Genomic DNA, 144,179 nt, shown 5'->3' with positions numbered 1-144,179 from the left:
CATGTAAGCCCAATTCATGCATTGTTTTAGATTATGTTCTTCGTTACAAGTAAATTACATTCCTTTTACGTTTGGCATGATACCCAGGACAAAATCGCAACAACTGGTTTTCAACATTTTGCCTAACCATCAAATGGTATGCGTAGAAATTCAGTGAGCAGAATATATGAAGGCATATCCGTCAATGCAATCTTGAATAACCGAGCCAAAGCGTTGTGTTCGTACCCGCTTTTGTAATCCCAGTTAGGAAAACACTTTTCGGAATGCAAAGAAAACATTTCAGTCGAAACAAAAATACTTCCGACCTGCATGAATTTGTAATGCCAATTTCCTCAGACACCTTGGTTCGGAAGTCTGTGTTGGGGAAACACCTTTCCGCCGGAACAAAAAGGCCCCCGACTTGCATGTATTTGCAATGCCAATTTCTCCACGCTCCTTGGATTCAAAATCTGTGTTAGGGAAACACATTTCAATCGGAACAAAAATGCCCCCGACTTACGTGTATTTGCAATGCCAATTTCCCCAGACACCTTGGTTTTGAAGTCTGTGTTAGGGAAACACATTTCCGCCGGAACAAAAATACCCCCGACTTTCATGTATTAGCAATGCCGATTTCTCCAACGCTGCTTGGTTTTGAAGTCTGTGTTAGGGAACACATTTCGGTGAGAACAAAAGAACATACTTTCATGTATCTGCAATGTTGATTTCCCCAAGGCTGCTTGGTTTATATGGCTGTGTTGGGGAAACCGTAAATCGGGCCAATCAAAGCGAGGCAGTGAGGGCGTTAAGATAACGCTTACAATTTAAAGTTATTCAATTGTTCATCTAATGAAAAATAACATTTTGTTAATTGCGATAGAAGCGTAGAAACATTCCCTATCAATTGATGCAAACATCTTTCCGATCCAGTAAATAATGTTCGAGCTATAAGCATTCGGAATCTTTCAATTTTTCCTGCATGTTCTGTGTTTAGGTTTTCATTTTACCCCCCATATACTCCGGTTAGACGTAGTCCCACGTCAAAAGATACTCCTATACTCGCGTCGGTGTGTCAGACCGAAAGTGTTAAAAAAGTGGCACTCGTCCCCTTTGTACCAACACATGCAATACGCTAAACGATGACGAACGACAAATAACGAAGCTAGAGCGAATCGCAGAGTCGTAGTGTTGATATTTTCTGAGAAATGATCGAATTATTGATTTCACGGTCTGACAGACCAATGCGCGAGTATAGGAGTGTTAAGCGCGTGAAGTGATGTGTTTTAACATTTTGATTGAATAGCATTCAGTTACATTGTCAATTTTTGACTACTGCTTTTCTTACACGTGTTATGGTTCATCTTCGATCTTTGCCTATTGCCTATCCTAGAGAAAGTGTTGAAGCAAAATCGGCCCTTCGTAGTGTTGAAGCAAAATCGGCTATGGCTATGGAAATGCTTAATGGAATGGGACAGAGTGGACCACTCTATCTACAAAAGCTGTTCTAAAAGTATCGAGTTTGTTGTATACCCACGGATTATTTATATTCGATTTCAGTTGTTGGCGTGCTCGGGCTTCCGGCACGCTTTGCGTCGTTTACATCTTTTCGACCCTCCCAGAACATTTTTTTCGAACTCCGATAAACGTTGTTTCGCTCCAAGGTAGGTTCACCAGATGTCACAAACAACATTCGGGATGTGTTCGCGCACTTGATTTTGTTTTTCACACAAAATTTAAAACATATTCTTTGATCAATTTTTGCAATAGGCAAAAATCGAAAAAGAACCAAAACACGTGTAAGAAAAGAAGTTGTCAAAAATTAACTGAATATTCAAAATAGCCGTACTTGTCAGTGAGAGTGAGAGACATGAGTACCAACATAATGCCACAAAAAAAACTAGAATAGAATATACGTTACCCGCGTAAATTCGAAAGTGTCGATACTTTTTGAACAGACCTCGTATATATCAAATCAAATATACAAAAATCAAAATCATCGTAGATTTATTTAAACCTTTATAATTTTTTTTGTTCTTTATTCCCTTCAGATGTCTGAACCGAGGGCTAGTATTTTGCATCTATGTTTATACAATTTATACTATTCCAGTATTGTCATAATTTGAAAACTATGTGACATTCGGATGCAAATAATTTCAAATCATGCATGCGGTGTTCTTATTAGTTTGTTCAGTAATGTAATCGAAAGATGTCTTCTAACGCTTCGACGCTTAGTTTCGAACTCACATTTTAAACACCACCTCTCGGCGCACTTTATTATTTCCTTACAGCCATTCCATGTCAAACCGATATAGTGGTTCTCAGAGTTTGATGAAAAATGGTAATTTTGTTCTTCTTAAACGCAAGATATTAGACCCGTATATTTTTATTTTTTCAGTAGGGTGCCCATATCCATTTTAGGGTGGTCCAAAAAATCATTTTTCTCCTTTTTTCCAACAAAATTGAATTTTGTTTTTATAATTATTGAATGTATTTGTTTTTTCATAGTGCACAAGGTTTCGGGAACAAGGTCGCTATATTTTTTAATATTTTTTTTAAAGCTGAGATTTGTTTACATAGCATATCTCAAAGTCGGAGAGGTTTCGTTTTTATGTTATGATTTTTCAAAATTAACCCGGACGGTCCGAAAAATCATTTTCCCCCTTTTTTGAAAATGTTTTTTTTTTCAAAAATTACATAACATTTGAGCTATAAGACTGATTCAGATGATCGGCATATCCAATTCAAGCAAATGAACAGCTCATTTTTTTCAAAAAAATATTACACGTGCGATAAAATTTGGATTTTGTATTCGTAATTACTGATTGTATTTGTTTTTTTTATAGTTTCCAAGTTTTAGGTTGTTCTATATTTTCTTTTGAATGTTGAGGTTTATCCACATAATATAATGAAAAATAACATATGTAATTCTTCGTTTTTGAGTTATGATTTTTCCAAGTTAACATGTTTTGGTTTCGCAGATAGTTTGATGAAAAAAAAACGCGATAGCTTATATTTCAACTCTGAAAAATAACTCGAAAACGTAAAAGACACCCCTCTGACTTTCGGATATGTTCTGCAAAAAAACGTTGGATTTGAAGAAAAAAATATTTAAAAATATGCTCTTGGTTCCTGAAACCTGTACACTATAAAAAAAGTTGATGAGTCTGAAAAACTCAGACAGCCAGTTTTCGCAAGCTTCTTTTGAGGTCAACTATCACCAAATATCACCAAGAGCGTTTTGAATAGAGATGATAATCACTTGGAGCCAGGTCCGGACTATACGGTGGGTGCAATAGGACATCCCATCCGAGCTCCCGTAGCTTCTGGCGGGTCATCAAAGATGTGTGAGGCCGAGCGTTGTCCTGGTGGAAAACAACACCATTCCTATCGATCATTTCCGGCCGCTTCTGGTCAATCGCCTGGTTCAAACGGTCAAGCTGCTTACAGTAGAGAACCGAGTTGAGGGTCTGGCCATAGTTGAGCAGCTCATAGTGGATGATTCCCTTCCAATCCCACCAAACACACAGCAAAACCTTCCTGGCCGTGAATCCGGGCTTGGCGATGGTTTGGGCCGGCTCACCGCGCTTCGACCACGACTTTTTTCGATTTAAGTTGTCGTACGTGATCCACTTTCGAGATCGTTCCGTTTCAGCAGTGAATCGCAGGCGTTGATTCGGTCTAAAAGATTTTTTTGCGTCAACTCGTGTGGCACCCATACATCCAGCATTTTTTTGGAATCCAATCTTCTGCAAATGGTTCCAAACGGTTTTATGGTCTATACCCAGTTCCTGGCCAATCGAGCGAAAATGAGCTGTCAAACCAACACTTGTAGCACAGATTGTCGTCTTTGAATAGCCGTATAGTATGACCCGATGCGATGAGTACAACACAAGATATGTTTAAGTGTTGCCATATATTGACAATATACGACATTTCTTTTTCCCCAACCCAATAAAAGACTGAGTCAAATCCATCTGTGACTACAAAAATATAATATAGATAAAAATAGCATTATTTCCTTCGTTATCACGTTGTCCGGAACATTGTTTGTAATACCTTTATAGCCCTGTAAGATCGCGACTACTCAAGCTATCAGAATCTGGTTACTAAATCTGCAACCATTTAAATTCATTTATTACAACATGAATATAGCACAAATTGATTGGACATACATAATATAAAATTGATACAACATAATATAAAATTAATGCTTATTATCGGTAAATGGTGAATAATTAATTTTACGCATCAACTCACATTATGAGCTAACGCCCGAATTTAAGCAAAAGATTGCTCGTTGCGTCGGGGAGGAAGTAAGTGGATATTGCAATCGAAAGAAAACATACCCAATTAAATCGCAAATTGTTAACTTTTTTTTTTTACTATATTCATTGTTCATGTTTCAAGCAAAATCTGGATAAATTTCCTGTCTAATAATACATAACATAACATATGTCGCAATAACCATTTTGAGTAATATGCGTTTGAAAACTCTTAATAAATCGATACATTTTTCGTAGAGTGACCTCCCTATATAGAAATCAAAGACATAGTCCTATGTCAAAAAATTAGACTACTTTCTGGAAAGAGCAAAATTTTTGTTTCTTAATTTTTTTTCAAAATTTTATAACATAAAAACTATGATACCTACAAAATTCTTGTCAAAGGATGAATTGTGAGAAATTGTTTAAATTTTTACAAAAAATTAACAAAAAATTTGAAAAAAAAATTTCGCTGACAAAAAAAGTTATTTTAAAAATTTAAATTCATTTTTCTCAAAAACGTATTTTTTTTAAATTCCCAAAAAAAAAATATATATATACATATACGAATACCACAACTTTTTCAAGTTTTGTTTGAAAAAAAAAATACAACTTATCCTAATTTTGTTTAAAGTCAAGATAGCGATATAGTGTATTCGGCAAAGTTTTAGATCTCCTTAAAATGTGAACTTTTGTGGAAGACGTTAACTTTCTTGCTGTTATAGTTTTTGGAATATAAGTCATTTTTGTTTGAAGATTCCTGAAAAACAAAATAATGTTTCGCACGTAACATTTTTGTGTGTAAATTCTCACGTTTGACATGTTTCTAAATAGAGAGAAGTTAGCAGAGTATTTAAAATGCAATAATTTATACAACAAAATGTTACGAATTGAACATTAATAGCATTTTTTCAAAGAAAAACATGAAAAAGTTGTTGTTCGAAAAACTTTTTCCATGTAAATGTGCCCATCGTTCGATGTAAGGAAAACTTGTTGGAAATTTTAAGGGCTATTTATGTCTATTTCTTTCAGAATTTTGAAAACATTTTTTTTCGAGGAAAATCAATTTTAATTTTCAAAATATTTTTTTTCAATGAATTTTTTTTCCAATAATTTTTTTGATAATTTTTAATGAAAACCTAAATAATTTCCTACATTCCATTCTTTGACTAAAATTTTGCAGGCCTGATATTGTTTTTTTGTAGGTTTGGATTTTGAGTTTTTTAATCTTTTTTTCGAAAAATCCTTATTTAAAAACAATAACATCTACAAAAAGATGGTCATAGAATGAAATGTGGGAAATTAAAGGGTGTGCCACATCAAATTGCATCACGGAAAAAAAGCTGTAGAAATTTAATTTTTAGGAATTATATCTTCAGCTTTCGCTTATAATCAGATAAGAGTGTATAGATCACGTTGGCCATGCTTCACTGTCAATTTTTCGTAAATTTGGAAAAATATCGTCGAACGGAAAAGAGCGTCGTGAATTAATCCTGTGCACTCATTTCGAGAATCCGGAGTTGTCACATCGGGACATCGGTAAGATGCTGGGAATCGTCCAATCCACGGTCAGCAGAGTACTAAAACGATACTTCGAGAACCTAACCATCGACCGGAAGGTGAAGAACGGCAAAAATGGATGCTCCGTCAGTGAAAAAGATCACAAGCGCGTAGTTAAGCAGTTTAGACGTGATCCGAGAAGTTCGGTCCGGGATGTCGCCAATAAGCTGAATTTGTCAAGTTCATTCGTCCAGCGGACCAAGCAGCGGGAGGGCCTGCGTACATACAAGGTTCAGAAGGCTCCTAACCGCGACGAAAGGCAAAACATGGTGGGGAAGACGCGAGCCCGGAAGCTGTACACCGAAATGCTGACGAAGCCGCATTGCCTGGTAATGGACGACGAAACCTACGTCAAAGCGGACTTTCGTCAGCTGCCGGGCCTGTTGTTTTTCTCCGCAGAGGACAAATTCAGCGTTCCGGAGGAGATTCACAAGCAGTAACTATCCAAGTTTGCCAAAAAGTACATGGTGTGGCAAGCGATCTGCTCTTGCGGAAAGCGGAGCGCCCCCTTCGTGATGACCGGCACGGTAAACGGGCAAGTTTACCTTAAGGATACAGAAGCCTACAGCCTACAGCCTACAGAAGCGTTTACTACCACTATTGAAGCAGCACGAGGTCCGGATCTCGCTTCGTGCCACTATTCAAAGGACGTGTTGGAGTGGTACGAAGCCAACGGGGTCACCTTCGTGCCAAAGGAAATGAACCCGCCCAACGCGCCGGAGCTTCGCCCAATAGAGAAATATTGGGCGATTATGAAGCAGGCCCTCCGGGAGAACCCAAAAGTTGTCGAATCGGAGGCGGACTTCAAGAGAAAATGGATTTCTGTTCAAAAAAAAAACTACAACCTGATGTTGTACAGAACCTTATGGACGGGATAAAGAGGAAGGTGCGAGCATACGGGCTTGGGCTCGAAGTATGAATAAAAAGAAAATGCCAAAAGTTGTTTAATAGTTTTTATTTTACTGTCTAAAATTTTCAAAAGGATCGGTCTACTGGGCGAATTTAACAGCGTTTTTTCCGTGATGCAATTTGATGTGACACACCCTTTACTTAGGTTTTCATTAAAAAATCATTTTTCTCTAAAACATATGCTTTTAAAATTTAAAAAAAAATATAAATAGCCCTTAGAATTTATAACAAGTTTTCCATACATCGGACGATGGGCATATTTACATGGAAAAAGTTTTTCGAACAACAACTTTTTAATTTTTTTTCTTTAAAAAAATACTATCAATGTTTAATTCGTAACATTTTTATGTATAAATTATCGCAATTTACATGCTCTGCTAACTTTTCTCTATTTGGAAACATGTCAAGAACATGTCAAACGTGAGAATTTGCACACCAAAATGTTACGAGCAAAACCTTATTTTTTCAGGAATCTTCATACAAAAATGACTTATATTCCAAAAACTATAACAGATAGAAAGTTAACGTCTTCCAAAAAAGTTCACATTTTAATGAGATATAAAACTTTGTCGAATACACTATAACGCTATCTTCACTTTAAACAAAATTAGTATTAGTTGTATTTTTTTCAAAGAAAAAATAAAAAAATGGTTGTAAGAAAAAATTTTTCCCTGTTGAAGTGCCCATCTTCCGATGTATGAATGACTTGTTGGAAATTTTAAGGGTTATTCATACATATATTTTTGTGAATTTAAAAAAAAAAGTTTTTGAGAAAAATGAATTTTAATTTTAAAATAGCCTTTTTTCCAGCGATTATTTTTATCCATCCATTTTTTCGTAAAAATTTATACAATTTTATCATAGTTTTAAAGTTATAAATTTTTGTAAAACTTTAAGAAAAAAAATTTGGCTTTTTCCAAAAAGTTCTCTAATTATTTTTCGAATATTCCAAGTATTTGCATACTGTTACATAGTTGTTTAAATGTATACATAGTTGTTTAAATGACCCATGTCTTTAAGCCCACAACGTTTCACAGCTATCTGAGATGGTGCTGCCAACGGCCAGTCGAGTTGGCATGAAATTCGTCAAGGACACATGTTGAGAATTTACTTATTGCTTATGTTCACATGAACTATGTCTTATGTTCACATAACGTATATACATAGTTTTATTTAGGTGTCAAGCGTTAAACCTCTGATCATCTGGTCATTTTACACTAAAGTCATCTATAGGAGAGAGGCGGAAGCAGAGTTATGTGTCTATGCTACCAATTTGTTCAATTGTATAAACATTAGTATTAAATCCACGACGTTACATCTTTCTCCTCGCAAAAGTCTATCTTGAAACGTCATAACGAGTCAGTTCTCATGCGGGAGTCAACTCATGCTCTTCTCTCCCTGCCAATACCACTCCTGTCATTGAACGGAATTCGTGGAAATCTTAGAACAAGCTGAAGAAAAACCTCACAGAAGGACCAACAGTCATGTAAAAGGATGACCGATAAATGCAAAAGTTCTCATCACAGTCGGACTTCCCAAGGGCTGTGTTCGTTTGCCAGCGATAAGGCGAGACAGTCTCTCGAGTGGTTCCACTGTTCCACGGTTAAGAAACGGAACAGCACAGAAGAAGCGAAAAATCACCAGATTGTCACTGGTGCACACATCCGCACACACATACAGCCGGTGCCAGTCGTAAAATAGTTTGCCCATGTATGGTTGTATAGTTGTTTTATTATCATAAGTACATTTCTGCTGGAGAACGAAACATTTTTGACCGACTATGGCGTCCGGGAGTTGTTGTAACAAAGTTGAGAAGTTTCAGACGCTACGTTGGTCCCCTGTTCAGGGATAACACACGTGATACAAGACATTTAGCGTGGTAAGTTGACTCCCAGGAGAGCCACCACCGGAAAGAAGCGATAAATTGTTGCGGGTTAGAACAACTTTAGCCCAACACTGTTGCCGGAACGGAAATAGCACGACTTTTACCAACGATTGCAAAGTTCAACCCAAACGATCGTGACCAGTATGTGAGATACGGCCAAAGTTTAAGACGGGCGCCACTTCTTCTGCCAGTTGGGACTCAGCCAATGATCTTTAACTTGAACCAGACATTCGATGCTGCGATGCGCAGAGAAAAAAAAACAGAAAGCGGCATGTGGTGACAACTGCAGTTAATTATGTGGGTCTGCGTGACTGTGGGAAAAACTTTTCACATTTGTTATTCCACGAGATCATTATTGTTATCACTTCATTGCCAATGGATACAAATAGGCGTTCGTTTTAGAGGAAAATAAATTGGTTTGCTTCTCAACAACATCGTATTATTCGCTTCGTGTGAGGCCACCGAGAAACCGTTCGTCTAATAGCATTATTATTATCTCCTACACCTTTCGCGTGAACAAGATCTGAATGAAACGAATACACGAAAATAAACCTTCACCTCAAATTCTCACTCTCTCCTCCCAGTGAACCCATACAAGTGACAATCGTTTCTGAATCTTCTCCTTTCGGCTCAGCGGCTAGTTCGAACGAAGGCGGTAACATATGTTGTTGCAATAAAACATTAAAACGATACATCGAATGGGCCATTAGCATAGACCCTTTCGATTCTCAGAATAAACAAAACGAGCGACTCCAGTTCCAGGCTTAAGTTGTGCTTTCTCTCTCTCTCTCTCTCTCTCTCTCTGCACACTCACATTCTCGCGACGATTTGAGCCGCGAATGGGAGAGAGAGAGGAGCCGGTCGCGGCTTTCTGAGTCGCTGGGAGAAAAAGAAAATATACATTATAAAGAAATGAAGTTGCCAAAAGAAAATGAGATACAAATAACAACAGTACGCGAAGACATAGCTGGTGCGATGTAAGGAAAGAACTGAGGGGTCCGTCAATGCTTCGCGAATTTGAGCAGTTCTGTTTTTATTTTCCCTGCGTGATTATCATCACAAAGGTAACTTCCAAGTTGTTCTAAATTTGGAGGTCGTTTCATTATGTCATCCTCATAGAAACTCTCGTTCTTATTGACAAACACTGGTACTCAAGCAAATTTACAACCGGCAAATCAATTTATCAATGGAAGAACCCGGATCTTCTGGGACACAACTATTCTATTATTAGCCAAAGTTGGCAGCTTTTGGACGATTAGGGGCTGTCCACATACCACGTGGACAGAAAAAGCACGATTTTAGACTCCCCCTCCCCCTCCGTGGACAAGCATGGACATTTTCATACCCCTCCCCCTGTTGTCCACGTGGACATTTTTCCTTATTTTATTAGAATAATTCATAAAATAACTGAATTGCGCATAAATTAAATTTCAATTCCATTTAAGGGGGGACCCCTGTCTAGAAGGTCGAAAAAACATGAATTTTCGTGATTTCTTTTCGGTTGTTAGGAATAAAATGAAGCGTTCGGATATTTTGGTTATTGTTTAAGGTGTTTTTGCATTTTTGAGTGCATGAATATTGATTGTTACGCTGTTGACAGCTGGATGCGTAGATGCTCTCTGAAAATCGGTACCATGCTGGTGGTATCGGTTCTGAAGCAACGGAGTATCGTAGGACAGATTCCAATTATTATTTTGAAACCTTAGGACAATACCTGAAGCGTTACATAGGGGTTGTTGAAAATTCGGAAAATTTCAAAATGGCGGCAATTTTTGTAAAAAATTAAAAAAAAAACTTAAAAAAATTAGATATCAACAAACGGCTATGGAACGCTTTAGATAATCCATTTTTACATGCTGATAAAAAAATTCAGCCAAATCGGTCGAGTAGATCCTGAGATATCGAGACCACCAGTTGAAAAAACATGGTATCGATAAAAACGCGTTTGAAAATTTATACAGCAATACGGCATCCCTTGAGGGGACCTCATACTTTTGGCTGTAACTTTCCAACGAAATTATATATCGAAAAATCCTTTTAGTACAAAATTTCTGAGGGCATAAGCTTCCCAAAAATGCAAAAAAACTAAAATCATATTTTTTTCGATTATTCAGACCGGGGTCCTTAAGTTTATTTTGTTTCAAATTTTACTAGCTATACCCTGTCACGTTGTAACAAATTGAAGTTTCATGACAGAGAAATGAGTAGCAAAACGAATACGGTCCGCATCCGAATATAAATCATACAATTCCGAAGATTGATCTTGAGCAATCCCAATCGAATAAAAATAAATGGATTCAAAATCATTATCAAATACAATTTTAGTTCACGATTTTTAAACACTTTCAAAGAAATGTGCTGCCACCACATAGAATACATATTCAATACTAGAAGATTAATTACGTTCACAGCATAATTTCAGAAGTGTGCTCATTCAATCTGGAAAACTTAAAGGTTCCTGAGGCGTTAGCAGCAGCAACAACAATCTTTGAAGTGGATTGCATATTGTATCATAATATGTATTCCATCAGTGCCGAACTTTTTATCAATTAAAAAGAATTTCAAGAATAGAAAAGATTAAATAGGGAGCATGCACTGATATCTATTGATCTTTTGTCAAGATTGAGGAGTAAAGTGTTGAAATTTTTAAGGGATTTTGAAACACATGTTAAAAGCATTTTCATAAAAAATACAGCATTTTCAAGCTGTATTGAAACACATAAAAAATACAGCATTTTCAAGCTACAAATTTATAGTTCAGGGATATCGTACGTACATATTTTTTTGTGTGATGTGTATAGCGTAGTAGACAAAAGACATTGTAAGAAAAGATAAAGCGTTTTTTGTTTGCTTTCAAAGTTTCTATAGATTTAAAAAAAATGCCCAATTACAATCCAATCAACCTGATTGTTTCGCTTCCATTTGGTTCATAGAAGGTTTCAGTAGAACTATTTACTACAGAGGTATTCTCTATCGAAAGAAAAAAATATCCTTTAATTTTGAATTAGGAATATTTCATGAAATAATGAACGCACAACAAATCGATGGTCAAATATGCTCACCACAAACTTGAAAATATTTTATACAAAGTTGTGGCTTTGACGAATGCATGATTTTATTACAGAGTTTCAGATCGTTTCAAAAATCACTCAAAATTTTCGATGTCGCATTTGCTTCTCTATTTTATTTTTTGTCGAGTGTAGTTATTTGCCCACTTCGGAATACGATTGGTCACAGAAAAAGTCGGTTCATATACACGTTCGATTCATTTTTAGTCGTCAGCGCAATGCGAAACTGCTGATCCGGAATATTTAGGTGATAGAGGATCATAAAAAAATTTCCACAGCTATAGTCAAATCACAACTACGATAGAATTATTGAACTTTTCCTCGAGACCGCCTTAAACTGACTTTAATTCGAGAAGTACGCTGCTTATCACAATTCAATTGCTTCCATTTGAGGTAATTTTGCATGAAATTCTGTTGTGAAAGATAACAAGAAGAATAATAGTGTGGTGTCAAGGAAGGAATTGAAGAGTGGTTGTAGAATTTTAATTCAGTTAATAGAAACAATCCAGTTTGTCATGCACTTTTGAAAAAAAAAACAAAAAAACACAATATTTTGAATTTGTTCTTTTCGCTACATCTAAAAGTTACTTGGTTTCATTAATTTAAATGTTCTACAACTTTCTGAAATTAAAAAAATTACAGGAGGTTGTGTCCAAGAAACGACCGCATTGTTGACGTAGAACCACGCTGTTATTTTATATAAGTCGCTTGTTTATATTTTCGGATATCATTCTATAACGCTTTGGCGCACAATCTAAACGTCTGCTTCACCATAACGTTTGTTTAATGCATTGATTCATCCTCAAAGGCACCAACGAAGCCCTTATGATGACGGAAAACAAACAATGTTAACTGTTTGGAAAAAGACTGAATTATGCCACACAGCTTGTACCCTGCTGTAACACCCTTCGAAGCGAATTCGCTGATGAGTTTGTCAAGAGCGACCGCCTTCACCACCAGCGGGGAGAGCTTGATTTGGTTGCTGCCTGGGTAACGGCGTTTACATGTTCGACCGACGCGCCGAAATCGCCTACTTCGCTGTTGTTCGATGCGGTGTCACACTCGCGAAGGCTCGTTCAGTGCGAGCGCTTTTCACTGCACCAACATCGCGTGCATCATTAGATGACGCTTACCTCGAAATTTTATTGCCCCTGGCAATGCGTTCGTTTTTTGCAGGGCTCGAGCCTGCCTTCCCCTTCTTGCTTATCACACACTACGCGAAGTGTCTAATTTATGACGCGGAAAGAAAAACACACGATACGAATAACGCCAAAAACGAACTGAAAAAACCACACGACGATATCCAAGTTGGATTACCACTGGTGGGGTCCAATCTTAGATCGAAGCGCAGCGAAAGCAAAGTGAACTGGATTGCTCAACAGTCCGATGCCGAATGTAAGTTTGCCTCAGCGAGATCCACTGTTTATACTCTAAGCAAAAATTCCCCTTCATTTTCTACTTTTTCTTTGTTCACGAAGACTTGAAATCCTACGACTTCCCCTCCGTTGGTCGTCGATAAGTTGCTCGTTACTGACTGCTCTGTTCGGGAAAGCACGCAAATGGATAGAAAAAACGTATGGGGAAATGAAAACGCTAAAAGTTTTCATCATTTTTAACCATTTACAAACCAGGGAATTCTAATGTATAGCATATTAAACAAATCTTACGGAATTTCCGATTCGTTTAGTATGCAAATCGCCAAAATCCTTTCGCGGCAAAAATAGTTATTAACGTTAACTTTATTTCATAAAAACGTGACCTGTTTTCTGATTTGGCACCCTTAATGAAAGACGTAGTTCTACGTCAAAAAAAAATTCTGAAATTAAAATACTTTATTACAATGATTTCACACGCAATTCTGTATGAGAAACTATATTACTATATTATTAACATTATTATTATATGACTAGCTGTTCTCGAGATATAACAAAATGTATAGAAAATTATATTCGATGAAAAATCATTTACCTAGATCATGAAATCTCAACTCATAATTGTTGAGATTTCATGATATGGATCGTTTAATTTTAATTGGATTTGGACTATAATGGTATATGCATACCCAGTAACTACAAAAGTTCGATCATAGGAAATAGTTTGGTCATTCACAGTTTACGTGAAATATTTTTATAATACAGATTTCACTGAAGATCAATGATCAATGAAAAAATATCTGAACATTTGACCAGGCGGTTCTCTCAGGTGGCTCAATCTATTTTTGGATAAATACGGAGTTTTGAAATTCTTGAATACGTGTTAATTAATTTCATTTTGAATGTATAGGTGGTTGTATTTAAAGAAATTCTTCCTGTCCACGTGGACCCAGTCTGTACCCCCTCCCCCTACCCCCCTACAGTTGTCCACGTGGTATATGGACACAACCCTTACTTCCTTTAGTCCAACATGATTTATATCACCGGAATTGGCCACAGGGGAAGATATTCCCCCGCACAATAAAACCTACATGGCTGTCAATTTTAGATTACCTTGTTGCAAAAAAAAAATTATTCCCACTTGATGATGTACTAAGTAACTATCTTTTCATTAGCAGTTACCATCTGTTTTAGAAATGTGTTGATTAATCTGCAATTAAGCAGAGATGAAACATCGATCCATGAGGTTCTTACTGTATTAATTCGTAAGGCAGACATACATTATGTTTTTTTTTGTATCCAACCTTATTAAAGAGGTTCCAAACGATTTTTTGTGAAATGTTTATGGGTAATCAAAAAAGTGCTTGGCTCACGATCGCATTCAACGATCTCTATTATGTTATCGATATTTCAGACAGTTTCCAGACCAGAGCATAGGATATCTTCGATCAAAACCAAAATTAAACCCTAAACTCACTATTGAATGATATCTCAAAAGTAGTCGAAGTAAAGGATGCACTTGTAAATGTCTTCGCATCTAAAGCAGCCAGATCGTATATAGTGCCTCTACTGTTGGAACAACCTTTTTTGTACAATCTATCTCTTCATGCACAAACTTTCCCGAACGTACAGAAGACAGCTTTGATTACATAAACCCGCAAAACTGGCAACACTCACTGCGTTAACAATTACCGTGGAGTATCGGTTCTTTGTTCACTTAATAAGGTCTCAGAAATATGGCTATCGCTGTAGTATACAGAGCAGCGAGGCCACTGAATGTCGATGTTGAACACGAGTTTGTTCAGCACAGGTCCACGACATCCATCCTCATTTGTTGTAAGTGTGCTCTTATTAGATACGTTTGAAAGTTTGACATAGCCACACGAGTTCACGATCGAGAACATAGGATTTGCTCTACACCTCATTGAATGGCTAAAATCGGGATTTACTACTCACAAAGCATTCGTACACGTTAATTTTGTTCCCTCTTGAGAATAAACAAACTGACTTTTAAGAATAGATTCAGTTTAATGACAATTTTCAAAATTGAAAACGAAACAGTAATTAAATAACGTCGTTGGGTGTGAGATTGGGTCAGAAACGGAAAAAATTGATTAATTAAGGAAAAATAACACAATTAATTATAATACAGGGTTTTCCAACTTTAAATTCCGAAAGTAAATTGAAATAAAACACACTTAGAATTCGAATTTCGATGAAACTTTTATTTCAAATTAAAGTTTGGTTTATGCCATTATATGTGAAATACAACATCATTCAAATGTCCACCTAGGGCTTCCTCGCACACCTTGATCCGGAACAGGTAATTTTCGATGACTTTTCGGCACATATGGCGCGGTATCTCGGTCATAACTTCACGAATGTTGTCTTTCAAATGTTCAAGAGTTTGCGTCCCTCAAATTTCGTTCGCAATATGGCCATGTTTGGTCGTATTGTGTGGCACGTGGCGCCGTCCTGCTGAAACCACATGTCATCCGTATCCATATCTTCAATTTGTGGCAAAAAAAAATCGGTTAACATGCGGCCATAGCGCTCACCATTCACAGTTACCGTCTCGCCGTCCTCATTTTCAAAGAAATACGGCCCGATGACTCCACAAGACCATAATGCGCACCAAACAGTGACTTTTGGCGGATGCAATGGCCTCTCAACAATCACGTGTGGATTTTCTGAGCCCCATATACGGAAATTTTGGGTATTCACATAGCCACCGAGCTCGAAATGTGCCTCATCGCTGAAGAAAATTTGATGCCAAAATTCAGCATTTTGCTGCTGTTGTTCGTTCACCCAATCGACGTATGCCCGACGCATTCCATGGTCACCACGCTCTAATTTTTGTACCAGTTGGACTTTATATGGATGTAGGTGCAAGTCCAAATGCAAAATTCGCCACAATGATGTGTTTGACAAGCCCAATTGCTGAGCACGCCGTGGAATCGAAACATTAGGGTCATCCTCCACACTGGCAGCAACAGCAGCAATATTTTCGGCCGAACGCACATTACGATGATGCACATGTTTCACAATATCCGCTACGGATCCAGTTTGTTCGAATTTACGCACTACATTAGCGATTTTGTGCTCTGTAGGCTGTCCATGACGACTAAAATCCGTCCGTTATGCTCGAAAAACATTTGCCGGTTTTTCATCATTTTTATAGTATAATTTTACAAAATTAACACGTTGTGCGATGCTAAAACGATCCATATTGTAAAATGGCAGACATTCAACTAATGATATGACGCTTTGGTTGACAGCTATGTCAAACGGTTGTCAGCGCAGGGCTGTATACTTTCGGAAGCCCGAAATGGAAAACCCTGTACATTGGAAGTAGTGAAAATATGTATATGAAAATATTCGCAATATTTTGCAACCTCACCCAATCTCACTCTCATGACCCATTCTCACCCCCATCGACGATACATGAATAAACACTATTCGCATTTCCTATCTCGCGCTTTCGACCATTTGAGAGTAAATATGTAGTATTTATGGTGTATTATCACCGTTTCCGGAAGCCCTGGGATGCTTTTATATTGGAATTGAAGTTGACGAAAGCATGAAATCGTTAGGATGGTTTAATTGTAATGCATTTGTTATCAAAAAATAGTTTATTAATACAGAAGACTTGTACATTTTTTTATAAACATTGGAAATAAAATTCAATTCATTCGAATTAGTTGCAAATTTAATAGGTACTGTCAGAATGAGATACTCCCCTTTATTCCGCGCGGCGAATGAGGTGAGATGGCTCAAGACACCGCATTCCCGTAGGTGAATGGTGTGACTATCGTTTGTCACTCTAAGTTTGAAGTCGTGTCATCATATGTTATCGACTCGGGTATCAGAATGAAGTTGAGAAGTAAGGTAGCTTTCACAATGAAGCGAGAAAATTTGCTATCTCGCATTACTCACCGCGTGGAATAAGGGGGACTATGTCACGGCCAAAAAGGCGTCATCGTAGCCAAAAGGTCGCGCGTGAACTTACTAAGCGATTTAGGTTTCAACCCCAAAACCGTCCATTGATTGATCTTGTAATTGAGGCGCTTAAAAAGGAAGGGGTGTGAGTGACTTGATCGATTTCTCTTTGTCAACTTTTTCTTTGATTAATAACTCAACTGCAGAAACGTTCCAATTTGAGTTTGCTATAGAATCCGATAGATGAAGTTCAAATACAAACTGGGAATGAGTTTGCAGCTAATTTATGACTAAAAGAGAGAGTCAATGTAGAGAAATCGATCAAATCACTTACACCCCTTTCATTTTAAGCCCCTCAATTATCCTTTTTCGAATAATATTGAAGTATTGAGGCTACAACATAGAATAAATTATTTAATCAAAGATCAGAATTCGGTCAAAGAGAATGTTTATACTTCGGTTGGTTTTAGACTGTTTCCGGATATTTTCTTGTCGTTCGTGTAATTTTTAAAATATGAATTTTCAATGAGCATCCCAAATTGAAGTCTATCTTCTTTGCAAGCTCTCGGAAATCCATAATATCTCCGGTGTCCGATGGCCCCGGAAATATTAGTACCAAGCAATAGTTCATCAAAATTGTACACTCCAAAGTCGCATTTATGATGGCCAATTATTCTTGTTTTGAGAACCCCTGTATTCCTGTTATAAACTTATCTGCATCATTTATGAGAAAGTTCGAGTTTACAATACACATTAAACAAGTTTTACCCAAAATCTCAATATAAAATACCCAATGGGTAAAAAGATACAGATATGAAAATGATAAAATAAGGTCTCGGTCTGACACATATAAGATACATATGACTAACAAAAATCGAGATAGCTTTGATGTTTGGAATATCAATTTTGACGTAGGATTACGTCTTTCATTTCTGTACCGAGGTGTTAGTTCAAAGTTGCGAGAGCAAACGCGTGACGCTTGGAGTGCAAGGTTTCGAGCGTTGATAACTGTTTGGCGGTTGAACGTAGTGGTATGAAAATCACCTCATTCGAAAGATACAATGTCCAAGATTTATATGATTAATACTATTGGATTCAAAAAATTGTTTCAGTAGCTGAAAAACTGCTTCGAAACATACTATTTAAATCACTATAAATATAGCAATCACTTGAAATATCTTTCCAATCGCGATTTGTCTGCACGATGACGACACCAGCCTCTCTTAGTTTATATTTGGCTTTCGCATGGAGTGATCCTGGAAAATTGTTTGCTTGTGAATGCGCTTGAGCGGAGTAATATTCACACACATTCGACTAGGTGTCCCAGTGATGCAATGATATTCGAGAGCATTAATTCCCATTCTGTTCTCGCATGGAATAGTCATGAAAAATTGTTTGTTTGTGATTGCACCCGAGCTGAGGTATATTCGCACACATTTGCGCATTCGACTAGGTATTCCAGTGATGCAATTCATTAGCATCAGTTTCTATTCTGCTTTAGCATGGAATGGTCATGAACAATCTCATGTATTATTCTCACGAAAACAAAATGAATCATGTATCAAATATCTTCAGTTGCTTTTACAAAGCCACTCAAACTTATCGGTTCTTTTCAGGACCACCAATGCGTTCGAAAGAGTTGAATTTTATGTTCATAATAATTCCATACTTATACTCATCCACCCATACACCAACAAGAAAAACTCAGCAGTCTTTCAAAACATTCATTCATTCATTGAGAATTGATTCAGATGCAATTTCAAAAACATGATTACAGAGAAAGTGGTAGTCCTACGTCTAACTTGCGGTTATATCACAGATAGAACCCACTTCTAGTTTTTTGGAATAAGTATCTACGACTCATCTTCAGGTTTTATACGCTTGCTTGAAGTTTTTGTTTCAATATGTCCAGCAAACCAGAAAACTTTTCAATCATCCCATCAACGAATTCGAACTCTCTGACCTCACATGATGCCACTTAATCATAGAGTATTGATCCTTTCTGCTGCTGCTGAACGTCGACGTTGCTTGTTTTTATAATTTTTACGATCACAATCCAATAGCTTGTCGTAAATAGACATCCTAACTGTTTTGTTAACGTTTTGATGTTCCTGAATAATTTTTGCAGTCTTTTTTACACAGTGGGGCAATGTTCGCAATTTGATTATATGCCTTATAAACACAAGGTAACAGGCAAATTTGCAAGTCCAATATCTGCTCCCGTGCGGTTCAGTCATATGTTTGGAGAGCCTCGGATATAAAGTTAGTTTCATTTGTTGTGTTCTTCTCGCAAGCTGCGATCGGCAGATGCAGTTACCCACGATATGGAAAAATGATGCTCTAACCAAACACCGTAAAAATAGTTTAGAGTGTAATGTTTACATGTGCGAGATTTCGTCACAATCTGTCCAGAGGTTATCGAGCTGGCTTCCTAGCAAGAAGTGCTTACGCGAAACCGATGATGGAATGGTACGATATCAACGATGTTGTTTTTGTGCCGAAGGAGGCAGATGCGCGAAACTCGTCAGAATTTCGCCCAACAGAAAAAGTTATGGGCGATTATGAAGGGCAAGCTCCGGAAAACAGAGAAGGTCTTCAGTAACGACCAGGATTTGAAGAAAGAGTGGATGAAAGTGCGTAAGAAATATGGCACAAGTGTTGCACAGGATTTGATGGGTAGTGTTAAATCTAAGGTATGGACATTTAGCTTAGGAGAGTAGTTTGAATGATCCAACTTTGCAATAACATAGCTAATATGTGTTTTTTTATTCCCTGAGTGTTAAAAAAAACTCGTCTTAAAATAATTTTTGGTGACCATTTTTGCATGTTGCATTTTTTGGAGTACAATCTCTAAAGCTGATGCATCACACAATCCCAGGCAGGCTATACCCAGCCCGGAAATTGGAGCTGAAGTGGAACTTGATCAAATTTTGGATTGGAACATCTTCAATCAAAGCTAACAATGAAATGGACAATTCCTCTTGTGATGGAAGTCAGCTATGGCCGATAGCCGATAGAAGAACCATTCCCAGCCGGGAACTAAAGGGTGTGTCACATCAAATTGCGTCACGGAAAAAAACGCTTCAGAAATTAAATTTTTAGGAATTATATCTTCAGCTTTCGCTTATAATCAGATAAGAGTGTATAGATCACGTTGGTCATGCTTCACTGTCAATTTTTCGTAAATTTGGAAAAATGTCGTCGAACGAAAAAGAGCGTCGTGAATTAATCCTGTGCACTCATTTCGAGAATCCGGAGTTGTCACATCGGGACATCGGTAAGATTCTGGGAATCGTGCAATCCACGGTCAGCAGAGTACTTAAACGATACTTCGAGAACCTAACCATCGACCGGAAGGTGAAGAACGGCAAAAATGGATGCTCCGTCAGTGAAAAATATCACAAGCGCGTAGTTAAGCAGTTTAGACGTGATCCGAGAAGTTCGGTCCGGGATGTCGCCAATGAGCTGAATTTGTCAAGTTCATTCGTCCAGCGGACCAAGCAGCGGAAGGGCCTGCGTACATACAAGGTTCAGAAGGCTCCTAACCGCGACGAAAGGCAAAACATGGTGGGGAAGACGCGAGCCCGGAATCTGTACACCGAAATGCTGACGAAGCCGCATTGCCTGGTAATGGACGACGAAACCTACGTCAAAGCGGACTTTCGTCAGCTGCCGGGCCTGTTGTTTTTCTCCGCAGAGGACAAATTCAGCGTTCCGGAGGAGATTCGCAAGCAGAAACTATCCAAGTTTGCCAAAAAGTACATGGTGTGGCAAGCGATCTGCTCTTGCGGAAAGCGGAGCGCCCCCTTCGTGATGACCGGCACGGTAAACGGGCAGGTTTACCTTAAAGAGTGCCTACAGAAGCGCTTACTACCACTATTGAAGCAGCACGAGGGCCCGACCATCTTCTGGCCGGATCTCGCTTCGTGCCACTATTCAAAGGACGTGTTGGAGTGGTACGAAGCCAACGGGGTCACCTTCGTGCCAAAGGAAATGAACCCGCCCAACGCGCCGGAGCTTCGCCCAATAGAGAAATATTGGGCGATTATGAAGCAGGCCCTCCGGAAGAACCCAAAAGTTGTCAAATCGGAGGCGGACTTAAAGAGAAAATGGATTTCTGTTAAAAAAAAGCTACAACCTGACGTTGTACAGAACCTTATGGACGGGGTAAAGAGGAAGGTGCGAGCATACGGGCTTGGGCTCGAAGTATGAATAAAAAGAAAATGCCAAAAGTTGTTTAATAGTTTTTATTTTACTGTCTAAAATTTTCAAAAGGTTCGGTCTACTGGGCGAATTTCTACAGCGTTTTTTCCGTGATGCAATTTGATGTGACACAAGATGCAAGATGCATCAGAGATATTTTCCATGCTTCTTAATAAATATTAGGTTGGGGAAAAGTTATGCATTATTTTCTCGGTAGCTGGCTGTAATGATCGATATTTCGCGTAATATCGATCATGCAGTTTCAAGTTTAGGCTCGATGTAAAGGTGACATTCCACACTAAAAATTTGTGATTTAGTAATGGTTATTTTCCATCGGATCAACGCAAGGCCACATAACTCCGAGAGTTTGATTGGGATGTTTTAATACTTCTACCATATAGTCTGGGATAAAAAAAAATTAGGATCAAGAGAAGATTGTAAAAATCTATTGCTAGAGTTTTTCTCCAATAAGGACCAAGACATCTATGGGAGAAGCATTATGAAGTCACCATTAGAATGGCAACATATTTTAAAACGGTATGGTGCATATTTCAATGAAATTGGACAATCCGGAGTTAATTTGAAAAGTTTAGAATTTCACGCAAAAATAATATATTAGTTTTTCCCCAACCTAATGTAATCCGAAACTACCTTTCAGGCAGAACCTTTTAGGGTTTAAGGTTGAAAAACATATGTTCAGGGAAACAGAAAGAAACATCATTGACGGGATTTCTTAAGGCGGAATCCTTGACCCTCTAAACACTTCATATAGTTTTCTCTTGCCAGTTTTCTTTATTCGCGGATGACACGGTTATTATCTGTAAGTAACAAATAACATGTGCTATGACGGCAAACCTTCAGTGGGGTATGAATATCTTATCTCAACACTATAACACGTGGAAGATCGGCGTGAATTTGGGTGTACACCCAAAGCTTCTTTTTTCATATTCGAAATAAAAAAGACGGGTGGGTAATGTCGGGGACATAACCGGAGTGACGTAGGACTATACAAAGGGGACAGCTTTTGCTAAATATATTTTTTAAATATATTGTTTTATTTTCTTCTCCTACGTGAATACCCACCTACCTGAAACCTGAAAATGGATTAGTTTACTGTTTACTCTTTTTGAACATGTTGGGGGTTCTGAAAAGAACCTTTTGTGTTGTGTTTTTGCTTTTTTTTACAAACTTTCTCAATTTTTTCTCACTATCTCATAGTTGATTCTTGATTTTTTTCTGAAGGCTTTGTACTTATTAAATGTTCAACGCCGGGCATCTTTTGGCGTATGCACATATCGTACAATCAAAATGATGGCTGTGATAGGGAATGCATAGGTGGTTATCAGCTCATTCACTATCATATATTCCACTATTGAGCACATTACCGTACCTTAAACTGTGGTTTCGGAGACGAATGAATTGTAAGATTTGTAGTCTCCGCAAACAAAGTAAATAGAAATGAAAAAGAACTGAGGTTTTGGAGACGAACTCTACGATCTGTTGAGAATTAAACGAGCTATAAGCGTTCTGAAAAACCAACAGTAAATAACACAGGATTAAAGTCCTTTAAAATAAGAACAGAGCAGCAGGAAATACATAGCTCATCATGTTGCTCCTTAGTTATGTTTCTATACAATGCAGATGTAACGTCAGTCAATTTTCAACATCAGTTATCAACCAAAGAAAGCAGTTCTTGGTACCGAGAAAATTCGTTAATGCCATCCTGCATACAATGTGTTGTAATTTGAAGCCACTTTTAATTCGGAAACCATGGGTTTGTGAAAACTGAATGATCAATTTAAAAGACCCCAAACCAATAAGTTCAAGAACAAGCATAAACAAAATAAATCAGTTTATATTATATGTCATATTATGTCACTTTAGAATGCATTGGTATTGTGAAAAACTTTTAATAACTCTTCTTTGAAAGGTTTAATGGCGCTGAAAAGCGCCGTGTTTTACGGTGGCTAGTTTTGCCACCAAAACAGTCTGTATAAACAAACATTTTATTTCTTCTACCTGCTGCCGTTTTGCGATTGCGTTTGCCACTCGCTGAAACTAGTTGTTGCCATCGAACCGAATGTGCTCTGTTCTGTAGGCTGGTTTTCTTATTGTCGTGAGCAGCTTTGCAAGCCAACTCGAGCACTCCGGCGGCCGAAATTCTATAACCGCTATTAGGTATACTTGTGCTCCGGAACCAATCCGTTGATGCGATGTGATGTGAAACGATGCCATACAACCACACTAATTTACGGTTTGAAAGAGAATGAGATATTTTTCAGCGGATCCGCGCATTTTGTACTTTAGCGGTACACGCTCACAGGATAGAGACAAATCGGCAGACTCAGCCAAAGGGGCGAGTCCAACTAGACGAACGAAAGAGCGTTAAAAGGCAGCGATGGCAGAAAAATACATAGAGGCGAATGAACTGCAAAGTTTAAAGCCTCTTAAAAACAAAGAAAGAAAGAAAGAAAATACATTCATTACGATTTGTTCGCTCGTTGGATTCACATGCAGGCTAAAAAGGGTCCTTTTCAGGATCACAAAATTATCTTTAATTTAAAGAGTTTATTGTTTTGTTATCACTCGATATCCCCATCTTGTTCGACTAAACCTTCCTGTTTAACGATTGCGTTTACCACTCGCCACAGCTTTCACAGTTGGAAAATTTCTTCTCTTCCAGCTCGTGACATGTTGTACAGTAAATTATATTTAATGCGACGTGCCGAAGCACACCTCAGTGTCGCATTGGAGGCGATTTTAACCTGTAATTGAACATTTGCGATGACAGTGGTACAGTGTCGACCTTCAATGTGGGGTCATAATTTGGATCTCTATGTTTACAAAAATGTCCAACTAAATAAGTCGCATTACATGTCCGTCTAATTAGCTAACTGTCGAACTAATTGTAAATTACTGTACTTTCAATCTGGAAACAATTTGACAATTGGTGAAAATTGAATAATCAGGAAAGTCCCCAACTATCAATAAGCTCAGAACAACTGCCAAATTCACATACTCATCAGATCCTGGCAAACAAATTAAACTCGATCACTTCGGCGGCCGAAACTATATAACGCCGACTAGGTGGACTGGTGCACTGGTACTAACGCGCTCAGCCTAGCTACCCTTGCGGGGAACTCCAGACCAACACGGTTCGAGCGGGATTTTGCCTTTCCCTTCACTTTTCCTCCTCTGTCATGTCCAGACATGGCTGCTTGGGTTGGTTTGTTGATGTGTTGTGATGCGAACCGATGTGGTGTACGGTTTGAATGAGAATGATCGTTACGGCAGCGGAGCGGGGATTTTTAAGCTGACTGGCTGGCTCGAGAATTACGCATGAGTGAGACAGCGACCAATGTTTCGTTAATTTTTTTGACGTAGGACTACGTCTTTCATTTCTATACCGGGGTGCAAAAACAAAGTTTCGAAAATGAAAGCGTTATGCCGGAGACCGAGATTTTGAGCGTTAATAGCTCCTAAACAACTGAACGAAATGGTACGATAAACACTTCATTCGAAAGATAAAATGTCTACGCGTTCTATACTTGTTACTTTTTGATCCAAAAACTTGTTTCAATAGTCTTAAAATTGCTTTCAAAACAGGCTATTGAAATCACCAATCGGTATATAAGCGAGCGCCGCTCGGAAATCCACTCAGTTCTAATTGAACAGCGATTGGAGCATGTTGTCGCTGTTGTGGTGAAGCTCTTTGTTTATCATGAAAGCGCGGATGAACGGTGTCACCAAGAGCCTGTTTGTGCACCCTAGGCCAGAAGGGAATCCATCAGGAGGAGAGTGATGCCACAAACGGTTCCCCGGGAAGCTACACACACATACACGCGCGGAATTCTTTCCGTTTGGATGCCATTCAGCATTGAGAAAGTTCCGGAAAGATCTAATCATTTCTGGAAAATAATCTGCCAGTTCCTCTGGGAATTCAAAAATACATTCATGTGAAAGAGTTTATTTGAATGTTTTCTATCCATGTAACACTGTGACCAAATATGTTTCAATCAAGTACTATTAACAGGTGGTTATCGAGTTAGTATTAACCACTGGTGGGCTTCCAGTATCGAGGAAAATGTGGAAATATCTAATCGTTACTGAAAATAATCTGCCAGTTCCTCTGGGAATTTAAAATTACATTCATGTGAAAGAGTTTATTTGAATGTTTTCTATCCATGTAACACTGTGACCAAATATGTTTCAATCAAGTACTATTAACAGGTGGTTATCGAGTTAGTATTAACCACTGGTGGGCTTCCAGTATCGAGGAAAATGTGGAAATATCTAATCGTTACTGAAAATAATCTGCCAGTTCCTCTGGGAATTTAAAATTACATTCATGTGAAAGAGTTTATTTGAATGTTTTCTATCCATGTAACACTGTGGCCAAATACATTTGGTTTTGTGATTTTTCAATCAATCGCAATTGACAAGATAGCTTCTGAAGATTATTCTTCCCCATCAGTAGGATATTTCCGTATCCAATATTGTATGCGCCCGCAATCGATTATTGCTCAGTCGCCAAAAGTTCCGAGCTCAGAGAGTTCATTCCCCTCTAGTTTGCCTTCCAAATTGCCATCGTAAACCACACCTTCTCTCGATTCAATCACACACAAAAAGCATACTTAAGCGATATTCTGGTGGTGAGACACATTCATTTTTCGTGAGGACATCGACAAGACAACATCGTTGCCTAACGTGCTGGAGGAGGTGGACGGCGAAGGATCGACACATACAAGCGCATAATTCTTGCCGTTTGGATGCCATTCAGCATCGAGAAAGTTCCGGAAAGATCGAATCATTGCTGGAAAATAATCTGCCAGTTCCTCTGGGAATTTAAAAATACATTCATGTGAAAGATTTTATTTGAATGTTTTCTATCCATGTAACACTGTGACCAAATATGTTTCAATCAAGTGCTATTAAGGCAAGGCGCAAATTGAGACGCATATAGCGCGAGTAACTTGGCGCGATATAGCGCCTGTTTTTGTGGCTAATAAAAACAGATAGAAGGGCGCAAATTGGCCAGATGACGCGAGATGGTGGAGCGCTCGTGAGACACGACTCGCGCGACGCTGTGGCTGAACCACAGTTGCTCGTGCTGGTCATGCCGGTTGTGGTAGTTGTGTTGGTGAACAATCATATAGCGCCGTGGGTTTAACACTGTATGGCTGTACTGGTCGGGTGATTGTGTTAGTAAATAAATATATCGCGCAACTCTGTGTTAATCAGTCATTGAATGCGAGTGGCATGTTATTTACACCAAACTGCGACTCAATATGCGCTCCACCACGCTACGTTTGTGGCACGTATGAGTCGTGTTGGTAGTCTCGCGTTCGCTTACGAGCGCTATACGCTTCTCAATTTGCGCCTAGCCTAACAGATGGTTATCGAGTTAGCATTAACCACTGGTGGGCTTCCAGTATCGAGGAAAATGTGGAAATATCTAATCGTTACTGAAAATAATCTGCTAGTTCCTCTTGGAATTTAAAAATACATTCATGTGAAAGAGTTTATTTGAATGTTTTCTATCCATGTAACACTGTGACCAAATATGTTTCAAGCAAGTGCTATTAACAGATGGTTATTGAATTAGCATTATCCACTGGTGGGCTTCCAGTATCGAGGAAAATGTGGAAATATCTGATCGTTACTGAAAATAATCTGCCAGTTCCTCTGGGAATTTAAAAATACATTCATGTGAAAGAGTTTATTTTAATGTTTTCTATCCATGTAACACTGTGACCAAATACATTTGGTTTTGTGATTTTTCAATCAATCGCAATTAACAGGATAGCTTCTGAAGATTATTCTTCCCCATCAGTAGGATATTTCCGTATCCAATATTGTATGCGCCCGCAATCGATTATTGCTCAGTCGCCAAAAGTTCCGAGCTCAGAGAGTTCATTCCCCTCTAGTTTGCCTTCCAAATTGCCATCGTAAACCACACCTTCTCTCGATTCAATCACACACAAAAAGCATACTTAAGCGATATTCTGGTGGTGAGACACATTCATTTTTCGTGAGGACATCGACAAGACAACATCGTTGCCTAACGTGCTGGAGGAGGTGGACGGCGAAGGATCGACACATACAAGCGCATAATTCTTGCCGTTTGGATGCCATTCAGCATCGAGAAAGTTCCGGAAAGATCTAATCATTGCTGGAAAATAATCTGCCAGTTCCCCTTGGAATTGAAAATTACATTCAAGCGAAAGAGTTTATTTTAATGTTTTTTATCCATAAAATATCCATATAATACATTTGGGTTTGTGATTTGTCAATAAAGTACAGTTAGTAGGTTAGCTTCTGAAGATTATTCTTCAGAACAAGGTTTTTCGTATCCTATATTGAATGCATAAAACCTTGTGCCTCCAACGTAACGCTCTCGTTTTCGAAGTCGCCCAAATATTCATTCATTCAGAATGGATTTAGATTCAACTTGAAACAAATGATCTCTAAATCAACGATAGTCCTACGTCACCCTTGCGGTTATACCATACATATAACCCACTTCCTGTTTTTTTTCTTTTTCCTTTCCAATCGTGCTTCATTCTATTTCGCTGCTGCTCTGGTTGCCCGTTTTGGTCGGTACGATTTGAGGAGCACAAAATGGACCAATCAAAAATGGACACATAGTGCATTTGGACAATGCTTGATATTTCACAATTATTCAATTATTTATCTCAAGAAAAATGAAATGTTATTCGTTATGATAGACGCGTAGATATATTTCCTATCAATTGATGCCAAAACATTTGCGATCTATTGAGAAATGCTCGAGTTATAAGCGTTCCAAATCTTGCATTTTTTCCTACTTGTTCAGTGCCTAGATTTCCATTTCACCCCCTATATCTTCCGGTTAGACGTAGTCCTACGTCAAAAGGCTTTTGTGTGTCTGAGTAAATTGCTGTCTACGAACGAAACATCTTCCCAGTGGTTTAGTAAAACATGCCTAATTAAAGCAACTGTACCGAGCCGTATTGGCTCAGACTGTAACGAATAAAAAATCAAATCCACAGAAAGGACCTTAACCTTCCTTCTGGATAATAATATCAGGGATCCATTACTCGACTGAATTGAGATACTGGAAGCAGCAACCGGATCAAATTATTATGAATATCCTGAATGGGTGATTAGGCCATGTAGGATTTAAAATTTAGATTAGTAGTTAGGATAGTAGTTTTACGGAAATAATGCCGCAAATGATGTTGGAAAAGTTTCATTCAAGTTTCAAGTTTCAAACATTCAAAAATCGAATGAAGTGAAAACTTGAAAATTCGTAATAAAGATGAAAAGAATGTATCTGTGTCACTTACTGTGTTTGGCATAGAAATCTCAAAAAAGTACTGTTAAAAATGACGCTAGTAATTTGCTTAGTTGACGAAGTTCCTCTTGAAACGTTGGGCCCATCCAAAAAAAAGAAGTAGAAAGGATGAATGTCTTCTACCTACTGTAATTCACATTTGATAAAGATATAACTATAGATTATGCCTAAACATCTTCTTTTGTATGAGCCATTAGTTTGATGTATTGTGGCGAAAACCTCTTATATCCACAGTAATTATTTCATTCCTAAAGCATGCATGTATCATAAATTGTTCCCAAATATGTAAATTTGACGAACCAACTGACTTTAGTCGCCTGCAACCAATATGACAACCAAAATCGCATTACGATTTCAAATGTAAAACTTCAAAGCAGCACACAATCGGCGAGCCCCCCGAGGGCGTCGAGCCCGCGAGCACTGCTCACTCGTAGTCTCCGATCAACCAAGTCAGCCAGTTATGAATCAGTTCAGCTCAAGAAACCGGTTTGTGAACACGCACAGCGCGATCTCTCGGCGGATCGCACGATCTCTCACATCGCGCAATCCTTCTCTTTGCGGAGTCTTTGCGACCGGCTACCACTACACGAAAAAAAAAGACCGAACAGAATCTATGCCCAACGGGAGAAAAAGATGCTGCCATTCAGTCGATGATTTTGAGACGCAGACGCTCCGTGTGTTAAGCAGATCTCTCGCAGACTCTTCCCGTGCGCTGTCTTTGCGCGTTGCGCTTCAAGTGAAAATAAGTGAATAATTGAAGGGGGTAATTGGAGGGAAGTGATTGTGCGGTGTTTTGTGTGTTGTGCTTTGCGCATAGCGCAAAGAGAAGAAAATAGGAAAAAAATCGGGTTAAGAGTGGAATTTGGGTCTCTGCAGAAATCTCCCACACAGCCGGCCGGTAGTTGAGGGAACACGAAAGAATAGAAGCAAAAAAAAAACGCCAAGAAATGTATGCATTCCGCCACAGCTAAATATACCGGTGTCCGACCGTTCGGGGCGCGATGACACTTATCGAAAGTCGATAATCAAAACGCGGTCAGCCACCCATTAACGGGATACGCGCATAAGCTCTACGCTAACGAACGCGCAACGTGATAAGAACACGTCAGGTGCTCCAGATTTGACACCATCGATTGAAGGCCGGATATCTATCTTGTCGCGGGTTTACTGTTTTTTTTCGGAAGGAAGCAGTCAGTAGACGAAACCAAGTCGGGGGTATTTTTGCATCGACACATGCAGCTGCGGAAACTGGCTAAAGCAACAGATTTTTATGAACGAGCGACGCCACATACGAAAGGAAGACCAGCGTTTTGATATGCATTACCGGTGGTGTTAGTCCGGCAGGAATTTGACTCATGGAAGCAATAGCAGGGGGAGTGAGGAGCAGCCGAACCGTGCAGGAGGTAATTTTGAAGTCACATTCCTGTACAAATGATAAAAGAAAATGTTAATTGACAGAGAGAAAACATGTTGTTGTGGTTTGTTAGGGATTTGATAACCGTGTTGGGATTCATCTTTATGTTTTAAGCATGTAGTACTCACCTTGAAATTATCTAGAGTTTGTTTTCATTCATTCATTGGTTTACAATTCACATATTTCGCGAATTCGAGTTTGTTGCGCATGCTTTTTCAATATTTATCCAATTTTCATGACCAACAAATTGTCTTGCACTCTAAACAATAAACTTTTGTCTACCAATTATGTCGATTAAATTTTGAGATATAAGGACGCCTTATTTGACCTATGTGTATTACCCAAAGCGATATAAATCTACTGGAAAAGGCTTGATGATGCGTAATGATCTTAAAATGGTTTTTTTATCTTAAGATTTAACTACATCTGTTATAGGGTCGCTGTTAAACCGGCAGAATGTATCCTATGACTTACCTTCTCTACTAACACATTCCTGAATTCCCGATACATTTATGAGGTCGTAGAGTTCTCTGCATGTCTCTTGTGTAAATGTCAAACTAACATTCCTTCCTTTTCCTTAGCAGTTGCAAGGAGGCGGACAGGACTAGGGCCCGAAATCTTCGAAGGTGGAAAATGAAGACCGACTCTGCTCTCAGTAGCTTCGCCTCGACTAGAACTTCGGCAGTCGCCCACAACAAAAAGTGACTTGACTAGAAAGTGAATTGACCAGCGTTGACTAGCAGGATGACTCGTGAACTAGTCCAGTCAGTGGTTATTTTAACTGACTCGACTAATGAATACAAATCTGCCTATTCATTCAACTGACTTCAATCCACACTTCCATTTCCCCCTGACGCTAATTTTATACCCGCGTAGGCAAACTTATTTTACGTCCATATAAAGAGGAACGAAAACATGATTTCTGATGCAAAAAAGAAATAACCCCATCAATGGACGGTTTATTGTCTACCCATCGTGAACTCAAACCAACGAACTTAGACATTCATCAAGTATGCTAGAAAGGTCCTCGCGTTAGTATTAGTAAATAGCGGGCAAAATAGCGCACAAACGCTGCACTAGAGATGGGCAAAACGGTTCATTTCAGTGAGTGGCTCAGAGCCGTTCACTCAATGAAAAGAGCCGGCTCATTTGAGCGACTCGACGGCTCTTTTCAAGAACTGGTTCATTCGGATATGTAAAGAATGGAAGACGTAAAAAATAAGGTTTAAAACAATAATCAGTGCGGAGAAAAGTAAAAATATTACTTTACTGAAGGTTTTCTCTGATATATTTCCATCACAATGATTTTCTTTAATTTTTTAATTTATAAACATTATCTTTTGAATGTTATCTGATGAAAGTCTAGTACATCTTTCACTGCAAACTTGTCTTGCTTTCGGAAAAACTCGCTCACATGGTACTGAAGTCGCCGGAATACATCATATTTAAAAAAAAATAGAGCCGCGGAGAGATAGATTTCCTTTCATTCCACCAAAACGAAGGGTCGCTTAGTCTCAGCAAATGTGGTTCCGCTAAATGTTTATCTACAATAGATGTTGCAGCAGCTTTTGGATCATGTGAGGATCGAAGATTGCCAACCAATGTATCAAACTCCTCCCATGCAGATGACAGCGCTTCGTCACCAACGATTTGTGGTAGTTTCGTAGGTGTGTATTCTATGGATGTCATTCTTAGCATCCTTATCAACGACTGGTGTGCATAGTGGTACTTTCTGTTATCCCCAAAACCTTGCTGCTTGAAGCGAGGACCTAGCAGTATTTGTTAGGCTACTAATTCGTCTGACTCAAGATTTGTAGATCGCTTTACCAGCTCCGAAATCAATTCATACAGAGCTCTTTTATAATCACTAAAACTGATTTCACTCGATCCATATAATGTTGATCATGTCGAATTATCAATCGGGAGAATATAGCAGTATTCGATAACGACACAGTTTTCTCCCCGTTTTATATCCCAAACGTTTTTAAAATATTTCGAATGAAATGTTTTCATGATTAACTATATTATATTGGGTTGGGGAAAAAGAAATGTCGTACATTGTCAATATATGCAACACTTAAACATATCTTTTGTTGTACTTCTCGCATCGTGTCATACTATACGGCTATTTAAAGACGACAATCTGTGCTACAAGTGTCGTTTTGACAGTGTTGTGATTGTCCTTTTCAGTCTCAAGTTATAGCGCGTCAAAGATGGAGTCCACCAAGGAAGAAATTCGCCATATTTTACGTTTTTACTACCTGCGAGGTAAAACTGCAACGAAGGCGGCCGAAAAAATTCGTGTAGTTTATGGACCAGATACTGTAACGATTCGCACAGCACAGGGACTGGGTATAGACCATGAAACGGTTTGGAACCATTTGCAGAAGATTGGATTCCAAAAAAAAGCTGGATGTATGGGTGCCACACGAGTTGACGCAAAAAAATCTTTTAGACCGAATCAACGCCTGCGATGCACTGCTGAACTTAAACAACTTAAATCGAAAAAAGTCGTGGTCGAAGCGCGGTGAGCCGGCCCAAACCATCGCCAAGCCCGGGTTGACGGCCAGGAAGGTTTTGCTGTGTGTTTGGTGGGATTGGAAGGGAATCATCCACTATGAGCTGCTCAACTATGGCCAGACCCTCAACTCGGTTCTCTACTGTGAGCAGCTTGACCGTTTGAACCAGGCGATTGACCAGAAGCGGCCAGAAATGATCGATAGGAATGGTGTTGTTTTCCACCAGGACAACGCTCGGCCTCACACATCTTTGATGATCCGCCAGAAGCTACGGGAGCTCGGATGGGATGTCCTATTGCACCCACCGTATAGTCCGGACTTGACTTCAAGTGATTATCATCTATTCCGGTCCATGCAAAACGCTCTTGGTGATACTGCCCATGTTTGCATAGGAGACGTAATCACCAACACCATTAGTGTTGGGAAAACGCAATTTTGTTATTTTTTTGCCTACAAGCGAAACCATGCAAATTTCCAATGAAATAATCTGTCCAGTTGAAGGATATTATTGGCAAAAAAAGGGGCCTAGGAGACTTTGCGGATTAAAACATATTTTTTCCATTCGGAAAACGCTTACGTCTATTTATGCGGACAATCAATCGTTTCAATGAACATTTCATCGTATAGCTAGACGTAATTACCAGATTGCTCTGTCTGTAGTGTTAGTATTTACATTTCCGATAATAGACAAAACGTCTCCGTCGGTAGTTTCAGTTGTTATCGGATAAAATAAAAAAAGGTTTGGAAGAAATTTTGTGAAATGTCTGGAAAAGGTGCTCTGGATTTGTTGCGAGTCTAGAATAGTACTTTTTTCCTGAATACTGGGATATGATAAGAACAGCAGGTTAGTGTTTTTTCAATTAATTGAATTTGTAAAAGCAAACTGCTATGTTGGTTATTTTAGCAACATGGTTTACCGATATCACGATCAATCGCATAAAGATGGTGGAATAATTCGATGTCGAATCCGAGGAGTTATAATGCTAGGAACCAATAGTATTTTAATTCTACTACGGATCTGATTGTTTCATTATCTACTTGATTCAAATGCAGAAATTTAGGTATAACATTAAAAAACACAATTGCTTCTCTTTGTTCATCGCAGTGCAGTGTACAGAAAATAGTAATTATATGAACAGTGTTTCAATGGTTTCTTATATTCATCTATATGAACAGTGTTATAATGGTTTCTTATATTCATCTACTAGAAAACACTTAGTAATAAGACACTATCGTGACAGGCACTCTACAAAGAATATGATTCAAATTTAGATTTAGCTTTTAGCACATAATACTTATAATTGTTGATTTTCGAACGATGTATGAAAGCTGTATGGAACTACGTCTGTTATGCGGACAAACAGTGATTTTTCGGAAACGTTTTTCCAAAATTATTTGCATGTTGAGCAAACGTATTACATTACGTAGAATGCAAAACAGCGAAAAAGTCGATTTTGTTCATTTTGTCGCTTACGTCTCCTATACAAACATGTGCAGGATACTAAGTTGGCCTCAAAAGAGGCTTGCGAAAACTGGCTGTCTGAGTTTTTTTTTACAAATAAGGAGGGGTGGTTTATAAGGGGGGAGGGGGGGATAATGAAGTTGCCTTCTAAATGGCAACAAGTTTGCGAACAAAACGGCGCATATTTGACTTAAATTGGATAATTTTAAGTATGTTAAATAAAGCGTCAAATTTCGATCGGAAATACGACATTTCTTTTCCCCCAACCCTATATTAGTCAAATCATTTCATTCGATACCCATATACGGGTTGGATTTATCATAAATAACTGTGATTTGCGAGTCAATCCTGTTCATCTGATACCCATATTGTGTGCCCATGAGCGTCTCCGGGATAATCGGAGCCCGCCTGAAGCCGAGCGGTGACTGCTTGCTGAGGAGATGGCTGAAAATGACCGAGTGCCCGGTCAACATGATCACTAAACTGATGATACCCGTGTTGCCAAAACTGAGCATGCCACACACATATGATGGGGGTTTCAGAAGAAATATAGTCTGCCATTTCGTAACGGTTGCCATTTTGGATTTACATTTTTCATGAATAATTGTGTTCTACTAGTTCTTTCATTTGATACCCATATTGATGAGGTTTAGGCAAAATATGTAGTCTGTCATTTCATAACGGCCGCAATCTTGGATTTCCATTTTACATAAATAAATGTGTCCTACTAGTCAAGTCCTTTCATTAGATACCCATATTAATGGGGTTTCGAGAAAATATGTAATCCGCCAAAATTTACAAATATACAAACAGTTAAATGAAACCGCTTAAAAAGCAGCATGGGAAACATATATTTCTTCCGCACTGCCGCAAGCCACGGTTCGTCAGAACGAGCGTACGATTCACGGTTCTCTATCAATAAACCGGCTCCTAAAAGAAACGCAGTTCTATTATGAACCGCAGTTCTTTTTTGAACCGTAGTTCTCAAATGAACGGCTCTTAAATAAACCGCGGTTCACAATGAGCCACGGCTCATAAAAGAACCGTGGGTCTTTTTTGAACCGTGGTTCATTCAAGAGCCGTACATATAAGAGCCGCTCCTCATTTTCAAAGAACCGTGGATCGTACGCTCTTTCTGACGTACCGACTCAAATGAGCGGCTCGTGAGCGCTCGCCCATCTCTACACTGCACGCTGTTTTATACTTGTAAGTAATTTTCGTGTACGATACAATATAATCTAGCTCACCTGTAGTGTATGCCAAATCACGTTGAACTCAAATATCGTTGCACGCACACGTACATGGGAGAGAGAGAGAGAGAAAGAGAGGAACGAATTCGTTTTGGTGGAAGTCACTTCAAAATGCAATGAGGACAATTTGACTGGGAAGAATGAAATGATATAGTCGAGTCGGTAGAGGGAGATAGCGACTGAACGCCCGACGGACTGTTTAGTCGTTTTGGCGGAGAAACTGCGTGAAGAAGCCAAAAGTCATTACTAACTGAATACGGATATAGTCAGTCAGATAGTCAGCTGACTATCCTCAGTTGACTATGACTATGCAGAGCCCTGGCCAGGACAGTTCTTAACTGTTGGAGAAAGTCATCTAAGAGATATTACCAATCATCAGCAACGGATGGAAGCTTAACTTAACCTAACAGTTTTGAATTCGTATTTTGTGCAACTAGCTCTAGGCTAATGCTAAATCTGTTATCAGACCGGAAGGATTATTTTATGATTTCGAGAAAAACGAAAAATTTACAAGAAAGTATTTTCAGAAACCATGATACCAAATCCAAGTAGAATCAAATGTACTAACTCTTTGTTGTAATAAAAAATTGTAATTCATTTTTGTTAACTCACCTAACATGTCATTGATGCACTCATCGGACAAAGTTATCCTACAAAACGGATCTAAAGTTCCTGCTAAGGGGCTGTCCACGTACCACGTGGACAACTTTAGGGGGGTGGGGGTTGCGGAAATGTCCACGCTTGTCCACGGTGAGGGGGGAGGGGGTATAGACAATATCCACGTGGACACGTTGAATGATTTAAAAAAAAACTGTTCACATCTGTGTTCAACAAAATTCGGAAATTTCTGCATTCTACATTTTCAATAAATCCATTCGTATTTATTAACAAAAAGGATTGAGCTGTCTGATAGTGCTGAACATCTATATTTTTCATATAGTTGAACTTCTTTGCTGAAATGTGTATTCTGAGGATGTATTTTGGAGTGTATCTTTGAGGCAAGCGGAATGAACCATAATCAGTTTCCCCCAAAACTGGTCTTCACCCGGAGAAAGTCATCTTTGTATCTTGTGCGATTCGAACGGAATTCTGCATCATGCATTATAAATTCCAGCAAGTTCAAGTACGCAACTAAACGAACCAAAATTTAAATTATGCCAAATCCCATGGTTCTTTGACAGCTTGAACAAAATTCTTGGAGTTTGACTGGAATGTGGTACTCGGTGGAGTACCTATTTGGGCCGTACTCACCAGATATTGCATCTTCAGATGTCGTTGGAAAAAAAGGACAAGAATTTCGACTCATGGAATGGCATAAAAAGTATTCTGCATAGTTTTTTGACGAGAAAACAAAAGGTCTGTGGATTTGTGGAGAAAAAAACGGTGCACATACAGTACCCTTCAAGAAGTTAGAGCCACTCAAGTTTTTAGCAATAAGGAAAAACTCAGTTGAAACGAAGTGTAAAAAGTGGGAAACATTAACTATCTTCGTTAATTTTATAAAGGAGTGATAATGTGAAATGGAGAGTAACATCTGGTTCTAAAGTTATGGAACACCGATACTTTATTTGTTTTTAAGGATTACAAGACAATGAAGGTTACAAAGTTTGTTTTATAAACGAAAATAGTCATTGTATACCATTTTATCATTTGGACCGATATCTTTCGCATCTCTAAAGGCTTAAAAAAATGAGTGGTTATATAGTTATGAAACGAAGTATAGAATCGTATGAGTGTGTATCCTAAAAATTATGCTTTTGTTTTTCCCCTAAAAATTGGCGAAAATATTTCGAATAATCCCAAAACATATCCCAAAACTTACGAAGTTGTACAGAAAGATCATTGGTAGATTTTTGTAGTGCAGATTGATGATTAGAAAAGTTAAGTGAACAGTATAACTATTAGGGACAGATTATTTTGAGCGTTTATAAGATTGGTTAATTGAATTTAATTGTTCTATTCAGGCGCGTAACAATTAAATCTTTGCGAATTCACTTCGACTTGCATCGGTGCGATGGACGACGGATTACAGGTGGATGCAGTGTACACGGATATCAAAGCTGCTTTCGACACCGTAAATCACGAAATCCTACTGGCTAAACTATTTCGACTCGGAGTATCGGAGGGAATGTGCAACTGGCTTCATTCGTATCTGCGCAACAGGCAACTTTGCGTCAAAACTAGATACTGTGAATCGGCGCTTTTCTCGCCACGTTCTGGTGTACCACAAGGTAGTAATCTAGGTCCATTGCTGTTCACACTGTACTTCAATGTTGTGGTAACTGCTCTGCGAAACGGTGGGCTACTGATTTATGCTGACGATCTTAAAATTTTTCTAATTGTTCAAAATGAATCTGACTGCAGAGAGCTGCAGGAGCTCTTGGATCGTTTTGCGTATTGGTGCACTATAAACTTTCTCGAAGTGAGTGTCGCTAAATGTTCGATTATAACCTTCCGGAGATGTAAAAGGCTCATCATATACAACTACACCATTCGTGGAGAACTACTTGAACGCATCGAGAAAGTTAAGGATCTTGGAGTGTTATTGGATTATCGACTCTCTTTCAAACTGCAATACATAGCTATAATTGATAAAGCCAATCGTCAATTAGGGTTTATCTTAAAAGTCGCCGAAGGTTTTGTTGATCCCTTGTGTTTGCGTGCTCTCTACTGTTCGCTAGTCAGGCCAATTCTGGATTATGCATCTGTCGTTTGGTGTCCATTTGAAGCAGTGTGGATTGCGAGAATTGAGTCCGTGCAAAGGAGATTTGTGAGGCGGGCACTGAATAACCTGCCTTGGCGTGACCCGATAAATCTCCCACCTTATGAGGATCGATGCGCGTCGTTGCATATTGAACCCCTTCAAATTCGGCGTGCTATCAATCAAGCTGTATTCGGAGCGAGGATCCTACGGGCTGAAATTGACAGTTCTGAGCTACTGGGTCGCATGCGCATATATGCACCTGAACGAGTTCTGCGATCTAGGCAAATTATCCAAGCTACACGCAGGAATACCCGATATGGCTCACACGATCCAATTAATTTTGTTTGTAGACGTCTTCATGTAGCATACAATTTGTTTGATTTTAATGTGTCTACTTGTACATTTCGTCAACGTTTATTTTCCGCGTGTCCATTTTAATTTATGTAGTAAGTTTCATAAAGACCATGATGTCAAATGATGAATAAATAATAAAGACAATAAAGACAATAATAAAAAATTAAACCGCCAGTGTTTCATAACTATAGAACCTGATGGAAAAGGAAGTAGAACGAAGTATTTCGGAATCATTTGTTACTGTTTTTGTGTCAAAACCACCGCGATTATTGGGTAATTGGGCACCAGTTAACGAAATCCGGACGGTCTTCAGGGACTAGGGACTTCCCACATCAAAACCCATTCGAGAACTTGTGATGAATAATCTTATGAAGGGTAGATGTAGCTAAAAAGCAGTATCATTATTTGAACGGACATTGAACTAAAATGAGTTACGGATTAGAAACTGGTTGTAATTCATGCAAAATCGATTTAAATTTTGGAAAGGAGTGATAGTTTTCCATCTGGTTCTTTATTTATGAATCACCGGCATTTTTAATTTTTTTGTATTTTTAGCGCCTGAACAAAACAATAACAATAAAGTATACAAAACAAAACAATAAAGTATACTCCATTTCAGTCGGAAGCTTAAAGAACATTCCAGCTTAAAAACTGGAACAGCTCAACCAGCTTACATTGATTTCTGAAAGAAAATGTTGACGAGTGATGTTTCTGACTAAACAGTGATACAAACTTCACATTTTTTTCAAGTAAAAACAGAGAATAGAAAAAAAAACGAATTTAAAATGGAATTTATACGCAACACAATTTTTTCGCCGAATTTTGTATCCAAGAAGAGATGAAATGTTCACGTGGACAACAGAGGGAGGGGTATAGAAAGTGTCCACGATTGTCCACGGAAGGGGAGGGGGGTTTCTGAAATCACGCTTTTTCTGTCCACCTGATACGTGGACAGCCCTAAAGAGGTTTTTCTCCATGTGTGTAAGACCGTGAACGCTATCTACCTCCGCGCCATCGAAAAGATTTACCCATGAGCATCATGAACAAAATATCGAATTCGCGAAATCTCTTTCCTCGCAGCCACGCACGTAAGAGGTAATTTTACCAGCGGTTTAGAGGTATCTCAGGGGAGATAAATAAATCCACAGAAACTGCGAATGAAGACGCAAACATTTCATACAAAGACAAAAACAAAAACTGCAGAAAGTTTGTGAAAATGGGACTGCTGGATGGATATATCACTGCGGGTGGCTGCGCCGGTTGTGACAGGGTGAGGGTGCGCTCTGAGAAAACAAACGAAAACACGCGTTTTCGACTCAGCGAAACTCAGCGCGTTGGTGCGGTAATTTCGGTATGCACGAGAAAACCGAGGGAGATAGAGATAGAGGGGACTTAGCATACATCCGTAGTTTGGGTGGAGGTCGGTGATGTATGAATATGAAAATAATCGTCTCCCGAGTGGTTCCCAAATTGGTCATTGAGGTCAATAAATATTGATTACCGATATGTTCGTCTTTTGGGAACACAGTCAATTCTGTATGACAGAGGAAAACCCACGAGAAACTGGTTGGAACAGGATGCTCGGAGTTCATGGGCATTGGAACTACCCTAGCGGTTGGAATTATACACACAACTTGCATTTAATTGGTTGGATGATGCGCAAGTTTATATTTCGGCAAGGCAGCTCAATGTACGAAATTGTATTTCTGGTTCAATGCAAATAAACATTTGTTTGGGAAGAAAACATGTGAGTGTCGAATGTTGGCGTGTAGTTTGTTGTGTTCGATTTGGATACCGACGAAGGCGAATTAAATCAAAAAGCGTTGAGGGTTTAAGTAATCGATATGTTTGTTGACCCTTGAAGAAAAACCTCAAGAAAAAATAACTGTTGTTCTGTCACAGACAGAAACACTCGTCCGTTGGCCTCGGGGCAAAACACCAACTCGAAACGTAGAAAAAAACGAAAGGCAGGAAATATGCCTGTTTGCAACATTTAACAACATGAAACAAATTAAGAGTATGATCCGCTAGATGGCCGAGGGAACGAGAGAAACAAAAGACAACCGCACAAAAAAGTGAACTCGTCAAGTAAGGCTTCCATTAGTTTCATATTCCCTCAACTTCCCTCTAATTGTTGCTGAATTAACATTCGTTTTTTTTCTGTGCTCCATCACACCGCCATTTGCGTCAGGGTCAAATTAAACCACTGAACGTGACTCTGCTATGAAGCTTAGATAATACGGCGAGGCTGATTGCGTCCAGTGTCTCCTATTTGTGATTTTTGTTTCGTAGATTATATCTCTAATAATTTGCTGAATTAACCGAGGCAAATATGCCACAAGTACCCCAAGATAATCGTCTCGTCTCCCATAATAATGCGACGAAAGGCAAGTGAATTGACGATTTTGCCATTCAGGAGGAATCGAGGCACATCGGACGAATCGGATGCCGCTAAGTCAGCGCGGGAAGTCCGAATTCAACCACACTGCCACTGATTGTAGGTTATGGATCATAATTGATATTTATGGAAATAGAACACCGTCTCGCGCTGCCAGCGGAAAGATTAGAAATGCGAGTAGCGCACTTTCGAGCCAGCGACACTGCATGTGTTTATTGCGTTGCCAGTTGCCACTAAACCGTCGCTAATTGGGCGAAGTTCCGGCCTGTTGTCCGATTGTGCGGGTGGCTGTGTCATATGATAGCGTATAAAATAAAGTGGAAAAAAACATCGTATTCCAAATTTTGCGAGTAACTTCCTAGCTTCCACAGTTCAAGAATTCGCCGCATCTTACAGCGGTGTAATCATAATAAGTGCACTGTGGCCTGTGTGTGATAACCTGAGCACAGAGAGTACGCAAATAGAAACAGCAGCCCCGATGAGAGCGTTGCTGATGTTGGTACATAAGCGCACACACAGATCTTCGCACCGCCCAAAATCTACCGACTCAAACCGCGCTTCCAAGGTCACGACGCTCCAATATTGATTTGTTTCATCCGTTTCTTCCGCACTACGTTCTGATACCCGTGAGTTCATTCATTCAGCTCTGAACCCGGGAAGAATGTCGATTTCGTACTATGGGTTTTTTTTCAGTTTAACTGACTGATTCATTTATCGTTATCTTAGGATAACCATAGAAACATACAAACATTCAATGATAAACGCCAAATTGAAACCTAAAAATCAGAGCAGCATATTCTCCGTCCGCGGGAGAGACACTCCGGCATGACGCATTTCGGTTGACGCGTCCTTTGAAGTGCTCGGGCAGTTGTCGTACTTAGATACAGAACAATACCACACCAAATCGAGCAAAACACAGCAAATTTTGACCCAACCCTCATATTAAAAAAACAGGAAGTGGGTTATATCTGTGGTATAACCGCAAGGGTGACGTAGGACTATCGTTGATTTAGTGATCATTTGTTTTTAGTTGCATCTGAATCAATTCTGAATGAATGAATAAAGGGTGTGTCACATCAAATTGCATCACGGAAAAAACGCTGTAGAAATTCGCCCAGTAGACCAATCCTTTTGAAAATTTTAGACAGTAAAATAAAAACTATTAAACAACTTTTGCCATTTTCTTTTTATTCATACTTCGAGCCCAAGCCCGTATGGTCGCACCTTCCTCTTTACCCCGTCCATAAGGTTCTGTACAACGTCAGGTTGTAGTTTTTTTTTTGAACCGAGATCCATTTTCTCTTGAAGTCCGCCTCCGATTTGACAACTTTTGGGTTCTTCCGGAGGGCCTGCTTCATAATCGCCCAATATTTCTCTATTGGGCGAATCTCCGGCGCGTTGGGCGGGTTCATTTCCTTTGGCACGAAGGTGACAAACACGTCCTTTGAATAGTGGCACGAAGGTGACAAACACGTCCTTTGAATAGTGGCACGAAGCGAGATCCGGCCAGAAGATGGTCGGGCCCTCGTGCTGCTTCAATAGTGGTAGTAAGCGCTTCTGTAGGCACTCCTTAAGGTAAACCTGCCCGTTTACCGTGCCGGTCATCACGAAGGGGGCGCTCCGCTTTCCGCAAGAGCAGATCGCTTGCCACACCATGTACTTTTTGGCAAACTTGGATAGTTTCTGCTTGCGAATCTCCTCCGAAACGCTGAATTTGTCCTCTGCGGAGAAGAAGCAGCGGTAGCTGACGAAAGTCCGCTTTGACGTAGGTTTCGTCGTCCATTACCAGGCAATGCGGCTTCGTCAGCATTTCGGTGTACAGCTTCCGGGCTCGCGTCTTCCCCACCATGTTTTGCCTTTCGTCGCGGTTAGGAGCCTTCTGAACCTTGTATGTACGCAGGCCCTCCCGCTGCTTGGTCCGCTGGACGAATGAACTTGACAAATTCAGCTTATTGGCGACATCCCGGACCGAACTTCTCGGATCACGTCTAAACTGCTTAACTACGCGCTTGTGATCTTTTTCACTGACGGAGCATCCATTTTTGCCGTTCTTCACCTTCCGGTCGATGGTTAGGTTCTCGAAGTATCGTTTTAGTACTCTGCTGACCGTGGATTGGACGATTCCCAGCATCTTACCTATGTCCCGATGTGACAACTCCGGATTCTCGAAATGAGTGCGCAGGATTAATTCACGACGCTCTTTTTCGTTCGACGACATTTTTCCAAATTTACGAAAAATTGACAGTGAAGCATGGCCAACGTGATCTATACACTCTTATCTGATTATAAGCGAAAGCTGAAGATATAATTCCTAAAAATTAAATTTCTACAGCGTTTTTTCCATGATGCAATTTGATGTGACACACCCTTTAAATGAATATTTGGGGGACTTGGAAAACGAGAGCGTTATGTTAAAGGCACAATATTCAGCAAAAGAAGCAATCACACGAAAGTTGTATAATACATAATACATTGCTTGTATTGTGATATGATTTGTATTCCATTTCCAATAGACAAAATATCTGTTGCATCAAATCAGTCTACATAATTTTTGCGTTCGTTCATCCTTTCTCACAACACCCATTTCTCGTTTGAGAAATTGTTGAGTAAACATCGTTTGCCAGTGTGCGTAGAGCGGGAATTCCTTTTTAAGATTCATTGCACCTCTAATAAATTGCCGAAAGACGTGGTTTTACGTCGATCGCACTTGAATCACAAAACCAAATGTATTTGGTCGCAGTATTATATGGATAGAAAACATTAAAATAAACTCTTTCGCATGAGTGTATTTTTCAATTCCAAGGGGAATTAGTACATTATTTTTCAGCAACGATGACATTTTTCCGAAATTTCTTGATGCTGGATGGCAACCAAACGAAAATAGTTCCGCGCGTGTATGTGTGTGTATGTGGTGGCTGCACCGATGTCTCAAGCGGAACCGTTTGTGGCATCACTCTCCTCCTGATGGATTCCCTTCTGGCCTAAGGTGCACAAAATCATCAGCGCTTTCATGATGAACGAAGTTAGCTTCACCACAACAGCGACATCATGCTCCAATCGCTGTTCAATTATAACTGAGTGGATTCCCGAGCGGCGCTCGCTTATATACCGATTGGTGATTTCACTAGCCTGTATTGAAAGCAATTTTAAGACTATTAAAACAAGTTTTTGGATGAAAAAGTAACACATATATAACGCGTGGACATTTTATCTTTCGAATGAAGTGTTTATCATACTATTTCGTTCGGTTGTTTAGCTATTAACGCTCAAAATCTCGGTCTCCGGCGTAACGCTTTCGTTATCGAAACTTTGATCTCACACCCCGGTATAGAAATGAAAGACGTATTCCTACGTCAAAAACGCAAAAGAACACATCTCTGGTTTTTGGAAATATAGCGCTCTTCATCCCGGGACCATGAAAACTATAAAAAAACAAATACAATCAATAATTATGAATAGAAAATTCAAACTTTTTGCAAATGTAGTATTTTTGCTAATATTAATAACTTTCAATTTGATATATCGATCATCTGAATTGGTTTAGTGGTTCAAAAAATATGAATTTTTGAAAAAAAGTTATTTTTGGAAAAAAGGGAAAAAATTTCGGCCCATCCTAAAATGGAAATGGGCACCCTAATGAAAAAATAAAAATATATGGGTCTAATCACAAAATATAATGAACAGAACTACCAATCATCACGAAAATCTGAGAACCACTATTTTGGGTTGGCATGGAATGGCTGACGTCGATAGATCGTGATAGATCGTCAGTTAAAACTCGGGGCCCCTAAATTGACCATCTTTGTGTTGTTGTAGAATAATTACGTCCACGCAACAATCATTAGCAATGGAGATTGATCCACGGTGGATCGAAGATCGATTTATCCATAAAACTGATCTGCTCTGCAAGAAACATCTACTACTGCGAAATTTACATTTATAGAACCACATGTACATGTACATGTACAAGATTAAAACCCGGCTTTGCTACAGCTAAAATGCTAATGATCTATCTATATATATAAATGGATTTCTGTCTGTCTGTCTGTCTGTCCGTCTGTCTGTCAGTCTATCTGATTCTTATGGACTCGGAAACTACTGAACTGATCAACATGAAAATTGGTATGTAGCAGTTTTTGGGGTCGGGGAAGGTTCTTATGATAGTTTGATACCCCTCACCCTCTCTAAGGGGGGGGGGGATGGTCTACCATACAACTGAAACTCAAATTCCTACATTACTCGAGAATGAATCAAGGAAATGAAACCAGATTAGGTATATGGAGGTTTTATGGCGCAATAAATGTTTCTATGGTGGTAAGACGTAAGACATTCCACCCCCCTCTCTAAAGGGGGCTTCTATACAAACGAAACTCAAATTTCTGCATTACTCGAGAATTAATGAAGCAAATGAAACCAAATGGGTGAATAAACACTCCTCCCCTCTCTCTGAGGGGAGAGGGGGTTACTGCCATACAAATGAAGCATACATTTCTGCATAATTTAAAAACTAATCAAGTTGTTGAGGTTCTAGGGAGCAATAAATGTTTTTATGTTGGTTTGACACTCCTTTCCTCTTTCTAAAAACAGGGGGAGGAGGTTGCTGAACAACTCGAGAACTAATCAAACAAATGGAATCAAGCTTAGCATATAGAGGTATTAGGGATCGATAAACGTTTCTATGGTAATTCGACACTCTTCCCCCCTCTCCTAAGGGGGGGGCTCCCATACAAATGAAACACAAATTTCTGCATAACTCGAGAACTAATCAAGCAAATTGTGCCATATTTGGCATGTGGAGGTTTTAGGGAGCACGAAACGTTTCTATGGTTGTTCGACACACCTTCTCCTCTCTAAGGGCATGGAAGGCTGCTGGACAAATGAACGTGCGCTTAGTAAGAAACCGTGGATGTGATAACGAAACATAAATTTTGGGCGAGACGAAGTTTGCCGGGTCAGCTAGTCTTAAATAAAATAAACAAATGGAATTTTTAAAAAAATCGGGAAAGACGGACATTTGGCGGGAAATATGGACAGTAACAGAAAATTCGAGAACAGTAACAGAAAAAAATATATAGCTATCCCTCCACAAATCGACGGTCTAAGTATTTTTTTATGATAAAAATTGTACTTGAGACAGGAATTTTGCACAATAATGTATCCGGTATCTTAAAAAAGTAAGAAAGAGTCGGGAAAGACGGACACTTGAAGGGAAAGATGGACACTAATTGAAAAGTTATACTGGTCGGACTCGATTATCCGGAGTATTGATTTTTTTTACTCCGGATAATCGAATCCTCCGGATAATCGAGTCAAAGCATTTTTTTTCCTTATTTGTTTTTTTGCATGTATCTTTCGTTTTTTAAAAATAAAAGAGGAATTTGATTTTTGATTCATCACCTTAAAGTCAGAAAATACTTTTCTCACATTTAAAAAATTGATTTATCCAGATTCTCTCAGGAGGCGATAGACGATCATATTTGATGAAAAAAATCCTCCTACGCATATGTTCGAATTTCAACAATGACACAGTTATTGAACTTTTTTTTTGTTTCGGGCTCTGTTGCTTCATACTGGCTCTACATTAAAAAGTACGCTACGGAAGACGATTCTGATGCTTTCATTTGAAAGATGAGAAAATCAGTACAGGATATAGTAGTGGAACAACTAAATTAGTGAATTTTAATATCATTTTGGAAGTGAAACACTTAAAAGGTAATAATTTTTAATGTGTTTTTATTTTTATCCTAAAAATTTATATTAAACTAGATTGTTTCTATCAATTAAAATGAAGTTCTTTAACCGCTCCACAATTTGTTCTTTGACGCACAACTTATATCTTTCTTAATTTTTCTGCAGTATCGATATATACAATTCCTGGTGAAAATTCAAGCAAAATCTTCAGAAATCACGATTTTTACCCCACTGTACATGTAATAGCCACTTAAATTTCACCTTAATGTTGAAAGGTTACATTCCTTCATGAAATAAGTAATAAAATTGTATATAATCGAATCACATATAATCGAGTCTGTATATAATTGAGTACGCCCTGTACTGTATTCTATTAGTCAAATCATTTCATTTGATACCAATATTGAGGGGATTGCAAAAAATACATGGTCGACTATTTTGTGGCGGCGACCTTTTCGAATGTATGTTGTTCATAGTGTAGTGTATTCTCCAAATTTTTTAGCGGCGGCAAAATTGAATTTTTTAAGATCATGAAATACGCAGTTTTATAATGACAGTAGAATTAATTGTATATTCCAATTTCTAGATCAATCATTCAACAGAAACGGGGTCAATTTTCTATTAATGTGGGACAACCCAACAAACATTCAAACATACATTGAAATAAGTCAAGCTGAATGAAACCATTCAAAAAGTAATTAGTTGTTTGGGGACTGCGGCCATCTTGAAATTGGATTTTTCATTATCTGCTATGTTCTACTAGTCGAGAACTTTCTTTTGATACATTTTTGGGCATTTTTCATAAATAACTATGTTCTATTAGTCAAGCCTTTTCATTTGCCCCATATTGATGGGGTTCTGAGAAAATAGGAAATCCGCCATTTTGTAGTGGCCGCCATCTTAGATTTGCATTTTTCATAAATAACTGTATTCTACTAGTCAAGCCCTTTCATTTGATACCCATATTAGCTATTCAATATAGACTTATTGTACAAATTATTCAAAATTTCCGAAAATCAAAAATAAAATACTCCGGATAATCGAATCCCGGATAATCGAGTCTCCGGATAATCGAGTCTCCGGTTAATCGAGTCCGACCTGTATTTTGAATTTCATGTTGATATACTCAATACGTTTTGGTGGTGTTCAAATAGGCTTTAAAATGATTGATCGAAAAGGCTTGACTTAAATCACATAGGAGACCTTTGTTGTTTTTCTTATTTTTTCATGTCTAAAATTACTTCCGGCATCCCGAATGACAGATTCGGATTATGTTTCAGAAACCCCTAAGCCAAGCCTTTCTGGTCATCTGAGTTGGTTTATTGAACGAATGCTTCGGTCCGTTTTTCTTCCGTCAGATCGGTAGCCGGTTTTTTTTGTAGGCATCCGTTAAAAAAGGAGGGGGGGATATAATCAAATTGTTTTCAAAACAAAATATACGTCTTCCCCTTCGGTGGAGTGTCCGTCTTACCCGACTATATTAGTAAATTTTAGCATCAATATTTCTGAAGTAAAAATAAGAAAACCGCTGATTCTATAAAATGGAAGGAAAATTATGTTAATACACTTACGTAACAAATACCCAAAAAATTACTTGTTAATAATAAGAACCTTACTTTTTTGCAGACGAAAATTTACATCGAGTTGTTTTTTGCAGATCACTGTTATGTTTTTTTTTTGCAATTGAGAATAAGACCAGGTGTACATTGTAAGCGTCGAAGTATTGATACACTGTATTGCTAGTTTGTACATCATTCAAATTTAAGATTAAAATGTAATTCATCAATCATACAAAAAGTATCTATCTCACCCGTCCTGTCCGTCTTTCCCGACTTTCCCCTACTCAATAAGTTTTTAAGGTCTTCAAATAGGCCTTAAAAATGAAATCAATTAGAAGGGGTTGTGATTTTTCTCATTTTTTCATGTTTAAAATAGCTTTCGGCATTCGGAGTGACAAATTGATTCGTCCATGATATATGGTTGCACTTGCCAACGTAGTTAGTGGTCGAATGTTAAAAAACAGAGGAGATAATCAAATTGTTTTCAAAACAAAATTCCTTTCTTTTCGGTGGAGTGTCCGTCTTACCCGACTTGATTAGTATTTTTGACGTAGGACTACGTCTTTCATTTCTGTCCAAAGTTTCGAAAACAAGAGGGTGACGCTGGTTTTGAACGTTAATACCTCTTTACCGGCTGAATGGAGTGGTATAACAATCACTTCATCCGATTGATAAAATGTCAACGAGTTATATGATTGTCACTTATTGGTCCAAAAAATCGTTTCAATAGCTCAAAAATTGATTTGAAAGCAAGCTATTGAAATCATAACAATCTAGCTCATTGATCATGATTGGTGATCGCAATGTGTTCCCGAACACGGACGCAAAATCTAGGCACCTGGAGAAACCGTCATAGCGAATACATGCAAGCTGTGATTGCTTTTGCTCGCTTGCATTAGTGCATAGCACTTGCATAGCGGACAAATGCAAGGCGTGAGTACTTTTACTCGTATCAGTTTCTGTTCTGCTTTCGCATGGAACAGTCATGAAAAATTGTTTGCGTGTGAATGCGTACGAGCCAAGGAATATTCGCACCCATTTAAGCATTCAACTTGGTGTTCCCGTGATACAATCCAATTGGCGATCTAACGCAAAACGTAAACGATCGGTGAGACATCTGGATTTTGTTTTTGAACTAAGAAAATGATGCTAGTGTAACCTAAAACTCAAAAACAAATCACGTATATTTTACTTCCGGGCTTTCCAAGGTAGGCATGCAGGAATCGTGCATTTTTCTACTTGTGTTTGATTGTGCTCTCGAATTTCCTTCTTTAATTCAACCATTGTCAACACTTTTATAGTTTTCACTACTGAAAGAGGTAAATAAATAATATGTTATATATAAGATTGCGCAGAATTAAATTTCTTACAAACTCATCGCAATCAAATAACGCCACCTAGGTGTAGATTTGTACGTTAGATCGCCAATAGCATCAGTTTCTGTTCTGCTTCCGCATGGAACAGTCATGAAAAATTGCCACATCACGATTAAAACGAAATGAATTTTATGCAAGGTTATGCAAGGATAGACTCTATTTCGTTTTCACTGTGAAATGGCGCCCTCAGTTTCTATTCTGCGCATGAAAAATCTCGTGTTATTCTCACAAAAACAAACATGAATCATGTATCAAACATCTTCAGTTGCTTTTACAAGGCCACTCAAATTCCCTCAAACCCAAAAATCCTCACATCCCAAATTGTGCTTGATTAGCTTTCGAGTTATACAAAAATTTGTGTTTCATTTGTATGACACCCCACCCTTAGAGAGCGGGAGGAGTGTCTAACTACCATAGAAAAATGTATCGCATCCTAAACCCTCCACATGCCCAATTTGGTTTTGTTTGCTTGATTAATTCTCGAATAATTCAGAAATTTGTGTTTCATTTGTATGGCAGCCACCCTTAGAGAAGGGGGTGGGTGGTCTAACCATCATAGAAACATTTATTGCACCCTAAAATCTCCACATGCAAAATTTGGTTTCGTTTGCTTAATTAATTCTCGAGTAATGCTGAAATTTGTGTTTCATTTGTATGGCAGCCCTCCCTTAGAGAAGGAGGTGGAGAGGTTAACCATCATCGAAATATTTATTGCACCCTAAAACCTCCACATGCCAAATATGGTTTCATTTGCTTGATTAATTCGCGAGTAATGCAGAAATTTGTGTTTCATTTGTATGGCAAAATTTAGCGTCAATTTTCAATTTTTGCCTTCTTCCCAGTTTATATTTGTTACAGAGTTTGATTAAACGTGCTGAAGTATCTCACGTAAAAATATTTTTAAAAGCAAATTGCCGGAGGAATTTTGCTATCGTTTTTTAGTGTTAGTGCGTTCGCATTCGCATTTGTATTCGTGCTGCATCGTATCTCTTTTTTAGTCGTGGTTTCTATCTCTATCGCGCGTGTACGAACTTAATCTAAATGTTGACACTCTAGTACTCGGAATATATAAGTGGTAGTGATTTGCCATGCCGTTTTGGTCAACATGATCACATGCAGTTAGAAAATATGTGTATTCTGTCGCTGCAGTTGCAAAACATGTAGTTGTATACAAGCTTTTATGCAAATGAATGGAGAGATGAAAGTCTACAATGCCGGTTGGGATTAAATAAAAAGTACACTTGACGATACATCGTCGGTTTTAGATTGGTTAGATTAACTTAAGCAATAACTCTTCGTTGTCGCAATAGGAGCTCGATAAAGAAGAATTTTGTTTCGTCGATTGGTTGATAGTTCGCGTCCACATAATCAAATCACTTACCTCAGTGAATCCTGATTCTTACCTCTCCCTACTAACAACCATCCCTTCCATGATAAACGCTAGAGAACCACGCTATAGAGGCGACCTTTCTGGCCTTCGGGTGGCGAATATCATACTAACATTCCTTCCCTTCCCCTGGTGACTGTAATGACGTGGCCGGCGTCGTTATTGACCACTTAAAGCTCGAATCACCGAAAATTGCACAACAAAAATGATTTGCTAGTCCCAAGCGTCATTCTGTGTGTTCTTGATGCAATTTGGTTGGTTCAGGTCAATCACGGAGAGCAACTACGAATTGTACAGTCTACCCAAGCTCAAGCTCTTCCCAGTTTATATTTGTTACGAAGCGTTATTAGTTTCCTACGACTCATTGTTAGACAGTTTTTCTGCTTGCGAACATAAATTTTCTGATTAAGTTCATAATAAATTGCATAACAATTTTATGAAGCTTTATTGAGCCCAAACAGCTTCGACTCATGGAAAACATTAGGGCCATTCTGAAGCAGTTCGAAGCGTTGAACGCCATTTCTCGGAATGAGCTACATCAAGCATTAGAATTACTCTTGATTCAATGTAAACAGAGAATTAAAATTTCTTTGAATGATTAATCGACATATTTTAGAGTAACTTGCTTGTAAGTTCATTTTATATCGATCGTTAGAAAAGCTTCAATACGAAAGTCGGGTTTGTTAAAAAAATAAAATTTTGAGTGTACAAAAACTGCAGAGAAAAAATGTTAAGTTGTGTTTATGAGAACACTAAAAACATTCTCGTTACTTTTCAATGAAACCTCGTAAGTATCCCGTATATGAATCAGTAAAAATAAGCTAATCAGTCAGTACTATGTTCTAGAATAGTGTAAGCATTACGACTTGATACATCCCTGTGGATGTCTGCCACATCAAACCAAGCGCGTTATCACCTTTCGCGATTCCTTATCACCCCTCCCTATAGAACACCAAATTAGTCGCCAACGGGTGACAGGGAGGGTGGACAACGGCGAAGGGCTACCGTTCCAACGAAGCGTGGAAATAAATGTGCCGAAAAATGAACCCGCGGTGTCGATGTCGTAGTCGTTTTTGTTGTCTTCGTTGCCGATTTTGCCGCCGCCGCCGTCATTCGTCATTCGACCGAAGTCGTTTGTTGAGGTGTTGTTGTTATTGTTTTGTGTTGTCCAGGACGCGCCGCGTGTTCTCCGATGGGCCGCGTCGGAGCAATTAAATCATCGACCTTTTTACAGTGCTGCCGCTGTGCACTAATTGTATTTGATTATTTAGCGAACCTTTTTGTGCTGCGCTACGACGAATGTCAAGGCGATGAGTTACTCGTGGCGGCTTTCAGCCGCGGAACTGTGCGACGTCAGTAAATTAATCGGACACCGTTTGGAGTGATTTTCGTGTGTTTTAATCCACGGTGACTGTTCTGGTGGTTTGTAGTTGTTTTTTTTTATTGAAGCTGTTTACATTGAGGGTCAAGTGGATTATCTTGGATTCATCGCGAGTGTTTCAGAATACATACTGTGAGTTTGAATAGTTTGTAGTTATCGAGTTATGTCATTGACAGTATTTACATTTGACACCACCAAGTTCTCCAAGAATTGTACCCACATCACGTCACGAACAAACATTTTCCTGAATATCTCATCATCTAAATGTATATTATCACTCACCGCTAGGAGTTGTTTACCGACGCATCACCCACACGGCAGCACTTCAAACGAACAGATGTTTATCGCCTTCGGAATTCGAATTCATGAATGAATCTTTCTCGCTCGATCGGAAGACTCACCTTTTTTGTAACCTGCCTTCACTCGTCAACCAATGACAGCAAAGAGTGTACGATCGTACGATACACATCCGATTAATTTGCGAAAACAAAATTCTAGGCCGGCTCAATTTTCTTCGACGCAAAAAAAAAAAAACAATACAACAGTCGATTCTACCGGTGATCGACCGCGTGTCTTCCGATGTAATTCGAGGCGAATGATTCGCGATCGAAAAAACAAGGTGAGGCCTGCAAAAATTTCACCGCTTTTCTGTGTCTCGTCACGTTCTGGTAGCTCTGCTACAGAGCTGATCGTTACGCGAAACATGATTCTGAAGAAAATGAAACCTTTATGACGCAATAACAGGAACACCTTTGACGAAACATAAATGGAACCATTTGGCTATACGTGTTTATTCAACCGGAGATAAGTAAATTATGAAAAAAAGACACAGGAGGGTTGTGTCCGAGACACGACCGCATAGTTGAGGTAGGATTCTCTTAGACTATCTGTTGATTTTGGATATGTTTGAGGAATTACATCATTAAAATCTTTGATAATGATTTGGTGGCCTGCTGAAAAGGGCCGTTTTGTTTGGTTGTTAGGTATTGTTTGTTCACTCCACCTGTGTTTACCGAGTGATGATGACAGAAGGATGGTAAATAGTCATTTGATGGTGCGTATCGGATAAAATATACCGAAGTGGAACAAGATATGATGAAAACCGCCCTCTGTGATCCTAGACGAGATGCCTCCTGTGATATGTATGGATGAAATAAAGAAAAAAAAACTCACCAATGTAATATTAGATAATTACCAATACCGAACACAATTATCATTTTTTTCTCATCAGTAAAAATATGTTACTTTAATATAGAGAAAGCATATTTGAAATGGAAAAAGTAATTTTTTTTATACTTTTTAATTTCTGAGTGTTTATTCAACCCAATGCGAATTTTAATTGGACTAACAACACCTAATGCTATATGTAGATAATATGGGAAATCACTTTTTCTAATATTTTTTCACTTTTCCAATTTTTCTCGCCGTATAAACTTCTCTTGGTTGAAAATGAACACAAAAAACAGACAGCTTAAACCAAACGACCCGTTCTCGAGTGGGAATACAACTTGGTTTTTAATTTTAGGAAATTAAAATAAATCGTTTCATATATCAAGTCATTTTTAACACAACTGCTAACATATACAATTTTACACTTACACTTGTGCTAAATTTTTCACAATAAACGATCGGTCGTTGATATGAAATTTAACGAAGCAACCCCCGCCTTGCATATATTTGCAATACCGATTTCCCCCAGGCAGCTTGGTTTTGATGTCTCTGTTAGGAAACGCATTTCGGTAGGAACAAAAGTTCCCCCTACTTTCATGTATTTGCAATGTCGATTTCCCCCAGGCAGCTAGATTTTGATGTCTCTGGTAGGGACCCGTCGCATGTGTCGTCCATTTCGACCAATCAGAAGTGGGTATTTCCGTTAGGATAAGGGTTGAGATTTTTCAATTGTTCGATAGTTAGTTTCATGATATATATTAGGCTGTCAAAAAAGTCCTGCGGTATTTTTTTTTGGATTTTTATTTGTTCATAAAATTAGTTACAATCATCTGTTTTAAGTCAAATATGCGCCGTTTTGTTCGATGACTTGTTCCCAACGAGATGTCAACTTCATAATACCCCTGTTATAGAAGCTCGCTTCCTTATTGGCAAAAAAAACTCGGATAGCCAATTTTCACAGACCTCTTTTGTGGCTAACTTCTGACTACCTAGCTCGTTCGCCATGGACAAAAACAGGTGATAGTCACTTGGTGCAAGGTCCGGACTATACGGCGGATGCAAAAGAACCTCCCATCCGAGCTCTCGGAGCTTCTGGCGCGTCACCAAAGAAGTGTGTGGCCTGGCGTTGTCCTGATGGAAGACAATGCGGCCTCTGTTTATCAAAGATGGCCTCTTCTTCATGAGTGCTACCTTCAAGCGGTCCAGTTGTTGGCAGTACAGGTCCGAATTGAGCGTTTGGCCATAGGGAAGCAGCTCATAATAGATTATTCCTTGACAACCCCACCAAACACACAGCAGAACCTTCCTGTCCGTTAATGAGGGCTTGGCCACCGTCTGAGCCGTTTCAGGGGACTTCGACCACGACCGTTTGCGCTTCACGTTGTCGTAAGTGACCCACTTTTCATCGCCAGTCACCATCCGCTTCAGAAACGGGTCGATTTTGTTGCGATTCAGCAGCGATTCACATGCGTCGATACGGTCAAAGATGTTTTTTTGCGTCAACGTGTGTGGCACCCATACATTGAGCTTCTTTGTGAATCCAAGCTTCTTCAAATGGTTAATAACGGTTTGATGACTTATCCCCAGCTCTTGGCCGATGCTACGGCTGCTACTATGCCGGTCTTTCTCGGCTAATTCAGCGATTTTGTCGCAATTTTCGACGACAGGCCTTCCGGAGCGTGGCGCATCTTCGACGACCTCTACACCAGAACGAAAACGTTGAAACCATCGTTGTGCGGTGGAAATGGAAACTGTATCGGGTCCATAAACTGCACAAATTCTATTGGCAGCTTGAGATGCATTTTTGTCTTTGTCATAGTATTACTGTAAAATATGTCGGATTTTCTCTTTATTTTGCTCCATATTTGCGACACTATAACTCACGAACGACTTAACCAAACAAAACACTGTCAAGGACTATATTATAGCGCGCAAAAATACCTTTCCAACAAGCTATAGTATGATTCGATACAATGAATACAACTAGAACTACGCGCTTACAACGACACCTCGCGGAAATACCGTAGGACTTTTTTGACAGCCTAATATTATTTTCTTCAATATAAATTTTTTTTTATGGAGCACCGAAATCGATTGACGCAAAAATTTGATCAATCCATTATGAAATAACTGAGCAATAAGCGTTTGAAATTGGACAATTTTCACGATGTAATCGATTTTCGATTTTCAATTTGTATCCCAATATTTTCGCGAAAGACGTAATCCTACGTCAAAAATAGTGTAGATTGGATGTGTGAGTATGAATCCGTTTTTTTTTTGTGGAAGTGAAACATATTTGTTTGATTCAAAAATAAAAGAACTAAAAATATTTTATCTTAAATCTTCGTCGATCACTCAGGTAATTGACATATTCCTTGCTCCCTGCCCCTTTAAGGTAGTACATTTGAAGGTTTCCTCGAAGGCTAATCGTTTTCTAAAGGATTTAATAGCAGCACAGGGATGCTCCTTCAGTAGCTTCTACCATTTTCAGCGAATAGTTTCCATTTGGATATTTATGGAGTGTTCTAGTTTATTTAGGTTCGGAGATTGAGTGTTGGATTTTTTTTAGATTATTACAGTTTGGTAAATACGCGGGGTCGCGCGGAGTCCTCCTTTCTCTACAAAAATGGTTTCGTGCCCAAAGATTCCGGAACTTCGAGAACATGGATCTAGTATTTTTTCATTACCTTTGTTGTTCACATCAATTGGACTTCATAGTCTACATGAGCACTAAAAAACTAAAGACAAAAACTATACACACGAATTTTAAACGTGATCGCGAAAAACTCTATCAACATTGAAATTAAACAAATTACAAATGAATTATATTCAATTCAGTCCAATGTTTTTGGAGTCTGAAAAAACTCCATTATTGAAATAGTCATGGTATGATGTTCATTCACGTTGACATGAATCTATGGATCATCTATCTTACCTTGGAGAATTTTACTTACAAACGTAGCCTTAATGATGTGCCGCCTCTTCTTCAGTATATCTATCCCCAGCAGACGGCATCGATATTCGTTAGTATTTTTCCAACGCAGAAATCTCAAAGCATACAAGGTGCTTCGACTTTGTTTTTCCGTCTCTATCGATCCAAACTCTGCAAAAGGGGATCCTACTACAATCGCAGTTTTAAATATGTACAGAACTAAACTCTAATATAGCAATCGTAGAAATGGTTCACAAAATTCGGCTGTTTTTCATGAGACAAGGACACAATTTCGGTTGGCTGTGTTATCAGGATAGCATAGTATTTTTTTTATCCCATTTGTTTTATTTTAGGCTCATTAGCATTTAGCTATAACAGAGCCGAATTTTAATCGTGTACATGTCACATGTTCATCATATCTATAAATAGAACATTACACAGTAGCCATTTAGGCGTAAGAGTATTCCTTTCTGATCATCCATTATCCAGTCAAACCACCGGACAGCGGAGACAGTTGATATGATCATTGTTGAGTTATTAATAGAGCAGCAGCCCGATGTGTCTTGCAGAGCAGAGCAGTTGTATGGATGAATCGATCTTATTTCGACCGTGGATCGGTCTGCATCGCTGATGATTGTTGCGTGGACGTTATTCTGTAACAACACAAAGATGGTCAATGAGGGCCCTGAATTTTGAACTCACGATCGATCGCTTACTGAGCGAACGCGCAACCAATGTGGCTACGAAGACCCCGTATAGTTAGTATTGGTAATAATTAAAAAATCTTGAACGAGAATTGTGTCTTATAATAATTTTATATTATTATAATATAAGTTTTGTTAGACGTATTTGAAAATTTATAAAAAGAGAAAAAACGTAGAACGTCCAATAAAATCAATCAATGAATAGATTCGGAATTCCGTATACATATCGAAAATCAGTTTTAGGCGGGACGAAGTTGGCTGGGTCAGCTATTATATAACAAAATAAAATTTCTAATATATTTTTAATTTTGACCGCATTATTAACGTACAACTACAAAATTGTTACCGGCGTGAACAAACATTCGAGAAAATTAAGAATATTTTATTTCGTACGAATATTTGGTGGAATTGAAAAGGGTCGATGAACGAATGTTTGCATTGAGGGGCGCGAACGATTCGCAAAACAATGAACAGCTAATTTAAGCAAATTGACAAATTTACTCACAACATTAACATGTACTGTAAATTGCTCGCTGACTAGAAACACTGAAGTTGTTGAATATCCAAGTAAATTTACTGTATTTCTTAACAAAATTACATTTCCAACTTCTCCAAAAATATAATTTTCCAAAAAAAATCCACTTCTATGTATTCTTTCGTTTCTTCTATGCATCTTTCGTAGAACGGCAACCGAAACTGGAACCGTGACAGAAAAACTGTGGTGACAGCGGCGACAGCAACCATTACTGAACAAACATATTCGCCGAAGAACATTGGTCTACTGGAAAATATATTTTTTACTTCTGCCTTGAAATGAGCTGCATTTTGACGCCAGTTTCACACGGAAACTATGCTTGATTTTACGAATAAAGTCTGCTTCATTTAATATTGGAACACAAACAATTGCGTGTAGTTCAGTCATTTATTAACGAATTCATAATTTGTTTTTCATACAAATGTAGAACTGAACTGGGGGCAGTTTGGGGGGTTGAGGTCCTTCGGTATTACGCTGACCCCGTTCGTTGCGTACCATTCCATAACCGTTTTGCTGTAATGGCAGCTTGCGAGGTCCGGCCAAAACATTACTGGACGGTCGTGGGCACGAATAAACGGCAGAATCCGTTTCTGTAGGCACTCTTTTTTGTAGACTTCTGATGTCATTGTCTTGTCAGTGAGAAAGACTTTGGTTTTCTGTCCACAACTGCATATCCCCTGCCAAATCATGTACTTGCGGGCGAATTTATCCGCAAACACGAACTTAAATTTTGCAGGTACATCCCCCCGAGCCGTCGCCAAATAAAATTTTTGACCTGGGATTTGCCTAAAGTCCGCCTTCACGTAGGTCTCATCGTCTATCAGAATACATCCGTCGAACTTGGTCAGCACTTGGTCGTACAGTTTTCGAGCACGGATTCTGGCCACATTGTTCTGCTTCAGCGTCCGATTTGGCTGTTTGCTGGCTCGGAATGACCTTATTCCTTCCCGGAGACGAATTCGTCGCACCGTACTGTGAGCGGCCTGGAACTTATTGGCCAAATCGCGGTCTGAAAGATTGGGATTCCTCTTGACGGCCTTGATGACTTTCCCACGCAGTTTCCGGTCGACAGTTCCACTCCGACGCTTCGAATGCGGCTTCCGAGCCGTCGTCAACGTTTCCTTGTACTGCTTGATAACACGCCATACGGTATTTCTGGGCATTTTAAGCTGTTTAGCTAGCTTAGATGCCGACAACAATGGATTTTCAAGAAAACTGTGCACAATTTTATCTCTCCGTTCGGCTTCCATGGCGGTTGTTTACAAAATGCTATCGTTTGGTGTTATGACATAAATACATGGTGAAAGGTAATGAATTTCCCGACACCTGGGTGAAAAAAGTTTCCAAATCCGTCCACTAGGAGCGCCACAATGAGCAAAAGAATTTGTTCCAATATTAAATGAAGCAGACTTTATGCTATGCTTGATTTTACGAATGAATGGTCGATCGGAAAAAAGTTGGTCAATAAGTCCGAACACACTCTTGAATTCATCAAGCTTTTTTTCTGACAGAAATGTTTAATACAAATGTTGAAGAACTCTTCAGTGGAATGTTTCAGCGGCCTCAAAACAGAAAACAGTTGAAAATGGTTGATGTATGCTTTGTCAATGCACGCAAACATACAGAAACACTCTCATCAGACGGCATGAGAAGCGACCCGGTACTTCCATCGAACAAAATTGCCCCGCTGTTTGCTTTTTCTTCCATTCTTCCTATGCATCGTGCAAAACCTCTGTGAAATCTCACAGCGTCAGTAAAAGAGCTGGTTGCGACTGTGATTTGCAATCGCGAATGGGTTATTTGCACTCAGATGAAAAGAGACGGAGCTTACATTGCAAGCTTTTCGCTCTACACATTGTCCGTAGAACGAACGAATACTGATAGACGCAAATGTCATACATACTGATTCCATCGCCAATCAAACCAAATCACCGAGCAAATATTAAATCGTATAACTAGCGTGTACACATCATCATATACCCCATATTTTGGGGTGGTATATGATGCGCCTATGGGGCTGTCCACATACCACGTGGACAACTTTAGGGGGGGTAGGGGGTAAGAAAATGTCCACTCTTGTCCACGGTGAGGTGGGAAGGGGGTATAGACTGAGTCCACGTGGACAGGAAGAATTTTCTCTCCGTATTTATCAATAAACGGATTGAGAAGCCTGAGAGTGCTGCCCAGTCAAACGTTCATATATTTTCTCTCATATCATGGATCTTCTTCAGTGAAATCTGTATTATAAAAATATCTCACGTAAATTGTGAATGACCAACTATTTCCTATGATCGAACTTTTATAGTTACGGGGTATTCATAGCCCTCATAGCCAAAACTATAAAAATTAAACGATTTCATAATGGTTGAGATTCCATGATACGCGTAAATGATTTTCATCAAATATAATTTTCTATACGTTTTGTTATATCTCGAGAACAATATATGATAATAACGTCTGTATAGTTTTTCATACAGAATTGCGTGTAAAATCATTTTTCCAAAGTATTTTCATTTAATTAATTTCTAGGAATAAATATTTACATCTGCAGGAGATTGTCCATGCATCACTAGTCCTCAACTTAAAACAATTGAGACAGTGTTCTGATAAATTAAAGAATATTTCAGGAGGTGATAGAGGATCATATTTGATGAAAAAATCCTACGCATGTAGTCAATTCTCAACTAGGACATTGTTGAATTTTTGTTAAGTCTAATTTTATGTCTTGAACTGACTCTAATTTAGAAAGTACGCTCCTTAGAATAATTATACTGTTCATTTGAAAGATAAGAAAATTTTGCATAGAATGCAATTGTAAAACTTTCAAATTAATAGAATCCAGGATCAATTTTTAAATGTAAGGAACCAACTTCGTATTTTGTGTTTTTAATTAATTTTCCAAAAATGCATGATAAACTGGAAGCTCTCCAACCACTCTACAGTTCCTTCATTGACACCACACTATTATCCTTCCTGTTATCTTCCACTAATTTAAATGTGTTCACAACATAATTTTATGCAAATTTTCCTCAAATGAAAGCATCGTGCGCACTTTTTGAATTTTCAGTTCAGTCATTTTAAGGCAAAAAACCGGTCTCAAGGAAAAGTTCAATAATTCTTTCGTAGTTGAGATTTGATCATCAGCGTGGAAGATTTTGTATGATCCCCTATCTCTTAATTTTTTTCGGATCAGCTACCTAATAACCTATATATAATAATATTATTTTAGACAGATATAATAGTTTTCGATATTTTATTCAATTTATGAGAAAGTTTTATCAATAGTTTGAACATTTATAAAAAAAAATAATAGAAGGTCAATAAATTTCTCAAAAAAATGTTTCAATCGGGCAACAGGCTTCAGGGCCATTTTTGGAAAAAATGAACAAAATTTCAATAAAATGGGGAGGATCGGGGCAGCGGAGGATTAATTTGGCGTTGAATTGCTCTCTGGTAAACTGTGACGTTTTGATAAGGATTTAAGTGGAGGAAAACTAAAGAGCAATACAAATAACTTATCATGCAAGATTAGTAAAAAATTATTGAGTTGTGAGATTTCTGATGTTTTTTCCCCATGGGCATTTTGGAAGCTATTTAGACACTCAATGCAGGATGGTCAATAAACAGTTGAAAAATAAAAAAATATATATAGATATTGAAAATATTTTAAATAAGGTATTAGTACCCTTTGAAACTATTGCGGAAAAGGTTTCTATTGCGCTGATGACTAAATGTGAATTGATCGTGTGAATGAACAGACATTTCCTGTGGCAAAATGTCGAAAATGTTTTGAGTGATCTTTGAAACGCTGTATCTCTTTTATAAAATAATGCATTCGTCAAAGCATCAACTGGACCATGTATTAAATATTTCCAAGATTGCGATGAGTAGATTTGACCATCGATTTGCTGTGCGTTCATTATTTCATCAAATATTCTTAATTCGAAATCAAAGGATAATTTTTCATTCGATAGAGAATACCTCTGTAGTAAATAGTTCTACTGAAACTATCTATGATTCAAATGGACGCGAAATAATCATGTTGATTGGATTGCTTTTAAGCATATATTCTCAAAATCTAGAGAAACTTTGAAAACAAACTATAAACTTGCAAATTATTTTATCTACAACACATATACACATCACACACTAGAAATTTGTAGCTTGAAAATGCTGTATTTTTTATCTTAATGTCATCGTTTATATCGAAGACACAGGCGTTCCGAAATCTCTGAAAAATTTCGACTTTTTACTCCTCATCCTTTGTCAAGTGAGGATCTATAGATATCAGTACATACTTCCTACTTTATCTTTTCTTTTTTTGAAATTCTTTTTAAATGATAGAACAGAGTCTGTGTATATAAAATCGTTCTGTTCGTTTCTGTGCGCCTCAAAAATTCAAGCTCTGATGGAGCTCATATTATAACACAACATACGAGCCACTTCAAAAATTGTTGTTGCTACTGCCAACGCCCCAAGAAGCTTCAAGATTTCCAGATGAAATGAGCACACTTCTGAAATAAATCTGTGAAAGTAAATTAACTTTCTAGTATTGAATATGTATTCTATGTGACAGCAACACAATTCTTTCCATGTGTTCAAAAATCGTGAGCTTAAATTGTATCTGATAGTGATTTTAAATCTATTTAATTTTATTTGATTGGCTTTGCTCAAGATCAATCCTTGGAATTTTGTAATTTATATTCGGATGCGGATTGTTCAACTGGATATTGCGCGTTTCCGTGTTGACAAACCAGATAGCCTTTATATCTTCGAAGATAATAGAAAAACAAAGTATTACAAGTATTTAAATTAGAGGCGAATGAACTGCATAGTTTAAAGCCTTTTAAAAACAAAGAACAAAGAACATACAAGTATTTCAAAGTTAAACTCATATGGAATATTTGCTTTGTTTTACTACTCATTTTTCTGTCATAAAACACCAATGAGCCACGGCAAACGTGGCAGGGTTCAGCAAGTAAAATTTGAAACAAAATAAACGTAAAAGGTAATTGAAATTTAATTCATGCGCAATTAAGTTATTTCCTGAATTATTCTAATAAAATCAAGAGAAATGTCCACGTGGACAACAGGGGGTGGGGTATGAAAATGTCCACGCTTGTCCACGGAGGGGGAGGGGGGAGTTTAAAATCGTGCTTTTTCTGTCCACGTGGTATGTGGACAGCCCCTATCTAGCATATACATGTGTATGGTATACGTCATTGGGGGGTGTGAAATGAGCTTACTCATTTAATAGAAGTGTGAACCGAACTGAACTCGAGGTACTTGATACATACGGTGAACTAGTGTGAGTGACACCACTATATAATACAAGTGGTACCACAACTACTTGTATCTTATAGCATGCGATGCTCTGGTTAATATGTATACCCATGACTCGGGCTCTTTCCTCTTCCGGCGCTCGGACCGAATAGACGAGCTCTAACGTTGGGGGATTTTCCCTTCGGAGCGTGAAGTTCACAACATGCAAAGGGGAGGCGATATGCATACATGACAAATGATTGAGAATAAGTTTTGATGAATATACGATTTATTCATGCATATATCAAGACTAATGTCATACGCTTATACGATTTATTATAGACATACTAAAAAAAACAAATGGAGAAAAATAATTGTGTGATTATTTTTATACTCTCACGAATCGCCATTTGTTCATATGAGAACATTCATGTTTGCAAAAGTAGGAATTATTCAATTTATTATTAGTGGGAGGGTGATATGAATGTTTAAAACGATTGGTGGTGGTGGTTACAAAAATTGCGTCATTCCTGGTTGCCGATTGTATTTTATTGGAAATATCATGAGCTTTCTATAGAAATGGTTAAGTAGGATTCAGTGCTACATGTTTCGAGAAATCGAAAAAAATTACGTGAAAATTTTCATTCAAATGCGATCTGGTATCTGGTAGAAATTATTCTGTCTCGCTATTATCACTAGACGTCGACACTGTGCGTACGTCATCGCGGATCTTGATTTGTCAAATTCCTGATATTACGATCCAATACGATTTATTGTTGAACAATTTTCCACAGCATGTAATACGATTTTTTTGCAGTATTACATTGATTAAAAATATAAGTTTATGCAACTCACGAACTGCATCGGCCTGCTATGTATTTATGATGTATCATAAAACCGTTCGCTGAATTATTGTGTGCAAAGACTGCTTGGTATTCTTTGTTCCAAAACCTGTTTTCCATTACCATTTTTATATGAAATTAAGCTAATGGAATGAAATACAAAGTAAGAACTGTTACCCGGCTTTAATTTAAAAAGTGCGTGAGTTTGGCTTGTTGATAAGAGATTCCTGCTCTAGTAAAGCGATTATTCATCCGACAATATTGTGTATCAAATCATATTTGTGGAAAATGTGTGCAATTTCTCATACTTTTTAACTATGCTCATACTTGTCTACAAAATGCCCTATCAGGGCATGGTACTCTCATCAATATTTTTCAATGGGTAAACTCATGTGTTCTTAAAATTGAAACCAAATAAAAAGTTATAATTTTCAATTCCTTTTTTCTCGGTGATCAATTTTAAAGTGAAACATGGTTTATATTTGTGTATCTGAGCCTGTACAAATAAACGAATTAAAAAAAATGGTTTGTACAAAAATGGTATAGTAATTCTTCCAATTCAGTGTTTTCAATTTTTTTTTGGTTGGGAGATTCATGGGAGATTTGTCCTTCAATTTAAATGTGTTCAAATCGCGTGTTCCCTTCTCTGCAAATTGTATTTGATCGTTGATGTGACCACGAATGTGAGCGGATATCGAGAAGCGTTTTATGCTGCATTTCCCTTTGTATGAGTGTAATCCAGTAGATTGTCCAACAAAACTATATACATATACGTTTCGTTCATGCTCCAATCGACTCCTCAACACTTTTCACAATATACTATCGGAAATAAGTATTAACAAGTCCAATATATATAGAAAAAACCTTCCGATTTCATGAAAAAAGTTAAGCGCTGGAATGAAAAAAAGTCCCTTTGGTATTCCCCAGAGATTGCGCACTAATTCGGTAACGATCACTGAATTCGAGCTCAACCATCGAGCCACGCAGCCTCAATTTGCTCTTACTTTGCATTCCAAATGACACGCCACTCGTGCGCACGGGAAAATCAATTACACTTGATTAGGGGCAGTGCGACTCCTAGCAGGAGGCCAAGCAATTTACTCATCGCTGCCAGATCTAACGCGATATCTATTAGCCGGCAGGGACAGTCGACGAGAGATTGCGGTGCCAACTGCAACACAACAACAAAACATAATTATAGACAACAAAAAATAAATAATTAATTATAGACTCTTCGCTAGAGATGCATATTGCAGCAGCTGAGATTGAGAGAGGCTGTGTTATCGTGACGCATCACGCTCACCCAAACCACTTAAAGACGCTGTGTTTTTCAATCTCAGAGTACCAATTATTCGCTGACCTATTAACCGGTCTCTTTTTTCCATAACTTCTTCCAGGTCTAACATGATAACTCCCATCGATCAGTGGATAGGTTCCCCGTCGTCACCCTCCTCCTCATACTCCGACAAATGGAACTCCCACTCGAAGAAGATCTGCTACCGCAAGGAGATTGTCAAGATCCGCCCTTGCGGAGGACCCATCAATTCCGTCAATTGCTTGTGATGCCCAATGTCAGTGTTGTTGTGCTTAGTGTTAGAAGAAACCAATTATAGGATAGAATATACGTAAGCCATTTGAGTCAAAGTGCGAGTGCAAGTGAGAGTACTTTCGAAGAGTGAGATTCGTAGCAGCTATACGATACTTAGAGAATAATGTCCCAGCGGAAGAAGATTCTGTACGGGTTGTTCGGGATCATCATCGGGCTGTGCGTCGGGGCGCTCTTCCGGAACTATCGCACCCTGGAGATTGTCAGCATGTGCAACTCGATGAACAGTGTGAAGCAGAAGTGTAAGTGTTTCTTCCAACCAATTTTCTTATCTTAGAATAATCAGTCATTTATCGTTTCACTCCTAATCAGGTTCCTGATTTTTACTGTATAACCTTCGTTATCAGTCGTTCTCGGATAAAATTGTTTATCGCAACGTACCATTCATCGTTTCATAATCGTCATTCAAGTAAGCCAATAACAGCTCTACGCACGAAGCAGCTGTGTTTCAGGACCTTGACCACACGTTATCTACACAGACGATTTGGAACATTCGGCATCTACATAATGCTTTCATTACACGTTTTGAAGTTTGTATCGCATAACTTGCCGTTTTTGCAACAGAGTTGATGTAGATGTTCGAATGCGATCGACGGGTTTAGAAGTGTTCTTGCATGTAAAATGCAATATCAATCTGAAGGAATTTTTAAAAAAAATAAGTAAGGCTTCTAAAAGTATCTTTTTCGAAGTCCCCGGTGTAGCATATAAAATGGGTTTCGGAGGCATTCCCATCTAAAAATTTCTCAATAACATATTTAATCACTCTAGTTTTTTCGATCTACTTATCATCGAGCAATTTCACGCCAAATCTCCCTCTTCGGAATCTTGTGCATGTGCTGGCAACTACCCAAAATAACCGATTTCATTATCATATGAACAATTTTCATTACGACTGATTTTTGCAGCAAAATTGACATTTTTTCAACAAAATTTTGCTTGATAAAAAATGTCTGATTATGTCAGACATGAATAGCTATAAAGCTACCTATGTTTTATGGGTTACAGCTATCATTCAGTGTTGTTCTTGATACCCCTGAACGCAAGAGCGAAAGAACGATTCAGAAGAAGTAGTTCAATTAGGCGAATGGTTATCTACTGAGCCGCTCATCAAAGTAAACTGATTTGTCCATCTCTTCTCCATAGTCTGGTTTACTTGAACGTTCTCACATGTTTTTTTCTTGACGGACAAGATGAGTCGATCATATTAATAATTTTTCTACATTTGTTAATACCTAGAAATAATGATCAAAATCAAAGAAGAGATGACTTGGAAGATAGTTTTGACGAGAGCCGGGTTCAAAAGGTTTAACGTAGATGAATATTTTATTAGAAAGGTTGTTCTCTGATAACATCATGTTCGATGCACGCCTCTCTAATATAGAATATATTATATTGAGAACGTTGGTAGTGTCGAAAATATCCAATCTGCATCATCTGGTGATATAGTTATTACGATTCACCAAATGACAATTATAATATCGCTGAGACAATCTAGCTATTTGAACTTAAGTTCAAGAACGCATTGTAAGACAATTGCTTCTCATCGTATTCAGCTAAATTAAATAAACGAAAGAAAAGAGGCGACCGATCGATTAATATTTCTGCAGGGGCGGTTTTATCAATAATCATTTTTATGTACATTTATGAACATCGGTACAAGAAAACCAGAGAATGTCGAGTTTTTCGTGTTAATGTCGGAATATCTATCTGATTTCTTCTTCATGAGTTTACTATTGAAAATAGAAAATATTATTAACTCGCTGATCCGGCGAACTTCGTCCCACCCACAATTAATATTTTGATTTAACACTTTCGTCGCTCCGTCACCCAGGTATGGGTGACACTTTCCTCGTTCAAATTGAATAGGATTTTCAAAAGGAATTTGATAGAATAGGCACCTAAATGTAACTATAGGATACCTTTTTATCAATTTATAGTACTGATGGTTTGTACTGCAGTTTTGTGAAACCCATATAACATGACCTTGGCATATTTTTTTGTTGTCAATCCGTCTTCAAACACAGCAATTCCAAATGAAATCGTCCTAAAAATGCAGATTTCAAAAACTTGTAGTTTTGATTCCAATGAAACTGTGTATTTCGTTTGGGTTGGAGGAAATATGAGTTTTTCACAGCAATTGGGAATTTTTTGACTCAAGCGTAACTTTTGAATAGGGCGTATAGATTTTAGTAAGAGAAATCTTTGATAATTTATATCTCAAAAACTATCAGTCGTACCGAAATAGTGTCTTAGAAAGAGTTACAGAGTATTGATGGTTGAATGTACACTGAGAAAAAAAAATTAGTACTCTTTTATTTATTTACAAAATAAAAATTCTATTTGCAATATCCAAAATACATTTTTTGTATTTTTTTTATGTTTTCATACAAAAAGTCATGCAGAAAATTAAAAAAATGGGCTCAAGATGGTAAAACTATTTTTGACGAACTTTGTGGAACATCGAATTTTTAGGAATTTTCGAAATTTCGAGTTTTTGTATGTTAGCAGTCATTTTAAATCACAAATTATGAATCCTGATGTTATTTAAAACAATAAAGGTCATTATCAATCTCCTTCGAAATTTAGCCATTCTCGAGCTATTTAAAAAAATATTTGTAATTTATTGTCTTTTTAATAGTAAATATGCCCTTTAAATATGTTCGTCGTGTTATACCATCATGTTCATGAGATTTTATGAATTCGCTTGTAATTTCCAACAACTTTTCTAAATACATCGTTATGGTAAAGACATAGGTTTAGGAGTTACGTTACGAAACATTCGAAGACATGTGGGTTAATACAAAACGTAGCGAAACTAAAAAATCTTTTTTATCTTAATACAAACTTCAATCAATCAAAAAAATTGTTGGAAATTATAAGAAAATTCATAAAATTTCATGAACATGACGGTGTAACACGACAAACATATTAAAAGGGATTATTTACTATAAAAAAGATTATAAATTAGAAATATTTTTTTAAATATCTCGAGAATGGTTGCATCTAGAAGGAGATTGATAATAACCGTTTTTGTTTTAAATCACATCAGAATTCATAATTTGTGGCTAAAAATGATTGCTAACATACAAAAATTCGATGTTTTGAAAATTCCTAAAAATTCGATGTTCCACAAATTTCGTCAAAAATTGTTTAAGCATTTTGGGCCCATTTTTTCAATTTTCTACATGACTTCTATTTTATATGAAAAAATTGAAAAAAATATAAAAAAATACATATTTTTTTATATCGCAAATTAAAATTTTATTTTGTAAATAGAAAAAAGAGTACTAATTTTTCTTCCAGTGTATTTTTTTTCAAATTAAGCCAACGTTACTCTATAACTCTTTCTAACACATTATTTCGGTACGACTCATATTTTTTAAGATATAAATTATCAAAGATTTCTCTTACTCAAATCGATACGCCCTTTTCAAAAGTTACGCTTGAGTCAAACAAAATGAACCATGATGATGTATTTGGAAAAGTTGTTGGAAATTATAAGCAAATTCATAAAATTTCATGAACATGACGGTATAACACGACAAACATATTAAAAGGGATTATTTACTACAAAAAAGACAATAAATTAGAAATATTTTTTTAAATATTTCGAGAATGGCTACATTTAGAAGGAGATTGATAATAACCTTTTTTGTTTTAAATCACATCAGAATTCATAATTTGTGGCTAAAAATGATTGTTAACATACAAAAATTCGAAGTTTCGAAAATTCCTGAAAATTCGATGTCCCACAAATTTCGTCAAAAATAGTTTTACCATTTTGGGCCCATTTTTTAAATTTGCTACACGACTTCTATTTTTTATGATAAAATTTAAAAAAAATTAAAAAATATGTATTTTGGATATTGCAAATTGAATTTCTATTTTGTAAATAAAAAAAAGTACTAGTTTTTTTTCTCAGTGTACATTTTTTTCATATTCAACCATCAATACTTTGATTGATGTATTGATCAATACATCAATACATCAATCAATAAATTAAGCCAATAATACTCTATAACTCTTTCTAAGACACTATTGCGCTACGACTCATAGTTTTTGAGATATAAATTATGAAAGATTTCTCTTACTCAAATCGATACGCCCTTTTCAAAAGTTACGCTTGAGTTAAAAAATTCCCAATTGCTGTGGAAAACTCATATTTCCTCTAACCCAAACGGAATACACACTTTCATTCGAATCAAAAATACTCATGTTTGGGTGAAGATGAACACAACAAAATAAACAGCTTGAATCGGATGATTCGTGCTCTTGCGGGAACCCACATTGGTTTTTATTGATGAAAATTGAAATAAATCGTTTCATACTTGAAGTCAGTTTTAACACAACCGCTACCATATCCAATTTCACACTTACACCTGTGCCAAATGTTACATAATGCATTATCGGTCATTAATATGAAATTTCGCGAATCAACCAACACTATAGTTCCAAATCTATGTTCTATTTGCTAGAATTATTTGTATCGTCGACCTTACCTGCAATACTAAAATGCCTTCGAACTGCATATATTTGCAATTCGAAGGCATCCCCAGGCACCTTGCTTTTGCGAATTGACCATTCCAGGAACGCTTGATTTCTATTGAGCTAATGATTAAGATTATTCAATTGGTCGATACATAGTTAGTTGCACAAAATAAATTATTTTAGGGGGTATTCTAGTGTAGAGACACGAATTTCGGACGTTTTTTTGAGCTCCGTGAAAATAAAACAAAGAATATTTTTACTTTTCATTATATTAGGCTGTCAAAAAAGTCCTGCGGTATTTTCGCGAGGTGTCGTTGTAAGCGCGTAGTTCTAGTTGTATTTATTGTATCGAGTCATACTATAGCTTGTTGGAAAGGTATTTATAATATAGTCCTTGACAGTGTTTTGTTTGGTTAAGTCGTTCGTGAGTTATAGTGTCGCAAATATGGAGCAAAATAAAGAGAAAATCCGACATATTTTACAGTAATACTATGACAAAGGCAAAAATGCATCTCAAGCTGCCAATAAAATTTGTGCAGTTTATGGACCCGATACAGTTTCCATTTCCACCGCACAACGATGGTTTCAACGTTTTCATTCTGGTGTAGAGGTCGTCGAAGATGCGCCACGCTCCGGAAGGCCTGTCGTCGAAAATTGCGACAAAATCGCTGAATTAGCCGAGAAAGACCGGCATAGTAGCAGCCGTAGCATCGGCCAAGAGCTGGGGATAAGTCATCAAACCGTTATTAACCATTTGAAGAAGCTTGGATTCACAAAGAAGCTCGATGTATGGGTGCCACACACGTTGACGCAATAAAAAACATCTTTGACCGTATCGACGCATGTGAATCGCTGCTGAATCGCAACAAAATCGACCCGTTCCTGAAGCGGATGGTGACTGGCGATGAAAAGTGGGTCACTTACGACAACGTGAAGCGCAAACGGTCGTGGTCGAAGCCCGCTGAAGCGGCTCAGACGGTGGCCAAGCCCTCATTAACCGCCAGGAAGGTTCTGCTGTGTGTTTGGTGGGATTGACAAGGAATAATCTATTATGAGCTGCTTCCCTATGGCCAAACGCTCAATTCGGACCTGTACTGCCAACAACTGGACCGCTTGAAGGTAGCACTCATGAAGAAGAGGCCATCTTTGATAAACAGAGGCCGCATTGTCTTCCATCAGGACAACGCCAGGCCACACACTTCTTTGGTGACGCGCCAGAAGCTCCGGGAGCTCGGATGGGAGGTTCTTTTGCATCCGCCGTATAGACCGGACCTTGCACCAAGTGACTACCACCTGTTTTTGTCCATGGCGAACGAGCTAGGTAGTCAGAAGAAGTAAGTCAGAAAGAGGCCTGTGAAAATTAGCTATCCGAGTTTTTTGCCAATAAGGAAGCGAGCTTCTATAACAGGGGTATTATGAAGTTGGCATCTCGTTGGGAACAAGTCATCGCACAAAACGTCGCATATTTGACTTAAAACAGATGATTGTAACTAATGTTATGAACAAATGAAAATTCAAAAAAAATACCGTAGGACTTTTTTGACAGCCTAATATCATTATTTGTTCAACTATTTTTTCAACAAAAATTGAACGGAGAAAAAATATTCGTAACTAGAATAGTTAAGTGCTGATGAAGTGAGAGGGTTCAAAAAAAAAGTTGTGTCATGGCGGACACGATTCTGGTTATCTGAAACAAAAAAATCGAACAGATTCAAAATCAGTGAAGATGCCGCTATCGCATGAACCTCGAACAAGTCTAAACATGTTTCTTGACTAAATGGCGACCGTTTGAAAAACAAAATACGGTTTAAAACGTTTTTCCTTACGTTTCGCGATTTTTTTTAAAAAAGAAAAAAATTTGAAAATATCATTTTTAGAGGTTCGTGCGCTAGAGAGATGCATGCAGATTTTATTCATACAAATTCGACATGAATCGTTTCAGTAGAACTCGAGATATCGTGTATCCCAGTTTGAAAAAACTAGTTTCGAGAAAAACGCGTTTGAAGATCATTGTTATGGCCGTACCAAGTTAGATACCGCATCACTAAAATAGCTCTATCACGGTAAATAATACGAATTCCTAAAAGTCCTTTCTAGGGTATATTCTTGAATATGAAGGAAACAAATTTTTTTTTTTCAACTTTCTAGGCCAAAATACTGCCTTAGTGGAAAGTTAAAAATTGTCAAAAATCTCATCAATCCATAATGAAATGATTGAGCAGTAAGCGTTTGAGATTGACTATTTTTCACGATTTTCGTTTTTCAATTTGTATCCCCAATATTTTCCCGAGAGACGTAATCCTACGTCAAAAATCGTGAATTTCAAAATACAAAAAAAAATTGTACCACAACACAAAAACAAACATTGTAACATTGTGAAAGCCCATGAAAACACGTATCACTTGTCGAAAAAATACATGCAAACACATACTTATATATAAACTAAACAAGTACTGTGCAGTGTTGCCACACGTACAGACTTATCTTAAAAGGTACAGATGTTTTCTTTATTTTGGTACAGATTCTGTACGGTACATGGTACAGATTTTTTTCCACTTGTGAAATTTCTCACATTTGAACAAAGCTACATAAAGGTACATGATGACTTTGACGCTATTTTAAGATCAAAAGATTTGATTAAACATCATGACGCCAGTTCGAAAATTGTATTAAATGATAGTTAAATGATAGTGCAAATGTAAATGTAGGGTTTGTAGTAATATATGAGATTTTTTTTCATGGTACTTATTTTTGGTTCAGGTTTTTGAAAGAAAAAGTACAGATGAGAAAGATTTTTCACCTCTCTGGTACAGGTGAAAATGTGGCAACACTGATACTGTGTATGAGAACTAACAAAAATCAATATATTGAAACACCAAAATTTTTAAATTTTTTTGACAGTATTTCTCGATATACCATGGAAAGATACACTTTCAGATTTTCTTTTCTTAAATTTTTATCTATCTATGTATCCATATATGTATCTCCGTAAAATGAACCTCCAGATTTTCGATAGAGGATATAATTATTCTGGATAGTGCCAAACTTGAAACTTGCAAGCATTCGGAATATAGTCCACATCAAATCAAGATTTGCATTACGGAAAAAACGCTGTTTAAAATTATCTAGCTGTCCAATCGTTTTAAAACATTTGGATAGTTGAATATAACCCATTAGTAAGCTTTTTGTATATTTATTTCATTCGACATCAATTCCTTAACCATATGCTCGCATCTTACGCTTAACTCCACTTACAAGGTTCTTTACAAATCTGGCTGCAGCTTCTTCAGTACGGAAACCCACTTTTTCTTCATGTCTTCCTCAGTTTCGATCTCCTTGGGATGCTTCCGTGCCTGTGGCTGCTTCATAATAGCCCAGGATATTTCGATGGGCCTTAGTTACGGTGCCTTGGGGGAGGGAAGGGGCGGATTCATGTCCTTGGGTACGAAAGAGTACGTTTCCGAGTTGTTTTTCGAGGTCCCGATGAAAGAGTTGAGTATTTTCCATGTACTTGCGAATCAACATTTTTTCCAATTTTCAAAAAACTGGCAGCGATAAAAAAAACGTATAAACAATACACTCTGAATAACTTCCATCTTCCATCTTCCATTCCTTAACTCTTTTACTTCTCTCATATTGCGTTGAGAAGCGTATAAATAGATGAAAATAAAAGATTTCTGTTTAACTGTTATGTTTTTTTTTTCTATTTCTGGTATCTATTGTTCACCGCTTAAGTGAATAAAATAGGTTTCCAAAGCATTTTTCATTAACAGTTGCATAATAACATATCAAATCGCTCTCGTTTTTCAATCTCATTAACATCGATTCAGAAAAGGGCTTCCGGTAAAGCACTTAATGCGCACGACATAGAATCCCATCACATTCGCTGTTCGACACTATAACAATCCAACGCATTGGTTAATTGGCTAGAGTCAAGTTGAAGCTAGACATATGGAAGATTAACGCTTTTTTACGCTCGACTTGCGGAAGATACTCAATCTGGTGCAGCAGCCCTTGAGATACTTGAGTCCCGGAGTCCATATCAATCTATAAATAATACACAACACGACGATCGGGGTCCGGAGGCAAGAGTGCATCTAACATCAACACTAATGGACCACATGATCGTCTGCGGCCCCCAAATGGCTGAATGGAACTAATTCTGTGCTTCACAATTTGTGTATTTTTGTTGCAACAACAGCTTTAACATGCGCTGCTTGCCAGATTGGATTGAGTCACCACTAAGTGCATACGATTATCCAATCAGCGAGGGCTGCGAGTGGATGACAAGATATTCTACATATCTTGACTCCCTGCGTGTCGAGGGCAAGAGAGAGAGAGAAGACATATCTCGGCAGAAAGTGCAAGTGTTGAGTACGAGTCAATTCACCCACGAATGACAGCAGGCTTTAATTGCATGCGAATAGAATCGCCGGGGATTTCTCACATTTCCAAAACTGTTTGCGGCAATTCTTGACGCAAAACAGCGTGCGATCGAATGCGATTCATAAGGCGGATTTTCCTCGGGTTTTCCTGCATTCGATGCGGATACGCTCATTCGCAGCCACATGTCGGCTTCCAGGAAGACTCGATTCTTGAAAACAAATTCCCGCGCCGTATCGGTTTTGCTTTCATGTGCGTCCAATGTGGGAGGTCCCGTTCAGGAGAATATCATATTTCAACTTAATATTGGAGCAGCTCATCGATTCAGTTATGTACAAGATAACTTCCGACGGATAGCGACGCGTTCCTTCAATTACCTTTAACTACCAGCAGGCAATTTCCCGCCGTTGTAAATTTGTCGCTACACTAATTAGCGGTGATTTATCGCCTTAGGCAGCGACGTCTATTTCATCCGTCAAAGAACATAAAAACTGCCGTCAAACAAGCAAGTTTTGTCTACAGCCGCGCCAGAGATCGTGTGGAAGACAGTCGCAAAATTCGAGATCAAGTTCGATGTCCTTGGGGCCAGCCGAATGATGAGAAGCAGACGGAAAAAGTAAAACGTTAGGACCAAATTAACTCTCGAGGCAATCGCACAGTGGGCTAAGTTAGCATTATACCCTAAAAGTATTGATCGTGAGCTGAGAACGCAATGGTCGTCGAGCCCACTGTCTCTCAGAGCGCTCGCTTATAATTCAAGTGCCTCAATTACTTTCAATGTTTCGAAGATTTTTGGCACGACGAATTACACTCTTCATCGCATCGCATCGCACTTTCATATAGGTACACATTGCACAGATCGGCACAGACAGACGAGATGGACCCACAGACGCACAGTCAGCCGGGCAGCCGCCATCGCCGCCAAGTAACAGGTTGGGTACCCCTCGATGGGGAGAGGAAGAACAGCAAGCAGATCATCGAAGAAGCGGCGGCAATTTTCTCATCAGATACAATTCAGCGATCATAAGTAGGGTAAACTATACTTATACCACTCCGAGATAGAGAACCCGAACCCGAAAACGAACAGACGCGCAGAAGGTAATTTTCTCATCAAGACTGGTTTGGGTTTTGATGGCAACTCAACCCTCTGGGGAAAGACGCTTCTGGGGATTCTTCTTGTTGTACTTCTGATGGATTGTTGCTGTTAGTCCGCCGCGGGTTTTCCGCTGGTTCGTGGTCAGATCGCATGCATCCAAAAGGTGCTGTAACCCATCGGTGCAGGAAGGCTTTGTAAACCTCGCAGAATTACGAGAACCTTTGATTATGAATTGATTCTTGATCACAATATTTTGTTACTTTATTCAATTTGATGCGATCTAGATGCTCAGAAAATAGGTTCGATCAAAATTATTATACTGACTGAAAAAAAGACGGGTGGGTAATGTCGGGGACATAACCGGAGTGACGTAGGACTATATAAAGGGGACAGCTTTTGCTAAATATATTTTTTAAATATATTGTTTTATTTTCTTCTCCTACGTGAATACCCACCTATCTACCTGAAAATGGATTAGTTTACTGTTTACTCTTTTTGAACATGTTGGGGGTTCTGAAAAGAATCTTTTGTGTTGTGTTTTTCTTTTTTTTTACAAACTTTCTCTATTTTTTCGCACTATCTCATAGTTGATTCTTGATTTTTTTCTGAAGGCTTTGTACTTATTAAATGTTCAACGCCGGGCATCTTTTGGCGTATGCACAGCTCATTCACTATCATATATTTCACTATTGAGCACATTACCGTACCTTAAACTGTGGTTTCGGAGACGAATGAATTGTAAGATTTGTATCTCCACAAACAAAGTAAATAGAAATGAAAAAGAACTGAGGTTTTGGAGACGAACTCTACGATCTGTCGAGAATTAAACGAGCTATAAGCGTTCTGAAAAACCAACAGTAAATTAACCCAGGATTAAAGTCCTTTAAAATAAGAACAGAGCAGCAGGAAATACATAGCTCATCATGTTGCTCCTTAGTTATGTTTCTATACAATGCAGATGTAACGTCAGTCAATTTTCAACATCAGTTATCAACCAAAGAAAGCAGTTCTTGCTACCGAGAAAATTCGTTAATGCCATCCTGCATACAATGTGTTGTAATTTGAAGCCACTTTTAATTCGGAAACCATGCATGGGTTTGTGAAAACTGAATGATCAATTTAAAAGACCCCAAACCAATAAGTTCAAGAACAAGCATAAACAAAATAAATCAGTTTATATTATATGTCATATTATGTCACTTTAGAATGCATTGTTATTGTGAAAAACTTTTAATAACTCTTCTTTGAAAGGTTTAATGGCGCTGAAAAGCGCCGTGTTTTACGGTGGCTAGTTTTGCCACCAAAACAGTCTGTATAAACAAACTTTTTATTTCTTCTACCTGCTGCCGTTTTGCGATTGCGTTTGCCACTCGCTGAAACTAGTTGTTGCCATCGAACCGAATGTGCTCTGTTCTGTAGGCTGGTTTTCTTATTGTCGTGAGCAGCTTTGCAAGCCAACTCGAGCACTCCGGCGGCCGAAATTCTATAACCGCTATTAGGTATACTGGTGCTCCGGCAACAATCCGTTGATGCGATGTGATGTGAAACGATGCCATACAACCACACTACTTTACGGTTTGAAAGAGAATGAGATATTTTTCAGCGGATCCGCGCATTTAGCGGTACACACTCACAGGATAGAGACAAATCGGCAGACTCAGCCAAAGGGGCGAGTCCAACGAGACGAACGAATGAGCGTTAAAAGGCAGCGATGGCAAAAAAATACATTCATTACAATTTGTTCGCTCGTTGGATTCACATGCAGGCTAAAAAGGGTCCTTTTCAGGATCACAAAATTATCTTTAATTTAAAGAGTTTATTGTTTTGTTATCACTCGATATCCCCATCTTGTTCGACTAAACCTTCCTGTTTAACGATTGCGTTTACCACTCGCCACAGCTTTCACAGTTGGAAAATTTCTTCTCTTCCAGCTCGTGACATGTTGTACAGTAAATTATATTTAATGCGACGTGCCGAAGCACACCTCAGTGTCGCATTGGAGGCGATTTTAACCTGTAATTGAACATTTGCGATGACAGTGGTACAGTGTCGACTTTCAATGTGGGGTCATAATTTGGATCTCTATGTTTACAAAAATGTCCAACTAAATAAGTCGCATTACATGTCCGTCCAATTAGCTAAATGTCGAACTAATTGTAAATTACTGTACTTTCAATCTGGAAACGATTTAAGAATTGGTGAAAATTGAATAATCAGGAAAGTCCCCAACTATCAATAAGCTCAGAACAACTGCCAAATTCACATACTCATCAGCTCCTGGCAAACAAATTAAACTCGATCACTTCGGCGGCCGAAACTATATAACGCCGACTAGGTGGACTGGTGCACTGGTACTAACGCGCTCGGCCTAGCTACCCTTGCGGGGAACTCCAGATCAACACGGTTCGAGCGGGATTTAGCTTTTTCCTTCACTTTTCCTCCTTTGCCATGTCCAGACTTGGCTGCTTGGGTTGGTTTATTGATGTGTTGTGATGCGAACTGATGTGGTGTACGGTTTGAATGAGAATAATCGTTACGGCAGCGGAGCGGGGATTTTTAAGCTGACTGGCTGGCTCGAGAATTACGCATGAGTGAGACAGCGACCAATGTTTCGTTCATTTTTTTTTCTTTTTCCTTTCCAATCGTGCTTCATTCTATTTCGCTGCTGCTCTGGTTGCCCGTTTTGGTCGGTACGATTTGAGGAGCACAAAATGGACCAATCAAAAATGGGCACATAGTGCATTTGGACAATGGTTGATATTTCACAATTATTCAATTATTTATCTCAAGAAAAATGAAATGTTATTCGTTATGATAGACGCGTAGATATATTTCCTATCAATTGATGCCAAAACCTTTGCGATCTATTGAGAAATACTCGAGTTATAAGCGTTCCAAATCTTGCATTTTTTCCTACTTGTTCAGTGCCTAGATTTCCATTTCACCCCCTATATCTTCCGGTTAGACGTAGTCCTACGTCAAAAGAGGTTTCGTTGCACAATTTATCACCGACCGCATGATTATATTTGCTCGGGTTGTGTGTTATCAAATTAACCCTTGAGAACTCGATCATATAAAACTCTATCATATCGAAGTCAAGTAACACTGCAATGATCAGGAAAAAATGAGTTTTTTCATTTAAACTTCGCATATTTATTCGTTCAAATTTTTTTGAGTTTCACTTTAGCATCCTTTTAGTGACACTGATAGAAATCAAACTTGTTAGTAATTCAATTGACTACACAAAAAAAAAATCAAACGAATTGTTTACAAATTTAAAAATAAAACAATTCTCGCGTAAAAGGTCCTATGTAACAAATGTAAACAAATCGAGTTAATGGATGCACGCTATTAGTTTTCAATCATTGAATGTATTACAAAAACAATCGTTCACGTATCTATCTTCTTCATCTTTTTGTAGCCAATACAAAAAATATCCAATGTACAGATTCGAATTTTAAGCACCCGGCTGTTACTTCGGACGCCACTTTCCTCCGACGGCCGAAACGTCCGAAGTAACAAAGCAGTCAAAACAACTCGCAGTCGTACTTCGGTCGTTTTGGAATTTGTTTCTTACAGGTGTTGTTATCGATTTCAGTGCAATTCAACGAGTGATAAAAATAATAATCAGTCTTTAGAACGAAATGCTGATATTTGGATTGTTGTTTATTAGTTAGTTTAAAATTTTTATAGTGCAACGTAATATGTCCAATGTGCAAACGCGGGCAGTCAAAACGTCCAATGTAATATTTTTCGCTCCGAGGCTTCAACCTTAATCTCAAATCACGGAACAATAGTTACGATTGGTTTTACGAATTTATTCTTGACAGCTAGTGGTGAAAACAGTGATAAAGATTGATAGCTTTTAAGACGATTCGCGAAATAATGTTCGGGTCTTCAACTACGTTTTTCTCGAGTTGGCGAAAATGTTACATTGGACCTTTTCAAAAGTTACGCGATAATTGTCTTTGTCTTTTAGATATTTGTTATATTTTTATCTAAAAAAATATTCAAATAATTTATATAAGCATGTTGTATATAATATTTTACATCATATTTTACAAGAATGAAGGTCTACACTTTTTTAAATTTTAAAAACGTTCACCAACTTATTCATATTATTTTCCGAATAGTGTTTCGAATTCTATAAATGATATAAATAATTATAAGTGAAATATAAATAAATTAGTATAAGAATCAAATTCTGAAAATGATTCTGCATGGAAAATGATATATACCGTTTTGTCTCAAATTCCGAACACTTTAGCTTTGGTGGCCATTAAACAGTGTATCATTGATCAAAATGGTACTTAATCGCGAAATCAATTTGATTTTTGGATACAATAGAGCCTTCTTTTTCATTTGGCTTCAAAAAAATTGATTCACAAATGTATTTTCATTGTGAAAAACTAAAAATTACATTAATCACATTTGTCTCAAATTCCGAACAGCCAAAATGCATTTGTTTAAAAAATTCACAACTTTTGAACTACTGGATCGATTAAGATGATCGATATATCAAATTAAAGCGAATAAGCTAGTCTTTTGTGGAAAAATATTTTACTAGCGATAAAAATTTGATTTGATTTTCGTAATTATCGATTGTGTTCGTTTTTTCTAGTTTACATGGTTTCGGGACCAAGGGCGCTATGTATTTTTATATTTTTTTCTTGAAGGCTGAGGAGTTTTTACATAACATATCCAAAAACAGAGGTGTGTTTTGTATCGTTTTTGAGTCATTATTTTTCAAAGTTAACATGAGCCTTCGTTCGATATTCCTATGCGACTAGACGAGATCTATGCGAAAAGAATTCCATTTTTTTTTGCAAATTGAATATTTTTTCAACGAAGACTAGCTCATTGACTTAAATTGAATATGTCGATTATCCAAATCTGTTAGGTAGTTCAAAAGTTATGAATTTTTGAAAAACGTCATTTTTGGAAAAAAAGGAAACATGAGTTTTACACCAGCGATAAACTTTGAAAAATTATGATTCAAAAACAATAAACAACACATTTCTGATTTTTGGATATGTATTATAAAAATGTAATATAATAATCGAGTTCTCCTTGTTACTTCAGGGCCCTGGTTTTATTATTGTGGTTTTAGTTGAAGACCTGGCTAAGAAAATCATTTTTACTCTCGTTGGTTTGCAGCTGCGACCTGCGTTTTGCAAGGAAAGAGCATGCAATCATTGTTTAACAAATGTTCTTTTTATACTGTTGCACCAGAATTGGATTGTCCTTGTACCCTAATTTGTGAACTATCGTTGTATTTGCCAGAAAATAGTGTTCAAACACTTTCTTTCGTAATTCGATTCATGCGTCGAAACTCGATTCAAGTTACGAACACTACTTTAACGTAAATTTCAATAAAGTTTTCTTCATAAAAGATTTTTTTAACAATTTATAATAGATTCGCAACGAGATTCTTACCGAACGAACATATAAACAGCAATTAAAATACAAAAATCGAAAAACTCACGATGCTTGTTTTCGACGGAATTTGCTAACGCAAACATTTTATCATTGGTTTTGACTGTCACTTTTTTGCAAATGCTTAATATTATAAATTATAGACTGTATCGATGTTAATGTTAATGATGTGAAAATGTAGCCTATAACCCGAAGAATGTCTAGACTCCCATTATTCAACTATTTGTAACATTAAAGTTCAGTAAATTTACATTTAAAATGAAGTGTTCGGAATTTGAATCATGCATAGAAACTTAATTCAAATTCCGAACACTACTTTAATACTAATTTTAATGAATATTTCTGCACAAAATATCATTTTTTCATCCGTTTATTATAGTCCCTTACCTTTTCTAGCACTTAATTTGAAAACAGCAAACAAAATAGTTGAAAATACTACAAAAACTGAAAAAATAACGGTGCTCGACTTTTACGGAATTTGCTAACGCAAACATTCTATCATTGGTTTTGACTGTCACTTTTTTGCAAATGCTTAATATTATAAAATAAAGGCTGTATCGATACCTGTTAACGATGTGAAAATGTGTGAAAAATCGAACATTGGCCATAATCTTTTTTTTTTTACTCTAGGAGGCACAATTAAGTTTTGTTATTCAAAAGGTGAAGCACTTCCGCACATATTTACTTAAAACCGAACTTATTGCCCAACAAAGTTATACAAAAAAATTTATAATAAGTGGTAGATAACAAATTAAGTTATCATTTGGTGCAAAAATATTACCAAATGGTTGCTGTTAAAGACATGAAAAATTATCGAATTTGGTGTTAGATTTCTCGAACAGCTGGTCGTTAGCGATGTTAACTGCATATCTGTAAATTTGACAAATTTTATGTTCATATAAAGTTCATCATAGCACTGTCACTGTCATTTTCTGTCACTGTTTATAATAATTCAATAAGTTAGCAGTTTTATTAGTTCAAATGTAAAAAAAAAACTATAAAATAATATTTTATGAAAATTGAACAATTTTTTATTTTTTGTATTGTTTTTAAATTTTTATTCTATGTCAGGTTTTTGGACAATTTATTCTATGCTTTTGTATAGCTAATTCAAGTTTTAAGCTTCAAGACCACATTTTGAATATACACGTAGTTTTAGAGCTACGGTTTTTCGAAGAAAACATTCTTAATCATTGATAATTGTTTATAAAAATTTCTGCCATTATATGCTATTTTTATAAAAGTTTATCAACAATTAGGAATGTTTGACGTAATTTGAAAACTACGTGTCAAATTTTCAAAAAATCATAAAGAGTCGAATGCATGCCATGTCAAAGCGTGTGCTCCCGTGGCCGAGTGGTTAGGCGTCGTGCACAAATAACGTAACGCTAAAAGTGCAGTTTTTGAACCCCCTCTCTCCCCATATGTAACAATAAGTAACGCAAGACAAACCCCCTCCCCCTCATGTTACGTAACGCAAAATCAAAGTCGTTTGGAAATTTTTCATAACATTTCAGATTTTATTAAATAATGAAAATATCAACGTAGAAAATCTGTCCAGGCCGGAATCAAAGTTTATTCGAAATAAATTTGACAAGTTCGTGGAATTTCTAACAAACAGAGAAAGAAAATCAATGCTTACATTTGTTGGGATTGGTACTTTCAAACAATCTAGTGTTTGGCTGAGAGGAACAGGAGCTGGTATAAATTGATGTTGATTTAAAAATAACTGTTTGTTTTCAGAAGTTCGAGACTGAATCGAGCATCGAGATTTGTCACTGCTCAACAAAAAGGTCGCATTCTTAGGGATTTAAAAAATACGTTCTCAAATTTAAATAATAGGGGGAAATAGTCCTAATTCGACCGATGGTCTTGAACCGACCTCTTCTTGGATCCCGGAAATGGCGCCACCTACCGAACTTCTAGCAGTATCAAATGAAAGGTGTCATAAAACTGATGATTTTAACGTATGATGACCATTTTATTGCACCCTTTATTCCAGCGTTTTGGTGACATTCCGTGTTTTCAATGCTTAAATAAGGGAAAGATAGATTTCCAGTACTGAGAATGAGTTAAATGTTCTTTCAGACGATGAAACATTACAATACTAAACTATTTCGATTGCTTATGGTCTACTCTTCAAGACAAGTTATATAGATTGAATTTACCTGATGCTTGAAGTAAACGGCATACCGGTAATAGGAAAAAGTTGTGGTGGTCCTGAACCAGCCCTCTGTGTTTGCTTCGTAGTTATTCAACACGTTCCCTCATGTGTTTAACATCAACGGAACGCATTTGCAATTTATGGGGTCTGATCAGGGCCATCTTCCCCTTCATATTTGACTAAGTTTGAAATTCACGCACGTATGATTTTGGATGCTGTCTGTCGTTCTACTGATGGGTCCTCTTTTAGATCAACTCATCTGCGCTGTATTCGCATTGAGATGCCTAATCTTGTATGCGGGTGTGTGTGCGGGACAGAATAACAGATATGATCGGGAATGGTCAGATTGAGCCATATTTGGTTTCCATCGGGACTAAACAGCTTTGTATAAATTCCAACGGTGACTACTCCCTGTTTCAACGCAGCGGTTCCTGTCGTTTGACTACTTGCAAAGAGTACTGGGATGTTCTCACGTGACGAGGAAAATCATTCGGCTAAATATCCTACAAATTCCACTTCCTCAATTTGGGAGTCTTTCGGCTTTATATATTAGGCTTTAACGGGATATCCATCGATTGCTAGGTTGTTCCACAGATCATCTAACGATTTCGCTACATACTCTAAATTTTTCGCTTCCAGTTTCGGATTGTTTTGAGTTTTTCATCCAAGTGAGATTCATAATTATCATGCGAAAGTATTAATCCTTCTAACTTCCAGAAATAATAGCCTTCCGACGTTCAACTCGGTTGAACACCATGCGTTCTGGACCATTTGAAAAAAAGAATATTGCATCAAGATTCAATTGATTAAAATGAAGAAAATATATATCTATGACTTTTTTTAAAACGAGGGTTCTCGTCTGGTCCTTCATCCACATTAATTATGATTACTGGGTTAATAAATCTTCGATATCGAATAATTTCGAATTCAGGGAGCTCGTCACCTTTTTTTAAAAATAGAACCCATGAATTTGAGGAATAGTGCCTTCCTGAACAAACTGCAACGTACGTCGGATCACTGTATCCAGCTGATTCAGAATGTCCAAAGAGCCCTAGCTTCTTTGGGCACCTGTGATAACCGAGGGAATAACCTTATGTGTAGCAGCCAAGAAAAATAATGATCTGGAAGATTAACGCGATATTCGAGATGCATTAATCGATGCGTGCCTATTGACCGCGGTTTAGCCCATTACAGCACGTGCTTGACTCAGGAAACACACCACATTCGGCCCCCGAATCGAAGCTATCTGCCCAAGCATATAGGGGCGAGGGGCGCTGTATTTATTTAGAAATAAAAAGTGAATTTTGTTACGTATCATGCCAGGAGAAATCAAAGAAATTTCTTTCAACTTGCTTACGACTGTGATAACGCATATTCTAGAGCTTGCCAGTCCGGATACATATTCATGACGCCATTAATCTCACATAGATTATCAATTAAGTACTAGTAAAAATGACGCATGTAAAATATTTCGTTGAGATCACGCAATGTTCAATAAGAAGATTATGTCAAAACGGAGTCGGTTGGAGCAAAAACAACCCCGACTTGCATGGGTATTTGCAAAGCGGATTTCCCCAGCTGCATCGATTTTGAAGTCTGTAGTGGTAAACAAGTGGATTGCATGATATAATTGCGTATTTCTACGTCGAAAATGTGGTTGTGTCCTATATACAACCCCTTACAATGTTTTCATCTTCTTTTCTTTGGCCACGGAGGCTTTAAATCATTCCCCTTCGTTATTCGCCGATAAGTTGCTCGTTATTGGCGGCATGGGTAGGGTCGTTCACAAATGGGCAGAGCTAGTGTATGGGAAAATGGAAATGCTTCTAGTTTTCATCAATTTAAGACATTTACACACCAGTGGATTGTAACATATAAAATCTTAGTGATTTTCCAATTTGTTTTGTATGTAAATCGTCAAAATCCGTTCGCGCCAAAAATAGTTATTAACCCTAAGGGGCTGCCCACATACCACGTGGACACAAAAAGCACGATTTTAGACTCCCCCCTCCCCCTTAGTGGACAAACGTGGACATTGACCAGACCCCTTCCCCTGTTGTCCACGTGGACATTCCTGAATATTTTAACAAAGTAAATGTAAACACCTAAAACACCTCGATTGCACCCTTGTTCCATTTCAAATTTATTTCATGTTAGATTTTGTTTATCAGAAAGGACTGTTTCAAATGACTTTTCCACTCACACGAATAAAAAGTTAGGAGTTCAAGGGTTTAGAGACGTATGAACTGAAAAGTTTAAAGCCTCTTTAAAACAAAGAATGTCAATAGGAATTAAAGAAGTATTCCTGAATCATTTGCTGCCGTTTTTGCATCGGACCTGCTCCTTTAGCAGTTCCAAACGTAGTAGATTGATCGCACGAAGAACTGCCGAAGAATAGGTAGTATGTGAGTTTATTGAGCTTAAACGAGCAGCTACCTCTGCGTGGAGCGAGATTCAAATTTCCACATGCCGTAACTTGGCCGAATACGTTGTTTGGACAGAGTGGAAATTAAGGATGGTCTACGTATTATAAAGTTGTTGTAATTCGTGCGAAATTTGTTGTTAATTTTATAAAGAAGTGACTTCAAATTGCTCGAATTTCAATTGCTCGCGAAAGAAATTTTTGAAAAAAGTAATGTAAGTGAAAAATTAAATCTTCGCGTTCGTATGTCTACTCTCAGTCGGAAAAAAAACCTGTTTTACCGTGCAAAACTGTGATCAAAAACCAGGACCTCATTTTGAGGGACTGTTTCGAAAGATGGCACATGAACGAGAGTTTTAGAGTATATTTTTTTATATAAAAACAGCATTTTAAAACACATTATTCAGTAGATACACATCTAAAGTTCACAACGAATTGAAAAACTCTTGTTTATTTTTCATTGTCATACAAATTATGCATCACCGCTCTTTCAAGGGAAAATAATTCCAACCAGTATGGCACCCATATCCGAATTGAATACGACCGTAAAGGGTCAACATGCAACTGTGTATCTATTTAATCATTATTTTGACTTTTTTATACATAGTTATGATTTTCAACTAGAGTATGCATTTTGCATGTTTTATTTTAAAATGAAAAATCCTCTGATGGTCCACGACTAGGAGCTCCAGCCATAATGACTTTGGGAAGAAGATTATTTTGACCGAATAGAATAAGTTTGAGGTTAAATGACACAAAAAAATGACAGCCAGAAGTCTGAGCTACCCAGCTTGTGTGGTGCTGTTTACTTGGAATGGGGTGGACAATCTCGTCAAGATCGATAGAAAAAGACTGCAGAGTCCTACGTCAATGTCTTGGAGGAGAACTTAAAGCCGTCACTCAGGAAAATTTATATTAAAGGCTATGATCCCAATGATCCTAAGTACTCCTCGAAGGTTGCGAAACGCTATTTTCAGTCCAAAAAGATTAAAATGTTTAAGTGGACATCTCAGAAAGAAATACATTCATTTTCAAAAACAAAATCATGAAAAAGTATTCTGCGTAATGCTGTTTACTTTTTTCTTTCCAACACTGTACATAGGATATTTGGTAACATATTGAGAAGCTCTTGATCAACCTGATAAATCTTCACAAACTGCTTTGTGATTAGTTCTCTGACACCAAATTGCTAGATTATTTACTTCCGTAGCAATTTCATTTTAAGCATCTTCAAAAACCACGAATTCTACCATTGTGTTCACACTAACAAGTATTTGAAAAGAACATCAGACAGCTCAGCCTTTTTATTGTTAAATATGCAGAACAAGCATGAAGGAAAGTTTGAAAGTTCTTGAAAATGAAAAACAGATGTCGTTAATTTTTAAATATATATGTGATTGTTTTTTTTCTCAAATATTTATTTCACGTATCACGTATCATTGGCCACGTGGACATTGGCCATACCCCTGCACCCCACACCGTGGACAATCGTGCACATTTCCCTCCCCCCTAAAGTTGTCCACGTGGTATGAGGACAGCCCCTAACATTATTTCATAAAAACGTGACCTGTTTTCTGATTTGGCCCCCTCATGAAAGACGTTAAAAAAATCTTTCGTTTCGTAACGCTGTCATCGGTTTATTCATTGAATCTTGAATCTTATGAATAAATGTCTAGAGAATACGAATATGCAATTCAATTTTAAGCACAGTTATTTTGCAAATTTTCTCTTCACGATGTTATTCTTTCATCATTTTTCGATACAATTATTGTCCTCTGCTATAGCATATAATTTTCCCCAGGTTTTTAATCAGTTGATTTCACTCGTTTCCTCAACCAACTCATCATATTTATTACTTCACACATCGGATTGTTATGATTGATTGATTATCTCAGCGATAATTATGTATTATAATTGCCACCAGTGACCGACTTTGGCTGTGACATGACTATTGTGTTTACACCTACAGTGAATTATGTGTTGAATCGGTGGCATCTGAAATAACGATGCATCACAATCTGCTTTTGTTGGTAGAATTGTGCTCATTTCACCATCATTCTGCAATGCTCAATTAATTTGTTCATGACCAACACATCTAGTTTCTCAGTTTGCAGCTGTAACTATACCGCCTCGACGATTTTCCAGCCGAGGTTCAGTTACAGCTGCGAATGCTTATGTTTCCCGTGGCCACTCGGTATAAACTGCATTTTATTGGGTATTTATTATTTAGCGATTTACCCATCTGTGCGCGGTGTATATAAATATGCAAAACCGGTGAAAGCTTCTGGAAAGTGAAACCCGACCGCATACACGTGCGCGGAATAATGTGTGCCGGATGTGCTAATATATCCCCTTCATTTCAGGAATTTTTCTCGCACGTCTGCTAAAAAATGATTTATACTTTTTTTTCTCTGCAGCTGCCCTCGAAATAATCGGACTGCACCCATCGGAGGCGCCCGACAACTCGCAGCACAACCTAGTCTTCGTGGGGGTAATGACTGCCAAAGATTTTCTGCAAAGTCGCGCGAAAGCCGTGTACGACACCTGGGGAATGAACATCCCCGGACGGATAGCCTTCTTCAGCTCGGAGGAGTCCGTGGCGGAGAGTGAGTGAACCATGATTTCATCGATAGCCCGGCGCTGGGATTTTATTTATTTTGTGATTTACAGATCTTCCCCTGGTAGCCCTGAAGGGAGTGGACGATAGGTACCCTCCGCAGAAGAAAAGCTTCATGATGCTCCACTATATGTACGAACACTACATCGACAAGTTCGAGTGGTTCGCCCGGGCCGATGACGACGTGTTCATCCGGACGGACAAGCTGGAGATGTTCCTAAGATCCATCGACAGTTCGAAGCCGCAGTTCATCGGGCAGGCGGGTCGTGGAAACAGTGAAGAGTTCGGTCTGCTCTCGCTCGAGTTCGACGAGAACTTTTGCATGGGTGGCCCGGGTGTCATCATGAGTCGCGAGACACTGCGACGGGGTGAATATTAGGACCATCCGGCCATTTCGTATAAACTAATTAATTCTGTGCCATTGCAGTTGCTCCCCACATTCCAACCTGCCTTAAAAATCTCTACAGCACTCACGAAGACGTTGAAGTCGGACGATGTGTACAAAAGTTCGCGGGTATCCCATGCACCTGGAACTATGAGGTTACTGACCCAAAACACGTTTATAAACAGTACCTGCCCTTTAACTACTTTCCTATTCTTACCCTCAGATGCAATCCATTCTGCACCACAACTCCAGCGGAGTGCGTGCCTTCTCGGGCAACCTTAAGAACAAGGAAGTCCACAGTGCCATTACACTGCATCCGGTAAAGAAGCCTGCCTTCATGTATCGGCTGCACACATACACCCTGGGCCTCAAGGCCCAGGAGCTTCGCCAACAGTCACTCTTCCTTCACCGGGACATAGCCCAGATGACGGCTCTGTTGCAGATCCCAAAGATCAATAAAAATCTCGCGCCCGGCGTTCCTATCTTCCCGTCGGACGAAACCAGCACGGGGTATCTTGGTGACCATGATGTTCTAGGTAGGTCTCGAGAGAGGTTTGGTTAGTTTTTCCCGCACGTGTCTCGCTAGCAACATTGACTATTCTATTTCAAGCATTGACACCAGACCTGAATCGGCATCGACCCGCGCAGCTGGACGAGATCATCGAGTGGGATTTCATCGCCAAAAGTCTCTACTCGGGGATGCATCCGAACCCGAAGCGTAAAATTGAATCTTCCCTGAAGGAAGGTTTGAACGACGTGGTTCGAGAGGTTCGTAAGAGATCTTCAGGTCGGAAACTATATTTGCAATCACTCATCGTTTGCTTTCTTCGCAGATCATGGAACACATCAACAACTTCTCGCGCCAGCGGGGTCGAGTGATCGAGTTCCGCGAGCTGTTGTACGGTTACATGCGGGTCAACAGTCTGTACGGACAGGATCTGATTCTGGATCTGCTGTTGGTGTACAAGAAATACCGGGGAAAGAAGATGACTGTGCCGGTGCGGAGGCATCTCTACATTCAACGCTCCTTCACGGACGTTCGGGTGCGGGAAATTACCGGTGGGGTAATTCCAGCGCATGCCGTTACTTTGGATCGACGGTTACCGGGGGTAACCACCAGAGCGTGGCACAATTCCTCGGGACTAGGTAGTCAACAAACAACTTCTCATCGATTAATCACTGAGTAAAACCGTGTTTATTGTAGATCGCATGCGATACATCCTGAACAGTGGTCTCGAGAAACTGCAGGATACCTTCGCCATCAGTAATCCTCTCGTGTACGAACTGAGACCTGCCAAAGATCGAATCGTGTTCGTGATCCCGCTCGCTGGTCGATCGGAAACGTTCATGCGATTCCTACGCAACTTCGAGGAGATCGCTCTGAAGCAGGATCAACGCACGGATCTGCTCGTTTCGATGTACATCGACCCGCAGGAATCTCCCCTTGTGACGGGTCTTTTGGACCAGCTACGGCAGCAGTATCCCACCAACAGGATAAACTACCTGCAGCTGTACGGTAATTTCTCCCGAGGGATTGCCCTCGATCGTGCCATCAAGAGTCCCTTCTGCAAGCAGGATGACATACTGTTCTTCATCGATGTCGACATGATTTTCACCCAGCAGACGCTCGACCGGATACGAGCAAATGTCATAGTGAACAGACAAGTCTATCTGCCAATAGTTTTCAGCGAATATGACCCCCGTCCTGAATTATCAACCGACGGAGGCTCCAAACCAATCACCACTGAACACTTCAATCCAAGTTCCGCCAGTCGGAACTTCTCGGCGCCGTATCCCGTGATGAGCTCGAACGGTTACTTCCGCCAATTTGGCTACGGGCTGGCCGGAATCTACAAATCGGACATCCTCCGACCCGATCTGGGTGGCTTCAACACCGACATCAACGGCTGGGGTCTGGAGGATGTCAAATTTCTCGAAAACATAATCGCTGCCAACGTGAAGGGGAGCCAACGGCTGCTGGATGTGGCCGACGGGAAGGTGGATCCGTTTCAGGATCACCAGCTCGGCCAGCAGCAGGAGCTGACAGTGTTCCGGGCGCCCGATCCCTCGCTGGTGCACATCTTTCACGCGATCAATTGTGATACAAACCTGGAGGAGGCTCAGTACAGGATGTGCCTCGGGACGAAAGCCAATACTCTGGGCAGCTTTCGGGAGCTGGAGAAACGATTCGCCCACGACCGCGAGCTGCTGCTTTATGGCCGCAAAGGTCGAGGGATTCGGTAGAAGGGGTAGCAGAGCATGGGGTACCTTTAGATTGTAAGCCAGGGGGGAAATAGGATATTATTTTGGAGGATCCAAGAGCCTTTATGTAAGATAATAGAATCAAATAAATTCGTAAACTAATAAAAATTGTAAGATATTTTTACTTGTTTCCATCTTCACGAAGATTATCCGTGTGCGTGCGGGGATTGATATCATCTGAATATGTGATTGCCCAGGAACAGTGAGTGAGCAGACGTGATGAAATCGTCCAGTTGCCCAACATAGTAATGGATACATAGCTTGAGACATTAATTAAAATTTTATTCCGCTGAGATATGATAGATATATTTTATTCTGCTGTTTCTATAAACATAACCTCATTGAATTTAGTCAGAATTGAAAGCACACTGCAACAGGATATTCATGAAATCTATATGAATAAAAATGTAAGGCCAAAAGTGTTGCTAAGCGCAAAACCCGAAGAAGGAATGTTCCGATTTGAGTCGTCTTTATTTTATTGTATTTGTCCAGGGCCCGAAATCTTCGAAGGTGGAAAATGTAGACCGACTCAGTAGCTTCGCTTCGACTAGAACTGTTTCGGCAGTCGCCCACAACAAACAGTGACTTGACTAGAAAATGAATTGACTAGCGTTGACTAGCGAGGATGACTCGTGAACTAGTCCAGTCAGTGGTTATTTTAACTGACTCAACTAATGAATACAAATCTGCCTCTTCATTCAACTGACTTCAATCCACATTTCTATTCCCCTAGGAACAAAATTTATACCCACGTACGCAATCTTTTTTTTTTACGTCCATATAAAGAGGAACGAAAACATGATTTCTGATGCAAAAAAGAAGTTACCCCATCAATGGACGGTTTATTGTCTACCCATCGTGAACTCAAACCAACGAACTTAGACATTTATCAAGTACACCCAGGTTTTCTTTTACGCGGGGGATACGTACCTCGTAAAAAAAACCGCGTTAATTGGAAAAACCACGTAAAAAAAACCGCGTAAAAAAACCTGGGTGTATACTTTAAAGGTCCTCGCGTTAGTATTAGTAAACAGCGTGCAAAATAGCGCACACACACTGCACGCTACTTTATACGTGTGAGTAATTTTCGTGTACGATACAAAAGAATCTAACTCACCTGTAGCGTATGTCAAACCACTTTGAACTCAAACATCGATGCATGCACACGTACATGGGAGAGATAAAGAGAGGAACGAATTCGTTTTGGGGGAAGTCATTTCAAAAAGCAATGAGGACAATTTGACTGGGAGGAATGAAATGATACAATCGAGTCGGTAGAGGGAGATAGTGACTAAACGCCCGACTGACTGTTTAGTCGTTTTGGCGGAGAAACTGCGTGAAGAAGCCAAAAATTATTACTATCTGAAGTCAGTCAGATAGTCAGCTGACTATCCTCAGTTGACTATGACTATGCAGAGCCCTGGTCTTGACCCATAGATCAATATAGCGCATAGAAAAATCGGAAAATTTTCGGAAAACTCTGAAGGAAGTTCGGTAAATTGAATACCCATATGTTCGAAAATTACATCATGATAAGCGTTGTTAGTCCATTCAATGTTTGCGCTAACGAAATTGATTTTGTTTGAAGGTGGAAATGGTTTTTCAGGCGGAATAACGCATTCCTATCTGTATAAATAAAAAAGGAAGGCCGCAAAACCCGCAGAAGGAATCGTCCGATTTGAACCATCTTTGCTTTGATGTATTCGTCTCTGCCCGTAGATCAATGTTATGATGAGAAAAAGTTTAGAAATTTGTTCTTAAGAATTCATATTGAAACAATAATTTTGAGCGGGACGAAGTTAGCTGACCCGGCAATATATAATTCAATATAATTTAATTTATTTTTATCAATAGTATTCAGTGGGAAAATATGGACAAGTCATCTCTTGATATCGTTTCTTGTCTCATAGGTGTCAAAAGTATGTACATACTTACGGTTTTTTTTGGATAAAAAGGCATTCATCCAAATCAAAAGCAGTGTTTCTGAATCGTTAAAAATATGTTTCATCCATGTTTACCGATGTCTCATGCAAACTTCAAGACAATGTCAACTGTCCACATATCATAAAACAGTACATTTTTACACCTAATATGTGTTCCTACATAAAATTAATTCAATTTTATGTTCAACTTGGAAAATAAAAAATAGGTATTATTTAAAATCAAAATTTGCAGAAGAATCGATGTTCGTGTATATTTCACTGTGTATTTACTCCATGATTATCCTTCGCTACTATGAGTCATGTGGATATAATTCCATTAATGTTTGCCACAATTTTTACAGAATCGCATTCCATACCGTTTCCATACCATAAACTCATTCGAGTATTTCTGCGGATTCGTAAGAATCTTATCATTTATAGCATTTGGATATTATTTTATTTACTAGAAATAGAGTTTCGCAATCCTAGATGAGTCCTGGAAGCCGTTGTCCTGTCGGAAAATATAGCAAAAATATTGATTTTTATTTGTGTACTTTACGAAATTGTAATATAAAAAATAAAATCTACATACAATTTCATATAAAAGTATTTGTAACTTTTTATACAAAATCTAACCGTTCTCGAGCTATAAAAAATGTTATATAAAGGAAAGACTCTAGATCTAGAAGTTTTTTATATTGAAATCAATTGAAAACAAAATTATTCAAACTGTTATTTTCCTTTGAAGTTTGAATTGACTTTCGAACAACTTTGTCGAACACCATATTTTATTTAGATAGGTGGATTCTTAGGTAAAAATTAATGAATAAAAAATTGGGGGCTGTGTCCAACATACGACCGCATTGTCGACGTAGAACTACGTAATTATCAAATTATTTAAATCACTCGTTTATCACTTGAGTATTATGTTAGAACCTCTTGAATCTTAAGAATTAACTCTTCAGAGGAATGCTTCGAAGGCCCTGAAAGGGGTCAATGGTTTGTGTGGTTTTGTAGAATCAACAGAAGATGGCTGATGCATAAATCATTCTTGCCCTCGCGAGACAATACACAATACACAATACACAAGCTGGCCAATTTGTTTTCTCATATCAATTCCAGCAGTGTGCTAAGTACGCAGCGCGAAAGTATTCTCCTTATTGTAGTACAGCTACAAGAGCTGCCGGCCTTTATTTTCAGCTGATACATACTCGCTCAGGCGTTTATACATTTGTTCCACCATTCCGTCGATTCGGCGATCCCCCCGTACAGTACAAAGTAGCAATGTAATTGCTTACTGATCGACCGTCGTTCGTCGATCGGTTTTACAGCAGATGGCGTAACTCGATTATTATTCCAGTGAATCAAATTCCCAGACATTCCACTTTCATTGCGCGTCTTTTTCAGTTTATGTCAAAAAGTTGAAGCGTAATCAACATTGTTTTTTGCCACTTCGAATATGTCGAAGTTCGTACCAACGAGAGTGTTTTTGCGGTAGTGTTACTTCATTACTTCAATATAAAGAAAAAAGCTGCGGAGAGTCATCACATTTTGGTGGAAGTTTATGGTGACCATGTTCCAACTGAACGAACGTGTCACACGTGGTTTGCACGGTTTAAAAGTGGTAATTTTGACTTGGAAGACGAGGAATGTTCCGGACCAACGAAAAAGTTTGAAGATGAAGAATTGGCTTTACTCGATACACTTGGAGTAGCTCAGCAAACCATATCCGATCGTTTAAAAGCAATGGGGATGATCCGAAAGATAGGACATTGGGTGCCGTATGAATTTTAGCCACGAGACATCGAACGCCGTTTTTTCACGTTCGAACAACTGCTCTAACGGCATAAAAGAAAGGGTTTTTTGCATCGAATCGTTATTAGCGATGAAAAGTGGGTCCATTACGACAATCCTAATCTTGGGGTAACGTATGGATACCCCGGCCATGCATCTGTCTATTTTGTGGGACCAGCTGGGTGTGGTGTACTATGAGCTGCTAAAACCGAATGAAACCATTACGGGGGACCTCTACCGATGACAAGTGATGCGTTGGAGCCGTGCACTGAAGGAAAAACGGCCACAATACGAGCAAAGATATGATAAAGTTATTTTGCAGCATAACAATGCTCGGCCGCACGTCGCGAAACCGATCAAAACATACTTGGAAACGCTGAAATGGGAGGTCCTATCCCACCCGCCGTATTCTTCAGACATTACTCCGTCCGATTACTACCTTTTTCATTCATTGTGGTGATCTTGTTTAAAAAATAATTGTTCCACTTTTTTTCAGGACTTCAAACAGCATGGAGAAACGACAAGTTCGCACGATTTTCTCGTTCCTGTTCAAGCTAGGCCGGAAAGTAACGTTAGTGAGACCCTGTTGAAGATGAACGAATTGGGCTACGAGACTCTGCCTCATCCAGCATACTCACTATACCTCTCGCCCACTGACTACCACTTTTTCAAGCATCTCGACAACTTCCTCTGCTAGAAATGCTTCAAAAACCAAAACGATGCCAAGAACGCCTTCAACGCTTTCTTATTTCTCGTTGGCAGAAATGTGTTGATTGTAATGGTTCTTATTTCGATCAACAAAGTTTATTCTAAGCAGAGTCATGTTTGTTTCAAGTCAATGGTTGAAAACCGCAAAAACCTTCTTTACGACCTAATATTAAAACGTTGGGACCGACTAGGACCCGACGGTGAGCTTTTTGGTAGGAAAGTGCGGACTGACTGCGACTGACAGTTACAAAATAATAAATTAAAAATATATACGGGTTGTTTTCGGATGTTTTACAAAATGTGACTACTTTCTAGTCGAAATGCTGACTATTTTCTATTTATACAATAAGTATAAATAGGGGAATATGACGGGATTATTACAAATATTAATTTTTGTAGGATTTTTTTTCACAACTTTACTTTCACATCGTTTACTTTTCTCCAAATCGGGTGATTCATACTTAAGAGAGCGACAAAAGTATTTGAGTAATATGTAATATGCTTCAACCTTTCCTCTCCGTATTGCTTTTTGATACTAATAAATCATTTATACACGGACTTTGGCAGGTAATTCTAACATAAAAAAACCCAAAGTATAAATGTCTTGAAAATGTGAAGAGAATTGGAAAGATAACAAAATACATTGAGATGGCGGAAAAATAATTGCCGATTTTTTTTCATTACAAATGCAATATACACGGTTTTCCATTTCGGGCTTCCGAAAGTATACAGCCCTGCGCTGACAACCGTTTGACATAGCTGTCAACCAAAGCGTCATATCGTTAGTTGAATATCTGCCATTTTACAATATGGATCGTTTTAGCATCGCACAACGTGTTAATTTTGTTAAATTATACTATAAAAATGATGAAAAACCGGCAAATGTTTTTCGAGCATTACGGACGGATTTTGGTGGTCATGGACGGCCTACAGAGCACACAATCGCTAATGTAGTGCGTAAATTCGAACAAACTGGATCCGTAGCGGATATTGTGAAACCTATAAATATTGCTGCTGTTGCTGCCAGTGTGGAGGATGACCCGAATGTTTCGATTCCATGGCGTGCTCAGCAATTGGGCTTGTCAAACACATCATTGTGGCGAATTTTGCATTTGGACTTGCACCTACATCCATATAAAGTCCAACTGGTACTAAAATTAGAGCGTGGTGACCATGGAATGCGTCGGGCATACGTCGATTGGGTGAACGAACAACAGCAGCAAGATGCTGAATTTTCGCATCAAATTTTCTTCAGCGATGAGGCACATTTCGAGCTCGGTGGCTATGTGAACCCCCAAAATTTCCGTATATGGGGCTCAGAAAATCCACACGTGATTGTTGAGAGGCCATTGCATCCGCCAAAAGTCACTGTTTGGTGCGCATTATGGTCTGGTGGAGTCATCGGGCCGTATTTCTTTGAAAATGGAACGGCGAGACGGTAACTGTGAATGGTGAGCGCTATGGCCGCATGTTAACCGATTTTTTTTTGCCACAAATTGAAGATATGGATACGGATGACATGTGGTTTCAGCAGGACGGCGCCACGTGCCACACAACACGACCGAACATGGTCATATTACGAACGAAATTTGAGGGACGCATAATTTCGCGTTTTGGTGATGCCAATTGGCCGTCCTGATCATGCGATTTGAACCCGCTAGACTTTTTTTTTGTGGGGTTATGCGAAAGACCGTGTCTATGCCAACTCTCCGCAAACTCTTGAACAATTTGAAAGACAACATTCGTGAAGTTATGCCGGATCAAGGTGTGCGAGGAAGCCCTAGGTGGACATTTGAATGATGTTGTATTTCACACATAATGGCATAAACCAAACTTTAATTTGAAATACAAGTTTCATCGAAATCTGAATTCTAAGTGTGTTTTATTTCAATTTACTTTCGGAATTTAAAGTTGGAAAACCCTGTATATGTTTTTGTAATATAATGAACGCATAAAGATGGTATGTCATTTTAATGCCTAAACTCTCAAGTTTTGGAAAATTTCACGAACCATTTTTTGGTGTGTGTGTATCGGCAATTACTTTTCGGGTGTTAACGGACCCAGATAGTGGTAAACAAAATTGCGCTATCTATGTATATTGTGTGCGCAATGAAAGACTTATTGTCTGGCAATGGTTAAAATAGTTAGTTGGAGTATATAATTCTAATGAGTCGGACAAACATACGAGCTTAACGATTATAAAATATGCAGCAATTCAAAAGGATAGATGTCTGCTTCAATTGATTATCTTTCTTATAGGGGGTATTCTAGTGTAGAGACACGAATTTCGGACGTTTTCTCGAGCTCCGTAAAAATAAAACAAAGAATATTTTTACTATCCATTATATCATTATTTGCTCATTTTTCTTTTAACAACAAAACAAAAATTGAGCGAACAAAAAATATTCATAACCAAAATAGTTAAGAGCTGATGAAGTGAGAGGGTTCAAGAAAAGTTATCTGAAACAAAAAAAAAACGAACAGATTCTGAATCAGTAGGAATGCCGCTATCGTATGAACCTCGGACAAGTCAAAAACATGTTTTTTGACAAAATGGCGCCCGTTTGAAAAACAAAATGCGATTTAAAACGTTTTTTCTTATGTTTCCCGATTTTTTAAGAATAGTCAAATTTGAAAAAATACCATTTTTAGAGGTTCATGCGATAGAGAGATGCATGCAGATTATATTCATACAAATTCGACATGAATCGTTCCAGTAGAACTTGAGATATCGTGTACGCCACTTTGAAAAAAACTAGTTTCGAGAAAAACGCGTTTGAAGTTCATTGTTATGGCTAGTGATGTCTAATTTTTTTGTTTATTCGATTATCGATTAATCGTCGGATCATTTTTAAATATTCGATTCATTCGAATAATTGTCTTTCAGTATTCGATTAATCGAGCGAATATTTTTTTATTGCAATAATTATGAACAGAAACTGTATAATAAAAAAAAATTATGATATTATAATTTTAAAAGTTGCATTAAATATAATTGTAAAATAAACATGGAGTAGCATTATGGTTTTTGAATGAAATGATATTTCCGTATATTGATAAATTTACCATTTCATGATTTTTTGTATCACGGTTGTCTATCGGATGGTCGCTGTTGAATAAAAAAAAATCATAGCCTAACTTTTGACCTAAAAATGTATTAATCTTGAAAATGGATCCTTTTTCTATTAATCGCGATTACTGTGATAACTATTCGATGTATTCATATTATTGATTTTAAATTATTCGATACCAAATTACTCGATTATAATTGCAGATATTCGATTATTTGAATTAATCGAACGATTAACCGACGTCTCTAGTTATGGCCGTACCAGGTTAGATACCGCATCACTAAAATGGCTCTAACTCGGCAAACAATAGAATTTTCGAGGTATATTCTTGATTGCCTAAAAAAAAATATGAAGGAAACAAACTTAGTTTTTTTTTTATTTCTAGACTAGAATACTGTCTTAAAATGTTTAATTATACCCATTTATTACCTATGCCTTCTGCGAAATTTTGTAGGAAGAACACAATTGAAACTTTTATTTTATCCTTAATAGAAGGCAACAAACATACACAACGAAAAACGACTATATTGTGGCTCCTCAGTCCTTCCTCAATCAACCTTCTGAGCTCCCTGTACTGGACAGGAACCAGACATTGAGTTTACCTAATTCATCAGCTGTTTTTCGCAAAAAAAAAGTTTCCACATTCTCACTGATGTCCTAAATAAAAAAACAAGCTCAAATACATCCGAGCATACAGAGCGTGTATTTTACATCCTTCCAACAGAAACGGTGATCTGTTATCTCGTTACAACATTTCGACAAAGTACTCGTTCTCACGACAGTGCCAGTCCTGACGAGTAAGCCTTCGGGAATAAAACGTGCCCTGTCTCGATCAGAAACTGTTTGCGGAACAATGTCGGTACTTACGGTGCAACACAGTATCTCTGTTTCTGCCCGCGCTAAAGGATTTTCCCGTGAAACGCTCGTGTGGCAATGAAAGTAAACTATCGTTTGTTGCCGGAAGCTACCGCTCGAACCGATGTCCGTTTGGCATCCGAGCGAGTAGACCAGAGAAATATTGGCCACAAGGGAGAATTTATGCCCCGATGTTTGCTCTTCAGCTTTCTCTTATGCTGGGAAAATAACCCATATCTCTGGATTACGGCCATCGAGTGGAAGTAAATTGAAATCAACAGCCAGAAGTCATTGGGCCGAGTCCTCTGGGAGAAAACTACGAACTGTGTGGATATCCTTTGTTTTAGCAGCCATCGAAGGTGTTCTGCGCTTAGCGCTGACAGATTTATTGGAATCTTGATATCGACCCGATATCGTCGTTGAAAGGCGCCAGGAATCGTTAGTCACGGATTATACGGTCTTCCTCGCAATGAGAAACGGGCTTCATATCGGAACCACACGCATCTCGCCATTCGACCATTCGGTGTAGCGTCGGGCAAATAATTAAGGATTATATTAATGCATCTTTTACGGCCGTTTATGGCCGACATAATCAAAATCCAAACAGCCGTTTCGTCAACACCCTCTCCGCGTCGCAAAAACGGTAGTCCCGCGTGACGACAACCCAATCCGGGTGTGGAATTGGATCACACATAATTCATCATAAAAAGTCGGCAATCGTTCTTCTTCTTGTGGCCCGGCGTGGGTGAGAGTTTTATTTATTTTTCTTTCACACATTGTGTGCGTTATTGTTTCCGGGGGGTAGCGATGTTGGAGTTGGTGAATGGCACGGAAAGAAAAATATATAACTCTTTGGAAAAAAATTTTTTTCTGATTGTTCCATTTTTAAGTACGAAATGTTATTATGTGGTAATATTTTTTTATGACGAAAAATTGGTTGGTCTTTCGGATACCATCAACTTAAAATGCCTGAACATTTTAGGTTTTTTTCAGTGTTTGCCAAATGATCCACTCATTGAAAAAATCGCTTTCGTTCGTTCAAATATGATCTTTCAGGAAACATTTCCCCCAGCGGTATTCTATTGTTGTTATATGCTGCAAATCACGACACAAAAGAGAACGAGACAACTCTGCATCGGCTCGCACTTCATTGCACACCAGCGATCGATCGTGAGTTCAAAACTCAGGACCCTCATTGACCATCTTTGTGTTGTTACAGAATAGCTACGTCCACGCAACAATCATCAGCGATGGAGATCGATCCACGGTCGAAATAAGATCGATTCATCCATACAACTGCTCTGCTCTGCAAGACACATCGGGCTGCTGTTCTATAAATAACTCAACAATGATCAATCAACTGTCCGGTGGTCCAACTGGATAATGGAAGAACAGAAAGATATGATAACTATGTGACATGTACACGATTAAAATTCGGCTGTGTTACAGCTAAAATGCTAATCAGCCTTAAATAAATAAATGGGATAAAAAAAACGCTTTGGCCAAGCTTGGCAAACATACAAAGTCCCCCGAAACGAATATGCATGTACACTGAGGAGAACAAGACATGAATATGTGCAGCAATCGATAGAAGTAAACAAACTTAACTCCAAAGAGCTATGGAAGATCTTGAAAAAAAATGATCAAACCTAAAGTAGTCCACCCTCAAGCTATTAGCTTTAATGGAGAAGAAGTGAGTGACGAGCAAGTCATTGCAGAAAAGTTCAACGAATATTTTGTTAGGAGCATCGAGGATATCAGTGACTCAGTAGATGAGGTAGAAGAACCAGTAGAACTGACAGAAAATTTCACTGATAGTAAGCTGTCGAAGTTTCAATCAATCACTCTTGAAAAACTGAAAACGGTGGTTCGATCGCTGGAGGAAAAATCAGGATCTGATGAGGTCAGCTCTAGAATCTTGAAGGATGCATTTGAAGCTATTGAAGCACCCCTGTTAAATATAATAAACGACTCTTTGGCCACTGGAACTGTGCCTGACTCGTGGAAATAATCGGTGGTGGTGCCCATCGAGAAGGTGAATGGAAAGCAGAAGAGCATCGGACACATGCTTCCAGTGTACGAGAAAGTGTTGGAGCTAATCGTTAAGGAACAGTTGCTGAAAAACATTGTAGTAAACAAGCTTCTAGTTCCTGAACAATCTGGATACCGTGAGCAACATTCTTGTGAAATCGCTTTAAATCTAGTCCTTGTAAAATGGAAAGAGATCTTCGAGAAGAAGCAAAACTTGAAAAGGGCTTTTGAGACGATATAGAGAAGAAAACTACTGAACACTCTTACAAAGTATGGTATTAACGGGTGTTAAATAAAAAATGAGATTTTTTTCAATACCTTTCAGTAACTCAAATAAAGAGCGTAAAATTTTCTTTCTCCAAGAAAATTGCTCTTTGGGCTCCCTGGAAACAGTAGGCGTGTTTGTTTTTGCTAGTTTGAATTTAGTCAAAGCAAAGATGGCGTCGAAACAGCACGTGCTCCGCGAACGCATTGTACGGTTCTACGAAACGCATTTCCAGCAAGGAAAAAAGTTCACGGTGGCACATTTTAAGGAAGAAAATGTACCTGTCAGTACGGTACATCGTATCCTGGGTTCCCTGAACGTAGAGCGGAAGGTCGGTACTGGTCGTCCGGTGACGATAATGACGAAGCAGAGGAAGACATCGTTAAAGAAGCTGTTTGACAACAAGGACGCAACCAGCCTGCGTGACGTCGGTCGGAAATATGGCTGCTCCCACGTATTGATCCATCGGACCCTCAAGATGGAAGGAATCGTTTGCAGGAAGAAGACGAGGTCGCCGGAGTACACGGAGGAGCAGATTGGGATGGTTAAATCACAGTGTCGGTGGATGACCAAAAAATACCGCGGGTTGTCTTTCGTTTTGGACGACGAAAGCTATTTTCCGCTGTCCAAAACGCATATTCCAGGAAATGATAATTACTACTCCAGCGACAAGTCATCCACACCGTCTGAAGTGAAATACAAGTTCAAGCACAAGTTTGAAAACAAGGTTATGTTGTACATCGCCATTTCAGACCGGGGCATTTCAAAGTCTTGGTTTAAGCTGAGCGGTCTGGCAATCAACCAACAAATCTATCGAGAAGAGTGCCTCGACAAAATCCTGCTGCCGTTCCTGAACGAGCATCACGGGGATGGGAAGTACGTCTTCTGGCCGGACAAGGCGTCTTCCCATAACGCCAAGAAGACGCTGGCGTATCTTGAGGATAAAAAGATACCGTTCGTGCCGAAAGATCGTAACCCAACAAACTTGCCCCAGTGCCGCCCAATAGAGGATTTCTTTGGCTCACTCAGTGCCCTAGTGTACAAAAACAATTGGAGGGCCAAGGACACGAAGCAACTGACTACAAGAATCCGGAATTGTATCCGGAAAATGGACGTAAGTGCCGTACAACGTGTTCTTGTGAGAGCATCGCGACAAAGTTGCGTCGAACAGCAGACCACGGCCCTTACTCAAACATTCACTGACATTTTTTTGAAGAAAATACATTATGTTATTAATAAAAAATACTGAAATCGATGAAAAAAATTTTTTTTTCTTATATGTGATTGAAAAAATTCTCATTTTTTATTTAACACCCGTTACTGACACTGTTCACAATGGTTTGTATAATACCTTGACAGTCGAACTCAAAGAACCAAGTACAATGCTGTGATATCCAATACCAAAGAAACAAATATTGGTGTGCCTCAAGGTATTGTGTTAGGTCCTATTTTGTTTGTTTTATATATTAACGACTTGAAGAGAATTCTAAAACACTGTGGTATAAACCTATTTGCCGACGATACAGTGATATACATTTCATCCGACAATGCTGTGAACTGTGATCTTTCAAACTTGGCCAAATGGTTGAAATTTAAGAAATTGAAGCTGAACATTGGCAAAACAAAATACATGTTAATTAGCAATAAGTCAGTGTATAGTGAAAGTGTAAATGTGACGACTGATAATCGTTAGTTAGAACGTGTTTGTGAAATTAAATACTTAGGTGTTATAATGGATGATAAATTAAGCTTCAAAAACCATATTGACCACACAGTGAAAAAGATTGCGAAGAAGTTTGGAGTACTCAGTCGACTAAAGCAAGATTTATCGCAGTGGGGTTTAATTCACTGATACAAAGCCCTGATATAACCGCACATAGACTTCTGCCCTTCAAATGGAATTGTGTGATATTTGTCAGAACTAATGTGGCTTTGTAAATAAGTGGTTTTGTTTGCAGCAAAAAAAAAAAAATATAAAAAGGTTTTGATGGACATACATAGGAATCAAAGACAATACAAGGACATTTGCTTTCAAAGGAATCAACTTAGAATTATCTTTTTAGATAAATTTGCCCAACCATATAAATTTACATGTACGGGGTAAGTGGAGGACCATCACATAAGTATTACATTCTATGTACACCAATTTTAACTTCACGTGTATAACCTGTGAGAATGTTCGTCATTTTTGTTAAACTAAATTTCCCAATCTTTCATAATTCTTCGTTAGAAATAAATTGCAATGCACTGATCCTTATTTGATCTCCAGTAACTAGGCGATAATCCATTCCAGCTTAGACAAATTAACCAGCTTTCAGTCGTCACGTTTACATTTCGGCTTATTTTCTTGTGCAAATCGCATGTGTTTCAATAAAAAAAATTTAATGAATAAATGACATCGTTGTAAAATTGAATAATTTTCCTAGAAAAATCATCGATTGGTGAATATCTTATAATTGAACTCGTTTTTTGACAGTTAAATTTTTTTTCATGCGAAACACCTGGCGGTTAATCATGGTGTCAGTCCCGTTCCAAAATTTACAAATGAATTTTGTTCTATGATTTTTTTTTGTAATTATGGAAGTATGCTGTATTTGGATTTCCGAAAATCTTACAAAAAAATCATGTAAATATCGACATGCAGTTTGTACAGAGTATTCAGTAGTATCAATGGAAAGTATCATAACACCGAAAATGTAATGAGAAAAAATGTCACCCTTCTGAACTCGAGTCAACCGCGAGTAATCGGTTTTCTACCTTACTAACGATAGAATTAGGAAATTGTTTATATATACTTATAAAAATATAGTTAAGAATTCGGCTCCTTTAAACTTATGTAACTGAGCCTGTAAAAATAAACGAATTAATAAAAAAAATCGTGTAGTGAGACTTTAAACTCGCTTCCCATTATTTTAAATTTCTTAAAAATCTAAAAAAAAAAACTATGCAAACATCGTGAGTCAGCTCCGGACCAGAAAAGTTCAATATAGATATTGTGTCCTATTTCACAGCACATCCAACTTAATCGAGTTTCTATTTGTATGGAAGATAAAAACTCATTTTTAGTCTTTGTAAAACTTCAGAAAAAAGTTTCCAACAAATTTGCACCATGTTGCACCTTTCTTTTGAAACTACTGAAGATTCCATAGCGCCATTCATGAAAGTCTTTAATTATTCTTTCATTCAAAACCAAAATTGATATATTGGAAAACTGTAGATTTCATATACAGGGTGGGCCATTTAAAGTGGAAGGATTTGTTTTTGCAATAGCAAAGTAAAGGAGTGGAATTTTAAATATTTTTTTTTGAAATTCATTTATTTTGGTCCAAGGAGATTTGTTCTAACTACTTTTTGATTATGATATCTCGTAAATGACCGCCTCTGGCCTTGACCGCAAAATGTGCCCTTTTTTCGGCATTTTCCATCACTTTGCTCAATGTTTCGGCCGATATGGCAGCAATTTCTTGTCGGATATTGTCTTTCAGCGCAGCCAGGGTCCTTGGTTTACCAGTGTATACCTTGGATTTTAAATATCCCCATAAAAAAAAGTCAGGAGGCGTCAAATCAGGTGATCTCGGTGGCCAGTCATATTCGCCGTTTTTCGATATTAATCTTCCGGGGAACATTTCGCGCAATAATTTGGTCGTGGCAGCCGCTGTATGGCATGTAGCGCCGTCCTGTTGGAACCAGTAATTGTCCAATTTATTTTCACGAACAAATGGCAATAAAAAGATGCCTAACTCTTGCGAACGATGGCGACCTGATGTCTATGGAGTCTCTGCAACACTGGCTCGAACGGCATCAATATTCTCGTCGAAACGTATTGGTCGTTGTCTGGACCGATGACTGGCATTAACAACACTACCAGACGATATAAATTTGGCATATAATCGACGTATAGTGTTGTCTCCAGGCGATGTTTTAACATTATTTTTATTTTTCCACGCACGTTTAGTTAACACAATTGAGAAGTTATTTTGAATGTACAGCTGAACAATTTCAGCGCGTTGTTTAGGTGTGTATTGTTCCATGGTTAAAATTGTACTGAAATGACGCTTCCAACGCGGTATGACATTTGTTAATTTGACATCTCTGTCAAAAGTAATGGGGTTGCCAGATGCTTCCACTTTAAATGGCCCACCCTGTATATTGTTCGTAGCTCTTTTTAAACTTTTTTTTCTGCTTCGGACTCATTATCTCATCGTCCGCGTTTCCTGGAAGATGAATAAAAGTTCAATCTAGTGTGTAAGATCACACACCAAATAAAACATACTAAAATATATTTTTTTTCGGTTGACTCTCTCAGATTTTTTTTAAATTTCAGTACATAAGTTTACAACTACCCACAGTTACAATTGTTATCATATAGTAACTTTTTACATGGACATATTCAAAATTATTTATTTTTTGCAAACAAACTCAATCCGGTTATCTGATCAAAATATGATATTCAACAAAATCGGGGAAATTTCAAGGAAAATTTGTATTTGGAATGCACTGTTACAAGCCATTATTTAGTTGATTTTGACGAAAAATGGGTGGGTTATACCAATTATATAACCGAAAGATTAACGAAGGACTACCGTTGACTTGGTAATCATTTGTTTGTATTGATTGAATTATTGATTGGATGAGTGTGTTGTTCGCATCCGCTTTTGTAGTCCGTGTTAGAAAAACACATTCCGGAGTACACGAGTGCATGCGAATACAAAAGTACCCCCGGCTTGCATGCACCAATAATTTCGACTTCAATTTTGAAGTGGGACTACGTCTAACCGGAATATATGGAGGGTAAAATGAAAACCTAAACACAGAACATGCAGGAAAAAATGAAAGATTTCGAATGCTTATAGCTCGAACATTTCGTACTGGATAGGAGAGATGTTTGCATCACTTGATAGGGTATATTTCTACGCATCTATCGCAACTAACAAAATGTTGTTTTTCATTAGATAAACAATTGAATAACTGTAAAATATTAGGCGTTATCTAAACGCCCTAACTGCATCGTTTTGATTGGCCCGATTTACGGTTTCCCTAACACAGCCATCAAAACCAAGCAGCCTTGGGGAAATCGGCATTGCAAATACATGAAAGTAGGGGGACTTTTGTTCTCATCGAAAAATGTTCCCTAACACAGACTTTAAAACCAAGCAGCGAAATCGGCATTGCAAACACACGAAAGAGCCTAGAGGCGAGTAAACTGAAAAGTTTAAACCCTCTTAAAGCCAAAAAGAACACACGAAAGTAGGGGGAGCTTTTGTTCCCACCGAAATGTGTTCCCTAATAGAGATTTCTAAACCAAGGTGCCTGGAGAAATCGGTATTTCAAATTCATGCAAGTCGGGGGTATTTTTGTTCCGACTGGAATGTGTTTCCCTAACACAGACTTCAAATCCATGAAGCGTGGGGAAATCGGCATTGCGAATTCATACAAATCGGGGGTATTTTTGTTCCGATTGAAATGTGTTTCCCTAACACAGACTTCAAAACCGAGGTTTCTGGGGAAATCGGCTCTGCAAATAAATGCAAACTGCGAGTACTTTTGTCCTCGCTTGCCTTTGTGCAGAGTGGAATATGTCTGTCCTAACATGATCTTCTAAACTTAGGAATCTGGGAAAATCGTGCAGCCACTAGAAGCGAATGAACTTCCCAGTTTCAAGCAAATTCGAGATTCGATAAGTATGTACACTTTTGGGATGTAAACTTCAGAGGGAAATGTAAAATAAAATAATCGTTTGATAATTTTGTTTTTGTCTTTATTGGAAAGATTTTCAGCCTTAGGCTGGTTCATCAAACGTTTGATAATTCTTCCGTACATATATTTTGTTCTAGTCATCATACCAAACGTAAAAGGTCCGTCATTAAATTTACTTGTAACGAAGAACAATCAATCACAATAAATGAATTGACTTTACACGGCATTTGTTCATTTTTTTCACTTACAGAGCAAATATATTGACCTCAATTGAATTTGGAAACTGTTTCATTCAATCAAGAATTTAATCAATACAAACGAATGATTGCTAAGCTAAGGTAGTTCCACGTGAACCTTGCGGTTATATAATAGATATAACCCACTAATTTTTTAAAATGTGTACCGAACACGATTTTTAAAGCTGTTGGTGAAGTTTTTCAGGATTTTTTTCATGCGACTTTTTTTGTGTGGTCCCTATCCCCCGCAAAAAAGGTTTGCCTGTATATTAATCGGCAGATGAATTTGATGTTTTTCCAGCAATTTATTTGTTTTTGATAAAAAAAAAGTTGAAGGGTTCTGTTGACCGCATAGTTGACGTAGAACTACCCTCAATAAATAAGGGCACTTTTTATTTAAAGTATGGAACACGTAACGCCTTCTGTTGAACGATGAAAACATTGAAAAGGTAAAGGTCTCAACTTTCGAACGCAGGAGCATAGAACAAATATTAATTTTGTTTCGTGGCAAAATATAAAGAAATAGAGCACCCTTGGTCCCGAAACCATGTAAATTATAACAACAAATACAATAAATAATTACAAAAATAAAATTCGATTATTTCGCAAGTGTTAAATTTTCAGAAGCCTAGCTTGGCTTCGAATTAATACGTCAATCATCTAAATTAATCATGTGGTTCCAAAATTTTCAAATTAGAATTTTTGAAAATTTCATCATAAAATTTGTCACATTCCATAGAGTTATGGTTGACAATTTTCATAGCGTTTATGTCATGACTTTTCTGTCATCCAAATATGGATCGTAGAAAATTTTCTTTTGATTTTTTTTTAGCTAATGCGATACTATCAAGCGCACACAAAATGTAATCAGTAAGCTTCACGAATTCCTTACATTCTAGAAATTTGTTTCCCTTTTATTTGCACAGAACGATTTGCAACTTGTGAGAATTATTTGTGCCTTCTTTTTACCTCATTCATTATAATACCTGTAATCTATATGAACAAGAAGCTTTTTTTTACCAATGCCACTTATAATCTCTGGTAATTCAGAAATGAACTTTCAAATAATACTGTTTTTTTTCTTAGACTTCCTAATCTACCGTTTTACAATGAACTCCAACGCATATGTAAATTTCCCCCAGTTTTGAGAAATTTAACCTTCAGTATTTCTCCTGAAACAACCAGTCCTACGTCAAAACTTCGTCCTTCTGCAAGGGTGCCAAATCAGAGAACATATCACGTTTTTTATGAAATAGTTCTAACGTTAAAAAGTAGAAGGGTCTGAGACTAGGGGCACGAACGGAAGTTTAACGTAGGACTGTGAGCAGTAGCATTTTCGGTTAAATAATGATCATTTGCAGACTATCACAATCATGTCGTATTGGTTCTACTGATCAATCTGTCATAGAAGGTGTAAGTACTGGTTAGCTCAGTGGTACTGAATCGTTTGATTACCTCAAGGTCGGCTCTTACCTTTGAACGAGGTGGACTAACGAATACAACGGAAGCTATTGGTGATGGATATGATTGAGAGTATGCATGTAATAAGAACGAAATGGTGAGTTTTTTTTTATTTTATATATATTTTTTCCTTTTTGAATGAATGTTGCCCGGCGTGTACGGTTCCTAGAACTTGCAACTGCTTCTTCCCTTATTCCCCCTCGCACTTCACTTTTTTTGATTCGAGCCGTTCGAATCTTCCTTTACGACTTGAATCCTTCTTTTACCTCTCTCTCTATTCTTTCCTATCTCTCTATTCGCTTTCTCTCTCTACCCTCTGCATTTTTAACCCTTTTTGACGTAGGACTACGTATTTCATTAAGAGTGCCAAATCAGAAAACAGGTCACGTTTTTATGAAATAAAGTTAACGTTAATAACTATTTTTGCTGCGAACGGATTTTAACGTTTTGCATACCAATCGAATCGGAAATATTGCTATGCTATACATCACAATTCCATAGTCTGTACATGGTTTAAATTGATGAAAAATTGGAGGCATTCTCATTTCCCCGTATAATGGTTCTGTCCATTTGTGTGCTTTTCCGAACAGAGCTGTCAATAACGGACAGCTTATGCTGCCGCTAGAATAGAAACAACGAAGAGGGATAGCGAAAAGAGAATAATGGCGAAGTATACTCCACCCTCGCATAGTAAGTAAGCTGTCGCTAGCGTATAAGTAATTCATCCGCTCTGTGGAAAATTCTCAGAATCTTTCTGTGCCCAAAACAACAAACGTCGCTTATTCTGCTTGTTTTGAACGCTAGCAAATATTTCACTTGAAATGCATCTGGTATTGCAATTAACCCAACCATCCAAGCCGTGGCAAAGCAGGCAAAAAAAGAGAATAGTGCAAATGATTATAGTTCGCTTCTAGCCTACAGTGTTTGGCTTTGTGGGTGATGCTTCTTTTCGTTGCGCGAAACATAGAACTTGTTCATTTCCTGTACATGTGAATAGTGCACCTTCGATACTTTTAGTTACCACTAGCTGACCCGGAAAACTTCGTCCCGCCCAAAATTTGTTTTTTGTTATCAATACCTTCAATCATTCACATTTTCTTACTAAGCGCAAGTTCATGAGTCCAATCGCAAAACTGTTCATGAATGATATTCTAATCGACCCCGTTGAATTTACCTATCACTAAAAAATTCCTAGTACTTCTACCAAAACTCATGATTATAATATCAGATTATTTTCAGACACAATTCTCGTTCAAGATTTTTCAACCACTTGCAAATAACATGTTTCTCCGTTACATGGAATAAATGTTTGATATAGATAATATGATAGAATAAAGACAGACCCCTCCCCTCTTCTCCACTTAGAGAAGGGGAGGAGTGTCTATTCTCCATAGAAAGGAGGCATGAAGCCTCTTAAAACCTCCACATGCCAAATTTCGTTTCATTTGCTTGATTGGGTTTCGAGTTATGCAGAAATTTGTGTTTCATTTGTATGGCAGCCCCCCCTAAGAGAGTGGGAGGAGTATCTATTCACTGTAAAAACATTTATTGCACCCTAAAATATTCACATGCCTAATTTGGTTTCGTTTGCTTGATTCATTCTCGAGTAATGCAGAAATTTGTGTTTCATTTGTATGGCAGAAAAAAAGATTGCGTAGTCCTACGTCCTAAGCGGTCGTGTATCGTATACAACTCCTCGATTTTTTTTGTGCTTCGGGGTTGAAGCACCTAAACCTGTTTATTTTTCATACTAGAGTATTTTTAATGAATGCAAAACTTGTGTAAAGTGGCTATTACCTATTCGTATAGAAAATCAATAGAGTATTATGAAAATTAAAAGTTTAAATCTATTTAATTCGTATGCACATTGATCTTAATCAGGGACGATCAAACTATTTTGGGCAAGAGACCCCCTTTCCAGAATGAAGTGATACCATCGACCCCCAAATTTCTATAAAAAAAATATCTTTAACTTATTCGTACAAAATACTTATCAATACAAAACATGATATTATTTTCTCATCAATAAATACACTTAAAATTCAGAAAATGTCAAGTGTAAGTAATAACATATTTCATACATATTTCAACAATAATATTTTCCAAAAAAATTGTCATTTTTATAACGAGTTGGTTCATGTAACATAACTTATACACTATCTTGTCGACCTCAAGGGGTCGATTCCCAAATTCTATTTATTCTATTAATCTCGATCATATTTGATGGAAAAAATCCTTCTACTAATATGGTCAAATTTCAACAGTGACGTGGTATGTGGACATCTGCTAACTTTTTGGATCTTGTAGTCACCACTGACACCGAAACCTGTCATGTTGCTGTGACGGACCCGATTTTTAAGCATGAAATTCAGCACTTTGCTATGCATATGACGATTGCGGTAGCTACACTGCGCGAAATTTCAAATTAAATTTAAAAAAATAAATTTTAAATTAAATCGAAAAATTAAATCTTAACCTAATAGATGTGGCGCTGGTTAAGGAAATGATAAAGGAAAATCTTAAATCTTCTTGGATGTTTGTGAATAGCAGACGAAAGATCAGCGGAATTCCGGAGGTTATAACCTATGGTAACCGATCTTCGACTTGCGGACAGGAGACAGTCGAGCTCTTTATGGAATACATCAAGAGCGTTTATCAGGACTACAACCCAAGTCAACAATTCGATCTTCATGACCACTGACTTGTTGAAGTTATCGCATCGGGAAGTGAAACAAGGCTTGTCAGATCTAGACTCGGGTATGTCAGCAGAACCAGACAGACTCCCAGAAAATATATAAAGAAATTCAAGGATGAACTTGTTGAACCCCTGACTACCTTATTCAATTCTTCACTTTTGTCCGGTTACTTCCGCCGTTGTGGAAAATTTTCCATATTATTCCGATCCATAAGAAGGGCCCTCGCTCGGATGCTAAAAAATACCGGGGCGTTGCAATCCAGTCTGCGATGCCAAAATCATTTGAGCGGCTTGTTCATTCCCACCTTTACGAACGTATTGCCGGCCGTGTTTCACCAACACAGCATGGTTTCTAGAAAGGAAAGTAAGTTGTCACGAACCTATGCGAGTTTTGCTCTACCGTCACGGACAGTATATCCAAAGGGTATCAGGTGGACTGTATTTATACAGATATGAGCAAGGCTTTCGATGTGGTAGGGATCAATAGCATAATGCGCGCAGTGGCTGATTTCAGCATTCACGGTAAAATGTTCGAATCGATTAGGACTTATCTGGAGAGCAGAACGCAATATGTGAAAGTACACAACAATTCATCTAGGTCATTTGGTGTCCACTCAGGAGTTCCACAAGGAAGTCATTAGAGGCCTATCCTGTTTGTCATGGTCATGAATAGTCTTCCATCATTCTTGACTAACGCAGTAGTGCTTATCTACGCGGATGATGTAAAGATATTCCAGCCAGTGAAACACATCGCTGACTGGCATCTGCTTCAGCAGGAAGCAGCAATCTGCTGGCATCTGCTTCAGCAGCAATTTTGAGAGGTTCGTCGAGAACAATGGACAGAGCGTAAACCCCAACAAATGCTCCGTTATGACCTTTACAAGGAGAGTTTAGCCAATAAGCTTCGACTATAGGCTGGGAGGTTCGAATCTACAACAAGTAGAGAATGTTCGTGACTTAGGCGTGACGATGGATCGATCTCTTTCGTTCGCTGAAACTATTTGCACTCACTCGTCGATTCGAGCAGGACTTTATCGATCCGCACGTAATCCTGAAAATTTACACCTGCCTTGTACGATCCAAACTCGACTTTGCGAGTGTGGTGTGGCGACCGCAGTACGATCTACAAATTCAAAGACTTGAAAATGTTCAAAAGAAGTTCTTAAAATTTGCGCTAAGAAATCTGGGATGGAGAGAAGAACCCCGGCCACCTAATAAAGATCTCTGCTGTTTGGTAGATCTGGATACCATCAGCAGCAGGCACAAAATTGCAGACATAACATAACAACGTACTGAACGGACGGATCAAAAGCCCGCGTCTCTACGACAGGATTCATTTTAACACCAGTCCCGTTTCTCTTCGTCGACGGAGGATGTTTGACCTACCCCTGAGGAACAGAAACTACACCCAGCATGAACCGACAGCCAGATTTATGCGTGAGTTCAACGTGCTGTAAAATGTTGTTTCTGTAAATATGACATCAGAAGAAATTCGAAGAAGATTAAGATTATATTTAAGAGACCAACTGAATGTATAAGTTTCAAGTTTGTATTTTTTATGTTTTCTGTATTCATGTTTAATTTTAAGAAGGCTAACGGTTTTACAGCTCATAGTCCAAATTAACAAAGATAAAAAAAATAGAAAAGCTTGTTTAAAAAATAATGTTCACTACAAGCCCAAAAATTCAATTGACGCGCTATATACATTTATTTCAAAAAGAGAAAAACATAGAATCAGTCAATTAAAAAAAATGGTGGATCATTTTGAGCTACGTCTTTTCTCTCCGTGCATACATGCTTATAACTCTCCTATATCCACATGGCACATATAACAACCGGAAAAAATATACAATTTTCCTCAAATCAACGGACCAAACCCCAGACGAATCGGATTAAAATAAGACATTATCCGAAAAAAATATCTAAAATTGCTTTCCGAATCACGACATCGCGTGCCGTCGTAAAATAGGCCCTGGGCAGCATGCAATATTGAGTTTTGCTATACGCCCACACATATGACGAAGGGACTCTCGGAAGTGTAATTCTGTAGTCCATTTCGCAGGTAATAAACACACAATTTCCGGCCGTGATTATCACCGGTGGAAAAAAGGCGTCACTTTATGACCGACGCACTCGTTGCTGTTGCTTGCTACCAGTGGCCGAGGATCCGGATGAAATTCTGGAAATTGGAATTCCTTCCCGAATAAAACATGTGCCACAAATGGGAGAAGCGATAATTAAATTGATTTCTTTCTCTCGTGTGACCCACTTTTTTACGAGCCATACTGGACGTGTTCTTTTTGCGTGTTGATGGAAATTGATTAAATTTGCTGAATAAGAAAAACAAAATTCTTAGAGGATGGAGGCAGCGAATGTTCCGCTGAGAACCCGCTTCGATCAGCTGCCCGAGCGCCAGCATGATGTCCGCTCCGATAACCAAAAATGATAAATTAACTGATATTTAATCACAATAAAAAGCCATTAAGCCTTTGTCTCCTGGTGACACCCCATCGCCGTTTTGCGAACAGCAAACGACACCCCTCTCTAAAGCTCCGGTAACAAGCTGGGTCAAGAAGATCTCTGTTGTCACCCCACAAATTGTGCCCGAAAAAAAAAAGATCGCCACCGAAAAATCATATCTTAATTACATCGGGTTTGAAACCAAGCTGAAAAATCCCTCGTTCCCGGAATAAAAAAAAAATAAAGCACGATAGTTAACTTTATCCGATTCGGATCATTTTTCTTTCATCTATATTTTTATAATGATCCAAATATGTGTCCCGACTTCGGGCCCTCGCTGTGCGGACCCCTTCGATTAGAGCTTGGCAATACAACGAAAACAAAAAAAAAAATGTCCCTCACGAAGCACCGGATGCATGTTTACATTGCAATTCACCATCCCTCCGGGAAAAAAAACTGCCAGGTGTTCGTCATTACTTCCCGGTCGAGCACTCCTGCCACCACCGAAAATGGACTTGTTTTTATGACCAGTATGACACCGATTCCTCCCCTCGCCAATGTCACTTTAGTTCTGTTTATATTTAGTTTGCAACTGGGAAAGAAATCATTAGTCCTTTGAGTAGGGGGTGCTTTTTTATTCGTGGGGGTCATTTTCGATTGCAAACTCGAGGCATCATGTTAAACACCTGAACTGTTCAAATAAGGAAATAAGTGTTTTATTGTGATAAACACAGTGGAATTTTTTTCTGATCCCAATTGTTGAAATCAAAAATACTATAGGTGAATCAACATCTGTGATATGGAGTCGAATGTTAGTCACCATGAGTGGAAACATTAAGCATTATAAAACCAATCCACACAACAATGGAAGAGTAAGTATTTCCTACATATAATCTAGCACAACTTTCCCCCCTGCACGCGATAAATTATTAAAATGGCTTCAACCCGCATCTTTTATGCATCATCTGTCCTTCCACTTCCCGCTCCGCTGGCGATGTCCACTCTCAACCAACGCCTGAATGAAACGATAGAAATAAACATAACGTGCTGTTAATAATATTTATTGATTTACCATCATCCACTCGCAATCACACGAGGAGAAAGAAAAGTCGCTCCATTTGCCTTTGGCTTTGTGGGTTTCCCATTGTCCCCGCCGTTGTTGTTGTTGTCCACCGGGGTATCGATGAACGGGACCGCCGGACGCTTACCCTCATCCAACCCAACCACAAACCGCCATCGACGCCTTCGTGCGTAAATTTTCCAGGTCAATGCTCAAACCGAAACCGAAACACCCGAAAACGAAGTTCGAACAATGTGAGGGACATTTATGGTTATCAATACTGAGGGACTGTACCGTTTCCGATGTGGGAGGGAAAAACATGCCATAATTATGATATACTGACCCATCCTTATCGATGGGTTGTGAGTTTCCCAACAAGTGGTGAAGTGTCTTCCGAAAATTGAGCAGATGCTATCGAGTACTGTTAAGATTGCTGCATTCAGACAGGTTCGTTCGCGGAGGGCGCTTCGAGCTGGGAGGAGATATCAGTCATTGACAAGTGATCGAATCAACAATGATTTTGAGCCGCGGATAATTGATATATGTTATATTAGAAACGTGAACCATTATTTTTTTTAATATGCTTCCATGTCACTAGGGAAGTTTTGCAATGCGAGAAAAAGTAGTAATCGCTTGGTGCCAGGTCCGGGCTATATGGTGGATGCATTAAAACATCCCAATCAAGCTCCCGAAGTTGTGTGGCTTTGCATTGTCCTGATGGAACATAACACCTCTTCTGTTGGCCAATTCTGGACGTTTCTGATCAATCGCTAGTCTCAAACGGTCAATTTGTTGACTGTAGAGATCTGAATTTAGTGTATCGCACGAAAAAAAAAATAAAAAAAAAACTTTTTTAAGTTGAAAAATTAGAAAAAAAAACGGGTGGGTAATGTCGGCGACATAACCGGAGTGACGTAGGACTATACAAAGGAGACAGCTTTTGTTAAATATATATTTTAAATATATTGTTTTATTTTCTTCTCCTACGTGAATACCTACCTATCTACCTGAAAAATGGATTAGTTTACTGTTTACTCTTTATGAATATGTTGATGGTTCTGAAAAGAACCTTTGGTGTTGTGTTTTTGTTATCACTCGATATCCCCTTCTTGTTCGGTTAAACCTTCCTGTTTAGCTATTGCGTTTGCCACTCGCCACAGCTTTCACAGTTGGAAAATTTCTTCCCATCCAGCTTGTGACATGTTGTTCAGTAAATTACATTTAATGCGACGTGCCGGAGAAACACTTTGCCACTCACTGAAACTAATTTTTGCCTTGATGAGCGCCGAACCGAAGCTGCTCTGTTCTTGATGCGGGTTTTCTGATTGTCGTGAGCAGCTTTGCAAGCCAACTCGAGCACTCCGACGGCCGAAACTCTATAATCGCTGCTAGGTATATTGGTGCTCCGGCACCAATCCGTTCGGCCTAGTTACCCTTGCGGAGCAATCAGTGAATGCGACCAACAGGGAACTGGAGACCTGCACGGTTCGAGTGAGACTTTGCCTTTCCCTTAACTTGTCCTCCTTTGTTACGTCCACGATGCCGATGCCGTACAACCACACGGGTTTACGGTTTGAAAGAAAATAAGATATTTTTTTGGGGTCCGCGTGTTTTATACTCTAGCGGTACACACTCACAGGATAGTGACAAATTGGCAGACTCAGCCAGAGGGGCGAGTCCAACGATACGAACGAATGAGCGTTAAAAGGGAGCGATGGCAAAAAAATACATTCATTACAATTTGTTCGTTCGTTGGATTCACATGCAGGCTAACAAGGGTCCTTTTCAGGATCACAAAATTATCTGACTCTAAAGAGTTTATTGTTTTGTTATCACTCGATATCCCCATCTTGTTCGGCTAAACCTTCCTGTTTAGCGATTTGTTGCCACTCGCCACAGCTTTCACAGTTGGAAAATTTCTTCCCATCCAGCTTTGTGACATGTTGTACAGTAAATTACATTCAATGCGACGTGCCGAAGCGCCACTCAGTGTCGCATTGGAGGCGATTTCAACCTGTAATTGAACATTTGCGATGACAGTGGTACAGTGTCGACTTTCAATGTGGGGTCATAATTTGGATCTCTATGTTTACAAAAATGTCCAACTAAATAAGTCGCATTACATGTCCGTCCAATTAGCTAAATGTCGAACTAATTGTAAATTACTGTACTTTCAATCTGGAAACGATTTAAGAATTGGTGAAAATTGAATAATCGGAAAAGTCCCCAACTATCAATAAGCTCAGAACAACTGCCAAATTCACATACTCATCAGCTCCTGGCAAACAAATTATGAAAAAATCAATTTGTGTTTTATTATTATTTTGGATAATGTTTTAGAAAGCATTGAACTGTATTTCCTAAACTCTTTTTTGGAAGGTTTAATGGCCCTGAAAAGCGCCTTGTTTTATGGAATGGTTTCAATTTAGAAAACTTAGTACTCGTGGTTTTGAAAAAAAAAACCATTTCGAGCGCCCTCGATGCCGCCTTGTTCTGGATTTGCCACCAAAGCAGTTTGTATAGAGAACAAACTTTTTTCTTCTGCTACCTGATGCAGTTTTGCGATTGCGTTTGCCACTCGCCACTCGCTGCAACTGCCTGTTGTCTTGATGTCCACCGAACCGAATGTGTTCTGTTCCGAATGCGGGTTTTCTTATAGTCGCGAGCAGCTTTGCCAGCTAACTCGATCACTTCGGCGGCCGAAACTATATAACGTCGGCTAGGTGGACTGCTGCACTGGTAGTAACGCGCTCGGCCTAGCTACCCTTGCGGGGAACTCCAGATCAACACGGTTCGAGCGGGATTTTGCCTTTCCTCCTTTACCATGTCCAGACATGGCTGCTTGGGTTGGTTTGTTGATGTGTTGTGATGCGAACCGATGTGGTTTGAATGAGATCGTTTCGGCAGCGGAGCGGGGATTTTTAAGCTGACTGGCTGGCTCGAGAATTACGCATGTGTGAGACTTCGACCAATGTTTCGTTAATTTTTTTCTTTTTCCTTTCCAATCGTGCTTCATTCTATTTCGCTGCTGCTCTGGTTGCCCGTTTTGGTCGGTACGATTTGAGGAGCACAAGATGGACCAATCAAAAATGGGCACATAGTGCATTTTGACAATGCTTGATATTTCACTATTATTCAATTATTTATCTCAAGAAAAATGAAATGTTATTCGTTATGATAGATGCGTAGATATATTTCCTATCAATTGATGCAAAAACCTTTGCGATCTATTGAGAAATGCTCGAGTTATAAGCGTTCCAAATCTTGCATTTTCTCCTACTTGTTCAGTGCCTAGATTTCCATTTCACCCCCTATATCTTCCGGTTAGACGTAGTCCTACGTCAAAAAAAAAACATTAAATTGCACGTAATTTACGGTTACAGTTTCGGCACCACAAACACCATTCACAATTTCAGCGGTCTGGCTTGAACTTTCGCCTTTAACTCACAACTGAATGGAACAGACAAGAAACAGCAAAAGATTTTTTTAGTTGGAAATGTCACTTTTACAACGAGCCTGAACTTGAAATTGTATGATCGATATTAAGCGAGATATCGATCACCAAAGCCAGATACCGAGAAAATAATGGATTACATTTTCCATAACCTAACATATCGTCACGAGGTATTCTTTTGATGCCTTATTTTAGAGAGTTATTTGGTGTTTTCTAGCTTAAATTCTTATTGAATTTAAATCACCCGAGCTCCGGCGAGCTCCGTCTCACCCAAAACCAATTGTTTGATTTTTGAACATTTACGTCTCCTCCTGAAACTATTTTTTGATCGTACATTCGAGATCGGTAAGAAATGACGCCAATCGAGTTTCAATTACTCTTTGTGTTGTTTGAACTTTTCTTTCTGAGTTCCTTGAAGCTACTCGTTTCTTTTCAGGTGAGATTAGCTCAAAGCTGGAAGGTTTATTTTAATATTGAGTACAAAATTCAGGTTATATCAACAAATTACTCACAATTAGTCTCATTCATAGGTCATACATTCTCTATCAGTTTCCAAATTAAAAATAAATTTTAGTTGATTTTGTCTCAAATCAGCTGTACGTTTAGTATGTCTAATAATCAGGAAATATAATTTAATTCACCTCAAAGATTCGAATTCACGCTTTTCATCAAATGATAACAATTCTATTTTTTGATTTGTTGCTCTTATCTATTGACAATTCTCCCATACGTTATCTACGTCTACCTATTCTGCCGTATTTACTTTATGGCTGTACAAGGGGTCTTTGAGCGGAATGTTTCACCGCAACACTTTGAATGAAACGTATATTTCAATTCATTTGAAGTCTTTACCGTATTTTGAGTATAAATAAAGCAATATGCTGTCCTGTTATACAACGATTGGAAATCTTCGAAACACTTGTTGGCATTGTAGAAAGAGACAATGTATATGCCACTAAAGTCACTGTTAATTTTGATGAATTTAATCAAAATCATCAACATAAAAAGTAAGAACGATTTTAAACTAGTGAAGTGCAAAGCGTTCTCAAAAAATATAGACACGATTTTTGTTATTCAATTCGTTCGCTTACCACTCCGGCTTAGGTCGGGTGAACAATCAGGCTTCAGTCGACCTTTTGACATGACATTCCCCGCCCAGTATCGGTCCTCTACGATTATAACAAATCGATAGTCGTTAACCCGTGTGGCTGCCACAGAAAGTTGCCTCGCTTTGATTTGAATTTCCATCTCTACAGAATCATATTAACTCAAGAATTCAAATGGACTTGATCATGACAGTCGCAAAAGACTTCGCGGAAAAGTGCCCCAGACAATCCCTCTGCACGCGTTTTTCATGAATCATGATGCGGGTAGCTTCCTGAATGGGGTTACAAACAACTTTCGGTATTGTATGGCTGCTAATCCAAGGGAACCCAATGTACTATATGTACTATATTTAAACTCTTTTTTCAAAGAAAAATCACGGAAAAAAGATCACGTAAAAATAGAATTCAGTGTATACTGATTTTGAACCACTTCAGCATCTGAGTCTGATTTAGCTCGTGGAATGTTAAAAGGGTGTTTTGTCACAATCATTGACCGATTGTCTCCTTCTTTTTCGATCCTCTTTAGTGATTTTGCTCTTGAACCTCGTATCGTGCAAAACCGTTGTGTGTGACATCAGCATCACGAGAAACTGCTGACTACTTGCTTGTTGGAGCAAGAATTAGAAATTGCGAATGACTTATTTATAGCCAACAAGCGGTGCTAATTTCCATACAAACGAATGCTGCATTTGTATTTTGAACGACCAATTTACGCACGCCTGATTGGCAGAGGTAAATAAAAATTATATAGGAGAAGTGCGTAATACGCACTCTCTAAGCGAGAATGGGTTCATCTTGACCGTGCTCTAAAACTTAAGATAACAACTACCTCAGTACGTAAATTAGTAAACCCCCAGTCATCTGTAATCGTACTGTATTTTAGATATTAAATAACAAAAGTGCTACAAATTTTATTTTGTAAGGTGCCCAAATTCTAAATTTCCAATCATACGTTGTTAAATGGCCCAGCAGAAGTATAATATACCCATGAGTTGTTTCTCTCAGAGACTATAAAGCTCAGAGAAACAGTTTGTATGAATGAGAGATTCCATCAATCTATTCCCTTCATGCCCACCAGCGAAGAGAAGAAACCGTTCCTCCGGTGAGCGTGTTCTCTCAGTATTCGTGCATTAGATCTCCAGTCCGCGCTCTTGTTTTACTGCATTCTCTGAGCACATAATATAGATGCCAGATATGTTTTCGTTCTGAACACATTTAATTTTGTGAAAACATACTAAGGTCATTTCAAGGTATGTGAAAACAATTGTTTGTGTGATTTACTGAACATGATTTAGAAATCGTGATAGTGATCGTTTGCTCATTTTTGTTCATTATGATTACATTTGAAGACATTCATTGCCATGCAGAGATCTTTGAAAAAATCATCTGGCATCCCTCACATACAAGCTATTTCTCTCGTGAGAATATTTGCGGCCGAAAGCGAGCAAATTGCCCCGATCGAGGGTATGCCATACTGCCCGATGGTAAGCTGATGCGGTAAATATCAAATTGAGAAGGAAATGAATCCTTGCTCACCATTTTCTTCATCTGAGATATTCACTGGAAACTCGACCCAATAAATATGACCCACAGTTATCGTCTCTGAATCGGTTTCAAGCAAAACCTTACAAAAACCTTATAGAAATGATGTAGAAAATTACATCGAAAATTGCTTCCAAAGAAAATTAGTTTTCTAATTTTTTTAAAGCATGTTAAAAATGTAAAACTTGCATGATAGGATTCTATCATTGACTAGCACGATTTCCTATATCCATTGCATTTCTATTCTTGCTGGTTTACGAGAAAATCAAGAGGATAAAATTGCTCGGCAGGCGTGTTTTAGACACATCTCCTCTACCTCGCGACGCCATTCGTTCATCGGTGTAGAAAGCACAAGTAGGTATGCGCAGAACAATTGTATGCAAAAATGGAAAATTTAAACCATATGTGGATTGGAGAACAATAATGTATAACATATCAAACAATTCTCAGAGAAATTTCAAATCAATTGGTACGCAACCCATCAACATCCGCTGGCAACAAAATTAGTTTTGACGTAGGACTACATCTTTGATTTTTATACAGTGGGGTCCCTCTTAGAAAAATGTAACGTGCTTTCAAATGCATATTACGCAAAATCGTTCTCGCGATATATGATATAATATATACCATTAGACGGCATTTTTTTTCGCCTGAGGCATCAACAGCGGAAATATTAAAATCATGTATTATGCATTCTTTCTTTCAACTTCGTTCCCATGAATGTTGGACCAGAGAATCAATACAGTTATCGAATTTTACTCGCTAATTGGACTGCAAAACAGCAAAAGCAATACTTCAAATTGAAGATATAATCTATTATTGATACATAAGTGCTTTGCATAGATACTGTAATAGATAAGTCCAGTTGAAGATTGTCCCGTTAGCGAATGACTTCTGTATATGACGTGGGATGACGAACATCTTAAGCGAGTATCTTCCGGGCTACGGAAACATGGACAATTGTACACCGAAAAATTATATCTATACTAGGAGGATGGCAGCGATTATCATGCGAGCACTTATTGAGATCGGCATGACATCGGATCACAAAAATGAAACGAAATGGAATAATAATAATCTTCGTGACTCATAATCACAATTCTCAATAACTCAATTCCTTTGTTACGGTTAAAAAAAATAATCCGCAACAAAAAATAAATAAATGAATGAATGAACCATACATCGCAGTAAGATAGGAATCGAAGTGTAGCTACAAACCCTATAATATTACTCACACCTACCCAAATCCCACCATCACCTATTTAAGGCATTGCATGCTGCCAATGCAAATTTAAAAAAATAAATAATTGTGGGTATTAACAATCCTAACAATCAATCCTCACAATAAATTTGGAGTTCTTTGGTCCAAAGGATGACAAAAAAAATCGAGGAGTAGTATCCGATACACGACCGCTTAGGACGTAGGACTACACAATCTTTTTTTTTTTGAAATTTGTTGGTTTATCATTTCGGATATTATTTGCGAATACGTCGAAATTTAATAAATAACTCTTTAGTAAAAAGTTCCAGAGACCTTGATGGCTTGCTTGGTTTTGTAGAATCATTTCGAGAAGCCTTGCCTTTCCGAGAAAAATACACTAATTGGTCATGGCTCGCAATTTGTTTCTTATTTGTTGCATCAGAACAGAGCCGATGCGCACGACAGCAAATACGAATCTATATATATATAAAAATGGATTTCAGTCTGTCTGTCTCATTCTTATTGACACGGAAACTACTGAACCGATCGACTTGAAACTTGGTGTGAAGGGGTTTTTGGGGCCGGGGAAGGTTTTCATGATAGTTTGAGACCCATCCCCCCTCTCTAAGGGCTGCCTTACAAATGAAACACAAATTTCTACGTTACTCGAGAATTAATCAAGCAAATGAAACCAAATTAGGCATCTGGAGGTTTTATGATGCAACAAATTATTCTATGGTGGTTAGATACTCCTCCCCCTCTCTTAGGGGGTGCTGTCATACAAATGAAACACAAATTTCTACATTACTCGAGAATTAATCAAGCAAATGCAACCAAGTTAGGCATCTGGAGGATTTATGATGCAGTATATGATTATATGATTGTTAGATACTCTTCCACCCCCTCTTATTTAACACAGAATGACGCTTGGGACTAGCAAATCATTCTCGTTGTACAATTTTCGGTGATTCGAGCTTTAAATGGTCAATAACGACGCCGGCCACGTCGTCGCTAGGGGAAGGGAAGGAATGTTAGTATGATATTCGCCGCCCGAAGGCCAGAAGGGTCGCCTCTATAGCGTGGTTCCCTAGCGTTTATCATGGAAGGAATAGTTGTTAGTGGGAATGGTTAAGAAAAATCAGGATTCACTGCGGTAAGTGATGTGATTCTAAAAACGCGAACTCGCAACTATTTGGCGAAATGAGATTTGAAGAAAATGTCCATTCTTATCGGGTCGGCCATGCATTTGGTTTTTTCTGTTTTTCATCGCACATGCTGTTTATATAACTTCAATCGCGACGACGGAAGGTTATCTTTTGGAAACCTGAGAAAGTCATCGAGAGAATTCCTCTAAAATAAATCAGACCAACGCAATCTTCTTAATTCAACGATCGTACTCTCATATGAATCCAATCGCGGCGAAGAAGGGCTATGTTTGGGTAACATGAGAAGGAGTGACGATATATCCTGTTATTAAACGTGCGCACTCTTTCTATAACTCCAATCGCGGTGACGAAGAATCATCTTTGGGAAACCTGAGAAGGGCGCCCATAAAACTCCTAAAAAATTGATCAGACCGACGATATAACCTGTTATTTTACATACGATGGTCACCAAGAGAACCAAGGTCACCAAAAAAACTTGTCCAAAATTAATCGAGCGGCAACATCTTCTACAATAGCGGAGATTCTTTTTTTTTTAACACACTTACTGTTAACTTACTGTTCATATAACTGCAATCGACTGATCTACAATCACAAAACTAAACACACAACATGTTATAACAAAGTACAAACGCACATACCGGCGTATCGTTTATGCATTAAGCTATTCAATAATGAAATAACAAAAAAAATGAAGAACTAACGAACCTAAACAAGTAAGAAATATGTCATTAATCGAATGCATATCCAAACATGGACATTTTATCACAAATATACGCCTCTGCATAAAATATACTATGTCATTTGTATTGTCATATTTATATGACTGAAGACAGTTTTTTTTCAGCCGAAATTCTGCACGCTCGCTCACGCAAACGATCATAAGTTCAAATCTGTGGGCCTCAACTGGCTTCTACTACCACAACAACACCACACCAATGTGACAATCATCAATGATAGATTCACAGTTCCTCTCAACCCACTCACGTCTCGCTACTCGCCACAAGGAACATAGAATCGCTTGCGCCATCAATAACCGACTATATCACTACACAGTGCAACCAAACATCAGAGAATAGAGACTCTTCTACGCTGAAATAGCGATAGGATGTAGTTCACCACACATCGACAAGACAAACATGCACCCGACCCGATTCGGCTCTGTTAAGGCGCGTCCACATTATGCCAAATGATGCCGATCGGCCTGTGCCAGGCGGCATATTCGGTTCATTATGTAGTGTGGACGTCACATCGGGTACGGACCGGCAGCGCAGACGGAGCGGAGAAATGCTACTGGTGATTGAACCGATGTCGTACCGAAGAGCGACGAACGCACCCACACCACGAACTTCGACGTTGGGTTTGTATGTATGGTGCTACTCGCCCATGTAGTTCGTGCCCGGCACCGGCAAAATATTCTTTTCGAGAATTCCTTCATGCATTTGTCTGAAGCGTGCTGTGTATGCCCGGAGCCGTTCCGCTATATATACGCATACACATTTGAAACACACGCAATAATATTTGTCTTGCATGAAACGTGCCGTGCCGGTTACGCTACGTGCCTGATAATATAATATTACCTTTACTGCGCGGTCAAGGCCGCTCGGCGTAATGTGGACGCATCTTTACAGCTGAAAGAACCAATGAACCTTGTTCAGTCCGAGAAGCACACTGAAGAGGGAAACAAATCAGAACGTAAATCCCACCCTCTTTTTTCTCTTCGTGACGCAACAGCCTAGCATAAAAGTAGCCACCCGACCGCGCTCAGGGACAGTCTTTTCTCAACCATCAGCGTGCAAACAACAAGTCCAAGAGTGCAAGCAGCAAGAACAACACCCAGAAGCAACCAACACATCATCGCAAAAGTGCTACATCAGCAGCAGCAAGAACAACAAGAACAGTCGCGGCAAGAGTAGCCCACAACAGCAAGAGTTTCAACATCGATGAAAACAACCACATCAGCGGTGGCACTAATACTATCAGTAGCAGGAGAAATTTAACAGTGACGCAATCTGATCTTTAAATTCAAATTTCAAAGTGTAAATCGAACATTCAGTGATTTAGAGAAATAAAATGTATATAGAATAGATACTTGCAAATCACCATGCTTTCACTCCGCGCTACTCTCATTCCACGAAGAGTTTTCTAAAACACATCCTGAAAGAGTTTACATGCTCTTTTCAGAGCATAGAGCGGAGCTACAGGGGCTCCCACCCAGATGAGTAAGGCGTGAGGAACACAAGGGTTTCTTCCACGTACAGGTTGTCTTCATGAGTGGAACAACCATACATATACAGTCCATCCCACAGTTCCCATCAGACGGAACAAACCTAAACAAACGAAATGGATAAAAAACTACACGCAAATCTACATATATATCTACTCAATATACACATACGGACGAACATGAAACTCTTTCCAAACCAACACGTCATCAGCAAAAGCATTCAAAAGATTCTGGTACCGACCATTTCATCAGAAACGTTCAAAGTGGTTTTATGTACATGTATTATAAACAGTCCGTCAATCGTTCTCTTCGATCTACGTTAATGTTAGTCACTTATGTATTATTTCACTTTGTTCCAATCTTACACACAATATACGATACAATCACATATTTGCACTCGGTGATAGCCTAACTACGACAAACAAAATTCTGTTACAACCGGCAAAATTGCATGCAGAATCACACACTTACACACCCACATAAATTCGGCTGCCTGGCGCGACATGTATTAACATGAAAAAATAGGTGGGTTATATCTATGATATAACCGCGAGGTTGACGTGGGACTAACTTGGCTTAGCAATCATTTCTTTGTATTGATTAAATTTTTGATTGAACGAAACAATTTCCGAATTCAATTGAATTTAATATACTGGCTTTGTGAGTAAAAAGATTGTATAATGCAATGTAAGGTCAATTCATGCATTGTGATAGATTATGTTATTCGTTACAAGTAAATCTTCGTTACAAGTAAATTTATTGACAGTCCTTTTACGTTTAGTATGACACCCAGGACAAAATATGTGAACAGAAGAATTATCAAACGATTATTTTATTTTAGATTTCCTTCTGAAGTTTGCATCTCTCAAGTGTACGACTTCTCGAACCGCGAATTTGCTTGATTTGATGAACTTCAGGCACTCAGTTTCGATTTTGACATGCACGTCGAACGCATATTGTTTAACCAATAGGCGTTATCGCAGCAAATGGTTATCAGCATTTTGCCTAATCATCGAATGGTATGCGTAGAAATTCAGTGAGCAGAAGATATGAAGGCATATCCTTCAATGCAATCATGAATAACCGAGCCAAAGCGTTGTGTTCGTTCCCACTTTTGTAATCCGTGTTAGGAAAACACTTTTCGGAGTACAAATAAAAACATGCGGGTGCAGAAGTACCCCCGGCTAGCATGAATCAACAACTTCTACTTTTTATACTATAGAGGATTTAAACCTGAAAGTTCATTCGCAAGTCTAGTCTGCATGATTTTCCCAAGTTCCTATGTTTAGGAGACCGTTTTAAGGAAAAATATTCTAGTTTGCACCAAGGCAAGCAAGTACAAAAGTACCCGCAGTTTGCATTTATTTGCAAAGCCGATTTCCCCAGACACTTTGGTTCTGAAGTCTGTGTTGGGGAAAGACACTTCAGTCGGGACAAAAATATCCCCGACCTGCATGTTTTTGCAATGTCAATTTCCCTACGCTCCATCGATTAGAATTCTGTGTTAGGGAAACACATTTCAGTCGGAACAAAAATACCCCCGTATTTGCAATGTTGATTTCTCCAAGCCTACTTGGTTTTGTTGGCTGTGTTAGGGAAACCGTGAATCGGGCCAATCAAAACGAAGCAGTTAGGGCGTTTAAATGACGCTTAACATTTTACAGTTTTTTAATTGTTTATCTAATCAAAAATTACATTCTATTAATTGTGATAGAAGCGTAGACATACTCCCTAGCAATTGATGCGCATATCTTTCCGATCCAGTAAGAAATGTTCGAGTTATAAGCATTCGGAATCTTTCATTTTTTCCTGCATGTTCTGTGTTTAGGTTTTCATTTTACCCCCCATATACTCCGGTTAGACGTAGTCCCACGTCAAAACAACGAACGATGCGAATTGGAAACAAACCCTGAGCAAAATGCATGTTTGATGTCATCCACCGTGAGTTAAACTTACTACTTAATGAGGCGCTCTGCGGTAATATTCCTGCAGCACTCGTGGAGGGCATCATCGTGCTGGTCAAGAAGAGAGGCGGCGATAACACAGCCCATTCATATCGGCCGATCTCACTGCTCAACAGCGATTACAAGCTGTTCTCCCGTATCTTAAAAACCAGACTGGAGCGGGTGATGAGAGAGCACCACGTTCTAAGCGATGGACAGAAATGCTCGAACTCCGAGCGCAACATCTTCCAAGCCACTCTCGCTCTCTCTTCGGCACAACCGTCGTGCTGGAAAGCTAATAAGCTTCGATCTCGATCATGCGTTCGATCGCGTCCGACACTCTTACCTCTTCGAGACCATGCGGTCGCTCGGCTTTAACCACGATTTTATTACACTACTCTCGCGCATTACTAGTCGATCCACTTCTCGACTACTAATCAACGGACATCTCTCTCGTTCGTTTCAAATACAACGATCGGTACGGCAGGGGGACCCTTTGTCTATGCACCTCTTCGTACTGTACCTTCATCCTCTGGTGAGCAGGCTTGAACGTGTGTGCGGCAACGATCTACTGGTCGCGTACGCAGACGACATCAGTGTGATCGTCACATCGACAAATCAAATCGAAGAAATGTATGGGCTGTTCACTCACTTCGAGAGGGCTGCTGGAGCGAAATTGATACGCAAAACTGTTGCTATTGACGTTGGCTTTTGCGAAGGTGGAATTATCAATACTCAATGGCTACAAACAGCCAATGTAGTCAAGATATTGGGTGTTATTTTCACAAACTCCATACAGCAAATGACAACTTTAAACTGGAATGCGCTGGTGGGGAAATTTTCGCAACAATTGTGGCTGCAATCTCTTCGCACGCTGACGCTGCACCAAAAGATCATTATGCTGAATACTTTCGGTACCTCCAATATATGGTACATTTCGTCGATTTTACCACCGTTATGCGTGCATACAGCAAGAATTACATCAACGATGGGATCGTTTCTTTGGAGAGGGATGGTAGCCCGTGTTCCAATGATGCAGCTGGCGCGCAATAAAGAAAAGGGAGGCCTGAAGCTACAATTACCAGCGCTTAAATGTAAAGCGCTCGCAATAAACCGACATTTGCAAGAGATCGAATCCCTTCCCTTCTATAGATCCCTTCTATTCCAAACAAATCCTCGACCGCGAATCCCAATAGATCCAAACAAATCCTATCCAACTTGTCCCAAATTCCCCACCAAATACAAAGAAATCCCTCTGTCGGTCAAATCCACCAGCATTTCGTCAACCATACTGAACTGCCAAGGGTGGAACGGAAAAGTCCAACAGTGAACTGGTCACGCGCTTGGCGAAACATAGCAGTAAGGCAGCTCACTTCAACACAGCGGACTAAACTTTACTTGCTCGTGAACGAAAAAATCGAGCACCGAAAATTATTATGCGTGATGCGACGAGTAGACAATGAGAACTGCGAATATTGCACCAATCAAACAGAGACACTCATTCACAAATTTCGCACATGTGCTCGCGTCGTGCCGGCTTGGACGGCTCTTCAACAGAGAATTTTCGGCATTGTAGGTGGATGGAGAATGTTCGATTTTGAGGACCTGGTCAAACCTGTTTTAGCAGGAATAAGCAAAATACAAAGAGAGAAAATCTTGAAACTCTTTATTATTTACATCTGTTTTGTTAACGAGTGTAACGGTAGAATTAATGTAGATGAACTGAATTTTCACCTAGATATATATGTTTGACGAAATGTAAGAACAAAACAATTTTTGTATAAATTAAGACAAGCAAAATAAACTACTTTTACAAAAAAAAATTATAATGATCAGTTTTGGTAGAAGCACTAGGAATTTTTTAGTGATAGGTAAATTCAACGGGGTCGATTAGAATATCATTCATGAAGCGATTGGACTCATGAACTTGCGCTTAGTAAGAAAATGTGAATGATTGAAGGTATTGATAACAAAAAACAAATTTTGGGCGGGACGAAGTTTTCCGGGTCAGCTAGTGGTAACTAAAAGTATCGAAGGTGCACTATTCACATGTACAGGAAATGAACAAGTTCTATGTTTCGCGCAACGAAAAGAAGCATCACCCACAAAGCCAAACACTGTAGGCTAGAAGCGAACTATAATCATTTGCACTATTCTCTTTTTTTGCCTGCTTTGCCACGGCTCGGATGGTTGGGTTAATTGCAATACCAGATGCACTTCAAGTGAAATATTTGCTAGCGTTCAAAACAAGCAGAATAAGCGACGTTTGTTGTTTTGGGCACAGGAAGATTCTGAGAATTTTCCACAGAGGGGATGAATTACTTATACGCTAGCGACAGCTTACTTACTATGCGAGGGTGGAGTACACTTCGCAATTATTCTCTTTTCGCTATCCCTCTTCGTTGTTTCTATTCTAGCGGCAGCATAATCTGTCCGTTATTGATAGCTCTGTTCGGAAAAGCACACAAATGGACAGAACAATTATACGGGGAAATGAGAATGTTTCCAATTTTCATCAATTTAAACCATGTACAGACTATGGAATTGTGATGTATAGTATAGCAATATTTCCGATTCGATTGGTATGCAAAACGTTAAAATCCGTTCGCAGCAAAAATAGTTAATCACGTTAACTTTATCTCATAAAAACGTGACCTGTTTTCTGATTTGGCACTCTCAATGAAAGACGTAGTCCTACGTCAAAAACCTTTTCAGAAACTCAAACCCAAGTCTCAAATTCTAATCACCCGCAAACTCACAGCAATGGCAGTGAAGTACATATTCCAAGAATTATTCACTTCTAAATACCGTTTCCCCACCGATTCGTGTGTACGCTTTCACAATCCATTTTTATATGAATTTATTTGACAGATCATCGCTTCCGGCTGTTGGCGCTTGAATTCTTCCAAGAGAGAGAACGATAGACAAATATTTACCGTTCCTTAGCGATTCTGGGTTGTGAGGTTTTTTTCGCATGAACTAATTCGGGAATACATAAAGCATTGGAAGTCGCCTCCGGGTGGCAGACAAAATGTGTTTTTGTCGAATTAAGCAGCTAATGCAAAGTGGCTACATTTAATTGAGTTAGGAAAGAAATTAGAAGGGGTACTTCTTGTGGTGAGAGGTTTTAGAAGGGGAAAGGGAGAATTTTGACTAATTTGTTTATTCAGTTAGAAGAGAAGCCTTGGTTGGTTCATGTCGTAGAGTTCTCTTGAAAAATTGATTTTCCAATGATGTGTTTTCCGCATGTACCAATAAAATTCAACCGTAACCATCCAATATCGATTGGGTAGTAATGTTCATTCCCATCGAAATCGCATTGTAAAACAATCCTCCCGGGTTTGTGCCAGCCTTCGATCATCAATCACACCCCGTGTGGGTCCAGCTCATCTGATCATATATCCTCGCCGTCAGCAGCAGCATCACCGGCGATAAAACGACACAATTGTCACACATATACCCGATCGAACGATGGTGCCCGTAAAATTCCATTCCAGTCATTACTTGCATGAATTTATGTACAATGCGCTGCGTTTTATGCCACTCACTACTGCCTCACTGCCACCTTACATTCGGTTGTCACTGACGAGCATAAATTTCCCTCTTGATTACGCCGCTCCCCTCTCTCTCACACCTGTGGCAACCGGTTGAACAAAACAGCAGAAAAAAAGAAGTAATGTTGATTCGCAAGCAAATTCCGTCCTGTAGGTTGCTTTTTTTTATAACGTTTCATTACGATTATTGTTATTTGAATTTAATAAATTTTTATCCCGCGCGGTAAACGAAAGAATGTATGTTGAAGCCCCGCCAAGGGAACGGGGGAAATAATTTGAATAAAATTGGTTTTTTTCTCCCTTCCAAACTGATGCTGCGGTGGCTGGTGCTGGTGGCGACGGATTCAATTTTACAACGCCGGCAACAAACGAATTTCGCATAAAGTTTTGCGCAATTTCATCATGTTTGATCACTGATTTCTATCATCGAACTCATAAATTTTTTCGGGAGTTAGTGCCATACGCCGCGTAGCGAATGACGTCTGGGAACAGGGCAACTCATTTCTGGATGATATTTATGTTTATGGAAATGTGTGAGCCTGGTTGGTAACATGAGATGTTTTTTTTCGGTCCCTCCCTCCCTCTCTCAAAGGGGAGGTTATGAATGGTTCGGGAATGAACGAAAAATGCAGGTGTCATCAGCTTTTTTTCCTCGTTGATGATGTTATTATATGGGCACATCAAAGGCACAGTCGACATTGTAAAGCGAGAAAATTATACGTGCTTGGTGTTGATTTTATTATTTTTCAGCTGAAAAGGTAGGAAAATGATACTTTTTATACGTCGAGCCACGTCGAATTATTACGATACTCGAATGGCACGGTAATCAGGGATATCTGTTTCAATGACGATTGGGAGCACACGGAATAATTGTGGAGTCTGATTGCATGTATTGTTATCTAGTTTAAGCCTAAATATAGGATCAGTTACATGGTTAATTTTAGCCGCAAGATTCAATTCATAAAAAGCACTCGTTGATCGTGGAAAAGAGCTTGATATTTTAAATAGAGTTGAGAAAAATAGTTAATGAACATGATAAAATTTCAGCAGAATGATACTACAAGTTAGTCATGAAGTCACGTTATGGCACTTGGTTCATTTTTTCTAATACACCATCGAACGATAGTTATACACATTCGAAACGAAACATTAAAATAAGACAATTGTGAAAATTTATCAGACATTGTATTGCAGTAAAACTTTATTGTCCGATAGCGTTCGATCGGCCGCTGTTTTCGTGAGTTCGTCCATTTCAACTAACTCGATTATATTTTCTGGAAACTATTCTAGAAAAGATTTAGCATAATGTAGTGAAGCTCGTGCTTCTTATACAATGGGAGTAACCTCTCTTTCAAGCACTCGTCCAGATAAATTTTGGCAATAATTGTATACTCCGACTCTGACTCGGACTCCCCGCAATTATTAGTACCGACTCCGACTCCGAATCCAACTTATCTTTAAATTCGAAACTTTAAGGTTTTTCTTTAGTTTTCGTTTTATTTTTTTTTCTAATTTATTGCATCTGAGCTTTCGCTCGTGAATTTAGGACATAAATTAAGATGAGACGGTTATATTTTCCTTTTTCACTCCTGTTGAGCTTCTTGGTTTGTCTCAAATTCCGGACATCCCGAATACTTACTAAACTCTAATGTTATAAATAATTAAATAATGAAAATCGCGACTTTCCTTGTGGTATAGGATTAATTTTAACATCATATCCAGGTATCTGTACAGTCCATAATTTATGGTACTAAGCATTTTCAAAAAAGTGATTGTCAAAACCAATGATAAAATGTTTGTGTTAGCAAATTCCGTAAAAAACAAGCATCGTTAATTTGTCTGTTCTTGTATTCGATATTTTCACTATTTTGTTTGCTGCTTTCATGTTAAGTGCTCGAAAAGGTAAAACCTATTATTTAACGGTTGAAAAAATGATATTTAATGAAGACATTTTTATTAAACTTAGTATTTGAATAGTGTTCGGAATTTGAGACAAATGTAATTGAACGTAATTTTTAGTTTTTTTGCAATGAATATGAATTTGTAAATCTATGTTATTGTAGTCAAGTAACAAAACTGCTCTATTGTATCCAAAAATCAAATTCATTTCGCGAAACAGCGCTATTTCGAGGAATTAGACGCTGTTTAATGGCCAACAAAGTTTGAATGTTCGGAATTTGAGACAAAACAGTACAATTTCACAGATACAAACAAACGTTTGTCTTGTACAAATGTCGTAAGGCATTACAACAAGACCCAATTTTTTATTGTGGTTATGAAGGTGATAGAATGCAGGTTTAGGAATCGCGTCGTCTCTGGTTCGAATCTCGGTGTTATTTTTCTTCTATTTTTTTTACTTTCGACTGGGTACGTGATGGAAAATAGAAAAATATCTCCAAATTGATTGGCCTCATTTTCCTGACATTGGGCCCTATTATAGAAATCGAGGCGATAAGAATTTTGCTCGTTAGCTCTATTTTACTATTATGTAAACCGAGCAATTCGATAGCATCGAGCGAGTGATAGCTATCGGTACAACTGTCATAATTTTTCGAGCAGTTTGTTTTGGTTTGATTGTTGCTTTTGTTGTATGTTTTGATTCGTTCGTTTGTTTTGATCAGTATTTGTTTCCCGGTGCTGCCAAAAAGTCTATACAAGGTAAGTGTTCAATTCAGAATCATTTATATCCATCATGTTAAAATTTATAATGCAGGATTTGCTTCTAGTGTATATTTCATTGACTGAAAATGAGTGGACTGAAGAAAAAAACAAATCACTACCAGTTTGAACAGCTTTCAGATAGACTCCCGATTAAGAAACAGTGGGAGGAATTCAGTGAGAAGCTTAATGCACTGGGACATCCCATGCGTCTTGGCTCAGAATGGCAGAAAATATGTGTTTCTTCTATGATACAAACAGTAAGTTACCTCTCTTAGACATACCGAGGCACCACTCAGTGTTGCATTAGAGGCGATTGTGACCTGTAATTGGACATTCGCGATAACGGTGAAACAGTGTCGACCCTCAATCTGGGGCCGTAATTTGGGTCCGAAACTCGACGTTTACAAAAATGTCCAATTATTCGTGTCGCATCACATGTCTGTCTAATTAGCTAGATGTCAATATATATTAGACATTACATTAAATATATATTAAAAATTGATTGTCACGGTTTTTCAAATAAAATAGATTTTCTCAACTCTGATCCTTTATACGAAATGTCGTTTATATTTCAAATACTCTATCACCAATTTTCCAAATAATTTTACTACGCAAATTTATGTAATATATCATAGAGCAGTGAATGAAAATTTGATTGAACCTTGTTCACACATACTAGGCCTAAGCTCTAACCACTCGTTATTTCATGCTAGAATGAATTAAAAGATTAATTACAAAAAATTGTTTTGCTAAAAAAAAGTGAAATTCATACGTGACTGTTGTTTTTATTACACTTCATTCGAAGAGGGAATATCAGTTTTCTCCTAAACAACGATATTAACACTTTTGAAAATACAGATATTTAAAATTTTCATAGCAGATGTCTCAAAAAAGATTTGGCGTCCTTTCTATAGTGCTTTGTGAAACATTTCAAACCCGTTTCAAAATATGTCAACGCCATCCTTGACATTCGAGCAACAGTAACGAATCGAGCTGTTTTCCTCGATTTCTATAATTCCAGATTTTACTCTGTGTGATAGTGATAGTGATTGTATCGAATCCTCGATTCGATTTCTATAAGAGGGCCCATTGTTTCTAAGCTGAATTTAGAGAGACTGACGACAAACAAATTAACATCAAAGTTTTTGATTTTATTAGCTCATCTAAATGGAAGTCGGAGTCGAGGTCGGTAAAATTTAACCGACTCCGACTCCGATTCTTAATTAGATAAAATTCCTTCCGACTCCGAATCCTCGACTCTGACTCCGACTCCATAACCCTGCATTTGGTCACCCACATGTGCAAATAGCTTGCCAAATTTGCACTTTTTCGGCCGATGTTTTCATTGAAACACTGGTATCTGCAATCTGTAGAACTGGGGCCCCGGCAGTATCCTGGAATCTTCTTCGGAGTACGTTTTGTCGTCCATCAAAATGCACCAGTACCCAGTTATTTTCTATAGCCTCATGCATATTGCGGGCATAAATCATTATATAATATTAACTGACTCGGCGACCTCGCACCGCCTATTTTTTTGTGATCATTTGTGATCGATAACAGAAGATGAATATCGGATTCCAATTACTGGATGAATGATGATGATGATGATGATGATGACCCACCTCATACCCCATACAATGGTTTGAACTGGCCGATTTATCTAATAGATAATATTTATATTTAACCAAATTAAGATATCAGTATTATAAAACAAAACAGCGAACTAACTCTGTTGCAGGCATGAATTTCTATTAATCGAACATCATAAATAGGCAAAAACTTTAAAAGAAAAACAATGGTCCTATCCTTATCGACATTATCATAATGATAATCCCAACTTCAGACCCAAAGTTTTTTTAAGGCATGTCAAGAAAATTTCCAACCCGGGAAGATCCTTGACAGATTGGGAATCGATCCCAATATCTAAAAGTGTCTACTTAGAACATGATAGAGATCTGCCACATTCACAAATACTCGATATAACCATCTTATGATAAGCTAGTTTACGACAATTCTGAATGAGCTATCCCCATTCCAGTTTCCACTTCAGACCCACATAAAAATTTCATTATATATCAGTGTTCTGCCAGTGTTCCATTTTTTTTTACAATATACATAAACAAAACAAAAAAAAATCATCATCATCAGTACGAACATGGTAGTTTAACCTGTAAATAAATTTTATTAATTTTTATCAATTGAAAACATAAATGAATGATTTAGGAAAAAAAAAATTATAAAACCTGTTTACAAAACAGATTTTACGTGTGAAATACACATTTTCTTGAACTCTGCCATTGTTGCCGCACGTTTAATTTTTCTGAATTGAAGAAATTTATACCTTTATATAACAAAGAGTTTTGCGACCTACTAAACATAAAGTTGGGTGTTCTTGCATCATTCGCGTTTCTTGTATTGTATCTATGAACATCACTTCCTCTTTCAATTCGATCACACAAATATCGAGGCAGCATATCGTTCAAAATTTTGAAGATGAACACCATTGTCATGTAACAAATTCTCTGCTGCACAGATAGCCACTGTAGCGCGCCCAACATCAAACTGGAGGAAGTGTATCTACTACATCTTAAAATCAAACGCATTACTTTATTTTGTAAACGCTGCAATCTCGTTAATTGTGCGGTGCGGTGAAATCAATGATTTATACAATTTAATTTTACTGTTTATTGTCAACTCTTTCTTCAAACGACAGAAAACGCCGTACTTCTTGGCAATCTTTTTGATGACATTATTGATGTGAGACTTGAAAGTTAACGTGTCATCAATAATAACTCCTAAGTATTTGATTTCTTTCACGCGTTCTAATGTCTCACCATCTATTTCAAAATTTACGTCAATACTGGAGTTTGCTGCAGAAATGAGCATGTATTTTGTTTTGCCAACATTTAACTTTAATTGTTTAAATTTAAGCCACTGAGCCAGAGAATGCAAATCTTCGTCTATGTGTTCCGCGGTTTCTTTTATATCCTTAGCTGCAATGAAGAGGACAGTATCATCCGCGAACAAATTAATGTCACAGTATCGTAAAACTCGTCACAGATCATTTATGTATAAAATAAAAAAAAATGGGCCCTAAAACACTTCCCTGTGGCACCCCGTGTGAGTTGCCAATGGGATCGGAAACAGAATCGTTGAAACGAGTCTTTTGAGTTCTATCGCACAAATAGCTTTCAAACCATTTGTACGCCATCCCTACAATTCCAATGCGCTTCAGTGTTTGTAACAATAAGGGCCTAGAAATTGTTTCAAAAGCGCGTTTAAGATCCAGAAATACCGCAAATATAGTCTCTTTCGCCTCGATATTCTCTTTCCATTTTGCTAATACCAGATTCAGCGCGGTTTCACAAGAGTGTCCCTCTCGATATCCCGACTGTATTAGCAAACTGTTATTATCTATAAAATGTATCAGCTGACCTTTCACAACAAGTTCTAACAGTTTCTCTAATATGTGCAGCATGTTAATATGGCGGTACTCTTCGGCTTTATCCGTCCCATTAACTTTGGGGATTGGAATCACAAGGGATTCCTTCCAAACCTTTGGCACGTGCCCAGTTCGTAAAGAGTCATTTATCAGGTCCAGCAGATCGTGCCCAATGATGTGAAAGCAATCACTTTCGCGTTGACATCATCGGTACCAGCCGATTTTTGCAATGAAAAACAGATACCTTTCAATTCAACAAAAGTGATAGGTGAAAAACAATCTAGTCTGCTATTGATAGTAATCGGCTGTATTATTTCGTCAGGTTCTCTGACCAACGCAATACTTTGGTTGATCAGCAGAACACTATTAACGAAATAACCGTTAAATTTCTGTGCAATAATTTGGTCTGACTGTTCTTCTGACCCTCCGAAAACTATGGAACGCGGTATACTATTTTTCGAATTTAATAATGTTTTTAATATTCTCCATAGTCCTTTACTATTATTTTGATGTTCATCGATTTTCCTCTGTATATATTCACATCTAGTCTTTTTCAAGGCCCGTGAATATATGTTCCGCGCTAAGGTGTACATGTTCCAATGGTTTTCTGAATTAGTTCTCAAAAACTTTTTGTACTTTTTGTCTCTTTTGCGTTTGAGGCGCATCAGATCCAAAGAGTACCAGCTGTTCGAATTGCTCAAATCAATATGTTTTTCAACTACTAATTTATTCGTACACTCTCTCAAAATATTAGTTAGAACAGCTGTTTTATCATTCAGGTGTCCAGTCATTGCCACAAAATCCAGGCTTGCCGACACAAGCTGAGACATGGATTCTTTAGAATATCGTTTCCAACATTTGATCTTCACTTTATTTCCATCACTGTCATGCTGTCCATTCTCAATGTAAACAAAAATTGTCTCATGGTCAGTTATTTTAAATTTGGCCTCGGCCGAAGAATGAACAGTAGCAAAATTTGAAAAGACGTGATCAATCAGAGTTCTACTATGTTTAGAAATTCTAGTAGCTTCGAGAACCGTTTGTTTCAAGTTGAAATAATGCGATAATTGTTTCAATTGATTCGAATTTCGTACATTGAGCCAGTCAATATTAAAATCACCAGCAATTACATTTAATTTACTGCAATCAACGATATTTTCCCACCAGTTCTCCAAAATTTCAATAAATCGCTTCAATGTAGTTTTCCAAAATGCTATTTAGTTTGAAAAATGCTGCTTTTTTGCTTCTCCAGCAATCTCCGATACACAGGACACTGTGTACTATAAGTTGGATGATTTTCATCCAAGTTCATTTTTTGTTCCTTTTTAACTTTCAAGCAATTTATACATTTCCATTCTGTTGATGAACACTCAGATGTTTTATGTTTTCCATTACATCTTGAACATGTTTGTTCTTTTTTGCAGTCGGTGCTCTTATGTCCAAATTCTCCACATTTGAAACATCGCAAAACATTAAAGGCTTCAATCACACTTTAAGGCTTCAATGGAACACTTCAGTCGATAAGTGAAATTCAAAACCATTTATACATCGCGAGGTTAAATGCACAATGCTAAAATTTCTGTTTCTGACTTTCCAACTAAAGAAATTTGAAGAAATTTACATTTTCCATTCATTGATACATTCATTTCCAAATTTGAAAAATCAAAAAAAAAAAATTTAAATTCCAGAAAATTTCATGAATAACCCATATGTTTTTATTTAGACAATTTCATCCTTGGGCCATCATTTTGAAGATACATGACGGAATCGATTATATACTGGAATTTGTATGAACAATATTGAAATAATTTAACAGTCGTTCGTTTTTCAAACAGAACGAATTTATTTACGTTGTTAAAGTGAAGGTGGAAGCTAGCCACAAATGGCTGCCACAATGGTGCTCATTTCTTTCATCTCCCTCCCTCACCCCTCGCCTGTAAATCAATAATTTTGCGAAACAGTGTGAAGAAAATTATCGTTTTCGCACACTTCTCATTAAGTAATATCAACCAAACTCTAATCGATTACTCACAAGATATTAAATTTTCATCTGCTGTCGCACTGTATAGTGAAAAACGTTGGAAAACTCGAGCAAGTGCTCTGAAAGTTAAATTTTCATTTTTCAATCATCAGCAATGTTTTTGTTTGTATTGGTGAAATCATCGTTATATTTTCGACACTGATGCCAGACAACATCAGCGAGACAGATATAAAAACCACTCAATAAAATGTTATTCCTGAGTCATAGCGTTTCATGTCATGGAAATCAATAGAATAAAATTGTGTTGATATCAATACAATTATTATTTTTACGTTTAATGGGTCTATAATGTGAGTTTTAACAACTTTAACATTGGGTAAGAAAATTGTATTGCAGAGCTCGGAACACTGTCACGGCTGCCTATGCTTTCAAAAACAGTAAACGGAAAAGTATTACATTCAATCAAAATGGATCGGCCAACGAAGAGAAGGGTTAAGGCTCTCCAACGTGAATATGTGAAAACAATACGATCAACGAAGGAAAATATTAAGGAATTATCAACATCGAGTTACTATGTTACGTTCATACATTTTACTTTAGTATTGAATTGTATTGTTTTTTTCAAATGTATTCAAAGACTTGTGTCAATGAAGCGCCACACAGTCTGATAAGTGAATTGATCTATTTACGTTCTTCTTTCTTCTTGAATGGCGTTAACGTTCCCTGTGGAACTTTTGCCGTCTCAACGCATGCTTTAACTAGCGTCATTTATTAATACTTAGTTGAGATTTTCTAAGCCAAATAACACGCCTTGAATGTATTCCGAAGGGCAAGCTCTAGAATACGCGTGATCACAGTGCAAGTCGAAGGAAATTTCTTTGACGAAAAAATCCCCCGGCCAGAACGGGAATCGAACCCGAACACCCGGCATGATAATGTGCGACGCTAACCACTCGGCCACGGGTGCACCTGATCTATTTACGTACGAAAATCAAAACAAACTGTGTAATTTGCTCTTCTCTCACGAACACTATTACCCCATTTTTACACGTGGGTTTACCTATACTACTACAATGGCTAGCTTCCACCTTCACCTTAAATGACAGTTGGCGCTACGAACTTTCATCCATACATGCGCATGCAACCTCAATTCATCTAAAGCCAGGCGTATCACCGGTGAGTTGGAAGCCTTTTTGAATGAACACAATGAATTGTAAAAATTCTTCAAATCTCACTTGCTCGCATTATAAAATGAAAATCAGACTATTGTCATCAATCTTGATAAAACATCAGCTGGAGGGCATGTGTATAGATTCAATGGGTAAGCGTTGCTGGAATTGTGGTTGGCGACTGCACAGTAACGCGTGAAATTGTGATTCGTAGAAACAGGTCAAACTAAATAAAACCGTTTAATTCTCCAGCCGTTCGGAAGGGACAAGACGACAGGGTATTGCATGAACATTAAACAACAATACCCGCCACAGGTACTTCATTCATTATTAACATCATTCCTCACGTTGCATTAATATTTATGAACATACGATTAGAGGAGACGAAACAAACAAGATGGTGCACTCGATGGATCGTTATGCATATGATAATTCGGAATGGGCAGGACAACACCATTTTACGATGTCGTGCGCTGTGCCAACAATTTATGGTCGACAAGTACGCGAAGCTAGAGAGCGAATGACTCTCACGACACAATCAACAGAAGCGGCGTGAGAAAGAACACACTCATTTGCGAGACACTATCATGAGCAACGTCGACACAGCCTTTGCTATTGTCAGGTCAAAATGCAATGCGTTGTCGTGGCATTAGAGCGCGTGTGAAGATGAAGTCCGGTCGCCTTCGGTCCCAAATGTTGCTGGGTGTATTCAGTTGAATGGAAGAAGCGAGGATTGCCTCATATCCACCAACCTATAGTTGACAAAACACGCTCTGAGAAAATCGATAGTGTAATTTCCTCAGAAATTTCAGATCTGTATACTGCTAACCCGCATTCTGAAATCCGATCGAGTTAGAATTACTCGAACGGATTGCAATTTTTTATTCTGTAATTAATTCGACTCAAGTCCAATCAAGTTGTGCAAATGTGGCCACCTTGCCACGCAATTCAATATAGACGACATTGAACTTCGTGTGGAAATGTAAGGAAATTTAAAGAAAAAAAGTTGAGTTAATAATAATTGTTTGATTTACTACAAAGCAAGCGGTCACATTTGCATAGAGCGATTGAATTTGAGTCGAACGGACTCAAGAATGCAGAAGTCACTGTTCGATATTGTGGCCACAAGCATGATTCATGACCCGTGCGGTGATTTAACATTTTTATCGTCTTGTACGGCAGATGGAATATGTAGAAGGCGTTTTCCTAAAGATTTCACCAATGGCACGATTAAAAGCGTAAGCGGATATCCAATATATTACTATATATCATCATATATCACGTACTGATAATGGCGGACAATCATTCACAAATATCACCAACGCAGACATTTACATCGAAAATCGTTGAGTAGTACCATATTCACATCAGCTGAGCAAAACATTCAATACTCAATGCTATTCTGTAGACCGGTGAAGAGCAATTAATATAGTTGCAAGTCCGTGAAAAAATGGTAGCAATATGGCTGTGTTTCAAATTTAGAATAATGATGTGAATACTCCACGATTGAATGACAACGACAAAATAATGCAATACCAAATGGGCCGGTACATCAGCTCCATTAAAGTTGTCTGGCGTATCGTTGGATTCCTAATTCATGAACGGGCTCCAGCAGTTACAAATTTAGTACATCCTAAAAACACAGTTATAAATTTAGTACATCCTGAAAACGACAAGCGCGTGTTTTTCACCAACGATACAGAAATTGAACCAAATGAATATTGAATTTTCTTTGTTTTATTTTACTACTCCACAACAATAATATATTACTTTTTTCTCTTTACATTTAACTTTTAAAATACACTTATGATATATTAGTTATGTTTTATTTAACACCCAAAATAATCACTAGATATAATTTATATGGCAAAACAACGTTTGTCGAGTCAGCTATAAATTTCACACTCAGTTCACAATAAATTTCAATTTTTCAATTTTGTTCGCAACTTCAAATACAAGGTGGAACTTGACGAAAGGATGCAAAGTATCGGCTTCCATGTCATCTGGTGGAGAGCGTTTTCGTACTTTGGTATCACACGCACACATTGTTGTTGATTTTGTACTTACATAGGTTTCTAATATTTGTTCATACGAAATCTGGGATAATGAGAGAGGTAGAAAAAAAATATCACATGTGACCTTGTTTTTGTGAACTGGAAAACCACCGTCTCGATAGATGTTATAACTGAAACACCAAGTAGGAGAAAAATGCGAAACGTTGTGCTACGTGAGCAAGTATTGCAGCTCATTATTCTCGTGATCGTCGTATTATGACGTTATGTCGTGAGAGAAATGATGAATCATGACCCAACCATACTGCTTCTACAAAACCACGCATACCATTCTGTCGTTTTCAGAGCCTCCATAGCTTTCTCCTGATGTTTTATTTGCAACATTTTTAATGTTTTTTTTAATACTTTTCACCGGGAGAGAGCTTGCGTCAATTTAAGAAAGAGTACGGAGTTATTCGCGATTGTTTTCGATCTAGTATTCAATATTCGCGAATTCGATAATTGATACCGTATTCACATCGATGAGTGCTGCGTGGTGGAAAATTGTTATACTAGTGAATTGATTATTGAATTTCTAAAGGGTGTGTCACATCAAATTGCATCACGGAAAAAACGCTGTAGAAATTCGCCCAGTAGACCGATCCTTTTGAAAATTTTAGACAGTAAAATAAAAACTATTAAACAACTTTTGGCATTTTCTTTTTATTCATACTTCGAGCCCAAGCCCGTATGCTCGCACCTTCCTCTTTACCCCGTCCATAAGGTTCTGTACAACGTCAGGTTGTAGTTTTTTTTGAACAGAAATCCATTTTCTCTTGAAGTCCGCCTCCGATTTGACAACTTTTGGGTTCTTCCGGAGGGCCTGCTTCATAATCGCCCAATATTTCTCTATTGGGCGAAGCTCCGGCGCGTTGGGCGGGTTCATTTCCTTTGGCACGAAGGTGACCCCGTTGGCTTCGTACCACTCCAACACGTCCTTTGAATAGTGGCACGAAGCGAGATCCGACCAGAAGATGGTCGGGCCCTCGTGCTTCTTCAATAGTGGTAGTAAGCGCTTCTGTAAGCACTCCTTAAGGTAAACCTGCCCGTTTACCGTGCCGTAGCAGATCGCTTGCCACACCATATACTTTTTGGCAAACTTGGATAGTTTCTGCTTGCGAATCTCCTCCGGAACGCTGAATTTGTCCTCTGCGGAGAAGAACAACAGGCCCGGCAGCTGACGAAAGTCCGCTTTGACGTAGGTTTCGTCGTCCATTACCAGGCAATGCGGCTTCGTCAGCATTTCGGTGTACAGCTTCCGGGCTCGCGTCTTCCCCACCATGTTTTGCCTTTCGTCGCGGCTAGGAGCCTTCTGAACCTTGTATGTACGCAGGCCCTCCCGCTGCTTGGTCCGCTGGACGAATGAACTTGACAAATTCAGCTTATTGGCGACATCCCGGACCGAACTTCTCGGATCACGTCTAAACTGCTTAGCTACGCGCTTGTGATCTTTTTTCACTGACGGAGCATCCATTTTTGCCGTTCTTCACCTTCCGGTCGATGGTTAGGTTCTCGAAGTATCGTTTTAGTACTCTGCTGACCGTGGATTGGACGATTCCCAGCATCTTACCGATGTCCCGATGTGACAACTCCGGATTCTCTAAATGAGTGCACAGGATTAATTCATAACGCTCTTTTTCGTTCGACGACATTTTTCCAAATTTACGAAAAATTGACAGTGAAGCATGGCCAACGTGATCTATACACTCTTATCTGATTATAAGCGAAAGTTGAAGATATAATTCCTAAAAATTAAATTTCTACAGCATTTTTTCCGTGATGCAATTTGATGTGACACACCCTTTATAATGTTTGTTTTCGCCGACAATAATTTCTTAGTCCTGTATCAAAAATGCGGTCGTGTCCTGATCATCATCAGGTTTCATAGCTTGGCATAGGGGTTTAGCCATTTCTTTCTTTACGTAATAGCCATGAATAACAACTATTACAATCATCCTCCTTAGGGGTTCAAAACCTCAGCTATGGTTCTCAACAGTTTTAGGTTCTACTATAGGTATTGTATGACGAATATTATGCTAACTCGACTGGCCGTTGGCAGCACCATCTCAGATAGCAGTGAAACGTTGTGGGTGTAAAGACATGGGTCATTTAAGCAA

The 144,179-nt window shown here is 38.4% G+C and overlaps 1 protein-coding gene across 6 annotated transcripts; it reads left to right on the top strand.

Moving 5' to 3' along the window:
* The first annotated feature begins 28,996 nt into the window (after positions 1–28,996).
* LOC129762692 (chondroitin sulfate synthase 1) lies at positions 28,997–90,407 on the top strand. Of its 6 annotated transcripts, none has more exons than XM_055761183.1 (9): positions 28,997–29,917; positions 64,852–65,302; positions 87,467–87,655; positions 87,720–88,034; positions 88,094–88,206; positions 88,275–88,587; positions 88,674–88,819; positions 88,885–89,197; positions 89,256–90,407. In XM_055761183.1, the coding sequence occupies exons 2-9, from the start codon at positions 65,167–65,169 to the stop codon at positions 90,293–90,295; spliced, it is 2,565 nt and encodes an 854-aa protein (XP_055617158.1). In that variant the 5' UTR covers positions 28,997–29,917; positions 64,852–65,166; the 3' UTR covers positions 90,296–90,407. The 6 variants fall into 6 exon arrangements, with proteins under 6 accessions (XP_055617158.1, XP_055617153.1, XP_055617156.1 ...); XM_055761178.1 differs by having other exon boundaries at positions 88,638–88,819; XM_055761181.1 differs by having other exon boundaries at positions 88,275–88,608.
* The last annotated feature ends 53,772 nt before the right edge of the window (positions 90,408–144,179 follow it).

The sequence above is a fragment of the Toxorhynchites rutilus genome, chromosome 1 (assembly GCF_029784135.1).
Source record: "Toxorhynchites rutilus septentrionalis strain SRP chromosome 1, ASM2978413v1, whole genome shotgun sequence".
Taxonomy (NCBI): domain Eukaryota; kingdom Metazoa; phylum Arthropoda; class Insecta; order Diptera; family Culicidae; genus Toxorhynchites; species Toxorhynchites rutilus.
Note: the sequence above shows the minus strand (reverse complement) of the source record. Positions and strands in the feature narration are given on the sequence as shown.

Excerpts from the sequence above, each read along its gene's own strand:
- LOC129762692 (XM_055761178.1), top strand. The coding sequence starts at position 65,167 with ATGTCCCAGCGGAAGAAGATTCTGTACGGGTTGTTCGGGATCATCATC. Across the intron at positions 65,303-87,466 it reads GAACAGTGTGAAGCAGAAGT|CTGCCCTCGAAATAATCGGA; the intron begins GTAAGTGTTTCT and ends TTTTCTCTGCAG. Across the intron at positions 88,588-88,637 it reads TGGTGACCATGATGTTCTAG|CAACATTGACTATTCTATTT; the intron begins GTAGGTCTCGAG and ends GTGTCTCGCTAG.